This window comes from Halichoeres trimaculatus, unplaced genomic scaffold (assembly GCF_033239565.1).
Source record: "Halichoeres trimaculatus isolate MK-OKI-2021-1 unplaced genomic scaffold, fHalTri1.1 fHalTri1_scaffold_1, whole genome shotgun sequence".
Taxonomy (NCBI): domain Eukaryota; kingdom Metazoa; phylum Chordata; class Actinopteri; order Labriformes; family Labridae; genus Halichoeres; species Halichoeres trimaculatus.
The window spans coordinates 40,367,533-40,475,248 of record NW_027437179.1 but is presented as its reverse complement, the minus strand read 5'-3'; the positions used below and the strand labels follow the sequence as shown (position 1 = coordinate 40,475,248).

Sequence of the window (107,716 nt, the reverse complement as noted above, 5' to 3'; positions counted from 1 at the left end):
CTGCTTTTTGACAACTTCTGATGGAGATATAAAAGATGTAAATGGTATCATTTATTATCGATTACAATGTAATTGGTGTTTTGGCATCAAAATGTTAAATAAGTGATGGGGAAAGGAGTTTGTCACAATTCTAAAAAGGCACATCTCTGCGTCCAACGTACAAAACGCCAAATTATATTATTTCCTTTAGATTATGATTATTCAGATTTAAAAACAAGAAAGTCTAAAATGAGAGATTAAATCAGTGACTCTTAAAATAAAATTTTTAATTACATAATTTTAGAAACAAAGGTGACTCAATTCTTTAAATTTGTTTTTTTGTTTCTTCCTCCGGGCTTCCGTACAAGTTTTTAAATAGTCAAAAGAAGCTTTGAAGACTAGAGCACCGGATGTTCTCACCTTTATAGTCTCGACAAAAGAGGTCTGAACACACACACACACACACACACACACACACACACACACACACACACACACACACACACACACACACACACACACACACACACACACACACACACACACACACACACACCTCCTCTCCTCCTCTCTCCCTCTCAGAGTTGTTCAGACTTGAGGGAGGAATGGCGGCCCCTCGCAGTGTCTTCATCTCTCTCTGCAGTTTTTGTCTGTTTTTATATTTTTCGTGTGGATCTACGAGCTCAGGAAACAGAAGAGCAAACCAGGAGCGATGCGGCTACAAGGTAAAAAACAAACCCAGACTCTTTATCGCCAAGTTTTTCCCACATCTGAAGAGTTTAAAGCTGCTGCTGCGGTGTCTCAAGTCTCCTAAAAGTTTAGTTTTCAGAGCTAATTTCTGTTTCCTTTGAGATTTTGCTTACTTCTATAACTAAATTAACACCAGAAGGTTCAATAAGTTAAAGTTTAAAGCCACGGGTTGGTTGTGTCGCCGTGTTTTTGACTCCAGGTTGCGTCAGTCACGCCACCTTTCTTACCTGTCGGACGGAGCTCGAGCTCCTGCTGTTGGCTCGTTTTAAACGCGACGTTAAACCAAACTCTATTTATAAAAGCGCTGATTTAAGGATGTTTGGTATTTATTTTGCACTAGCAAGGGTAACTTGAAAAATTATGAATAGATTATAAATAAGTCAGGTGTTTTCTTATATTCGGCTTCATTATTATCTACTTTTAAAATCTTCAGCTTAGTTAAAAGCCATTTAAAGTGGTCCCTGGCCCTAAAATCTGCATGTAACTGAGCCAAACTTCACATTAATGTGTGTAATGTAGGCTTTTTTCAGTTAAAATACCTCAGCAGAATTGAACATTGACTCCAAATGCTCATTTGTGTATCAGTTATCATCAATGAATAATTTTCTATATATTTGTTTTCATCAGTTTTTAACTGTTTGCACAATCAGACCAAGGAAAAAAAACCTTTTAGTGTAAAAACTACTCAACAATTAACCTGATTCTCATTCTGAAATCACGCATTTTCAGATCTTGAGGTGTAAACGGATTCACCGAAAACTTCAAATGTCCCTAAAGTGACACTCTTGGCCTTTCTCTACTGTAAGTGGAAATGCAGAAACCTCTTGATGCTGTTAACAAACCCCGTTTAAGAAAACAGTGATCCAACTGTCTTCATTTAATCAAAGTTATAACTTTTAATGGCATCTTTGTGCATCTTTCAGTATATTTGTTGACATTTGATGGGAGTATAATCCATTAAATGGCATCAAAACTTAAAACGAAGTCATTACCGACGTGAGAAAGTTTCTCCTTTGTGATGACTGACTCCATCTGATGAAAAACTTCCAGCTCTTTCCCTCTGAGCTCTGTGGTTTTGGGGGAATTACAGGTAGTAAAGCTGGTTTCCTGCCTTTTGTGTTGTCTGTTAAAAACATTTGATGTGGAAAACAGGAATACACCTCCTCCTCCTCCTCCTCCTCCTCTTCTCTGCTCCTCTGCTTCTGCTCCTCACAGCTGCTTTGTTTCTAACCCACTTTAAAAACCACTTCAGATCAAAATCTGTGCACGTTTATGATGTTTATCCTGGGAAAAAGCAGCCTGTTGTGGTTTATAGCAGGTTTCAGCCTGAGTCTGAGCTGTACTTTGGTGGGAAAGATCTCCAGTAACCTCAAAACTTTTTACACAAAGCCATGATTTTATTTAACGAGCTGTTTGTGCTCAGATGCAACTTGTTTTCCTACTTCTTCTCTCCTTGTGTCACTTTTAAAGCGTGAAACTTTGGATTTTCAAACAGCTAGTGATGGAGCGTGGAGGACATTTGTCAGGGTTTAATCCCTGGTAATCCCACAGACCTGGGCCCACCTCGCTCGCTCGCTCCTGTGAGGAATTTTTGGCTGGTTATGAAAACAGATACAAACATTTTAACAAGACGAGGTTCGACATACGGATGATTTTTGTTGCTTTATGTTATTTTGAAAACCTGATGTTGATGCTGCTGCTGTGTCGTTTTGGGATGTGATTATTTTAAGTTTTTAAAAATCTTGTGTTTGGATCAAAATAAACAAAGAGAATCATTAAACCGCTTGGCCAGAGGGGGCACCAAAGCTGACACAAACATTACGGAGTTGAAACAGACACCTTATCGTCTTGTGCTGCTCTATATGAAACAATACGAAGCATTCAAGTAACTTTTTATTTGAAAAACAAACAAACAAACGTCATATCTGGGACTCAACTTCAGAGACTCTTGTGCATTAAATCGCGAAAAACTTCCCCTAATCCTAACCCTCACAACATAAGGATCCAAAAGATGTGGTTCAAAAATTGGGGTCTTAAAGCTGCAGCTTCCAGCTCTGCAGGCAAACAAAATTGGACATTATTAAAAAGCTGCAATACCCCAAGTGTCCACTAGAGGCTTGCTTCAAAAGCAAGGAAACTTCCATTTACACCAATGTTAAAAAGCCCATCTTCACAGCAAATTAAACTCATCTAAAGCCTGGTTAGAAAAAATGATTTCGTCTGAATAGCTTGATTATTCACTTATTTTATGTAGATATTGTGAGAGAAAAAAAGTGTTTTCTTTATATTTTGACCTGACATTGGTACAAAAACAGAGTTTTTATTAAAATTCAGTTTTTTGTTTATTGTTTAATGTAAACTCATTTTTTTCAGGCCTTCGTCATAAATTTGTTTATTTATTTAAATGTAAATTCTTCCCTCTGTGTCAGCTTGTTAGCAGCTGGAGCTGCTACGTGAGACTACGACAGGCTGTAAGTGTGAGTGACAGGGGGAGAAGCTCCACAGCTGTAGCTGTAGCTGCTTATTGGTGAAAAGAGAGAAGATCTTTAAACACAACACTCGTCCTTTTTAAGAAAAGTAAACTCACTGAGGATCGATTTAAGCCTGTGGATCAGTCCAGAACAACTGACTGTAAAACTCAGAAGATGCTCCGGTGGAGGGTTATACTTCAAGATCTCTGACTGGCTCATTTCACTGTCAATCAAAAAGGGATTCAGCCTCAGACAGATCATCCAATCATCATGCAGAAGCCCAGCGTCCAGGCCAGCCCACTGCCTCATAGACCCCCAGAGACGCTGAGCGTCCGATGGGCGGGACAAAGCCCAGCGTTTATCCAATGACCGTCCAGTTTCCACAGTGGAACAACCCACTCTACACTTCCCCGCTGAAGTCAGAAGACGCTCAGCATCCGACTGTGTTAAAGCGCTGAGACGCTGCGGGGATGAATGAGAAGGAGGTGGAGCCAGTTACCTGTGATAGGAGCTGATTCTGAACTAAAGATGAAGGAATTCTAGCTCAGATTTAGTCAATGAAATGTACACACAGCAGAACATATCAACACTTTTTTTAGGAACATTTTAGGGGAAGTCTTAGAGCAGTCGCCACTGGTGTAAACATCTGAAAACAGAGATGTTAATCATTAGTGCTGGCTCAAGAGACTGAATACAGGAGCAGGCGTTATGGATTTTTTTTCTGTGTTGTCCTGTTGGATGGAGGAATTTTCACTTCCTCTGTGGACAGGATCTTTTAGAAAATGGTGAAGAAACATTGCTTTTTAGGAGATCGTACACATATGGATGTAGTTCAAGAGATATTTGTGGATTTTCATAATTAATCATTGAGTTGACATGAAGACAGGTCTGATGTCACTGAAGCTTTGATTAAAACTTAGATTAAGCTAGCTTTACTGACTTCTAACTTTTCTTTTTGTCTTTTTAATGTACCCTCTGTAGAATCTTAACACAGAAAAGAGTTTTGCGTTGGTACCAGCTTGATGTATTTTGATTTTGATTTTTCCTGTCAAACTGGGACTTTTAATTTGAGTGCTATCAGGATTTCCTTGGATTGGAGCCAGCCTCTAGTGGACACTCGAAGGACTGCAGTTTTTTGTGTTTCTGCATTAAATTCACTTTTTAACTCTAGAAGTTTCTGCTCTGTGGAAAAAAACAAAGAACACAACTAACGACAAAAATATTTATTAAAGATAGAAAGGGAATAAACTCAGAGTGAAGAAATATGTGACAAAAATGGTGTTTTGATAATTAATCAGTGTTTCTTAACGAGGATTAATTTGTTTATAACTTTAGCGCTTGAGTCAAACTTATGTGAAATAAAAAGTTTTAAGAAGTTTTGTTCAGATTTTAGTGTTAAAACAGGATTAATGTGTTTTAATTCAGATTTGTAACAGTGTGAGTGTGTGAGTGTGTGTGTGTGTGTGTGTGTGTGTGTGTGTGTGTGTGTGCAGCCATCCACAGGTTTTAATTTTCCTGTGTTGATAGATGACTCCCTCCTACCTTTGATGGCCCGTGTCTGTGTCTGTCTATGTGTGTGTGTGTGTGTGTGTGTGTGTGTGTGTGTGTGTGTGTGTGTGTGTGTGTGTGTGTGTGTGTGTGTGTTGTCCTGGTTTCCTCTTTCTAGCTTTGAAGTGTTTTCTACAGGAAGCTTCACACTGTTTACTCTGCTGAAACATTCCTTCCTGCAACCCCCTCCACCCCCAGCACACACACACACACACACACACACACACACACACACACACACACACCCCTCTCTCCTGTGTCCCCCTGTCTTTTCAGAAACACACACTTCAAAGGCTGCAGGAGGGGGTGTGTGAGGACCTGCTATTCTACAGGTGTGAGGTTATTACAGCTCTTTGTGTGAGTGTGTGTGTGTGTGTGTGTGTGTGTGTGTGTGTGTGTGTGTGTGTGTGTGTGTGTGTGTGTGTGTGTGTGTGTGTGTGTGTGTGTGTGTGTGTGTGTGTGTGTGTGTGAGACCTCTTAAATCTCACACAGCGTACATGTCGGCGCTGTGTGTAACAAATGTCCCTCAGCCCGGCTGGTAAAGAGTCAGAAGCTGTTTTTTGCTGCTTCTTGTTTTTTGTTTGATGATGTTTTGTTGATTTCCTGTTTTCTGTAACGTCTGGGAGTGAATCAGAAACATTACTGGACACATTAAGGTGGATGTAGACAACTAGTTTTGGGCATTTTTTTCTCAAATAAATCAGACGAGAGGCTGAAAAGGACAGAAAGTGTCTGAGTAAGAGTTTTATGAAACAGTTGTAGAGTTAGCTCGTGCACAGATGTGATAAGATCGTCTTCATGACGCCAGTTTCAGGTCCCAGGGTTTGGGAGATGTGGAAAACTTTAGGGAAGAAAACTTTTGTAGTAGAAAAGAGTTGTACAGGAGACAAAAGTGTTTTCAATCTGAGTCTCCAAACTCAAGAAAAAGTCGCTGAATTTGTTTGTTTGAAGGCTTCAGCATCGAAAAAACGGCTTCACAGACTTAACGGTGTTGGCTACAGCGCTGATTTGACGCAGAGAACAAACAAGTCTCTTGAAAATAAATACCTCAGTTAACCACAACAACAAGTAGAGTATGAAGACATCACATGATGAGTGTTAACGTGTTAAAGAGACAGGGTTTATGACTGATACAACAGCCGGCCAGCAGGGGGAGCTCCAAATGTTTATCAGTACCAATATCAGTCAATATTTACTCATTAGCTGCCGGATATTTTCAGAGCATCTTGAAAGATCTTTCAAGACCCAAATAATCTTATTTTCTATGCCTATGTTAACACCAAAACTACCTAAGAAGAGTAGACTCTCTTCTTTTATGTCTCTCTTCCTGTTTTGATCCAAAAAACAGACAAAACGTACTTTTTTTGATCGTGTTCTTCTCAGGCGTTTCATCTTTTGAGCTTCTCCATCTTCGTCTTTTCTCACGATTCTGCTGCTCTTCCGCTATGAACTACCCCGAAACATCATCTGTTTCGACATTGCTTTTTTTTGTTTGTTTTACCAATATTGGTATAGGTAAATATCGGTTATCAGCCATAACAGCAATAATATTAGATATTGGTACCAGCCAAAATTTTCATGTCTGTGCATCCCTTTTTTTTGTTGTTTTTTTTTGTCGAATATTTTCATTACATTTTCTGTTATTGATGTGTGTACAGAGAAGGAAAAGACATCTTAGATACACTAAATAACACCATACAGAGGGATTATTTGTTTATCAACAACGGCGGATGAGCATGCAACTTAGGTGCTGAAGTACTGCGGAGTTTAACGGTTTGTTAACCGACATGGAGGAGTTAACCACCAAAAAAAACCCACATTTTTACCTTAAAATCATCACTTTGACGGATGGTAAAATTATCCCAGGTTTTTGAAAAAGCAGTCAGTGGACAGATACTAGGTGGACAGATATTTTTAGAGGACAAATCCGGCGTGTACCGAGAGAGGAAACACAACTATCACTCGATGCTCATGACTGCATTATCCGTGAACACTTGTCAGACTGTGACAGAGCAGGACGTAAACATTTTTTCATAATATTCCCTAATTATACTTCGATCATGGAATCCTTTTCTGTTGATCATAATTTATAGGTTCACTCATTATTTACTGTCCATGTTTGGTTAGAACCTTGGCCCCAAACCAACTGTTTCATTAAATAAGCAAAGTCAGATCTGTATTTTGAGTATCAGCAGATATTATTGCTTGTTTGCAGTCAAACCTGGTTAACTGAGGTTGGATAAAGACGGCACATTTAATTACACACACGCAGACGTCGCTGGCTTTGCAGCGTAAAGTGTGACCCTGTTAACTGGTGACTCTTGGCCGTTAATCACTGATACTGTCGTCTCAGAGTCACCAGTTAGCATGGTCGCTATTAACGCTGAAACACCGGTTGCTCTTTAGTTGAAACTTGACAGAAGTTGCCTCTATTGTGTAGTATTGTTTTTGAACAGCTGTCCACAGAACAACCGGACATTTTTATGCTGCTAACAGGTTGAATTTAGTGTTTAAAAAACGCTAACTCATCTGAATGAATAGAGCTAAACAATGCTTCTGCGGTCAAGATGTTTGGAGATTTTGGGACCCTCCTGTTGGGGTGCCAGACGATCTGATCCCAGCAGGTGGGGCTAGAAACACTGCTGTCTGTTGATTGGTGGGAAGAATCGCCACTTCCTTGCTATGGTATCACGCTTTTACGTTGTTGCACGGTTAGGTTGTACCAATCCAACCCGTACCAAACTGTACTGATCCGTACCGGACCACTTTGAGGAAACAGGGCTTATGCTGGTGATCGTTTGCTGGCTGATGAACGGATGTATAGACACACGAACAGACGGATGGAAATGTGTGTAAGAAAATGTTGTAACAATCCCGCAGAGAGCGTCCTCCTGGAAAGAACCACGCTCAGTTTTTTGAATCAGAAGCAGAAAGTTGACTTTTCCCAAACGGAGGCTCTGTGGAGACCTGCAGGCAAACCCGGCTCAGATTTTCTGCAGTAAAACTGAAAAAAAAACCAAAGCCTTTCTGGGAAAAATTAAATCCTGAAGACACTGCTGGGTATTCTGGTCCTGAGAACAGATCTGTGAGGTTAGGAGGGAACAATGAGGGAACACAGGAAGAGGATGGAGGAAAACTCAAACTCCAGGCGTAAAATCATAAAAAAATATAGAAATGTTTCCCAGCAGAAGAAGTCGATCCGCAAAGAAAACACAGAAGATGATGCTCAGTCACTACTGCTGCCTATAGGCTCTATGCACGGATCTCTTCTGCATTGGCATGAGGTGGCATGGGCATTTCCTGTTACCGAAAAAATATGTTATGATGACAGAGATTAAATAAATATGGTGTTTGCTGGAGTTGCCTGAAGTTTCTGTTAATGATTTACAGAGAATCATCCAGGGAGCTAGCACAACACCATGTAGCAAGTCGTATAAAGGCTTTTAAATGTACATGTTTTTATTTGTTATGAGCTTTGAAGGTAATTTGCTAACAGTAGCTACACCGAGCTAGAAGACTTACTTTCATGTTTGAAGTTGAGAGCTTCAGGTAATTCATACTTTAAATTCAGTTTAATCACGTGTATATACCTCTGACTTCATATGTTTGTACTTTTATAAAAGCATATGTTAGAAACAACGCTACAAGAGATCTCCCTGAGAGCCCACTGATACATATGCTAGCGGGTAGCATACATGGATAAAACTTCCTTTTTCCAGCAAAATAGCAACTTTCATCAACAAACACACAAACAAGTGTAAGAGAGTCATTTTAATCCACTGGACTTGTTATATAGCTCTTAATTTACCAAAAACGGTACAGCACTTGACGCTAGCTTGATGCTAATGGGCACTGAATAGAATAGAACTTTATTGTCATTGTAACAAGTACAAAGAAATTGAAGTCACAGCTGCAATCAAGAAAACAAAAGTGAGAAAGTGTATAGAAAGTGTAAAAAGCTCCATAAGAAAATCGATACTGACAGCTTGTCCATCATTGTCCAGTCAGCCAGTCTCCACCTCCACAGGGTCCAGGACTGAGCTTCTTCAGCAGTCTGTTCAGTCTCTGTCTCCTGGATCCTGTCTGCTCACAGCAGGTGAAGCTCTTCCAATGTGGCCTTGGTGTCTGGTGTTAGCTCTGTTAGCCATGTCTGTGAATAGCATGATGCTACTCTGCCTCCTGGTATTCCCTCTGTTGCTGGGTTTGCACGGCTAGCTCGTCCATCTTATTGGAGATAGATCTTACGTTCCCAATAACGATGGATGGAAGGACAGGTCCATGTCGTCACTTCTTAGCTCACACCTGAGAACCAGCACGTCATCCTCACCTCCTTCTCCTCACCTTGTGGGAAACATCAGGCCTAGCACCAGTTAGCATTGGCATGCTACAGGCTGCTAACAGCTGATTTCATATGTAAACAATGCAGCCATGGATACATGTAGGATCTCCAGACAAACACAGGAGAAAAAGTAGTAAAAGTATCACTGAAGACACAAAAAGTTTGGTGTCCATGACCAACAAATGAGCCAAACAAAGTAATGATCTACTCCAAATACAAAAAAAAAAATTACAAAAATATTTTGCCACTTTCCACTTTCTCGGGCGTGCTTGCCGCTTTTGCCTCTTTTGCCTCTTTTGGTGTGAACGCACAGTAAGTTGTCTGCTTGAACGTGCTATGCTAGCAGCAGCTAATGTGTATTTGATAAAGAGGTCAGACTTCTCTCTGATTCTTCACCCTTTCAGCTCGGACGTCTCTGATCGCTCTATCCAACTCTTTGTTGCTCCCTCAGGAGACACTGAGCCTCCGTGAGCTTCCCTCGGACGTAAAAACAGACTTTGATGCGTTAGCCTTCACGGACAAATAATCAGGTGCCTCCAGAAGAGAAAGCCCTGATGAAGGAAGCAGCTCTTCTCCGCTCGGATGTTTTAGAAATCATGTTCCTGAACGAGCCGTGATTTAGCGTTCCCTGGTTCAGCACATCTGCTCGAACCATCACGTCTGTCTCAGCGGAGGAAGACGCACCAGGAGATCATCCAGCTTCCTCATCCTCCTCTCATTTCTTCCTCCTCTGTAGCCTTTCCATCATCGTAAAAAAGGCAGGTTTCCATTCCTCACGTATCCCATCATCCTCCTCTGCAGCGGCCTCGGTGTGTTTTTGGCATCAGCGGGCCTCAGAGGGCGTCACGGCTGGATGGGAGTCGATGTGAAACACGTGTGTGTGTTCTGGTTTTCTGGCGAGTGAATCAGGCGGAAGGTGAAGAGTCGATGCTGAGACGTCACCGCTCGCATAAAAAAGTCAGAGGAATATTTACTCGTCATTGTCTTCAGAGGAGAACGTCTCTAAACGCAGCTCGATCAGAGTTTTCAGCGAGTTTTGAAACAGATTTCAGGTCTTTTTTGTGCTCAGGACTTGAAAGTAACGACTGAGACCAAACTTTGTGTGTGTGTGTGTTTGTAGATGGGGCTCTTGATCATGCCCGTGCCTCAGGCTACAAAACTCCGTCTTGGTCCTCTTAATGTCTTCCTGTCTTGTACACACACATAAACACACAAACACACACTCCAACACATAACACATGTGGCTGCTCTGGATTATCTGAGGGGTCAGAGGGGACCGAGCAGCCGCTCCAACATCAGCTACGATCGGTCGTCACATTAACCTTTGGTCAGATTTAAGTCCAGTCCCCTCGGGTCGGGTCAGATTTCGTTGTGGTGCTGCAGATCTTCATGCGTCAGGATCCAAATGGACTCTGAAAGAAATCCTTTCCTCTCTAAGTTTGTTCCTGCTAGAGTTTATTTGAGTAATGAAAGTCAAACATGTCAGCAGATCCTCAGCCTGCTGTTTTTAAACGTGAGCTAAACTCTTCAGAAGTGTCCTAAATCTTCAAGCTGAGCTTTAAACAACTGTATGATCAGAGTAAAACCTGTTTAGGACGGAGGAGGAAGAGGATGTGACAGAATTTGAGAGGCTTGAATGTGGAGATCAGGGCGGATGTGAAATGAAAAGTTAAGATGGGATCAGCTGAAGTGGAAACAAACTGTGTCATAAACGAGAGCTTCACAGGTTTCTTGTGCTTTCAGAAATCAGGGTTTGGCAGAAAACGTCAGTCGTAGGAATCAAGGTTATATCAGTTAACTAAAACAAAACAAAAAACGAAAACTAAAATTTGAAATACATTGCAATTAACTCAAACTAATAAAAACGAGAAGAGAAAACAAAACCGATAAGTAAACTAAAACGGTATCTTGTGTTCACAAAACTAACTGAAACTAACTAAAATGATAGACAAAATTCCCTTAGTTATAGTTTTTGACAATATCAAAAGCCTTTAGGATTTAAATTAATCTGACGCATTTTCCCAACCAATTTTACGACAGTTTTCGGCAGTTGTCAGCGCTGTACGGCACCAACATAGCAGCGTATTGGGACGAGCTTGTTTACTGCACTGACTGGCTGTGCTCCGTGCTGCGACCAAACGTAGAGGAGCAACGAATCAGAGCATCTGTAATAGTTTAATTGTTACAGAGTCCAAGTTTTTATTTATTGAAGCTCAAATTATATTGTTTTTTTTATAATTTATGTTACTATTATTTTTATGTAATTTATGTCAACATTATTTTATATAATTTATGCTTATTTTTTTATACTAAGTTTATATTATTTTCTTGTGTTAAAGGCAGCAGCCAACAGTTCAGTATCAGCATTGACTGAGCAGTGAGCACTATGTTGGACTTAAAAATAAAATGTATTACAAAATGCACCTGGTTAATAAGGTATGAAAAAACTAAAACTAAACTAAAACTAAGCCTTGTTGCAAAAATCAAAACTAAATAAAAACTAAAATGCCCACTCTAAAACTAATTAAAACTAAACTGTAATGGAAAATAAAATGTCAAAACTAACTAAAACTAAACTGTAATGACAAATCCAAAACTATTATAACCTTGGTAGGAATGGGTACCTTTCATATTTAGGATGATATGGTACTTAACGGTACCAATTTTCAGTACTTTTGTGTGTTTATGTGGTAAAGAATATTGATTTGTTCAATGATAAAGTTTTCAATTTAACATATTCATTTCTTAACATAAAAACCTCAGATGCTGTGTTTATGTCCAGTATGGAAAATCGCCAACTCGTCCACTAGAGGCAGGAGAAAAAATCAACAGGTTGTAGTATCAGGATTTTTTGTTGTTAGTGATTTTATATTGTGATTTTTTTTCTTTTTTGTTGAGATGTCTGATCCCCTGAATAAATCCTTAAAATGGACTCACAGGTGATGAGCATTTCTTGGGAAAAATATCAGAAATGCACCGATTAATCAGTTTCCCGATTTCCTTAATTTTGGGGGAACGGAGATCGGTGATCGTCCCATCCTGACATATGAAACTTATCTTATATTCCTCCATGAAGGTCTGACAATCAGCCATTGTTGCTTTTTGCTCTGAGACCTAAAACTTAGGACACTTTATTGGTTGTTTAAGTTAAAACACAAAGATTTTATTGCTTCAAAGGTATTGTTAAATAATTTTCAATAAAATAAGATTGGAACAATGAAGGCAAATGCTGTCAGTTATAAAAAATAAAAAATAAAAAATAAAAATCGTTATGGGCCCAAATCGGTATCTGCAGGTTAGGCTTTTTTTTTTTTAAATTAACTTTTTTATTGACACTTGTAAACAAACACATATAATGTGAAAAAAAAGTTGAATGATGAAGTCTACAGACTAAATCAGGAGCCATCTTTCCCCAAAAAATGCTCATCACATCACATGAGTCAGTTTTTAGGATTTATTCAGGAGTCCCACATCACGTTACTAGATTATCAAAGAAAAAAAAAATCTCTCTGCTGGAGAAAAACAGTAACATTTTTCCCAACCCAGCTTATATAGAAAGACTAAAATGAGGGATATAAATTTGAAAAAATAGTTTTTTTGAACATAAAAATTAATTTAAAAAACAAAAAGACAGATTCTTCTGTGAATCCTCCCACCTGTACTAACGAAATTGATCTGATATCAGCACCAATGATGTGACGTTTAGCTTTATTTGCAGGTCATTGAAGCTCCAATAAGTCTTTGAGGAAATGTTTAAAGTTTAAATGTATTGAAATTTTCCAGTTCTGTGCCACCACAAGAAACTTGTACAGTTTGCACTTAGCGTCTCTATTGGACTTTAACGAAAAACACTGCCCCACGGCTGTCGTCACTCTTGCTCCTTTGCTACTTTTTTAGCATTTTAGCACACGCTGTTGTTGTGATGACGTGGGCTCTGCATGCTGGAAAGAAGTGCATCTTTCTTACATCATGTGCTGCCTCAGACCCCCTCCTGTCCAGCTGGGAAGACTCCCCGCTGAGAGGGAATGTGTGAATGGCCCACTTTAGGAAAAGGGAAGGAAACATCAGAAACCTTCCTTCAGTCTGAAAACACCAAACTGTTTCTTTTTGAGCTTGTTTGTGTTTCTGAACGGCCTGAGCCGACCATGCGTGCACACGTTTAGTTTCTCTGATGCTCGCTGCAGAAAAATCTAAATGAAACCCACGTCTGACCCCAGCTCTGCAGGAAAAAGAAAAAACATGAAGAGAAGAATCTGGAAACAAAAGTGAGGAGCAACAATACACACTCTGAGAAAAACTCAGTGTGTGTGTGTGTGTGTGTGTGTGTCTGTGTGTTTGGAAGCAGCCAACCAGAGATTTCCCACCACAGGAACAAAACCTGCAGCTTCCTCCTCCTGCATGACTGCTCCTCAATGACCCCCCACCACAGCTCCTCCTCAGCCCGGAGGAGCTGCTCCTCTCCCGCTGTGAGCGTTTGTCCTTTGAAGGACTTTTTCTTGTTACGGAGCGAGGACGGGATGAACTCTGACTTTCATTAAAGGGACTCGACCCAACATGGTCACAACCAGCAGCTCACACGTGCAGGAAGGTCGATGTTAAAGGATCAGGTACGAGAGAGCAGAGGTCATGTGACCTGAGGCCGCAGTCACCAGCTGAGCCTCTGATTGGCTGATATTCTGCATCTCTAGTTGTTTCCAATGTTGTTTTAAAATTACAGGAATTTGGCTTCTTGTTTTTTAGCTTCTGAGGAGATGGTTTCAACAAATAGTTGATCACAGCAGCGTTTTGTTGAACTGAATCTTCATCCCATCTGTCAATAAAGCCTGCCACCGCTCTACTTCACCTCCTACAACATCAACAGCCCACCAACTTTCCATGCACCTGTGGCTAACCTCAAGTTTTACAGCCCTGGGAAGATAACTACATCTACAAAAAGACTAATCTGGAAGAAAATACAGATTTTAATTCTGTGTGGATGGATTCATTTAGCTGACAACGTGCTGGCTTGGTATACATGTCTGATATGTAGCAAGGCATGGGCAAACGTAAAATAAATTAATGATTTGAGCCATATAATTAATATAATCAGTTCTAGTATTTTTTAACAATTTTTTTTTTCTGAATTTTTGAATTTTTTTCGTTTTATTTTTTATTTTTTATTTTTTTTAAATAAAAGACATAAAAATGTTTGCTTATGTGGGAAATCAAAAAAATTCTTTAATTTTTTCCAATTTTTTTTGACAACTTTAATAAAAAAAAAAAGCCAATTAATTGAATAACTAATGTCTTTAATTTTCAGAATTTTTAAATTTTTTTTTAAGAATTTCAAAATTCTTTAAAATTTATGAAAATTGAAATTTCATTGGAATCTTGCAAGATTTTGAAATTTTTATAACTTTTAAAAATTTTTGCAAATTTTTTTTGTTAATTTTGGCAATTTAAAAAAACAGTTTCAGAATATTTTTTGCAATTTTTGCAAAAGTTTTTCCATTTATTTATTTATTTATTTTGTGAAAAATTCATTAAAAATTCATAACCAAGAAATCCAATTTACAATATTATCAATACCATAAAAACCAAATTGTTTCAATAATTTTTGATTAAATTTAACTGATTTTTGAAATTTTAAATTTTGATGGGAATTTTTGCAAGATTTTAAAAGTTTTATGCAATTTTTTTTAAGTTTTTTTTTTTTTTTGCAATTTTTACACGTTTTATCATTGATTTTTTTTTTTTTTACTTTTTTAATAAATTCATTCAAAATTAATAACTAAGAAATCAAATTTACAATTTCATCAATACAAAAAAAATATTTAGATAATTTATAATTTATTTTAACTGTATAATTTTATACACTTAAAAGTCTTTATTGTGAAGAAAAAGTAGATTTTGTGGCTCTGGATTGACTTTAATCCAGGTGAGCTGCTCCTGTGAAAGTAAAGGTTGCAGACCCCTGACTTGCTACAATTTGTTGCATGTCTTCCTTCTCTTTCTACTTCCTGAAAACAGTCAATCACCAAACACTTTTAGAGGTTTTAGGAGTTTCTGCAGTGTAAAGTGCTGATTAATCCAGTTCAGGAGGCCTAATGAAAACTGTAACTCATAAATATTTATCATCTAATCTCAGTCTGCATCACAACTCGATGCCAGCGCTGAACCAGGCTCCTGGTTCCCATAACTCGTCTCCTCCGACTCCTGATCAGCCTGTTGATTAGAGGTCAGCCCTGAGTGCGTCCCGTGTTCTCCGTCAGTCCCACATCTGGATCTGCTCTGCCCCCCAAACATCAGCAGAGTCTGCTCGGTGAACCCTGAAAGCCGTAATTGAAGCAGTTCCTGTTTAATCAGATCGCTTCTTCTCCTCTTCCTCACTTCCTTCCCTTTCTGCAGGCTCGGTGATTACTTCTCCCATCATCCTCTGCTCCCCCCGTCTGAATCCAAAGACTGGCAGCCTCCTGTTATACCTCCTTGTGTCCTTTCCTCCCCCCCTCTTTCCTTCCCTGCAGCGCTGTGATGAATTGCTGTTGATGTTCACAAACCGAGGCTGCAATTAGCTGTCTGATTACCACGCCAGACGAGTGTGTGTGAGTGTGTGAGCGTGAGTGTGTGTGTGTGGGGATTCCCGAGTCAAAGTCAGCTCTTTTTGTTTAGTGTTTTCTCTAACTCCGTCTTTTCTGTCTTATAAATTTTCAAGGAATCAAACTTTTCTCTAACATCCTCTTTCCTTTATCTCTCCTTTCCTTCCTTCCTGTCGTCTTTTCTTCAGTTGTTTACTGATGTGACTCAGTCTGTCCTGCCCTCAGGGTGTGTGTGTGTGTGTTTGTGTGTGTGTAAGTGGGGGGTTAATGATTATTACTAGAGAGAAACACCTGGCAGCAGGAAGGAAGAAAAGTGTCTGCTCCGTCTGTCTCTTTGAAAAATGATCGGTTGTGAAGAATGAGGGTTTGGCTCGTGGCGATGCGCCGAGTCTTTGATAAAAAAACACAAAGTTAAGAGTAAGAAGAGCGAACACTCTGGTATAAGTTTCACTCATTCGTAAGAAATCGTCTGTTTTTGGTGATTTTAAACCAACTTCCTGCATAAAACTTCTTCTGCATTCAGCAATGTGTGGTTTCAATGCAGATGTGTTGCTCTTTTTATAACCATCCCATTTTTATTACCACCCTGATGCGTCAGCCGATGCGTTTTTACTACCTGAGACTGTTTCCTAGTAACTTGCTTGAAGCCCCTCTGATCACTTCCTGTTTTGGTTTGAAGATTTATTCCCATCAAACTGACCCCCTACAGGGTTTATCTACCAAATATTACCTCGCTGTTTTCTTTGTACACCTTTTTCCTATCTTGCTTTGGACACAAAAAGGATAAATCTACAAAAAAGCAAATCTGAAGGAAATACAGATTTTAATTCTGTCTCGATAGATTCAATTAACTGACAAAGTGTCAGCTTAGTATACAGGTCTGATATGTAGCAAGGCATTAGCGAACAACATGAAATAATAAGTTGAGCCATATAATTGATATATATTATCAGATTGGTATTTTTTATTTTTTATTTTTTACATTTTTTTTAATTTCTGGATTTTTTTTTCATATGAAACATTGAAATGTTTGCTTATGTGGGAAATTAAAAAAAATCTTTGGATTTTGCCAATTTTTTGTAAATCTTAAATTTTTAAAAAACTGGAAATTTATTGAACAACAAATGTCTTTAGTTTTGAGAAATTTTGTGAAATTTTAAATTCTTAAAATTTTTTGAAAATTTTTTGGGAATTTTTGCAAGATTTTTGAAGTTTCATAACTTGGTAAATTCTTTGCAAATTTTAATTTTTATGGGAGTTTTTACAATTTTCTTAAAAGTTTCAATTTTTTTTTGCAATTTTTGCGATCACTGTGATGTCAGAGTGGTAAATAACTCAAGGCGTGGAGTTTTGGCCACTCTCGGCAGAGAAGAGAAATTGGTTTAAAGGATCTGGAAAAATCTCTGGGACAGATTTGTTAATGGGTTGTAAACAAAGGCAAACTTCTTCGACTCTCGTTTGGTACTCTGGTAGTGATACACTGCCCCCTGCAGTTTGGGAATGGACACCAACGAACACTGTGTGTGGTGTTCAAAAGCATAAAAACTTCATGTGTTCTCTCGCCTGGATCTTGTACGTCTCATTTCTGCGTAGAATGCAGGTAGACTGTATATATATATATTTTTTTTTTCTTTCGAGAGTCTAATCACTTCCTGACTCTACCTCCTGACATATTTTACGATCCCCGCAAAAAATATACACAAGAACGTCAGCTGTCAATCAACGTTAAATGTGACGTAAAACCTTGTTTTTAACCTCTAATAAGTAATGAAAAAGAAACTTTTCAGAAAAATCTGAGAAACATTTCTACCAGGAGTATTAATTTTTTAAAGTTTGACCACAGCCCATCTGGAATGACTGGGGAGATGGATTTTTTGACCTATACTGCAGCCAGCCACCAGGGGGAGCCGTTTTTGTGGCGACCTCACTTTAAGCTGAGAAAGATGACGTCCATTTCTTTTTGCAGGCTACGGGACAGCGTAAACACAGGCGTTAGGAGTTAAATTCAAACAGACCCAGCAGGACAAAGCAGAGCGATCTCTCCTCTTTGGTGTTTGGTTTTTTTTTGTGACGCCGTGAACCAATCAGGAAGTCTGCTCCTGGGCCTGAAACCTTCCCTTGATTTTAATTAGCCTCCCATTTCATGCTGCCAGCGGGACGTGTGTGCACACAGCAGCGCGTAAACCCTGAGAGGTCAAAGGTCAGCGGAGGAGGTAAACTATAGGGAAACACACGACGACAAAGAGACGTTGGGATTAAACTCTGAGAGTGTGTTTTCTCCTCCAGGAGAGATTTCTGCTCCTCACACGGACGCCGGCCTCTCTGCTGCTTGTTTGTGAGCGTTTGAAGCTCTGGGAATGTGTTCTGGCAACGAGGGTCTTCACAAGTGTATAATTACAAACGTGTGTGTGTGTGTGTGTGTGTGTGTGTGTGTGTGTGTGTGTGTGCAGGTTGTTAGGGTACAGTCACTTCTAATAAGCTCGGCACACTTTCTTTAACACACACGTATATGTGCACACACAGTAGGGGGTCCGTCTGATTGGATTCAGGTGTGTGTGTGTGTGTGTGTGTGTGTGAGTGTTTGTTGTAGTGTGTGACCAAAGCCTGACACCTCTGTAACAAGCCCGAGGGTGTGTGTGTTTGTGTGTGTGTGTGTGTGACAACAAGGTCAAAGCTGTAAAAGCGCTCACACACACCTCATGAGAGTCTTTGTGTTAGCGCTCAGAGAAAGGGATTCTGGGTAACTGTAGCTCAAAGGCGGTGTGTGTTATCTCACTCCTCGTCTTGTGTTTCTCCATCCTCTGGGTGGAGCGCGTTTTGTCTGCAGAAAAACTGAACCTGGTCGGTTTTTGTGGCAGGTTTGACGTCACTCAGAGGAACCGACAGGTGTTTGATTTCAGCCCAGGTAGAAATCGAAGCTGGATCTGAAGGTGGTCGCTGCAGGCGGTGGCGTTTTGTGCTCACAGAAATGTGACCCCATAAGGCCGAGCACACGCAGCAGACTTTAAAATCTTCACTGATTTTAACACAGAGGAAGAGTTCGGCCGTTACATCCCCACAGACACGAGATCTCACAGAATCTCGTGTGATTAAACGTGACTTCAGAAGATAAAAACAGGGAAAGGAAATCAGGGTAAATAACTCAACAAGCTGCTCTTCTTCTTGAAAGAATATATAGCCCGTGTAGACATGTTTTTATTAACAATACTATACAGATGTGCTTTTACTAACTTGGTTGTACACATGTGCTCATTGTTGTTGGTATGAATTGCAGGACACTTGAGGGGGGGCTGGGGATTCCTGGGATTTTATGGAGCACCCAGAAGAGAGTGACCACAAGTGAAGTTAATGTATATACCCAATAATAAAAAGAAGTAACTGTGTAACATCAATAACGCAAGTCAGCAATTACTTTTTTAGAGTTGAGGTGTTTCAGTCGAAGTGAGGAAGGTAAACAATTAAAGGAAGGAAGGAAGCGAGATTTGTGTGTCTAACAGTTTCTCTACAGATAAGTGAGGGGGGCTGATCACCCACTTGATGAATGCCAGTCACAGACAGAGCCAGAAGACGGCCAGCAGCCAATCAGAGGGGGACAACACCTGGAGAGCCAATAAGAAGATGACTCAACCTACATTCTTTAGAAAAACTCTGTTAGTGACTATATATTGGTGCTGAGGGAGAGAGTTGGGGTCAGTCTCATGAACTGTCTCTGCAACATGTAGGGAACAGGGAAATGAGGCTGCACCAGAGATCTCTGTAAATGCATATTCTTGACATATTGTTAATAAATTTATGTTCAACTGAGAACCAGGACGTCTCCTGATCCTTCCCCATCAACGAACTGCGCGGAAAGAGGTGAGAGGAGAATGGAGTCAGATTAATAATTTTAGTGTATTTTGGTCAGATTGATAGCATCACATTTCCAATAAGAAGTAGTTTAAGTATTTGAGGAATTAAGAACAAAGACATCATTTGAGAGTGACAAACTATCTGTGAGGTACCCTGTCAGGATCGCAGTATGGGAAACTAACTGAGGTGAACAGTAAAAAGTACCCTGTAAGGCAGTGTGAAAATGTACCCTGTCAGGATAACAGTGTGGGAACATGACTTAGTGCACGGTTAAAGGTACCCTGTAAGGCAGCGTAGAAAAAGTAGCTCTGTCAGGATAACAGTGTGGGAAGATACTGAGCACCCAGTTAGAGGTACCCTGCAAGGCAGTATGGGAAAGCAGAGTAGGAGTGACACTTAGATGTATGTCATACAACTCACCTCTTTTCCAACATTCTCTTTCTCTGTCAGTTTAGGTTCACCTTAGTTTACTGTTGTGCTCGTTAGCCGTAACATCCTGAAGATGACACTTTCCCGTTTGCTCCTGTTGGAGTCAAATTTAAAAAAACAGGAAGCCGTTGGCAACATTTCAGTTAAATTCATTAACTTTCTGCAATAGAGTTTCCTTTTTAATTGATATTATTAACTCTGATTATCTATACTCTGTGTGTGTGTGTGTGTGTGTGTGTGTGTGTGTGTGTGTGTGTGTGTGTGTGTGTGTGTGTGTGTGTGTGTGTGATGGGCAAACCTCTTTGACCTTTATAGTCCCGTTTCCAGCAAGTGGTCTGGTTTGGATCAGCACAACTCTTGAAGTTCATATGAAAATTGGGCAAGTTTCAAGGATGGGAGTGTCTTTAACAAAGACCAAACTGTCAGGAGTTCCCAAACTTTTTAATCTACGACTAGGGATGGGTATTGAATCAGGTACGTTTATAGATATTGACTGAATTCTGTCAAAAGTACGGGATGCCGATTCCTGTAAAATCAAAAGGTACCATGTTTAGGTACCTAAATGCATCTTTAGCCGCGTTTCCACCAAGCAGTCCGGGTCGGTTCGTCTCGGTACGGTGCGCTTTTAGCGGCGTTTCCACAGACTCATCCCGGGACGGATCTCTAAAAACCGAGACGAGCCGTCCCACTTTTTATGGACCCTTTCGTATGGGTGCCAGACTGAACCGATCCGCTCTAGGAAGGTGGAGCAACACACTGCAGACGGTTGATTGGTCAAAAGAATCGTCACTTACCCCGACAGCGGCTGTATTTCTCCAGGCGGCTCACAGACTTCTCTGAAACGAAGCTTGATTGCACTTTGTAACAGAGAGTTACATGAAAATCACAGAGAGGACGAAATGCTGCATGTCTTCCATCCGTGCTCTTTGTTTACTGTGTCGCGTTTTCTTCTTTGTTGGATTTAATTGCGGGGTAAGCTGCTACGGCGTCGCGCTATTGTTTACCAGCTGTGGCTTCCGGCATCCAGCTTAAACGCCGCCCACCACGAGAGGGCACAGTTTGCTGTGGAAACACAAACGGGATCAGACTTAACTGTCCCAAACCGTCCCAAACCGTACTGAACCGACCCGAACTGCTTGGTGGAAACGCAGCTTTTGTGACTGTGAGGGAGTAGAAGAGTAGGTGATTTTCCATGCTGGACATGAACACATCATTGCATAGTTATATGTCGAAGAATAAATATGTTAAATTGAAAAAACTTTATACTTTATTATTAAACAAATAGGTTTTTTTTTTACCACATAAACACAAAAAAATAACAAAAATTGGTACTGCTGAGTACCGGTACTGATTGCCAGGTACTGGGTGTTGGTACCGTGTCGTTTCAATTGTGAAAGGTACCCATCTCCAAAAATATTGGCGCCAGAGATTGGTGACTTCCTGCCTCCATACACTAACAGTCTGATCCAAAAGCAGACAGAAACAAACAGTTTATCTGATGTGTATAAAAAGAGTCTACCTCTGGTCACATGTCTCCATGTTTCCTGAATGAATCAGCCTCTGTTACCATTCATATCCTGCTTTAGTCACCTTGGTGGTTTTCAACAAAAAAATGTGGAAAGCAGATCAAATGCCTTAATACGAGTAACTTTTCTCTTGTTCCATTGGCAGAAAACTTTTTCCAAGCAACTCAGACCTCATTTTAGTCTTTAAATAACTTGAAATAAAACATTTTTCTGGACTGTGCAGGTGAATGTGACTGATATTAAGTCTGAAAAGAAGTTTTCTACTTGAAAATAAGACAAAAACACTTGATGAGATTTCTTTTTTTCCAGTGTGGTATAGAGCTGCTAGTGTTGTAACTAAAGCCCTGTTTCCACAAAGCAGTCGGGTTTGTTACAGGTAGCTGCTTAAGCTAAGGACGCGCTCACACTGGCCATCCAAACCGTGCCGTGCCTAAGCATGATTGCCCCCCCGCAGCGCTGTCCCCCAGCTGTAGAGTACAGCCAGCGCTCACACTACCCCTATATAAACCAGACTTCAGCGGGTATCAACACGCGCACAGCACGCCTACGTCATCGTGAAGCTTCTGTTTACATGAAGCGCGATCTCATCAGAGTCAGCACAATGAGACACAGAGAGCCCTGCTACAACTTTAGAGACTTTTAGACTTATAGGAAGTCGTTTACGCCCGACACAGCCCTCTAACACCCCCACTTTGTTTAAAATGATTGTCGAGAAATGATCATACGTCATGGTTCGCACACACGTCTGCGTGCTTGTGCTCGTGAATGAAGTAAACCGTGCCAGGTTCTTTTTTTCTGTGTCGATTCTTTCCACCAATCAGTTGACTGCAGTGTTTCTAGCTCCACCTTCTGGGATCGGATCGGATGTCTGGCACCCAAACAGAAGGGAACCAAAAAGTGGGATCTAAACACATTTCTACGGTGGCCCTGAAGTGCAAAAACATGCTAGTACAAAAGAAAACATGACAGCAGAAACACAAAGAAACACAGAACAATAAAAAGAGAAAGTGACAACCTTTAGGTCATTTTATGACGCTCGTATTAAAATATACTCTGATAAAAAAATACTACAGGTCATATCATGGCACTGATGTTTTCAATCAACAGGGAGCAAAGCTTTTCCTTTGAGACAGAGAAGATGAACAGTCAGCTGCTGGTACCTTCCTTTTCTGTTTTCTTCTTTTGTCCTCATGTTTTCATTATTTGCACTTCAGGGCCACCATACATCCCATATCATTCTGGTTCTCTTTTTTGAAAAGTCAATCAAAGTTTCTGACAAATAAATCTCTTTCAGCATGAAAGTTGCAGCTGATGTTTTGGCTTTGTGAAATAAGTGTTTTTTAAAGTGTGTTGGGAAAAGTTTGTTTGAAGCTTTTCTTTAATCTTTCTCCCTTTTCTCTCTCAGGTGCAGTCCGGTGCAGACGGAGGTCGCAGGTTGGGCGTCACCCTCAGAGCCGACAGTGAGTTCTTCTTCTCTGGTTTCTTAAACTTTATTAATTTATCTTCGATTTCATCTTTGAACTCTTTTCCTCTCAGTGATGTTCGCGTGTTTGGGGAAAACTTCTAAATCCACATTCACTATTTTTTCATCTCAAATCCTTTTTTTTTCCCATCACCTAGCAGCATCCCTCTCCTTCCCCCTTCCTCCTCCTCCTCCTCCTCCTCCTCCTCCTCCTCCATCTTTTGTTCTTTTCTCCTAAAAGTCAAGTTCCTGAGCCGTAGCCGATCCCTCCCTCCCGCCTTTGTCCGTGACCATGAGCGAGGAGCACATTCACTCTTTCTGTGTGTGTGTGTGTGTGTGTGTGTGTGTGTGTGTGTGTGTGTGTGTGTGTGTTTCAGCCTCCACACCACATCACACCCATGTTAGTTTCCTTTTTGTAGCATAAAGTGTCACAGCGAAGAAACCGTCACACATTTTGTTTATTCATCATTTTCTGTGAGCATCTGATTGAATTTCAAAATAAAAGTCTTTCCTTTTAGTTTAATCTGCTCTAACCTCAGATTATGTCACCTCTGATGTGGAGGTCAGAGGTCATGTGACATCATATGTGTGTGAGTGTGTGTGGATCAGACACACCTCACTGCTCTTTGTCCTCAGCTTTAGGAGGACGGCTAAAGGAAGCTTCCTCTTCCTCTCACTTATTGTCACACACACTGACCTTTGACCTCTTTGAAATCACTACCTGGAGCTTATTTTAACAGCACGGGCCACTAAAGCTTCATTTTTTTTAAGATTCACAGCTAAAAGATCATTAAACTCATGTTAAGTTGATTTTTTTCACAGTTTAAAGAGAAAACTCTTAAATTTTCTCTGATAATGGCTGATTTATTCTTTATTTTCAGCTTTTTACTGAAGTTTTAAAACAATCAGCTGATCATCTTTGTTCACTTTTGAATATTTAATTGAGTTTTATTCTTAAAAGCTTTAAAAAAGACTTTAAAATCTGCTAAACCTGCTTTTTCTTTGTGTGGCAGCTGCTAAGACTCATGGGTAATGTAGTTCCATCAGACAAACTCTCATTTCTCATAAACAAACATGAGCTTTAAAATATTAAAGCTGTGAAATAAACCTGAAATAAACCAAAAATAAGGATTACACCCTGACAATTAACGATGAAGAGGAGGAGGAAGATGAAGAGTATGTGACGACCCTTGTCTTCTCCAGGAGCAGAAAGCATCCAAAGATGAAGGTTTTACTCCTTGTTCTTCCTCCTCTTTGTTCTTTTAAGAACATCCAAACACAAAGAGGAGGAAGAGGATGCACAGTCTTCCTCCCATCGTATAGAAAAGCTTTACGGTGGAGGAGGAGGAAGAGGAGGATGAAGATGAGCGTCCAGCTGTGACCTTCTCCTTCAGCCCTGAACGTGACCCCGCTTTGAGGAGGAGCGAGGGAGAGGAGCAGTGACTCGTATCCCAGTCCTCTTCATCTTTTTTAAGCTCCTTCCCTTTGCCCCCTCCTCCTCTTCCTCCTCCTCTTCCTCCTCCTCTTCCTCACCTCAATCCTCAGGAAAGAGGAGCAGTGAGTCGTGTCTGAGCTCACGCCCACTTTTCTTTCTGCATCCTAAGTCCAGCTTTGCTCCCAGTTCATGGCTGGCTGCTCCTTCTTCCTCCTCCTCTTCATCCTTCATGAGATAAATTAAGGATCAGGAAGAAGCGGGAGCAGATATTAGCGCTACGGTTCGTCAAACACATGATTGACAGATGTAAATTTCTGGATCAGGATCGATCTTTTTTAACTCAGGGTTTCTTTAGTTTCTTTGATTTTCCTTCCACATGAAAACTAAAAGTTTCTTCGTTTAAAGTTATCATTATAGTCATATTATCATCGTTTATAGTTATTATAATTTGAAGACAGTGTTTATTATCATAACGAAGGGAAATAACTGCATCATCTGTCAGTCTGTGGGATGTTTGGCAGCACAGTTTTTGAAGTTGATGTTAAAATTGGGCAAGTTTTCAAGGATGTAAGTGTCTTTAACAAGAACCAAAGTATGATGTTAGCTCAGGAGTTGCCCAACTTTTCAACCCATGACCCAAAAAATATTAGCGCCAGAGATTGGAGACCTTGTCACAGGGGAATCCACAAACAGGCTGATCCAAAAACAGACAAAATGAACAGGATCAGATCGACTGTTCGTGACGCCAATTTTCCAAACACAAAGAAAGTTTTCTTCAGGAAGTGGACTGGAGATAGGGTTGTGTGTTGTTCTTTATTACTGCTGTCGCACAGGAAGTGATGATTCTATGGTCCAATCTGTGGACTGCAGTGTTTCTAGCTCCACCTTCTGGAGTTGGATCAGTATAGCCACGTTTCCACCAAACAGTTTGCTTCCGATCAGTACGGTTTGGCTCGGTTAAACTTGGTCTTGGTCGCGTTTCCATAGACAACCGTACCCCCTCGTGGTAGGCGACGTATAAACTGGATGCCGACAGCTGCATGTAGTGTGACGCCGTAGCAGCGCGACACAGTTTACCCCGCTAATAAATCCAACAAAGAAGAAACACGTGACACAGTAAACAAAGCACAGATGAAGACATGCAGCATTTCGTCCTCTCTGTGATTGGGATGTAGCTCTTTGATACAAAGAACAATCAAGCTTTGTTTCAGAGAAGTCTGTGAGCCGCCAGGAGAAATACAGCTGCTGTCACACAGGAAGTGACGATTCTTTCGACCAATCAACATCTGCAGTGTTGTAGCTCCACCTTCAGAGAGCGGTTCAGTTCAGTCTGGCACCCATACGAAAGGGTCCCAAAAAGTGGGACGGCTCGTCTTGGTTATTTGGGGATCTGTCCTGGGATAAGTCAGTGGAAACGCCATAAAATGTGCGTCGTACCGAGACGAATGGAACTGAACCACTTGGTGGAAACGGGGCTTAAGCCTCGCGACCTTCAGCTCGGCTCGTTCTGGTAATTGACGCTCTGGACTCTCAAAGAGCTTCAGACCTTCCTCCAACATTAATCAATACAACAAGGTCTACATCACACAGACATTTCCCATAAGGCCACTCTCTTAAACAGGAAGTCTTCATCCAGTAATGTCTCTCAGATAGCTTTAGCATCTCTAAAACTGCAGATCTAGTCAGTTGTTCCTGGTCTGTGGCGATCGGTACCAACCAAAAACAAAGGAAGGAAAACCAGTGATACAGCAACAAGGTCACGGGTAGCCTCCGAATAAAGCCACCATAAGCAGGTTTAGTCGTTTTCCTACGGACCTCAAGTCCAGATCTCAACCCTGTCCAATAGATTTGGTGGAGTCCCAACCAGAAACAGGTTTTAGCTCCATCAGGTGTTCTGATCATTTTGGCGACCGCGCTAAACATGCTGCCCCCAGCGATTGTGTTCAGTGACGTCACTTTCTGCAGCGTGGGAACAGTTTTTCTGTGATGTGTTAAAAATCTATGTGTGTGTGTGTGTGTGTGTGTATGTGTGTGTGCTGTTTCTGATCTGTGTATCTGAACGTCTCGCCCGCAGACTGCTCGCTGAACTACCCGTTGGGGAAACACGTGATCCACGAGGTCGCCAACGTCTCCTTCAGCCACCTCGCCTGTGAGGATCAGGCCGCTGTCGTCGTCCACTGGTTCGCCAGCCCTCTAGGTACCTGTGTGTGAGAGTGTGTGTGTGTGTGTATGTATGTGAGTGTGTGTGTGTGTGACAGAGTGAGGGGGAAAGTTTGGGAGGAGGAACAGGAAACTAAACCCTTCAAAGTGCTCAAATCCGTAAGATTACCCCGCTGTGTGTGTGTGTGTGTGTGTGTGTGTGTGTGTGTGTGTGTGTGTGTGTGTGTGTGTGTGTGTGTGTGTGTGTCCCTTTGATCAGGCCCAGAGTATAAGAAAGAGGATCACATCTCACACTACAATACCACTATTTGACCGTGAAGGAATGTGTGTGTCTGTGTGTGTGTGTGTGTGTCGCTCAGTGTAAGGTGAACCTCTCTCTCTCTCTCTCACACACACACACACACACACACACAATCCAGCCTGTTGTTTTTCTCAGAGCAGTCTGATTTACAGCCTGAAGTTAGAAAATGAGCAGTTTTGTTAAATTTTTCTTGTCTTGCTAACATCTGGAAAAAGATTATTCAGCTTCTGACTATTTTATTTATCCGGTTTCATTTCAATCTGACTCTTTTGCAGCAAAATTTCCCAAATTTTTACTCCAGCACAGAGCCCACCAAGAAGTCATGTTTGTATTTTTACTGACTGGAAAAGGCTGGATGAAAACCAGGGTGAGCAGAGATTATCACACCCTAGCTTTGAAAGGACTAGATAATAATAATAAAAATTAAATTATTATTATTATTATTATTATTATTATTATTATTATTATTATTATTATTATTATTGTTGTTGTTGTTGTTGTTGTTGTTATTATTATTATTATTATTATTATTATTATTATTATTATTATTATTATTATTATTATTATTATTATTGTTGTTGTTGTTGTTGTTGTTGTTGTTATTATTATTATTATTATTATTATTATTATTATTATAACTATTATTATTATTGTTATTACTATTATTATTATTATGACAATAATAATACTAAAATTAAATGATTATTATTATTATTTAAAAATACAGTGGGCAGGGATTATCACACTCACACTTGAAAGGAGACCGTTATAATAATAATAGAAATAATAATAATAATAATAGAAATAATAATAATAATAATAATAATAATAATAGAAATAACAATAACAATAATAATAATAATAATAATAATAATTATTATTATTATTATTATTATAATTGGATAATAATAATTATAATAATAACAGTAATAATTATTAACTTCATTTATATAGCACTTTTCAAAAAAATAACAAAAACAAACAGTGAAAAGAAATAAAAGAGAAGAAGTGAAAGAGAGGAAAAAGAGAAATTTTTAGGAAATTTGTAGAAATATGAAAGGCTAAGAATCACCATCAGATAAAGGAAACTTCTGTAAAATATAAGACATAAAAGACTAAAACAATTAAAAACAACAAAAGGTAAAGGATTTAAGATCCTACCCATAATAATGTCAAAGAAAAAATACTAAAGCAGCATTTTGACGAAAAAATAAACATGTTCAGCTAAAATCTCAGATAGAAGCACATCTATAAATGTGTCTTTAAAAGAGGTCAAAGGTTAAAAAAGTTTGAAAAGTTGTACTTCAGGGCTGGAATCAGCAGGATAAATGTTTGTTAGCTAACTAACATAAGTTAGCTAAGGAGCTCTGAAAGGTAAAAGCAATGAGGCCAAACCAGCTCTGTCCTCAAGTTGATTAAATTTGTTAGCGTCTTAAAAATTTTTATCATAATATATCAATATTAGCAGCTAAATTATACACTGACTCCAATTTTTCACAATATTACAGCTCATTCCTTAAAATCTCTGTAATGGATTTCCAGACTCTCTCAATATTTTTTTATTTAAACATCAACAGGAAAAGTCCGGAAAATCAGTCAGGATTGGATCATTCTCCCTGAGTTCACTTTTAAAAGCTGCTTCTCTCAATTAAACCCCGTCCCTGATCATTGAAGAGAAGTGGTTTTGTTGGATTCAGGTCTTAGAGGATCTGGGTTTCTGTCTGGATGTTTAAGTGTAGATCAGTCTGGTTTTGTTGGATCCAGGTCTTAGAGGATCTGGGTTCCTGTTTGGATCAGTCCTGTCGGGGCGTCACGCTGCAGCTGTCGTTAAAAGGTGAAATCCTCCTCGTCTGTCGTCGGCTCTGCAGGAGAGACGAGGAGAGGTGTTCAGGAATCCGCCCGGAGACAGAAAAACCTGTTCCTCCACCGTTTGTTCCCTTTAGTCTCTCTGTTTTTTTTTCTCCTCTGTTTTTTTTCTCCTCTCTCTTTAGTCTGTTCTTTTTCTTTCCTCATTATCAATCTTTCTTTAGTTTCATTTTGTTACTTCCCTTCTTTTCCTGTTTTCCTTTTTTACGTGTTTGTCATTTCTTTCTCTTTCTCAGCTCTCTGTGTTCCCTCTTTCTCTTTTTTTTAATCAAACGTCTGTTTCTCTTTTCTCCTCCCTCTGTCTTTTTTTCTCTTCCCTCCTCTATCGTACTTCATTTTTTTATTTTCTTCATTTTTCTCCCTGATTGTTTTTGTTTCTCCTCTCTTTTTCCTCTCCTCATCTCCTCTACTCTTCTCCCCTTTCCTCCTCTCTCCTTTCCTCTTCTCTTTTCTTCTTTCCTCTTTTCTTCATCTCTTCTCCCCTTTCCTCTTCTTCTCCCATCTTCTGTCCTTTCTACCTTTTTTCTCCTCTCTCCTTTCCTCTTCTCTTTCCTCCTCCCTCCTTTCCTCTTTTCTTCCCCTCCTCCTCTCCTTTCCTCTCCTCTTCTTCTCACTGTTCCTCTATTTTTTCCTTTTCCTTATCTCTCTTTTTCACTCCATATTCTCTCCATCACTCCCTTTCCTTCCTCTCCTTACTGTCTTCTTTCTTTCCTCTCACTCTTTCCCTTCTTTCCTTTTTATCATCGTCTCCTCCTCTCTTCATTCCCTCCTTTGCCGTTTCCTTTTTTGCTCAAACTTTCATTCTTCACCTTCATCTTTTCTGCCTCTCTTCCCCTCCCTCTCCTCCTCTCTTTCACTCTTTTTTCCCTTCTTTCTCTCCGCTCCCCAAAGAGCTAATGGGAAAAACATGTCCTGTGGATGTAAAGGTGTAATTACAAAACAAGTTTTCAAACAGGACGGAGGAGGAGGAGGAAGAGGAGGAGGAGGAGGAGGAGGAAACGAGGGGGGCAAAGAGGGCAGAGATTAAAAGGGAAGAAGTGAGGGGAGAGGATAGAAGGATGAAAGGAAACAAGGAAAGGACTTGAAGGATGAGGATTAATTGATGGACAGATAACAGAGTGAGGTGGAGACAGAGGAGGAGGAAGGAAAGGAAACAAGGAGATAAGGATGCTTTGTTGAGCCTGACCCACTTGTGTCTGTGTCCGTGCAGGAATCGAACACATCAAAGGTTTCAGGGTCTACCTGGAGGACAAAAACCCTGAAGGGAAGCAGTGTCAGCACCTGATCCTCAAAGACCCGCGGCAGCTCAACTTCTCCTACAGGATCACGGTACGACCAAAACTCACCACAGCTGACGTCACGGCGCCCTGAGCGTTTAGAGCTCCCCCTGGTGACCGGCTGCAGCACAGGTCAGCGAGTTGTTTGTGTTTATTAATGAGTTGTTGTTGTTGTTGTTGGTTCCCACAGAAGCTGAGCAGTCAGCCGTTCAGCGGCTTGAACTTCGACACAGACTACATGGTTCGAGTCGTTCCCTTCCCGACGCTGATGAACGAGAGCTTCTTCCCTCCGTCGTTCCTCAGAACGAACTGTGAGTCCAAAACAAGCCTCAGGTTTATGGTTATATGACAACACGTCAAGCTCAGCGTGTTTTACTCGTACAAACACTTATAAATCTGTGTGTGTGTGTGTGTGTGTGTGTGTGTGTGTGTGTGTTCATGCAGCGTGCGAAGTCCTCCTGGGATCCGACAACCTGGTCTGCAAACCCTGTAAGTTCCTCAGTGTCGTCGTCATAACCAGAGCCATATGCAGATAGCGTCAGCGCACCGTTTGTTGTCTCCGTCTCAGGGCAGAGAAAAGTAAATAAAAACATCTCACTAATCTGAACTAAAGCCTGAAGGAGGCGATGAGCTCTGTCTGCCAAATCAGAGACTTAAAAAAGCTGCAGATCAACTCTGAGCTTTGTTTTTATCTGAGTTATAAAGTCGATGTTTGATATCTCACACCCAGGGGAACAAAGAAAGGCTGGTGCAGATGTTTCAGATTAAAACCTGTCAGGATTACAGGGATATGTTTTGTAATCTCTGCAGGAAGTGTTTGAACTTTAAGAGAAATTAATCAGGAAAGAGTTCAGTTCATGGGTGGAGTTAATGTTTTGGAAAAGGACGTAAACTCTGAAAGTTTAAAGAGATCAAAAATCAAACTCCGGATAATTTCTGTCCTGCTGCTGATTTTCTTTTTGATCATTTATGTTTTTCCTCTCGTGCAGTTTGGAAACCAAAGACCCTGAACGTGTCTCAGCTGGGATCAAACCTCCACGTGGCGTTCGATCAGGCTCCGCCCTCTTTTGGCTTCCACCTGTACTACCTGTACTACAAACTGAGACAGGACGGACCCTTCAAGCTGCAGCGCTGCAAACCGGTGAGTGTTTCCAGCTCTGACAGGAAATTGGGGCTGTTTTCCAAACCACTAACTATATACCTACATACCATATACTACATGTCAGTGGTGTATGTAGTATGTTTGGTTTTCAGTTTCAGAAAATGGATTTAAAGGGGATGAATTTTATTCTATTTTTATTATAAATGTACGACACAAACTTTCGCTGGATCTCGACATTTTAGTTTTTTTGTTAATCATACCACAGCAGAATCATCATATTTGATTTTAATCTTCCACCAAAAATTTTATTGTTTGTTAAATATGGAAGTGGATTAGGGCCACTGGAAAAATAACTTCCAATTTTTTTTTCATTTCTACTTTTATGGACAAGATCTTAAATCCTTTACCTTAAGTTGTTTTTAATTGTTTAAATTTTTCATTGCTTTAATTTTCCAGAGTTTTCCTTTATCTGATGGTGATTCTTAGCCTTTCATATTTCTGTATTTTTCCTCAAATTTCTCTTTTTCCTCTCTTTCACTTCTTCTCTTTTATTCTTTTTCACTGTTCTTTTTTTGTTTTTGAAAGTGATATATAAATAAAGTTAATTATTATAATTATGTTTTTTTTTAGATTTTATTTATTTATTATTTTATTATACTACTTTCTTGAGAAAAATGTCAGAATTCTAAAAAAAGAAAATAAAAAAATAGAAAAAATAGTAATAAAAATGGCACTTTTTTAGAATTCTGACATTTTTCTCAAGAAAGTAGTATAATAAAATGATAAATAAATAAAATCTAAAAAAACGGAATTTCTTCCCCAAAATAGTACAATTACAAGAAAAGTATAATTTTTGGATTTTTTCAGTGGCCCTTATCCAGAATTTTGACTTTCTTCTTTGGAAGGTAGTATAATAAAGTAAGCTTTTTCCAGTTTTTTTTTGCTTTTTTTCTCATAATTCTGACTTCAAACCACAAATTCTGAAAAAAATATTAGAATCTTGCCTTTTTCCTCTAAATACTAACTTTTTTTGCCCCAAAAATAGTAAAAATTTAATAAAAGTATAATTTTTGAACTTTTTTTCAGTGGCACTAATCCATAATTCTTTTTTGTTTCTCAGAATTCCGAGGGGCCGTAATCCTCTACTGTAGTCAAAAAATGAAATGAAAGGGATTTTTATTTTTACAGCAGATTGAATAATTTCTTCCATTTCAACCACATTCGGTTTAAAAAGTGAATTAAAAGTCTATTTGTGCATAAATAAATTTATAGAACTCAACACCTTTGTTATAACTGGAAGTAACAAGATTTACTGGTGATTTTTTCTTATTTCACTTTTATCTAACCAACCGTCTGGCCTTAGTGTTGTTGTATTGTAGTTGTAATGCCGACTTATTCCAGTAGATGGCAGTAATTCACCAAAATCTGCCACCCATATAGACAAACAGCGTTGGCACTGTGCATTGTGGGAAACACTATGCTAGGTAGACTGGGCCGTTGCAAACTGAGAAATTTTCCTGGATCAGTCGGTGACATCCAGGGATTTTTGGCAAACTGCAGATTTTGCAAGTTTTCACATCTCTCTGATCTGAGCAGGAAAAGTGTTTAACAATACGTCTGTGATCTTGAGTTGTGGAAATGTGGCAAGAAGTTTCTTCAAGTTAAGATAACAAAGTGTAAAAATGTCTCTAGTTGAATGTTTTAATTCTTCTCCGTATCCAGGACCTGAACCAGCCCAGACTGACATGCATCCTGCAGGACGTCACTCCAGGATCCTACACTATAGAGGTACCTAAACGCAGCACTGGGTGTGGATCACATGTAAACACAAAAATCATTTGAGGATGGACAGAAAACTCTGATTTCTCTTTCCAGCTGCGAGACGACAGTAACACCACCAGGAGGCAGACTCAGTACCACGTCAGCCAGGGTACGACAGCTGATCCAGAAACCATCACGTCCAGTAAAAGTTAAAACACAGATTATTTCTGAATCAGCTTGTTGAGTTTACGTTTCCTGGGTGTGTTTTCTCTGCAGTTCACTCTCCGTGGGCGGGGCCAATCAGAGCCATGGCCATCACAGTCCCCCTGGTCATCATGTCCGCCTTCGCCACGTTGTTCACGGTCATGTGCCGTAAGAAGCAGCAAGGTGAGGGACACATAACGTCCTGAAAGGAGGCGGAGTCTTTGTGCTGTTTAAAAGACTCATCACGAACGTTTGTCTCGTAGAAAACATCTACAGCCAGCTGGACGAGGAGAGCAGCGAGTCGTCCAATCAGAGCGCAGCGCTGAACGCAGAGCGGCCGTGGCCCCGCCCCAAAGTCTTCATCTGTTACTCCAGCAGAGACTGCCCCAAACACACCAGCGTCATCCAGAGCTTCGCCTACTTCCTGCAGGACTTCTGCGGCTGTGAGGTGAGACGATGATCTGACGGTGACTGAGGGCGTGGTTATAAAGAGGGCGTGGCTCTAAAGTCTCCGTCTGCTCCTGCTCAGGTGGTGCTGGACCTGTGGGAGCACCTGGAGATGTGCAAAGAGGGTCAGATGGCGTGGCTGAGCCGACAGCTGGACGAGGCCAACTTCATCATCACCGTCTGCTCCAAAGGCCTACGGTACCCGTCTCTACATGTTTCTACTCCTCTTCCTCACAGCACGTCTCAGCTCTTCATCATTCACTCTGCTCTTTATGAAAACAGTTCACTCCTTCCTTCACGGACAGTTTGTCTGAGCCATGAAATAATTCAGCGTTTACCTGTTGGTTGATTCAAGTAGCAGCAGCGATGGCGACAGAGAAACTAACTAAACACTTTCTTTTAGATTAAAATCTCACATTTCTCTGCCTTTTTTCTGCAGAAATCATATCTTTTTAAAATGATATGACTTTTTCTTTTTTTCTTTCTTAATTTTTTTTATATTCAGTTGAAAGTGGTACATTTTTACAGCCTGTCAGGGTTACAGGGTTCCTTTTTAATTTAGAGACGGAGAAATTAAAGAGAGAAGCTGCTCTCACATGATAAAGGCGTTAAAAACAAGAAAATTCAAAGCTCAAAGACACTCGTTGATACAGGACAGAGCAAGTAAGAAACAAAAGGTATAAACATGCAAATTTATAGAAAAGAAAAGTTAGATATCTAAAAAATGGATGTTAAAAAAAGAAGTTTTGGCTGAACAAATATTAAAAAAACACTCCATTTATTTCAGACAACCTGTAAAATGTCTAAAAAATTCTTCATTTTTTTTCTACATATAAATTGACTTTATTTTTCTTAAACTTCCCCTTAATTTTCCTTTTTGGTGTCTATTCTGGCACATTTTATTTCTCTATAAAGTCTCTAGTACATCATTACATCGACTCTACTTTAGTCCATTTTACTCCTCTCTGCTTTGGGTTACTCTTTTCATACTTAAATCAATCACGTTAGCTGTTGTAAGAGAGCTGGACTCATTTTTAGCTGTGACTGGAGGAGAGGCAGGTCTCCTGTTTGTTTTTAACATGCAGCCAGCTGCAGTTCCTCCAGCGGCCACCAGATGCTGCTCAAATCCTTCTTTTGTGGAACGAGTTCTGAGGAACTCATAGTCATGCATGTCTTACTGTTTCATGAAATAGAGCTGTTTTTTAAGTTAAGCTACTCAGTTATTGAGTTATCTCTCATTTTTCTTGTGTTATCTTTGTCCTTTAATGAAATTACTGATTTATCTTTTTTTTCCTGCTTCGCTCTCTCCTGGTTTTCTTATCTTCTAATTTTCTCCAAGTAACACCTCAAAGGTTGAATTTCTCTAAAGACATCTTTCTTCATGAGCAATCAATGAGCAAACCACAGCCCATAATCCATAATCCAACTATAAGCCAAGTGTTTTTTCTTGAAAATCTGGAAGGCTGCTGTTCAGAAAGAAAGTGTTTTAGTATGACTGATTTAAGGCCTTGTACTTTAACAATTTAATAATAACCTGAACTGAACTGAAAATCTTTAATTTCCACAAATGACAATTTGATGTGCAACAGGAGTTAAAACATACATTCTTAAACCTCAAAGACAGGAAAACAATACATTAAAACAAGTGAAGCACAATACAATTCAATTAACACAGAGTCAACACATTTCACTGATGCGTCATTTCAATCAGATTCACCTACAACCTGTTTCAAAGACCAGTGATCACTGGGAAAAATTATTTTTTAAAGCTAGAATAGAATAGAATAGAATAGAACTTTGTTGTCATTGTAACAAGTACAACGAAATTGAAGTCACAGCAGCAATCAAGAAAACAAAAAGTAAGAAAGTGTATAGAAAGTGTAAAAAGCTCCATAAGAAAATAGATGCTGACAGCTTGTCCATCATTGTCCAGTCAGCCAGCCTCCACCTCCACAGGGTCCAGGACTGAGCTTCTTCAGCAGTCTGTTCAGTCTCTGTCTCCTGGATCCTGTCTGCTCACAGCAGGTGAAGCTCTTCACATGTGGTGTTGGTGTCTGGTGTTAGCTCTGTCAGCCATGTCTGTGAATAGCATGATGCTACTCTGCCCTCTGGTATTCCCTCTGTTGCTGGGTTAGCACAGCTAGCTCGTCCATCTTATTGGAGATACATCTTACGTTCCCAACAACGATGGATGGAAGGACAGGTCCATGTCGTCACTTCTTAGCTCACACCTGAGAACCAGCACGTCGTCCTCACCTCCTTCTCCTCACCTTGTGGGAAACATCCGGCCTAGCACCAGTTAGCATTGACGTGCAACAGGCTGCTAACAGCCGAGTTCACATGTAAAGAGAAAACCCAGAGCAGAAACGACTTCTTAAACACTTTCAACCTGAGAGCTGTCAAGAATCAAACCAGAAATTACTAAGAGACGCTTAGCCGTGACAGCTGGTGATGTGCTCTCCCCATCAACATGCAGAATTTAGCAGCATTTATCTTTAAAGACTCAAATCTAGAGAGATAAAGGCAACCTGTTGTGTTTCTCAGAGTTCATCATGGGGTGAGGGAGAGTATAAAGTGAGCATTTAACCTCTGGAGGAAATGAAGTTCAGGAAACTAAGTTTTTATTGAGAAAAATAAATGAAGAAGAAGAATTTAAAACAAGCTGCTGGTTAAAAAACAAAATGACAACATAACCGAAATCATTTTTCTTCCTGCAGTTACTTCATGGAGAAGAAGAGCCGCAGGGGAAAGACTCCAGTCAGCCGCCGCACTAACAGCAGCAGCTCCTCTCCCATTGGTGGATCTGGCGGTGACATCTTCATTGTGGGCGTGGCCATGATTGCAGAGAAAATGCGTCTGGCCAAGCAGAGTGAAGGGGGCGGAGCTCAGGAGCTGAATCGCTTCATGACGGTTTACTTCGACTACTCGACAGAGCACGACATCCCGACCATCCTGAGCCTGGCGCCGAGGTAAACGACCGTCAGAGAAACAAACGTTAACGTGAACGCAGCTCGGTGTGTCACAGGTTATCTCCTCCTCAGTCTCATGTTGACAATAATCTGCTGTGCTCAGGTTCAAACTGATGGACCAGCTGCCTCAGCTCTTCAGCCGCCTCCACTCGGCCCAGTCCGGTCTAGATCGAGAGTCCCAGCCCCTCCACGTGTCCAGGAGGAACTACTTCAGGAGCAAGTCCGGCCGCTCGCTCTACGTCTCCATCTGCAACATGCACCAGCACATCAGCCAGAACCCAGACTGGTTCGAGAAGCAGCTGGCTCCTCCAGGAGACCCCTCCACCTCCTCCAAACCGCCTCCTCTCCCCACAGACCAGGCTCCCACTCCTCCCCCAAAGCCTCACTGCTCCTCCTGCTCCTCGCAGCCCGAGCAGAGGTTTGACTCCGGCCTGGTGCTCAACGAGGTGGTGGTGAGGACGCCAACACACGAGGGAGGGAAGGGGGCACCCAGGAAGAACATGCTCCTGCTGGCTCCTGGTTCTGGGCCTAGCTTTGACCAAGGCTGCTGCCCCAGTCCAAGTCAAAGTCCTGGTCCCTGTCCCAGTCCGGGTCTGCCTCATTGCTCCCTGTCCGTGCTGGGGTCCACTTCAAGGTAAAGGAGGTAAAATGGTTTAGATTCAGGAGGAGTCTGAAACCTTACACCGCTCTGATCCTCCTGCTGTTCTGGTCTTTCAGATCCACTTCAGGAATATCCGGACTCCTACCTGAAGAATCCTCCTCCTCCTCCTCCTCCTCCTCGTCTGCTCCCTCCATCCTCCAGGAGGAAGTGAGTCCCATCCTCCCCCAGGCAGAGGAAGGCTGTCCATCTCCTCCAGAGCTGCCGCCTCCTCGTGATTCAGGCATCTACGACTCGTCCGTGCCCTCCTCGGAGCTCTCCATCCCCCTGATGGAGGGGCTGTCACATGACCACGCAGACTCCTCCTCCCTGGCAGAGAGCGAGTCCTCGTCCTCGGGGCTCGGTGAGGCGTCTGTTTTATCAGAGTAAGACTTCATCAACAATCAGTGCTAGATTAACATAAAGTTAAAGTTCACACCTGACTGTGTCCTCCAGGTGACGAGGAGCCCCCTGCTGTCACGTCGCTGCACTGCAGCTCCGCCACGGTCTGTAAAGCTGAGCTGCACCACCACGACCACCTGGAGCACGGCGACGGACTCTCACCTGTGGCCTCGTCGTAGGGTCAATGACAGCGTGGTGATGTCATCACAGAGACAAATGTGCGCTGAGCTTGGACCTGAACTCTCTTTTTACCTGTGATGTCATCACAAGAGGGCGCTGTGGTGGAATAAACTCAGCTCTTAGACTTTGGTACTGGCGGTTTGTGACATCTTGGTAACCACCGCTCCTGGAATCCTTCATCACCTCGTCTGGAAACAGCGCTGCCCACAGAGTTCTACAACACTGGTCCACGATCGCCGTGGTAACCGATGAGTTCTAGAACTTTTCTTCTTCTGTGGAAATGAGGGAGTTCTAGAATTTATTCCTCTGTTGTAACTCCGGGATGACTTTTCTTCTCTCTGCTGACTGTCATACACTCAGAGTTCTGGAACACTGCCCCCAGTGGCCACATGCTGCCAACAAATGGAACCAGTAATTACAGGCTTTGTGTTCAGGTGGTCGATGAATTAGAAACATGGACGCCAAAGATCAGTCATCATCGTCCTTACGATATATCAGCAATCTGAAATTCTAGATTTTCTTTTTGATAAAAAAACAAACAAAAAACAACGCAGCGGATAAAAAGAGAAGCCAACAAAGTTATGGAGTTGATGTAGTTCAACACTTGGACCTTTTGATTCCATAAGTAGCTAATGTTAATCAAGCCATGTTGTACGAGCTATGCTCTCCAACATCAGCTAACTCAACGCCTCTTACTACAGACCCGTCAGTTTCATAATCACACCATGTGTTTATGTGAAACTGGATCCATGAACTCTCAGAACGTTCGCAGACATGTTGCAGCTCCTGAACTCAGCTTACAACTATGTGAATATGATCAAATGGTCGCGTTCATGAGATCACTTCTTGTAAACATGAACATCTCGTAAACATGACCCCATGTGAAGGCACCAGTGATGACCACTGAGTTCTAGATCTCTCCTTACTATGTTTACTGGGAGTTCAGGAACATATACGTCTTGAAACAACTGAAACCACTGATTTCTTAAACAATACTCTGAAGTTACGCTTTTAACCACTGCAGGAACTCCTAAAATACTCTCCCTGTGCTCTAGAGCTTTTCACTGAAGAGTTCTAGAGCACTGTTCCCATTGACTTCTTTGACCACTAATTCTAGAACTCAGTTCCCACAGGTTGCAGTTAGCTTTGAGTTCTAGAACACAGACTTTTTCAAACATTTGTAATCACTGAATTCTTAAACACTCTGAAGTTACAGTTTTAACCACTACATCAATGATTCTAGAACCAATCTCTCTGTGTTCTAGAACTCTCTGCTGTGGAGTTCTGGAGCAGTATTGTCGGGTAACCTCCGTGTCTGTAGTAGCTAAGGTACTCAGCCCGTCTGGATGATGTTTGAAGGACTGGACCTCAGGATGCTGACAGAGCACACTGCTTCCAAACCAAAGAGCGACTCAGCACCGTGTTTGTTCTTCAGCTGAGTCATAGACAAAGTTTGACACAAGGACGTGACGCTTTAGCAGAGTTTTCAGGCACTTTTTGATGCAGTAACCCAGGAGAAGACAACACCACAGACACTTTCAGCTGTCCACGGCAACAACGTGTCAAAGGATCAACCGACTGAGATTTCTGTGTCCACACTCTGACAAAGTTTGAGATGCGAGAACTTTTCAGTTCTTAATCTATCAGTATCTACAACCAACATCACGTGAAAACCTAGAAACTTTGCTGGTTTTTAACAGTTATCGTCCATTAAACCTGATTTTTATGGTTTAAATGTTTATTGACATTGAATCTGAAAGCAGGAAGTCATGTGACGAGCACTCATAAACCACTGACCTGAAAAACTGTCCAACGTACTAAAACCTGATAATGTGATGAGGGATGGCGGAAGAGATGAAGTATGAAGTATTTGTTGGTTGAAATAAGATTTTTTTTAAATTTTCAGATTTCACTTTAACACCGTGAAGTTTTGAACGCTAAAGTTACGTTGAGTTTATTGTAACAGATTTTAAATAATAAGTTTTAACGGTACATTTAGACCCAGCGTTGACGAGGGCATTATGGAAAGTGACATTTTGTATTTATGTTGTTAACCAGGATGAGCACGGCTGATATCACAGGATTCATGATTAAAGAAAGGAGGTTCATGTTAAAACACGGATTCTCTTGGTACCATTTTTGACCTGCTTTAACTAAAAAAGGGAAAACTTTAAAAAATGTGACTTGGTTTAAACTTGGTGTATTCAGGCTGCCGTACATTCATCACTCTTTCATTCTGAGCTCCTTTTTTTAAAAAAACCTGATGACAACATTATTGTCTGTTTTGATGTTTTGAAGAGCTAAAGTGACTTTTTTTAATTTTGTCACATTTCTGTTTCCGTACGTTTGTTTTCTCTACAGCTGTGAGTCTGAAGAGGAGATTCAGCATTTCCTGTTTGTAAATAGTATTATAATTATTGTTATTCTCTCCTGGAAATGTCTGTTTTGTAAAGTTAGACTGTTGTTCATCATTTTTCTACACTTTTTAGAAACGTACTGTTTTATAGTACTCTGATGTAGGAAATAGTTATTCCATCTAATGAAATAAAACTCTTCTTTTGCAGTTTTTGCTCCGTTTCTTGATGTGTCTGTATTTAATCTTCAGGGTAGAAAGCTGCAGTTTTACAAAGTGGTGACTTTAATCATATTTCTTTCAGAGTTTTCATCGTCCCTGAGGTTTCGCTCGGCGCTGACGGAGACGTTTTTCTTTGTACAGTAGAGCACGCTCACTGACTCCTCTGATCTGAGCGCAGCGGACAGCTCCGTAGAGTCTGAGCACTGAAGCTTCAAAGGTTGAAACAACAGAAGCTCTTAAACTAACAGACAGCTGAGCTCAAAGGCACACAGTCAGGCAGACCTGGGACCTTCAAAATAAAAGCGCAGGGCTTGGTCTTTTTTTTTCTTTCATAGAGGTAAAATATGTGTAACCTAACTTTGAACAGACAGAAGAGATGTCATTTTGACATCCATCACAGTTTATCGTATCGTTTTAGGCCTTTTTTATTATTATTATTATTATTATCTATTCCTTTTATATTTGATAGTCATTTAATGAGTTTAGTTCCTCTGAGATTAAAAATCTCTTTTTCAAGAAACACACATAAGGAACAAAAGTTTCAATAAAAGATGAACTTAGAGTCAGATGTTAAACCAGGTTAACAAAAGGTCTTTAATTTTAGATTTGATGACATTTAGTGACACCAGCTCCTTCAGTATCAAGTTATTCTGCAGGAATAGTATTAATAGTTACAGGCCAAAGGTGCCAAATACCCATGAGCCTTTTCCAAAATACCATTTCTGGATAAAGATATTAAAAAAAGGCAAAAGATGGACTCACAACCCGGGGGTAAACCTCACAGCTGTGAGTCGGAGCTTTACAATAATGAACCCCGAGGACTTATATTCAGCTGTATCAATCATTTAAAGGCTTTCTGTAAAAGTATGCATTTAAGAAAAATAGCCCTTATCCAAGACAGGTTAAGAAACATATTTCTTTTTTAATACCTTTCATAAATGTATATTTCTACAGGGAAAATGCCATTAATTTGAAGATTTCATGGAATTATTTATCCTCTGACCTTTCTCTGTGATCAGCTGATTGTTTTATTTACAATATTATAAGAAAATGATCCTGTCCAATGCAAAAACAAGCTTTTTTATTTAAAAATAATGAGATTAATCAATTTATCATAATAAGAAAAGTGATTTTGGTTTTTATCTATATTTTTCTTATTGTATTTTCTGTTTTTCTGCTTTCATTTTTTGTTTTCTTCTTTTAGTTTTTTGTTTTCTTCTTTTAGTTTTTTGTTTTCATCTTTTATTTTTTGTTTTTATCTTTTATTTTTCTGTTTTTATCTTTTATTTTTCTGTTTTTATCTTTTATTTTTCTGTTTTTATCTTTTATTTTTTGTTTTTATCTTTTATTTTTCTGTTTTTATCTTTTATTTTTTGTTTTTATCTTTTATTTTTCTGTTTTTATCTTTTATTTTTCTGTTTTCCTCTTCTATTGCATCCTATTCAATGAAGATATTAGCAGGTATTAACACGTTTTATCACTGTTCACATGAGTATTGACACTTTGAGTCCGAAAACAGCTGGAAAGAAGTTTGTTGTGTTGTTATCTCGAGATTAAGAGATTATTAGAGATATAAAGAAAACAACCTGAAACTGGATAAACAATATGTGTGGATGCATGTCCGCCTAATGCTTCCATAGAAATAATGACCCAGCTGGCTTTCCATACATAACATTTCGAACGGCTCTTATTTTGAAAGTCCCACCGGAAACAGATGCTGCAGTCGAATTCCGGCTTCACAGTGAAGTGTGCAGAAAGGTTTTCTTTACAATCTCAGCGACTCACTCTGCTCAGCTGAATCTGTGGACTGAAGTTTGTCTTTGACTTTTTAAGAAGAAGAAGAAGAAGAGGAAGAAGAAAGTTTTTATTTCTGTTGTTGTTTTGTTTCTGTGCCGGCAGAGCATCAGCGAAGACGAACCACCCGTGCTCAGTGTTGACAACTTTTAAAGCAGCTGATTGTGGATCTGGTCTGGGTCTCAGGGAGGAGCTGCAGCCAGATGCAGACAGGTGATGGATGTCAGTGGGGATCAAGGTGAGAAAAAGTGATTTTATGACGTTTTTCTGAGCGGGGAAGCGGGAAAATGTGCCTGAAACGGGCGTTTTCTGAGAGTGAGTGAGAGAAGAAGAATGTGAGGAGGACAGACAGGGAGTTAACCTCTCCACTGCCTGTCTCTCTGTCTGCCTGTCTGTGTTACATCATAAAAACTGTGAGGAAATCTTCTCAGAGGAGAGGAGACCCTGACATGACTGTTTATAACTCAGAGAGAAAAAGAGGAGGAGGAGAAAAAGGGAGAAAAGATGTTTTTATTGCAGCCTGTGAGTCATGAGTTTCTCTGAGAGTGACTTTTAGTCACACACACACACTCAGAGTAAACAGTAATCTTAGCAGTTTGGTGAGAAAACTCCAGTTTGTTTGTTGTTTTTCTGTCAGCGGTGAGAAGCAGAGAAACAGACGATGAAGAGGAGTCACAGTAACATCAGTTATTTCTCTCTGTTGCTCCACAACCTGACAGAGTCATCTGAGGACACTTTAGAGACACAGGCTGTGGAGGTAATGACAGAAAAACGCTCCCAGCATCACTAGAAGTCTCATTGCTGAGAAAATCGCTCCCCACACTCCACTTTTTTCATTTTACAGAGTCTGTTTTTATCGGTGTTGATGTTTTATAAACAGTCACAGAGACAGAGTTCGGAATGATCAATACCTGATGATTACGTTTTAACTGCTCTTCAGTCAGTTTATCAGATTAATATTACAACTTCTGTCCACTGCACTGATTAAAATAGAAGTGAATTTAATAAAGCACATTTCATAATAGGTCAACTCAAATATCGGTGTCGGCTGATAAAAGCTTAAAAACACGTTTATCGGTATCGGCAGATATGAAAATTTCTGACAATATGCACAGCCGATAAGGTGCTATTCAGTTAGGATTAGTGCTGTCAGGCGATAAAAAAAAAAATCTAATTAATTACAGGATTTGTAATTAATTAATCTAATTAATCGCATTTTAATCTCATATCTGCTTAAGGTCCCAAAATAAAGAATTTGAATTCCAGGACATTAAAATTACATTAAAAGACACTAAAAAAACATTAAAAAATAAGGTGGGAATATTTACAACACATTTTTAGGTACCCTGAGGCATAAGGAACATATTAACAAAGTTTTATGGTTCTGTCTTTACAAAATCTACACAGTCCTGCACTGTGAAGAACTTTGTACAAAACACTTAATTCAAGTCTTGGATCAAAGAAAAGTGAAGTATTCTCAGTTTAACATGCTCTGAACACACAAACTGTTGCTCATCGGTGCAGAGCAGCCCCAAGCTGAAACATGACACCAGGAAGATGGAAGGAAATTTTCAAAGAATTCTTAAGATTTAAATACAGGACAAATATTGATCATTCAGGGCTTGTTTGATGTAGTAAGGAGTTTAGAATTATCTGTTTTTTACAGAATTGAGCAAACAGTTGATTTTCTGTAGATTTTCAAAAAGGACGTGTGAATAAAGGAGATTTGGACGGCAGTCCTCTCGCTTCCCCCGGTTCAAAGCACGTTGCTGACGTCAGATGTGATACATTCAGGGACCGTCGGAAGTTTGAAAATCTGACGAGAACACCTCTTTTTCCAAATTTGTAAATGCTAGACATTTGAAAATAAGTGCGTCTTTGAACATCTCGCGGGTTTGGGATTCAGATTAATCTGCGTTAATTTTTATAATGCGTCAATTTGCTGTGTCATTAATTAATCTAATTAACGCGTTAAAATGACAGGATTAGGATTATTATTATTTTCCATCTGAAAAATAAGCTCCTTAAATAAAATGTAGCACTTCATTTATTTGCTCTGCAGAGCTCTGTGTCTGTCACCAGGTTGTTACAGTAGCTCTAAAATAATCAAATGCAACTTGGTTATGTTTAAAAATGCATTGTACATTTAAAGTTCATGTTTTTTGTCTTGTTTTATGTGTGTTTCTTAAACAAATAAGACCGTCACAATAAGAGTAACATATAAATGCCAGTACAGGATAGACTTAGCTTTCTTTACAGTGAAAAAAACAAACAAACTCGTGATTATCGGTATCGGCCAAAAGGGGTTTCGATATATCGGCATATTGGATATCCGCAAAAATCCAACATCGTGCATCACTAATAAAAAACATTGGGGACAAAGAAATACAGGAGAAATCCGTTTTGAGTTTGGCTTTGGAAGTAGAGACAGCTGTGATCCTCAGGTACCATCAGGGATGGGTACTGAATTAGGTACTTTTATAGGTAACAACTAGGGATGCACGATATTGTATTTTTGCCGATATCCAATATGCCGATATATTGAAACCCTTTTTGGCCGATACCGATAATCACAAGTTTGTTTGTTATTTTCACTGTAAAGAAAGCTAAGTCTATCCTGTACTGGATTTTATATGTTACTCTTATTGTGACGGTCTTATTTGTTTAAGAAACACACATAAAACAAGACAAAAAACATGTGATTTTACCATAAATAAGAAATGTATTATTTTTTCAAACTAAAGACATTCAGTATTGAAATACAGAAAAATAATTTCTTTAGATCACATGAACTTTAAATGTACAATGCATTTTTAAACATAACCAAGTTGCATTTGATTATTTTAGAGCTACTGTAACAACCTGGTGACAGACACAGAGCTCTGCAGAGCAAATAAATGAAGTGCTACATTTTATTTAAGGAGCTTATTTTTCAGATGGAAAATAATAATAATCCTAACTGAATAGCACCTTATCAGCTGTGCTTATCGTCAGAAATTTTCATATCTGCCAATACCGATAAACGTGTTTTTAAGCTTTTATCAGTCGATACAGATATTGTGCCGATAATATCGTGCATCCCTAGTAACAACTGAATTCTGTCAAAAATACCAGGTACCAATTTACGTAAGACCAAAAGGTACCATGTTTGGGTTCCTAAATGCATCCCTAAGACTGTGAGTGAGAGGAAGAGTAGGTGATTTTCCATGCTGGACATGAACACAGCATTTCAAGGATATATATATTGAAGAATAAATATGTTGAATTGGGAAAAAATATATATTTTATTATGAAACAAATTGTTTTTTTTTTTTCTACATAAACACAAAAAGTACCAAAAATTAGTACCATTGAGAATCTGTACCGTATCATTTAAAATGTGAAAGGTACCCATCCCTAGGTACCGTACAGTAACTTAGGGCCCCCTCTTCAGACTTTGATCTGATTTTGGGATGACTAGCAAACCGTCACCTGATGACCTCAGAGCCCGGTGAGCTTGTAGTGTGTGTGTGTGTGAGCAGGTCAATAAAATACCTGGGAGCAGAACCACTCAGAGCTTTGTGGACTTATAAAAGGATTATGAAGGTGATTTTGTGTTGTACAGGAGCTAATGGTCTTTTTGTGTCTGTGAGCTGGAGTCGTCTGATAGATTAAGTCACCCAACATTAGGGATGTCCTGATCCGATACACTGATCAGTATCGGTGCCCAGTATGTCTGTTTTTGGAGGATCGGATGCTGTTGGATTCTGTTACGTGATCAGGATGATCCAGTTTTCACATTTTTTAGCACCGTCACGCTTTACTGCTGCTGTAAATCAAACTGTGTTTTGAACATGTATGGGACTACTTCTCTTTGGAAGGCAATGATAGTAAAACAGCATCTGGCATCACTTGTACAGTGAGTGTTCCTGTAAAAACTGGAATCTTATCAAGTGTTATTGTCTTATTTTCAGTAGAAAATGTCTTTTTAGACACAATATGAGCCACATTCACCTGACCAGTCCAGAAAAATGTCTTATTTCAATTAGTTAAAGACAAAATGAGGTCTGAATTGTTTGTAACAAGTTTAAAAAAACTGCCAATGAGACAAGAGAAATGTTACTGTTTTAAGGGGTTATTCTAGTTTTGAGCAAATTTCTCTTGTTCCATCAGCAGATCTTTTTTTAATTGTTACAGCAATTCAGACCTCATTTTTGTCTTTAAAAAACTTGAAATAACTCATTTTTCTGGACTGTCCAGTTGAATGTGGCTCATATGAAGCATAATTTTTTTTCCTTTACTGAGACAAAAACACTTGGTAAGATTTCTGTTTTTTGCAGTTGTTGAGTCTAACCGTGGGTGATGAATGTATGGGCTCGTTTTCTGCGTCTGTTTGGGATCTGAAGGAAATGATAAAATGCTGTCCAGGTTTTCAAAGCTGAGCTCGGGATGACTGTAAAGCTTTTGTTATTCATCTGCAGATTATAGATATTTACACATAATGCAAAATAAGAAAATGAACATCTCCATTATGATTGAAAAATCTACAAAATTCAGAAATGTTTGCACAGAAACATGGCAAACATGCTTTAATAATAAAAAAAAAAAAAAAAAAAAAAAAAAACACAATGCATGTTGCACAGTAAATACTGAATTCCAGTGATGGTAAACACATGAACGACTTGCACAAAAATAAACACAGCACTTGTAGAAAAATATATTGCACGCTAGAAAGTGTGATTAAATAAAGTTTACAACAATTTTTACAGCAGATGAAGTGATATACACACAACCAACCGTCTAAAACTCAAAGATTTTCACTTTATTATCATGAATTAAAAAGAATAAAAAACATAAATTGGTATTATTCAACTAAAATATGACAATGACGAGTGTTTTCCGTAAATAATTATCTGACTTCATGTGAACAGACTAATTGCTATTCTAGTTTTATTCACTTATTAAAGTTGAATTATTTGACTTTTTCCAGTTGTTGCATCTACATCCAGAGAATAAAGTAATACAGCAGTGCTCTTTTCTTTCTCTTTCTTTCTCTTTTCCTCATTTAAAAAATATAAACAAACACAAATCTGTTTTTATCTGTTGTTTGCTGCAGAGCAGGCGTGTGTTGTTTTGGTTCATCAGAAATTATTTCATAAAAACAGCTGAAAAACCTCCTTAACGTGCTCTAAACATGCAGATATACGATGAAGACGCTGTGGGAAGCAGGGACAGAGACAGAGCTGTAATGTTTCTTCACTTTTCTGTCCTCAGAGGTTTTTCTTTCCAGATTTCTTCCTTTTGAAACTTTCCATGTGTAAATAAAAGCCCTCTTTTCTGGACCTTCAACAAAGCCTCTTACATCATAATTAGACCTCTCACACAAAGAAGGATCCATAAAAAGGAGAAACTGTGTCTCCGTGGGGTTTCTGCGGCTCAGACAGACGTGAAGAAGAAAGGCCGGAGAGGCACAGTTTTGTTTTTATGTTTGTTTTATTCATGAGACGCCTGGCTCCGTGGATATATTTAGAGATGGTTTCAGGTTTTTATGATGGATGATCGTGCACTGGTATTGGTTTTAATGGTGTTTTTATTTGAGTTGGATTCAGACGTTTGCTAATACCAGCTCCACTAACAATGGAAAATAGTTTTTAGCTCGTTAATTCAAAGTTTGTCTTTTAGAAGTTCAACAAAAATGATGCTTAGAAAATATCACTGTTAGTGTTTATTCCATTAAGCTGTTAAAGCCAGTTATTACGGAGCAGCAAGCTCTGGTCTGTGAATTGAAAAAAATGCAGAAGCGATAAAACTGCAGTTCCTCGAGTGTCCACTAGAGGCTGGCTGTTGAGGCACCAGAAACAACATACACACCAGCTCCAAAAACAATAACTATGGGGTTTTTTTTTTCTAAAAAATTCAGCAACTTAGAGCAAAAGAAGCAAAGAACAGCCCAATTAACACCTCTGCCTGTTGACACTGTGGCAAAAACAAATGTTTGCAATGGCAGGCCCCGCCCCCTTCATCCTTCAATCAACAAAATCAACTTGTTCAACATTTTTAATTGGTCAATTAATTATTATTTATGCAGCATCTTTTGTACATCTAAATACATTTTTGTACAAAACGTAAGTAAATTATTTATTTTATATGTTTTTTTTTAGATGTATGATGCAGTTCAAAGTGTTTTACAGTGATTGAAAAAAAAATGTATAAAATCGAATAATGGCCAAATATATTTAAGCAAATGATTTTATCATACAGACTAATACACATTGATAAAAGATATTTATTAAAACAGTTTAAAAGTTAGATATGAGCTTAAATGTTGAAGATAAGATTGTAAAGAATTAAAATATATGAAATTAAACTTGTGAGCAGGGGCGTATTTAGTGGTTTGGGGGCCCAAGGCAAACCCAGTCAATGGGGCCCTCCATGTCCTTGTAACTCATCTTCCTCAGAGCTAGACTGGCCTTCCCTGGGTCCACTGTCTCTTTCCCAGAATCAAGGCATGAGACAGTGCTAATCTTGTACATGGTAACTTAACTCAACTAAATGCATTTCCTCGAGTTCTGTACTTTAGTTTGATTTAGAAAAAAAGTGAATACATCATTTAGTCCACTTTGTCCTGGATTTGAAATCTTTTATGGTCAATTGACAGCTTATTTGTCCCACAGTGGGGAATTTACAGAGTAACAGGAGCAAACAAGAAAGTATGAAGTGAAAAACATTGCAATAGGTAAATATTGAAAAAAATAATTTAGTAAAGAAAAAAATATGTAAATATCAAGCACAACATAAAACTGGAAAAAAATCTACTGAAAGAGGTGATATTTACAGTTACCATACTTTTTGGTACGTTTATTTTAAAGTTAATGTATTTTTATTTGACCCCCTGTCCAGTGAGTCATGTTTCCAAAAAAGAGATTTTGTACAATAATGTTTATCACCAACTCAAAAAGTTTGATTTTGAGAAAATGATCCTGTTTCCTGGGCTAGATAAAGTCCTTAAAATCCTAAAAGTCTTATATGTTTATCTCAGATCTCAGAGCAACATTGGTTTTATTTCTGACTTAGTTGAAAATAAGAAAAAAATGGGGGGAAAAAAGTGTTTTTTACCACTTTCTTCCTGAATCAAATTTTCAGATGTGTGGTAACATGGAATAGCCCATTGAATAAGAATGGAGGGGGAGTACCCAAAACCATCATTAAAGATTAAGCCTTTTGATGGATTTTGAAGCATGTGAAGTAAGATTTAGAAAAAAGAAATGTTTTCAATTGAAGAGAACTTCATAAATCAGTTTTTAAGAGATGCTTTTGGGGGCCCCTGGGAATCTTGGGGCCCCAGGCATCTGCCTGTGTTTGCCTAATTGTAGCTACGCCCTTGCTTGTGAGATTTGTGAGAGGAATGCTCAGAGCATTGATCTCTGAATGAAAAGAAACTCAAACAGAAGCAGCGCGTGGTCCACGTGAGCTCAGACGTCGTAATAAAAGCTGGAACAGTCGGTGTGGTGGTTTGGAGGAATGTTGTTCTGCTGCTGAACGGGAACAAAGAGGAAGTTTTTTTTCTGACTGTTCTCAAACTAATCATCATGTTTGAATGTGCAGTATGCGGCCCTGCTGGTTCAGGGTGTGTGTGTGAGTGTGTGTGTGTGTGATGTTAACATGTTGACTGGATCAAATGTCAGCTCTAGTTCAGAGAATCACAGTGAAGCATGCTGGGATTTTTCATTCAGGACTGTTCTCATTAAAATCCTCCTTTGCATGTGGTGTGTTTGTGTTTGGTGGTTTTGTTCTTTTCTGGGAGCTAACATGGAAGGCCAAAGCCTGAGGCAGGGAGAGCAGCAGCAAAGACCCACAAGAGTACAGAACAGAGCCAGCTTCTATAATTCTACAGTTTCATTCAGCTGACGCTTTGGTCCAAAGCGACGTACAACACAAGCAAGAATTCATTTTTTATTACGTAGGATAATGCGTCCATAACCAACCACAGTTTTCTATGTTTCAAAAACATAGGAAACAAAAAAAAGGAGCAAACCACATAAAATGAAAATAATAACAATAATAATAATAATAATAGTATCACTGTTATAATGGTAGCTACAAGCAGGGTCTTCTGATGCATAAGAGCTCATATAATAAAGAGTATGGTGGATAGATAGACATGAATGTAAGAAAAAAAAATTGACACTGACTAAGGGACAGCAGGCAACTGAAGCTTTTCCTTAATAACTAACCACAGTTCATCACGGCAACAATGTATCTCAACATTCAACAACATTCAATGATCAGAGATAAATATTGACTAAGAGCCGGGTCTCAGACCTTCTGGATCATTCTCCCTCTGAGGACAAAGAGGAGAAGGCTCAGATTAAGGGTCTAAGTGTTCCCTGAACAGATGAGTCTTCAGAAATCTTAAAGTAGAAAGGGAGGACAAGAGTCTGGCTCGAGATTTGGAGCTTCAGTGAAAATTAGGGATTGGTATTGATCACAACGCCCTTATTATTCTGCTTATTGATTTGATTCTTTGGCGATTCCCTGATCAATTCTTCCTATGAATTTTCCCTGAACAAAAAGCAGCTTTACGGGTTTTCTGTGTCAACAACATTAAATTGAGTTTATCAGTTAATAAATGTAAGATTAGTCTCGGGATCTGGATATCTCTGGATGTAAACAAATACAAACAAGTAAATATCACATGTCACGCGACGATGTACTATTTTGTTATATGATGTTGACTGAAACAGGCCATCTGGTTTCTTGACGTGGTTAGAGCAAAGCTTTGAGCCTTAGTTATGCTAAAATTAGCCATTAGCCTGCCTAGAAAACATTTACCTGTTCTTGTTTTAACATTTGGATTTTTTTGTGTTACTAACAGAGAGTAACTGTGATATGTTTCTGCAATGAAAGTTGAAATTCTGTTGTAAAAAAGTCATACTGATGTATGCTAATTGCTAGCATATCAATGCAGTTTTCCGTATGCATTAGCATCAAGCTAGCACTATGATTTCTACATGTTTTTTGGTAAATAAGGAGATGTGTAACATGTTGAATGTGTTGAATAGGAATCTAGTGTGAGAGAGTGATGCTCGTTTCTTTGTGAGTTTAGTTCAGCAGAAAATCCTGTGTCAGAGTTTTCTTGGGAAACTGTCATTTATGTGCTAAGCTAAGCTAGCTGTAGCAGAATAGTTGACGTGAGGTCCGGCAGATCTGGCATAATGTAAAGAATCAATCGTTAAGTATTAAGGCTGATAATGTCGATGGATTTAAACATTGCTAATTGATTCTTGTAAATGGTTTTCGATACTCATCCCTGGTGAAAATACAACCCTGATGAAATTAGACAGAGCATCAAAGGAGGAGCTGGTAAGGGTTTGCAGGGGAAACAGGAAGAGTATGCAGGATAAATAAGTTAAACTAGAACAAACTTTTCACCGCTGGATGATTGAATGGGTAGATTGAAAACCAGTCAAACAAATACGAAGAACGTCAGAGATTTCCAGAAAAGAGATTGCTAATTAGCGAGAATTAAGTCTAACATTTACAAGAACAAATACTTGGATAGTTAAAGAATAACTTTGGTCTATGGTTTGTCTAAGAGTGCGTGGAGAAAAAAAGGTTAAGGAAAGACTGAAATAGACAGATCAATAAATAAAGGAAAAGTCTGTGAAAGTGCTTAGGAGCTGTTTGTGATCTATTCGGAGAGGAGACGGGTGATTTCCTGGTTTTGGAGCTGGATCAGGTCTGGGTTGGAGGGTCTGACCTGGATCATCCTCTCTCTGTCAGAGTCAGAGCAGGTTGGAGTTTCCTCCTCCTCCTCCTGTTTCCTGAACGACGTCCTCACTTCATGTTTTCCACAGCAGGAAGTGATCTCACCCCACCTGAGCGAGATAACAGCGACTCATGCTAACACGCTCTGAGTCACTCCATGATGTCAGCTAAGCTGTTTGTTGGTTTGAAACCCAAGACATCAAAGATTCGAGGTGTGTTTGCCATCACCACCCTGAGCGGAGTTATCTGTTTCATTACGGAGCTAAGATTAAAACAAGGAAACATAAAAGCAGGTTCAACCCCTGAATCTGAATGTCTAATGTCAGTTTTTGAAAATAACGCCTCGTCCTCTTCCTGAACGCTGAAGCTGGTTTGGGTTTTTAGTTTGAAACAGTTCAGTTAGAGAAGATTAAAACCAGATGAGGGTGAAAGATTCAACAAGAGGAGAAAGAGAAAGAGGGGCCTGCAGCCAAACACACCTCTGAACTGAATTAACTGAGTGGGAGTGTGTGTGTGTGTGTGTGTGTGTGTGTGTGTGTGTGTGTGTGTGAGCGTGTGTGTCCAGGGTGGGATCCTTTTCCCTGCAACTCCCAGGAACAAATGACTCACACACGTGACGTAAACACATTTAATGTACACACACACACACACACACACACAGAGCAGAGTCAGATCACATCAGTTTAACAGTTAGCATATTAGCGTGTTAGCATCTATTAGCATTGGTTTCTCAGAATCCATCTGTCTGAATCCTGATCACAAAGTCAGAGTTTTTAAAGTGTCAAACTTTTTCTTTTTACCAACCTTTCCTCCAGAAAATGATTTTTCAGTGGCCCTTACCCTTCTTTGCTGAGCGATTTTGCCTGAAATTAGCTGACAAGTAGAAAAACATTGCCCTCCGTGGAGGTTTTAAAGGCTCAGTGTGTGTGTGAGTGTGTGTGTGTGTGTGTGTTTCCTCAAAGGTCACAGAGGTCAGGAAACAGAACATGTCAGGGTTTCACTTTCTATCCATAAATCCTTCACTCCATCCCCGACTCCAGTTCCCTCCATTTTCACTCTGAGTGTTCCGTCAGGCATTCTAGAATGAGAGAATGTTCCAGAACACATTTTAATCATAGTCTCTGTGATGTCACCCGTGTGTTCCTGAAACAGTAAAATGAAGCCAATCCACGGACGCAGCCACATGTGATATGATGCAGGCCTTGAGCAGTCATGTGACCTGCGCTGTGTCTCTGATTGGACGATCAATTTTTGGCTTGGTGTGTATGAGGTTTCCGGTCTTTCTGCAGCCAGTCTCAAGCGGATCCTCGATGTACAGTAACTTTTAGCACTTCAGCAAAGGATTCATTTTTCTAAACCTGGTGTTGCCCCTTGATTTTAATGGGTTGCTAGGCAACATTTGTGGCATCGTCCAATGAGGCGCTCTCTTACAGAAGGTTCCGTAAGTACCTAGATGTAAACATTCAAAATAACTCAGTTAGCTTCAGATACACCCTGAAACTCACCTTAAAAATGAATTTCAAGTCTTTTAAAATAAATTTTATTGCTTGTTCTTGTCTTTGTGTAAATGTATGACCCATTCTTTTTATTTTTCAGGCCATTTATCTCACCTGGTTATCAAAAAGCACTCTATAATAAAGTTAATATCATTGAAGTTACTATTAGTGTGAATCTTTTTTTTAAAGTGCTTTTTCGAAATTTGGTAGAATTTCAGATAAATTATAATTTTTATGATTTTTTAAATTCAAATTCAAAGAACATTTTGACAAAATATATTGCATCAGGTTTTCTCAAGGCTATTTAATATTTCACTTTTTTTTACTTTGCTTAAGATCTTTCAGAAATAAGATATAAGTAGATACATCTAAGTTATTATCCAGGTTAAAAGACAGAAATGCAATAAATTTTCTAAAATAACAAATAATACAAACAAAACCCCTGAACTTGTAATAAAACTAAGTCGAATTTTTGCAATAGATGCCAAAAGCATTTCAGAGTTATACCAACTTGTTTAATTTTTTTAAGTCAATTTATTTTTATTTATATAGCACCTGTTGTACAAAATACTATTCAAAGTGCTTTACAGTAACTGAAAAAAATATGTAAAATAGAATAATGACAAAAGACATTTTGACCAAAAGTTTTAGGGCAGGGAATAATGTAAACAGATAAAAATATTCATTAAAATAATTTAAAAGTTTGAAATGAGCTGAAATGTTTAAAAAAAGATTGTTAAGAATTAAAACAAATGAAAATAAATTTAAATAGATAAAAAAGTAAGGTTAAAAGTTGATGAAAAATACAAGTACTAAAAATACCAAGCTGCTAAAAATAATTAAATGAGGAATAGAAAAAAAATGCTGTGTTGTAAAAATGCGTCATGTTAACGTGTTATAAAATAAAGTCTGACTCGAGTCTTTTCTCACAGTTGTGTAGATTTTATTGCTCCTGCTCAGACAGCGTAACCTGTTAGCTTTAATGTTAGAACAAAGAGCTCTGACGCCAGGTTATTTACAGCTCCATTCAGTAAGAATACCTGCAGAGGGAGGCGCTGTGACCTTCATCAAAGTTATTACATAAATGAAATGATAGTAATACATGTCGATGTGTTGACGTGTTGACAGTTCGATGTGACACGCATGTGTGCAGTCAGAAGTGATTGATTATTAAATCACATGTGAAAAGTTTTCATTCATAGAAAAACAAGTTTTATGAAATCGTAAATTTTTCCTCATGTGAAGTTGTGTATTTTCACATGCTGGTGGATTGAGGTGTAAAAAGAAGAATGTCAGGTGTGAATCTTGCAGAATCGAGTTAAACCATTATCCAGTGGAAAAGTTTTATTTTCATTAAAAATTTAACAAGAAAAGCTAAGGAAAGCTTGGATGCAAAACCCCTCAGGTATTAACAGTAACTAGAATTATTTCCTCCAGTAAAACAAGTAAATGACCTGTTTATTACAGGGTTCACTGGAGCTGTAGGAGTTAACAGTCTATTACACTGAAGAAGGTTGTTGAACAATAATAGTTTTAATGCATAATAATAATAAAGATTTAAATGTACATAGCACACTAGATAATATAAATTTCACCTCTAAAATGTTAACTGCACAGTGAAAATGCACTGTAAAATTAAAATTGTACTATAAATAATGTTAATTTCACATTTATATAGATTTTTCCATAACACAGTGTGTGCTATCCAGTTATACCTTTATACATCAGGGGAAAATATAGTGTGAGAATTGTTGATGTGAGCTTCATGGACAATAACTGAAAGACAATGAACACCATACAGTGTGTCACACACTCAGGTACATACCAGAGGGTGTGTGTGTGTGTGTGTGTGATTATGATGATGTAATATGTTCATGGTTTAATGAGGCTGTTACTGCCCTGTTGTGTTTCTTTATTTGGCATTAGGGAGCCTGTAGTTATTTCATAGTTCACATGTAGGGACTTAAAACCACCAGCAGGAGGAGCTGTGGTCCAAACTTAATCACAGATTTTACTTCCTGTGCCCAGATGGAGTGGTAGATTCCTGCTGGAGAACACGGGACTTTAGAGAGTGATATTCTTAGCTGTAATCATTTCTTCTTTTAATTTCTGATCCTTTTTTTAATCATAATGACACAGAGCTCTGTGTCTGAATGATTTCTAATGTTGGGGTGCATGTTGTAGGATGCTTTAGCAGTCTGATTTGAAAAACAATGTAAAAGATAAAAATAAAACAGCATACACTCATTTCTGTTAATATCTTTTATAACGTTTTAATGCTTTAAAGGACAATAAAGATATTTTAAGGGTCTTATTAATAAGAATTGCACATAAAAAAGTCATGCGCTAAAAAATGGAGTAAAAATGGAGTATTTTGACTTGTGAATAAGGACAACCTGTTCTTTCGATCAATGCTGAATGAATCCATTTAAATGTAAGGAGTGCAGATGTGTGTGTGTGTGTGTGTGTGTGTGTTTGTGTTTATGAGTGTGTGTGTGTGTAGGTGTAGGCACTTAACCTATTAACTTAACCCTCTATGGTACCTTGTTGCCTCTAGGTGACATAGCCACTTTTTTAGCCTTTTACAATCAAACAGCACATCCCATTTGTCATAAAATACTTTTTTTTAAAAAAAAAGAAAAAAGAAAAGACCTTAAGGAACCAGACTTTCTTGCAAGGACAAACTCAGCCAATACTCTCCTCAAAACTGCCCAATAATTTTTTTTCCCCGGGCCTTTCTCAGTCTAGAAAAAATATGTTTGTGTTAGCAGGTAAGCTAGCTTCATTTCCATTTTAATGAACTTTATTTGCGAATTGGCATTAGTTGCCCCGCTGTGGCTGCCTGTTGCAGCAGCTCTCTTGTCCTTGTCCATTTCTTGTAATTTTTTTTGTCTCTTTTTTTAATCATCTTTTTATTTGGAGTAGATCATTACTTTGGTTCATTTGTTGGTCATGGACACCAAACTGGTTTTGTCTTCAGTGATATTTTTACTATTTTTGCTCCTGTGTTTGTCTGGAGATCCTACATGTAACCATGGCTGCATTGTTTACATGTGAAATCAGCTGTTAGCAGCCTGTAGCATGTCAGTGCTAGCTGGTGCTAGGCCAGATGTTTCCCCACAAGGTGAGGAGAAGGAGGTGAGAACGACGTAAGCTAAGAGGTGACGACATGGACCTGTCCTTCCATCCATCGTTATTGGGAACGTAAGATCTATCTCCAATAAGATGGACGAGCTAGCCGTGCTAACCCAGCAACAGAGGGAATACCAGAGGGCAGAGTAGCTGATGAATGAATGAACGATGGACAAGCTGTCAGCATCTATTTTCTTATGGACCTTTTAGCACTTTCTATACACTTTCTTACTTTTGTTTTATTGATTGCTGCTGTGACTCCTCCTGAATTTCCCCTTGGAGATAAATAAAGTGTTTTCTAATCTATTCTATTCTAATTAATGAAAACGTAAAAATGCAGACAGAAAGTAGAATTAGCACAGATATTTAATCTCTCCTTCCCAATTCCTTTCCTTCAGGCCGAGGCTTCAGAAGAAGACGTCCCCCTTCCCTCTTCCCTCTCCTGACGCCTGGTCCCTCAGAGGGGTAAGACCAACAGTTTGTGTATTTATTTGCTACACATCTGCATGGAAACTGAACATTGCTGAATGCTATAGAAGTTTAAACCTGTTTCATGCTGGAGAAACTGCAGTTTTGAATACTTCAGCTTCATTTTTTAGAAGAAGAACAAACGCCATCAGGCTCCTGAATCTGGAAACACCATCATATGAAAGTTTTCACCTGATGATGATTGAAGACTCTGGTTGTAAAATGTCCCTCTAAGCGAGTGTGTGTTGTGTGTGTTAGCTGGTAAAAATAGATGATGTACAGCAGAGTTTTTGGTGTTTGTGTGTCTTCAGCGCTGGTGTCTCCGTGTCTCCTGTAGCTCCTAATTATAGACGGCCTGTTTCCCCCCCAACCACCGTCACTTCCTGTTTGTCCAATGGGAACTGAGTGGACACACACTCAAAACACACACACTCATTGTGAAGGGTTCCTCTTCCTGAGTCTGCAGATCCACTCAGAGAGGAGGTGAAGCTGAGGAGGCTCAGACGCTGGCTGAGGAGCACAGAGAGAGGAGGGCAGGTAGAGAAAAGAGGAGGAAAGAGACTGACCGTGGAGGAGAGGAGGTGACTAACAGAGATGTGACTGTGAAGGAGGTTAGGAGAGGAGAGGACAGCTGTGACCTGGAGGAGAAGAAGGAGAAGGAGGAGTAGCATCATCAGATGTGTGTTTGCAGACTCAGCAGAGTTCAGCCACTCGTCGTTTGAGGATCTGGTCTGATGATGGGCTGCTGTCTGTTTGTTTACTATCGGGTGAGTCTGAGCGTCCGCGGGAAGAAAACAAACAACAGGAGCGTTCAGAGAGCACGACGAAGTAGAAAAGAAACATGTGAACAAACATTTCTTTCTTCCAGGAGTGTGTTGCAGAAGATTTCCTCTGTTTGTCTGAGATTAATCCAGTTTAGTCCGTAGATACTCGTTATAACAAGCAACATTCGCGGCTTTGTTACTTCTTTGTTGGTTTTGCACGTGCACGTTTTCAGACATCCCTTCAGACCGGATGTTGCAGAGTTTCTCTAACACCAGCAGGGTCCATGTGGCCACTGTCTGCTGCGTTCAGCCTCGCTAGCATCGTTTGTTGCAGCCAGTTGACGCTGAATCTATCAGAATGTTTTAATTCATTTGTGCAAATTTAGAGCAGGAAATAATTAGTTTAATGAGATAAATCTGGATTCAGGAGGGACATGTTGCACTCTTATACGTTTCTTAATTGCAGTTCCATGTTGTGATTACACAACAGTCATCATGCATTTCATGTTTTATTCAAATGTTTGTCTTTTTCACTGTTTCAGCTGCACTAAACTTGCAAAGCAATGTTTTTTAAAAGTCTAATATCTTTGCAAACTGATCTCTGCTCATATTCATGCTCCATGCCTTCCTTTAAGATCACTGTGGTCGGCTCTTTGGTCACATGTCATCACCAAAATCTTCCTTCTGAAGACTTTAACTCACTCAGAGGCAAAGTTTGTGTGAGAAAAACTTCACATTTATTTGACATTCTTGAAAGAAAAATGAAGAAACACAAATGTGTGACAAGGTTTTTACTCCAGGTGTGTTGTGATGTTTCACTGACACGTTAAACTAAAAAAAAAACAGATTAATGTAGTAAATTTTAAAGTGTTTGAAAAAGTTTTTAAATCTGTTGTACGTGAGTAAACGAACGTGAAAAGTTCATGTTTGCTCCGACTGTTCCTCAGTCGTCTCTAACAAAGCCTCGTAAAGATGGAAAAGGTCACGGCCGGGGTTGTTAACAGACCATATAAGGTCATGACTCCCCCAGGCTCCGCCCCCTCCTCCCCTCTGTTTCCATAGTGACAGTGAGTTAAAGGTAAAGTCTGCCAAATTATATAACGTCCGTCCCAGAACAAAGTCTGAACACAAAGAGGACAAACACGGCACTTCCTGTCATTGTTACACACAACTACACACAGATACACACTAATACACATCAATACACACTACACACCAATACACACTAATACACACCAGTAACCACTAATACATACACCAACACAACACTTCACAACACTATACACTAATACACATCACTACACAACACTACACACCAATACACAACACTATACAACGCTATACAGTAATAAACACCACTATAGACTATTACACACAAATACACACAAATACAAACAACACACCAGTGCACAGAACTACTCACTAATATACACTACTACACAATACTACACGAGTATATACAACACTTAACACCACAACACAAACACACCAATACACTAATACACACCACTACACAACTATATACAACACTACACAGCCCCACACCACTATATCTGTACTACACAACACTACTTAAGTATATACAACACTACACACACACAACACTTAATACCACAACACATTAATACACACACAACACACTAAAACATACCAATACACACCACTACACGCTAATACAAATCAGCTCTACACAACACTCCATAACACCACACACCAATACACACAACAACACATAAACACAACACTGCGCACCAATACACACCACAACACACAAATACACACTAATACACACCACTACACAACACTACACAACACTAAACAACTAAAACACAACTATATACAACACTACACAACACTTAACACCACAACACACCAAAAAACACCACCACACACCAATACACATCAACACACAACACTTCAGAACATTACACAACTCTACACAACACTCCGTACAACTAAACACTAATACACAACACTACACGCTAATACACAACACTGCACACCAATACACACTAAAACACACGAATACACAACACTACACAACACTTAACAACACACAACACCACTTCACACCACTACACACCACTTCACACCACTACACACCAATACACACCACTACACACCAATACACACCACTACACACCACTACACACCACTACACACCACTACACACCACTACACACCAATACACACCACTACACACCAAGACACACCACTACACACCAATACACACCAATACACACCAATACACACCAATACACACCACTACACACCAATACACACCACTACACACCACTACACTCCACTCAAAACCAATACACACCACTACACATGAATACACACCACTACACACCACTACACACCAATACACACCAATACACACCAATACACTCTACTTAAAACCAATACACTCCACTACACACCAATACACACCAATACACTCTACTTAAAACCAATACACACCACTACACACCAATACACACCAATACACTCTACTTAAAACCAATACACACCACTACACACCAATACACACCACTACACACCAATACACACCACTACACATCAATACACACCACTACACACCAATACACACCACTACACACCAATACACTCCACTCAAAACCAATACACACCACTACACATGAATACACACCACTACACTCCACTGCACACCACTACACACCAATACACACCACTACATCCCAATACACACCACTACACACCACTACACACCAATACACACCACTACATCCCAATACACACCACTACACACCAATACACACCACTACACACTTATACACACCACTACACACTAATACACACCACTACACACCAATACACACCACTACACATGAATACACACCACTACACACCACTACACTCCACTACACACCAATACACACCAATACACTCTACTTAAAACCAATACACACCACTACACATGAATACACACCACTACACACCACTACACACTAATACACACCACTACACACCAATACACACCACTACACACTAATACACACCACTACACACCAATACACACCACTACACACTAATACACACCACTACACACTAATACACACTTACACACAACACTTCACAATACTACACACTAATACACAACACGCTTCACCTCCTTCTCCTTCACCTGCTCCCCAACGAAACATGCTCTCCACATGCTTCACCTCTTCCCTCATTCTCCTTCACCTCCTCCCTCATTCTCCTTCACCTCCTCCTGCCTCCTACTAAACCTACACAACATGCACCCTACATCCTACACCTCCTCTATCACCTCCTACACCCACACAACATGCTCCCTTTGTCCTTTAACTGCTCCTGCTTCCTCCTCCTGTCGTCTACATGCACCCCACATCCCACACCTCCTCCTGCCTCCTCCTTCACCTCCTTCTTCACCTTCTTCACCTACACAACGTGTTCCTAACACCCTTCACCTCCTCCTCCTGCCTCCTCTTTTTTTAACTGCTACTCCACACCCTTCATCTTCTCTGATGAGATTTCTCCTTTTCCACCTCCTCATCATCCTCAGTCTCCTTTCTTCACCTCCAGCTCCTCCCAAGCTCCTCCATGTACTAAAGCCTGTCCTTCTCTGCCTCCTGCCCCCTCCTTCTCCTCCCTAATTCTGTTTTCTGTTCCTACTCTTTTTCAAGATCCCCTGCATCCCTTTCTCCTCCTCCTCCTCCTCCTCCTCCTCCTAAACATCCTCATCTTTTTACATCCTTCTCCCTGTCTTCTCCCTCCTCATCCAGCTTTTTCTCCTCCTCATTCTACTCCTCATTCTTCTCCTCCCATTTCACTCCTTCCTCCCCACATCCTTCTCTGTCTCTTCCCACCTCCTACTCCTCCTCTACTCCCCTAATCCTTCTCCTGTTCCTCCTTTTATTGATTTCTCCCCTGACCTCCTGTCCTTCCACCTCCTTTTTCTCCTCCATTCCCCACCAACTCCTCCACCTCTTCTTCCTCCCACACCTCCTTCCCCTGCTCCTCATCTTCCTCCTCCTTTGTGTCTCACTCACCTCCTGCTTTTCCTTTTCATCCTCAGTCCATGCACCTCCTCCTTTTCTCTTTTTCTTGTACTCCTTCCTCCTCTCCATTCTCCTCCTCTGCTTTCACTGCACCTCCCCTTCCTCCTCATTCAGCAGCTCCATATCACCCCCTCCTTCTCCTTCATCTGGTCCTCCTCCTCTTCCTGTTTGTTTCATATCAGTGTTTCTCCTCCTCCTTTATCTCCTGTCTCCTCCCATTCTTCTCACCTTGCTCTTTCTCCTTCACCTCCTTTCCTCTCTCCTTAGCCTCCTCTCCTTTCGCTCTATATATCTTCTCCTTCCTTATCTGACCTCCTCCTCCCCTTCTCTCCTTGTCTCCTTTCTTTACGACCCTCTCCATCCTCTCTCCTTCTTTATCTGCTGCCTTTCCTTCCTCCCCCTCTTCCTCCTCCTCTTCCTCCTCCTTATCCTCCTCCACACACAGCTGTTTGCCCTCGCTGACCCGACTCATCAGGTGTGATTTCTTCCTGTTTTCCTCGTCGCCGTGGTAACAGACAGGAAGTGTTTGGGTTCACTCACATGTAGAGCTGCACATAAACAACAGACGTGTCACAGTTTTTTGTTCACAGTGAACGTGTGAATTCATGAAGTATCATATATCCTTACCTGTTCTCCATCTCACCTGTGCTCTTTGTGTGTGTGTGTGTGTGTGTGTGTGTGTGTGTGTGTGTGTGTGTGTGTGTGTGTGTGTGTTACAGAAGAAGAGGAAGCAGGCCAGCAGAGATGCAGACTCCCTCAGTCTCTGCAGTCTGGACATCAACGTGAGTTCACCTCCTCTGAAATAACTCAAAGTTCACAGACTCTTATCTTTTCTCCTCACATTTTCCTCTCCTCCCTCTGCTCCTCATGTTCAGTATCCCTTCCTCCCTCTCTCCTTTTTTTTCCTCCTGTTCTCTTGAACGTTGACGTTAGCTGTGATGACAGACAGGACCCAGACCTCTTGTTTCTTGTTTATGATTTGTTGCTGTTTTCAATCAGTGATTTTAGGATATATTTACATGCAGGAAACACTAATGTCTATAAAACTTTTTTCCCATTCTATCCTGTTTGTTTCTATAAACATCTTTTCAATTCTGCACTATTCTACAGTATGATTTTTTTTCTATTATATCATTCCATCAGATTCTATTCTGTAACTACTTTATTCTACACTCTGACATTCTATTCTTTTCTTTCCTGTTTGTTTCTGTAATCATTTTCTGTTCTATTATGTTATTTTCTACAATTTTATATGATTTTTTCTCAATATGTTATTCTATTCCATACATTACTTTTTTTCTTTTCATGTTTTTGTTCCTTTCTATTTTATTTTATTTTATTAGTTTTGAATTTTCTACCCTTGAATATTCATTTTTACCTTGTGTGTTTCATTAGATACTTTCTATTCTACTCTGTTCTACAGAATTATTTGATTTGATTTCAGTCAGTAACTTTCTCTTGTCTTCTCTTGTCTTCTCTTCTCTTCGATGTAAATCTATCCTCTACCATCCTGTTTGATTCTATAATTAATTCTATTTCAATTTTTATTGTATTCTGCTCTGCTCTTTTCTACTTGCCACGTTTCTTTTATCCCTTCCTATTCTATAGTATTCTATAATTATATTCAGTTTATTAAGGCTAGGAGGATATGCTTTTCTCCTGATTTGATTCTTTTATGATTTTTGTGGTGCCAATTTGAATTATATTACAATACTTTGATATTTCAGATTTTTGTAATTTTTAGTTTGCTTTTTAACACCAGCCCATGAGAAAAAAAGTTGATGGTGATGATGTCTACAGATATCAGGAGTCAATTGACTTAAATTTGAGTCAATAGCTGTTTTCTCAAACCTCTTACTTCACTGGCAGTTCCTACTAATTTAGCCTAAACTCAGTCTGTAGTGGTCAGTTTGTGAAAACTTGCAAAATCTGCAGTATACTAAAAATCCCCAAATGTCCTACCGAGCCAGGAAAATTTCTCAGTATGCAACAGACCAGTCTACCTGGCAAACTGTTTCCCACAATGCACAGCGCTGATGCTGTTTGCATCATAGACTGTATAGAACATGGACGTAGTCTCACCAATGTCACCCGTCTATTTCTGAAACAGAAAATGAAGCAGATCGGCTATCGCGGCCATATTGGTAGTGGCAAGGGCTTCGCCTACAGCCATAGGGCGCCTGTCGGTCGCGTGACTCTCAGCTGTGCTTCTTATTGGGGGAGCTTGTGATCTTAATATTCTCTGAACGGCCAAGTTAGAAAAAAAATCCCCCCCCGTACAGTGGGAGCTGGTAGTAAAATTAGCGACTCAGACAGGAGACGTTTTTTGAACCAGGCTGTAAATAGGTTAATTTCTGCTTTGAAAACAGCTTTTTTTGGCTTGGTGTGTTTGTGACTTCCTGTACTTCCAGAGCCAGCTTCAAGCGAACACACGAGAAACAGCAGATTTTAGCACTTCAGCATTGTCTCATATTCTCAGACCGGAGGTTGCCGCTTGGTTTGTATATGTTGGTGGCAGGTTTTGGTTTATTACCTCCATCTACTGGAATGAGTCAACATTACAACTACAATACAACAACACTAATGTCAGATGGTCTCTGAGATAGAAGAGGAGTCATGTGAAAAGCTCTATTAAAATTGTCACTTTTGAAGTTTGGAAATGTGTCATAAAGTTTTTGGCTGACCTCTGTTGGGTTTATACTTGGACAGCACAATGATGTGATCTTATCATGAGTTATTTCTCTGATGTGGTTCTGATGATGGATGGAGTCCTGTGGGTTAGGAAGTGATGCTGCTTCGCTGTTTCTCTTGATAAAACTCCTAAACACAGATTTCAAATGCCACTTTCTCTTCTGGATGCTGATATTTGGAGCTTTAAAGAGCAAAATAACACTCGACCACGTTAATCACCCTGAGTCTGCTCCACATTCAATCATGACAGGTGTGCAAACACTTTAAAGTAGGCCAGAATCTAAATATCACGTTTACACCCAGTGTAACTCTCTAAAGCTTGGTTAAATGTGTTGATGCTGAAAATCTTTGATTTCTAAAGGGTTAGGAAATGTGCTTTGTGTACTCAGGGTCACTTGGCTGCAGTTTTCCTTTTGGCTGACATCTCTGGAGCTTTGTGATGTTTCTTGGTGAAACACTGCCACCTGCTGACCAGTGTTGGCATTTAAAAAAACTCCTAAGCAAACTAATGCATTGGATTTTAATTAAAGTAATCTCACAAGTTTCTCCCTTGTTTTATATTACCTCAGGTATCAGTGATGTTTGTCTGAGAGAAGAGATTATTGTTTCTTTGGTTATCATATTTTTGTTGGGAATTAAGTTTTAACTCTTCATAACACTTGATCTAAGTATGGAACCCCAAAAGATTCATAATTAAATAAATAAAAACAGCATTTTGAAATAAATACCATTTTGATAATTTGGCCATTAAATTCTAAAATATGGCAATATTATTATGAAATATGTTTTATTATTCTTTAATATTGATTTTTTATAATTAAATATTTGATACCTATTATTGTAACAATTTCATACTTTTTTAAAATAATGACTTAAGTTTATTTTTCAAGCTTTTATAAAAAAAAAAATCTGTTATTTACAAAGTCAATATTTATTTAATGTCATTTTTCAGCATAATGACTTGGTCTGTCATTATTTTGAAAGATATGAAATTGTTAAAATAATCACAATTATAATATTTCGATGTTAAAGAATAATAAAAAATATTTCATAATAATATCACCATATTTTACAATTTAATGGCCATATTATACATTTGTCTGTTATTTATCAAAATGGTATTTATTTCAAAATGTTGTTTTTATTTATTTAATTATGAATCTTTTGGGGTTCCATCCCCGAGGAGTTGTTTTGGATTTTATTTATGTAAATCAGACACACACTACAGGCTGCTGTGAACAGTTATTGTATTTTCATTTGTACAGTCTAATTAGTGACTAAACTCTGGATCTATTGTGTACATTATGACCCTCAGGGGGGCCTCAGACCTCGTGTTGGCCCCCTCCTCGTTTGTATATGTATATTTTTAACCCTCTGCCAGTGGCCCGGGCGTTCCCCTCCCCGCTCCGTCCAACACAGGATGTCCACCCTGCTCGCTCCAGCCGCTGTCACAAACAAACCCAAACACACCATCGGTCTTATCCAGCCCGCGCTCCACCAGAGTGGACCTGGGATTAATTACCCTCTATTGTTTCTGTGCTGTCACTCCCTGGACTGACTCACACACACTCGTATTGTGCTCTGACTGAAAGCTCAAGGACCTGATTTGACGGCGCTGAGATTAAATATCAACAAGCGCTGACTTACAGGCCGAACAAAAACACTTAGAGGGACCAGGTCCACAAGTTGGAAATGAAATAATGTCACTTTATTTCAGGTGATCACAGATATAGTGAGCATTATTGTAGTTTGATTTTGGTTTATATTTGTTAACATCACTGTAGAGGAAGCTAAATGCTAACTGCTCCTGGGTTCATTAGAAATTTGCAGATAAGTAGACTGGAGTGACTGATCTGCTTCACATCCTGTTTTATGAGACCATATGTTTTATAAATTACTGTTTCATAGCATGCCGTCACACTACAAAGCACGAATCCTTTCACATGGTATGACAATGAAGGTATCATACCATAGTTCACGTTATACTGTAGAGTCCTGCATTCTGTTGAATCGTAACATTAGCATAAAGGATAGACTGTTTATTGGTGCAGATATTTAGCATTTTGAAGCATATCGGCTTCTGCCTTTTTTTTTAAAATCCAGCGGCTGATAAGAAATTTAACGCTGTGTTATTTTGGATCCAATTGGCGCCTCTTTGTCTGCAGTCACTACTCTGTCTCTAACATCGTCCCATGCACTGACCATCTGATTGGTGACACGCAGAGCCATATTTTGGAAACTTGACTTATGGTAGAAAACTTTAGGGATCTATTTATATTTTTTTAAGTTTTCTTTTAGCTGTATTAGAGCTGCTGAGCCTGGGACGCCAATATTTTAAATTTTACCGCAAGTGAATATCGGCCCCAAATATCGGTTATCGGCGTTTCCAGATTTATCCCCACTCTGTGACAAATGCCACAGCAGAGAAACAAACTTTCCTCATCGTTTTCTTGACTGCCCAAAATTAAATCTGTTTTGGTCTAATACAGGGGTCAGCAACCTTTACTTTCGAAAGAGCCATTTTGGCTCAGCTCACCTGGATAAAAGTCATTCAGGAGCCACAAAATCTACTTTACCTTACATTAAGACAAAAAAGTCTATAATCTAGTGAATTAGTTTCAAATCAAAGAGTTTTTGTGTTTATAAAATTGTACATGTGATTTCTTTGTTTTTTATTTTTAAAAAAATTTCCAAAATTTAACAAAAAAAAAGAAATGTGTAATGTCATAGATGTGATAAATTTTCAAAATTAATGAAATTTCAATAAGTTGGGATTAAAAAAATGAAAACAAAAAATTGCAAAATAAAAAATGTAAATGCAAAATTTTTATATTTAAAAAAAATGCTGAAACGTCAAAAAGAACCCTTTAATAATGCAATTTTAAAATTTACTTTATTTCCAAAAATTGTTAAACTTTCTAAAAATTGCAAAAAGAGGATTTATATAAAAAAAGAATAAAAAATTGCTAAATCTCCAAAAATTTAGAATTCTTTTTCTTAATTTGCAAAACTGTCAAAAAATTGAAATTAAAAAAATCTAAAAAATCGTACAAAATATTGTAGTATGATTTTACTAAGTGTTTGCGGCGTTATTATTATTTCTCTTTGTAAGAAATTTTTAAAAAAAAAATCCTTATTTCAATATTATTTTTTTACAGCCACAAGGAGCCACTGCAAAGGATTTGAGAGCCCTACAAGGCTCCAGAGCCACAGGTTGAAGACCCTTGGTCTAACATGTTCAATAATTTTTCAGAAATGTTGCGTGTAACTTTGAAACCTGACTCCCTCCCAGTGCTGTTTGGAGTTTTTGATCAGACTTCCCAGCTAAATAAAAGTCAGCTGCAACTGCCATCCTGTGGTCTCATCATAGCTAAAAAACTGATCTTAATGTTCTGGATAAAATCAGAGGCTCCACTTTGCCAAAGTTTGGTTAAAAGAAACGGTAAAACTCTCCCATATGGAGAGAACTCATCTCTCTCTATCAAATAATCTGAGGTAATACAATAAGACTGGGGTTCCCCTGCTTCAACATATTGAGGAAATGAATTAAACTGATTCCAATGTAACATTAATGGCCTCCTTTGGAGTGGCAGGAAGTGAAGTCCCGGTGGGGTGGGGTGGGTTGGGCTGGGTGTAGAGGGTGGGTGGTGTTTGAGAATTGTTTGATTCTTTGTTGCTGTTGTGTTACTCACTGCACCTGTTGATGTCTGAGTGTACCTGGTATTTTCTCTTCTCCTTATTTATTTATTTATTTATTTATTTATTTTTTAAAAAGGAAACTTATCTGTAATACTGATTGTTTTATTACTGCTCCCTCAGTAAACTAACATAACAACAGTAAGCTAAGTGAAAACATTAAGTAACATAAGGCAGTGTGACAACAAACTAGATGTATCTTTGCTAATGTCATTACATTGTATTATTTTATTCATAGCTTGTTAAATATTGTTGTATAGTAAAGTATCGTATCATATCCAAATATAAGTTAATATATCAAAGTTCATGTAACATAGCATAACTCATTAAATTGTACTGCATGGTATAAAAGCATGTTGTATAGCCAATTCCATCATACATTATGTTATGCAATGGATTAATATATATATATAATATCTTATTATATATTATATATTGTTATCATATTGCACTTTACAATACCTATCATATTGTAGCAAAGCAAAGCATGCCTTCTTCTATGCAGTTTAATGTGCCCCATAGGACCATATTGTTCTACAAATATCCACCACTCATATCATACCATATCATATCATATCATATCATATCATATCATATCATATCATATCATAACATATCATATCATATCATAACATATCATATCATATCATAACATATCATATCATATCATATCATAACATATCGTATCGTATCGTATCGTATCGTATCGTATCGTATCGTATCGTATCGTATCGTATCGTATCATATCATATATAACATCATATCATTTCATATCATATCATATCATATCATATCATATCATATATCATATATAATATTATATAGTTTCATATCATATCATATCACATATCATATCATATATCATATCATATCATTTCATATCACATCATATCATCATGTCATGTTATATCATATCACATTATATCATATCATATCATTTTATTTCATGTCATATCATATTATATCATACTGTATCATATCATGTTATACTGTATCATATATCATATAATTCCATATCATATTGTATCATATTTTATCATATCATATTACATCATTACACATAATATTCATTTTATGTCATTCTGTATCATTTTATAACCTATCATATCACATCATATCATATCATATCATATCATATCATATAATACCATATCATATCATATCATTCTGTAAGATGTCATATCCAAGCACATTCCTGTTTTATATTTTCATATTCTTACGTGTCACATACAATATAACATGCAACATTGTTGCAGACAGCACACATGGACCTGCTGTATTATATTGGATCTGTACTGTGGATTTGTTCAGCACTCTGCTGGTTATAGATATTTTCACTGGTTAATTAATTCCTGCTGAGTGCCTCAGGGTAACACAGCGGATCAACAAGTATTGATGTGGTTTTGAGGTCAGATCAGTAAACTGTGATACCCACAAGTTCTTCTTCTGGCATCAAAACTGCTGTGTTTCCTTCAAAATAAAAGCCGGATATATTTGTCCTAAACTGTTTAACGTGCAGAGAGAAACATTCTGGACTTCCTGACTGTGGTGTCCATTCAAGAAGAAACAAAAAATGAATTAATGAAATATTTGAAACTTGAAAGAGGCTGGAATAAGAATCAGCATTTTGTCTCCTGAGATGCAGAAGAGAAAGTCTTGAGCAGTTAAACTGATCTATTTACTTTAGTCTGTCTTATAAGCAGCAGAAAACTCAGTGGAGGGTCTTGATGAAGCAGACACACAGCATCCAAAGATGGTAAAGTTCAAGAACAGAGCATTTCAAACTGAAGTGCTTTTTGAAGTCATTGTGACTCATTGTTTTCTTAATCATCATTTATTAAAGAGCCGCTCAGTGCATGATGTAACGCTCGCCTGGGGACAGTAATGAGAAAACCGAGCGCTTTACTCACGTTCCTGTACATTTCCTCACGTTTCTGCATTACATTAAGGTATTTCTCTATTGTTTGCTGCTGTGTCACAGTTCAAGAGAAATGAGGTGTGTTTCTTTGAGTCCATGTGCACCTTCTGGATCACGCTCTGAGCGTTTATGACCCAGCTGTTCCACACTGTAACGACGGGTCCAAGTCCCAGGTGGACACTTCTGTGAGGTGTGTTTGTGATTGTTGAGGAGTTTAGCATTTGTTTTGACAACGGTCACAGCTTTCCAGAGAAACTACAGAGACAGACCTTTAAAATGATGTCATGATGATGATGAGTGTGGCTCCAACAGAACAGCTGATCCAGGATCCGTTTGGACATTTACAGACATGAAGTCAGCTGTTCTTGTTTTAATTTCATTATTATTGGTAATGTGCTTTTTCAGAAAACCTGGAAAGTAATTTCATTTTGCATTTTAAAACCCTAACCCTAAAAAGTAATCATATATTATGTCTGAAATGTGACTGTTTATGGTCGGGTGCTGGTCAAAAACCATGCACACACATACGTATTGATTTAAAAACCTCCAGCAGAACCAGGACAGAGCTTTATCTGCCTTCAGGCCTTTTCTCTTCAGTAATTACAGTTTGGATTAACATCGACCAGTGTTGCACCCTTTGAGCCGGGACGCTGTATGAATGCAGGCGCAGATAAACCTGAAAATAAACTGTTGAGGAAAAAAGGAAGTGAGGGGAGGATTCAGATGGATGTCGTTTTGTTGCTGCTTTTTATGTTGAATTTACCAAATGATCCAACATGATGAGATACAAACAGTACCATACGATGTGATGGGATACTGTTGAGTTATATGTCTGCTACTTTGAGCTACATTATTTTGTTTCTTTAAAATTACTTCCAGAGATAGACCAATATGTTTTTTCAGGGCCGATACCGCTACTGATAATCAGTAGTCAAGAAAACCGATAGCTGATATTTGGGGCGGATATTCATTTGCAGTAAAAGTGAAAATATTGGCATCAAAATTTGGGATAATACAAACTCCAACTCTTAACTTTCTTTAAACACCTTTAAGCATATGTTTGTTAAACAGCTTCCAGGCTCAGCAGCTGTCTCATAAAGTTAAATTAAAACAAAAAAAAAAATGTACCATGGGTGGGATGATGCTAGAGAAGCCAAAATAGCACAGCCTTAAATTTAGTTTCTTATCAGCTGCTGCCAATATGCTTCAAAATGCTAAATATCGTCACCAATAATCAGCCCGGCTGATAATCAGTCTATCCCTTGGTTTTTAACTTGGCACTGAGTAACGTTACGTTACATTGAGTTATTTTATATTGTGTTACATTACATTATGTCACATGATGCTACGTCAAGCAACGCCTCCCTACATTGTGATGCATACACTACCTTTGTGGTACATTAGTTTACTGCACTTTTTTAAAACTTTATGGTATTTTACACTATATTACCTTAGGTTATGTCATGTCACATTACATAATGTAATGCTACATTTTTTTTTATTACTTATTTTTTCAATGAGTGTCAAAGCTCAACATTTATCAAATTGCATTGTACCAAATAATAATACTAGTAGTGAAAACAGCGCAAACAACCAAGAACAAAAAAACAACGACAGCAAGAAAAGGAAGAAAAAAATAAATAAATAGATAAATAAAATTATTCATACACACACACACACACACACACACACACACACATATACATATATATATATATATATATATATATATATATATATGTATATATATATATATATATATATATATATGCATATCTACATGCACATACCTACACATACACCCATATACATACATACATACATACATACATACATATACATACATACATATACACCTACATATAAGAAAAAAAAACACTAAGGAGGAAATATACATATGCATACAAATACGCATTTGATAGATAGGCTTAATTACTGTATTCGATCTGTTAAGTCTTAGTCCTTTAGTAGTTCATTGCCTTCACTAATAGGCTACTTCTTTATTAAAGAAAAAAAAACAAAAACACAAAATGTCATTTTTAATTTGATATGAAATTTTGCTAGCAAGGACTATGACTAAATCTGTTTTTTTTTTTTTTCATTTCATTTCATTTGATTTGTATGTTATGTAATGCTACATAAAGCTATGCTACGTCACATTGCATTACATTACACTTTGTTACAGTGTGTTATTCCTAGGTTATGACGCATATGCTACCTTTATGGTACGTGATTCCATGTTAGATTACAGTACGTTGAGACAGTTACATTACATTACATTACATTATGTTACATTTTGTATGTAATGTTACATTACGTTCAGTCACCCTACACCACCAGGGTACTTTTATTTATTTTTTTTACTTTATCTTACATTATGCTACATTTTGTTGTGTTGCATTATATAGTAATGTTATAAAATGCAATACAATATGATACAATACCATATGACGTTGTCTTGCAAAAGGGTATGATGCATACTAGGATTAAATAAGACACCATATAATTCCATAACAACTAATACATTATAACACCACAACCAGCCAATATGGTACAATAAAGTAGGCACTTTAGGGTGGCTACTATTTCAATTTTATATTGAAATTTACTTTATGATGCTGGATGATATACCAAATGAAAAATACAGGTTTACTACTCCACTGCACTGCATCAAACTTAAGGACAAGATACAAAACAATATGGTACGGTGGGGTATGACGCAGTTTGTTATGATCACTGGGATACTTCTAAATACTAAAAGTTAAGATGTGATATGAAGGTTACGTATCCAAAGAGGAATAAAACATCAACCATAACAGACATTAGGAAACAGTGTGCATGAGGGGCAATCCATAGTGGTGGATCAATGCACAATTTATGTGTTCATGAGTATATTTGTCGGAAGGATGTGTTAAAGTGATTCTGGATGAACTTTAGAGAATTATCACTCACAAAGAATGTGTGGAGACCCATACAGCATGAGAAGATTAAGTGACCCTTTTTCACCACATACGGAAAAACTTGTCAATGGATGACCTCATTTGATTTGTGCATTTCTATGAACTGTCTGAATAAGGGAGGTATTAAGCATCTTAGTTTGAAGAAAAAATACCAAGAAAAACTAATTCTAGTCACTTAATGAATGCGCAAAAAAAGTACAGAGAAAAGGAAAGGAAAGAAGGAAGGAAGGAAGGAAGTAGAGGGAGTGAGTGAGTGAGTCAGAGAGGGAGAGCAGTAGCGAGCTGTGTTTTCAGAGGAACAGAGTCCAGGGGGGTTGAGCCAACAGCCAAAAGTGAGAGGCAGCTTTGACAGCTATTTAAAGAGGAGGCTGAACAGCGACAATGAGCATGGGATCCAGATCCTGGTGGCAAACGACACAAGAAACTGAGCTTTGATAGAATCTGTTTGCAGGACAAAGCTAGAATAAATTTTCTGGTTAAATCTTCTGGAAATTAACTTTTACTGGACGCCCTTCCAGATCAAGATTTTGGATTTTAAAGCACCAGGGACTGTTGAACTTTAGTCTGAAGCTGCCTTCTTCCAAATATCCTCATCTGGGTGCTCTACCTGCACTTCACTCCATCTATGGTCAAGATCCTTTCTGGGCTTTTTGACAGTATGGTGGTCGAAAACAGCCCTTGCTGCGTGATGGTTCGCCAGTTTGAGCTCGGAGGCTCTCTGGAGTCAGTCAGAGTGAGCAACACCACGGGGAAACAGGTGGAGGTAAGAGATGCTACATGTCTAAAAGTTAAAGTCGTGCTTGAACCTCGGAGTCTGGTTTCAAGAGAAATGTTTGAGCACAAGATTCCTGCCAAATGAAAACAGTGTCAGATAGGGACGGACAGGTTTTAGAGGTGGCACTGATTGATTTGCCCTCAGTGACCTTTTCCCCAAACCATCATCAGAGTCCGGATGCACAGTGACAGAAGTGATGGCATTTGAGTCCTGAAGTGAAATCTCTTTTGTACGAGACCTAAAAACTTGTGAGTAGTTAAATATGTTCTTGCTAATTCTGCTTTTTATGAAAAACCAAAAAATTTTAATTTTACAGTCATAAAAGAAGCCAAAAACGTAGCATATTTACGTTTGAGAAGCCTAAAAAACAGTGTTTTGGCCAAACTTGAATAGTTCATTTACAGTCAGAGCTGCTGTCAGGTATTTTCTTGTCATCAATTTATGTTCAAAAAAAGTGGTGGGACTTGATTAAAAAATTAATCGAATTAATTATGCCATTTGTAATTAATTAATTGTAATTAATTGCGTTTTAATCACATCACTATTCAGCTTCAGAAGCAACACTTTTCAAGCTAAACAGATTTTGGTAGAAGACTAAATAATTGAATATTCTCATACACAAGTTTGTTTTTTTGGACACTACTTTCAAGTACATTCATCAGCTGTTATGTGGTAAATAGTGCTGTCAGTCGTTAAAAAAAATAATCTAATTAATTACAGGATTTGTAATTAATTGATCTAATTAATCACATTTTAATCTCATATCTGCTTAAGGTCCCCACATACAGAGTTTGAATTCAAGGACATTACAAATTTAGAGTGCATGACTAATCGAATGAATACACGAAAAAGAGAAGATTTGTAAACCTTTTTTTTTTTTTTTCAACTGGACAATACCAATTAAAATGTCCGTGTTCCCTGGCATTGACATTCGATTACTGTTTACTGTGTCTATAGAAGTAAATTATATTTTTTAGCGGAGGGAGGCGGGGTCTATTGGAGCTTGTCAATCGAAATCATGCTCATAAACTACTGTGGGTGAGAGTGGTGCACTCTTTGGATGAGAGCTCAGCATGGATATGAGGAGAAGATGTGAGATTACAGAGGCACAGCGAGATGCAAGTCAGAAAAGTTCAGGCAGCTCATGCTTCAACTGAGGATGTGTCACCGTAGTTCAGAGAGAAAGAGCAGCGCCTGACATGAACGCGATCAAAAAAGTTTGATTTGTCTGTTTTTTGGATCAAAACCAGGAAGAGAGACATAAAAGAAGAGAATCCACTCTTCAGAAAACAAGATTATTTGGGTCTTGAAAGATCATTCAAGAATCTTAATGATGCGTTAATTTGCGGTGTAATTAATTAATCTAATTAACGCTTTCAAGTCACAGCCCTAGTTTCAAATAATTGTTACAGAAGATAATACTTCAACCAGATCTGAAGATGAAACATATGGTTGATAAGGAGCGGAACAAAAAGGTCATGGACGTTTCAGTCAGTGCAAGGCTAAGTCCATGAGGACAAGGCTAAGAATTTCGTCGGCAGTGCCTTGACCAGGTCTAGAAACCAGGGCAAGTCCTAGATTCCCTTGTTTTGGATATTGGATGTTTGGTTTTCATCTGGCATATTCATCAATAGTCATTAAGTTGCTCTGTCTCCTCTCCAAGAATCAATTTTTCTTTGGTGGTCCTTGCAAGCACGATTGCCTTGGGCAAGGGAAACCTTCCCAATGTGGTACATCTTTTGAGGAGAACAAGGGTCTTTGCGTTGGTCTTAGTCTTATCTGAAGAGAAGCTTCTTTTTATGTTTCAGTCATCTGTTTCAGCCCCTACCTGTGGTCCTGAGTTTATGGGTGAGATTGCAAACACAAGCCAAAAGTAGCCCCTGGATGATGTCTGGGTTAATCTGCTGATTGGTTCCACCAACGGGCACCCTGAGGTGGTTAGACCATCTGATCAGGAGCTCTTTAGACTTGACTTTTAAAATTCAACAGTTACCCAAGAAGATACTGAAGATCATGCAACTCTCTGGACTGGGATCACTTTTAAAAGCCCCAAGAAGTGCTTGCAAAACTTTTTTAGGAAAGGACATCAGGACTAACGTACTTAGCCTCTCTTGGGGAAGATATGTCACATTGTAGTGTCTCTTCTTTGTTCGTCAGAGCAGATTGTACTAGAAGCTGTATCTCCATCTCTTAAACTCTAGTTAGATGCACATAGAGCCAAAGCTAATGAATTCAATCACAAATGCCTGCAACATTCCCATTTCAGCTTTATAGCTAACACGTTCTGAGAGAAGGTAAAGGCCGTTATACTCCAAAGACAAGTCCCAGAGGTAAAACATAAAAAAGACTTGTAGGTTGTGACACAATTATTTTCTGGGGCAGCTCAGCCGGAGGTTATTCTTCTTTTTTTAATCCAGCCTCATGCCAAAAGAGTCAATCAGTCAGTAAACCTGCTCTAATTAGATAAACCAATGCAGCGTTGTGACCAACTGCACCTGATTGATCTCTGCTGGATTCAATTAAATGAGGCAACGTCAGACATTGAAACCTATTTGAAAACGTCCCATGGAAACTTCTACAATGCTGAACAAAAAACAGTGTTACTTCCAAAGAAAAACCACAAAATCTTCAAAAACAACAAATAAATCTCTGATAAATAGGACAGTATCATCTGCGTAAGAAGAGATTAAACTGTTTCTTTGTGTACACCGTTTACATGATGTAAACATTCAAGTTTTAAAAACTGCTGGGCCTCTAAAAGCACATTTTAAGGCTCTAACTAGTTGCAGTTTTCTGAAAATATTGTCAGTTTTTTGGCTTGAACTGAAGCTAAAACAGAGTCTTTCTGGGACTTGTGAGTGATCAAGGGCTGAAAACAATAACCGTCTGCCAGGGGCTGATTTATTTTTGGTCGGCTGATTCCTGACTGAGGGCGCTGATGGAAACAAAGTTTGATGGTTCCTGTGTTCCAGTAGGTTAGCTGGCAGGCAGTGTTGATACACACACACACACACACAGATTGATTTACTCAAAGTCTGTGTCCCGGACAAAGTGCCTGGTGGCGTTTTCACACATGGAGACAAACCCTGAGAGTATGGAGACCCAATCTCTGGGTGTGTGTGTGTGTGTGTGTGTAAGTCTGGCAGACAGGGATAGACTTTGAGTCACTCTATTGTTTCATTTGACAAAACAAAGTCAACTTTCCCGCAAACCCTTTAGCCATCTACACCCTGATCATTGGTAGCAGACTGGTTGTTTAGGGGATTTCTCGATTCTCTCGTTTGGATTATTGTCAGCCGTGTATTCAGTGACTGTTCTGTCCGCTGCAGTCAGAAAACATATCTTGGAAATGGTGCTCTTCTTGTCATAGCTTGGTTGCACAATTTGTTTACTAGTAGTAGAGTGGCAGTCCTTGTTGTGGAGGAGCTTTGACCCAGTATCTTCAGAAACAACCTACAAACCTTTGATGATAAGAACAGCATCGTCTGCGTAACAAGAGATGCAAAAGTGTATTTTGAGCATGGACCGGATGTTTTCAGATTTAGTCATATTGACAGTTTTATGCCATTGATATGGGAAAGTTCGACCACAGGTTTCCTGCCAAATGAAACGGTGTCAGGTTAGGACAGACAGGTTTGAGAGGTGGCACTGATTGATTTGCCCTCAGTGACCTTTTCCCCGAACCATCATCAGGGTCCGGATGCACGCTGACAGAAGTGATGGCCGTTTGAGTCCTGAGGTGAACTCTCTTTTTGTACAAGACCTAGAAACTCCTGAAGGTGGCGTCCTTTATTCTGATCATCATGTTGATGGGTGTTGATGCTGAGGGACATAAAAGGAGTCTCATAGCTGGAGAAACAACAGGCAGAAAACTCACCATCACCCTCGGATAGCTCATGTTCTGTTTGAGCTAGCCTTCAACAATGAAACCCCAACATACCTCAGACTGTCAGAGAGAAAAGAAAACTCTCAGACAGAGAAATGCTGACGTTTGTTAGACTATACCAAGGGTCTTCAACCTGTGGCTCTGGAGCCTCATGTGGCTCTTTGACTCCTTTGCAGTGGCTCCTTGTAGCTTTGAAAACATATTATTGAAATAGAGAGTTTTTATTTTTCTTACAGAGGTTATTGATGATTAAAGACACTGACACTAAATAAAATCAAACGTTGACATTTTGTTGAACTAAATATGCATCACCTCCTGCAATGAAGCTTACAATTTCTTTTTGCATTTTTTTGACAGTTGTAAAAAAAAAAAAAATTTTAATTTATTAAAATTTAGAAAAAGATTAGAAACTTTTGCAAAGATTTAGCAAATTTATTTTTTTTTTCTGCAAATTTTGCAAAATTAGTTTAATTCCGTTTTTTGAAAATGTGCAAACTTTTGGAAATTTTTATTGAGAACATTTTTGAAAATACAATCTTTAATTTTTTCTGCACCTTTTGAAATTTTATCAATTTTTTTTTTAATTTTAGAGTTTTTTTCAATTTTCCTAATGTTCCTAATGATTTTTTTTTTATTTTACAAATTTTTGAAAAAAAAAATAAAGAAAAATTGTAATTTATCCAAATTTTATTAACTTGGAAAATTTATGACATTTCTATTTTCTTATATGATTTTGGACACAATCTCTGTCTTCTTCCTTTGCTGTAAAAACATCAACCCCCTCTCTCCTCTTCTTCTCCTGACTTCCAGGTAGATCTTAGGGCTGGTGGCCAGGCTTGTATTGAAAACTACATTTCGCTTTTCCTGTTTCCTACAAACATGGCTGTTTGTTATGTCAGCCTTCATGAACAGGACCTGCAGTAATATGAATATAAAAAGCTTTTTTCTGACTTAATAAAAAGAAAAGGAAAGTTTTATTGGGACTATTGTTCACTTATTTTAAAATGCTTCACAAACATCTATCAACATTATATCTCATTTCCACTGTTTCTGTTCGGACATATACTGCCGTTTCTACGTACTATGCCTTTAAGGCTCCTGTAACTCCTTGTTTGTGCAGAATATTGTAAACACATCATAAATTAGGAGTAGTTTAGTCACTTTTGTGACTGTTTGGAGCATTTCAAAGGCTCTGTTTCATCATTAATGTATCCTCTACAGTTTCAACCTTTAACAACATTCAGTAATTAGTGCTGAAAATTCACTGAGAGCTGGGTCTGAGACCTTCTGGATCATTCTCCCTCTGAGGACAAAGAGGAGAAGGCTCAGATTAAGGGTCTAAGTGTTCCCTGAACAGATGAGTCTTCAGACATCTCTTAAAGTAGGAAGGGACTCTGTGGATCGTATAGAGTTAGGTAATTCATTCACCATTTGGGAACAACAGAGGAGAACAGTCTGGCTAGAGATTTGGAGCCGCTTGGGCTGGGAGCACCAGGCGTCTTTTACAAGCAGAGCTTTAAATTTGATTGGAGCTGCCACTGTAAGCCAGTGAAGAGAGATTAACAGTGGGGTGAAATGTGCGGACATGTGCATGGATTTGGGTCACTGTTAAAGTTTTCTCTTTCTGAAAACAACATCTTAAATTTCTTGTTTTTTTTCTCTCTGAGTCTTGGTGAATTTTGAGTCACAAAGTCTAAAAACGTGAATCTGCTCCAAACCTCTTTGGCACATTCATCACCTGCTGCAGCTTTTCATGCCTAATGAAAGCAGAGTGCTGAATTAAAGTCGCTCTTTTTGCATCTGGTGAAGCTTATTTTTGTCTTCTCACATCTGCTTGATGTTTTGTTTTTACTGATCATCTCTTCTTGGCTGTTTTCTTTTATTGCTCCGTGGAAATTCAGAGAAATTACTCAAAGTGCGTTCATTTGCTTATCAAAATGTGAGCCGAGCTTTGTCGTCCTGACTTTTATAAACTCTGGGCTGTGGATTGTTTTGTTAGACAGTTTTCCAAGAAATGAATCCTGCATTTCTGGATTGTTTGGACGGACACAATAGAGCATCCTCTGCCGTGTGGCCTGGGGTTAGTCATGCAGGTCGTGCTCAGTGTAAACAAATCCTGGCCTGGAGCGTCACTGTGTGTTTCTGTGATAATCTAAACACAGTTTGTCCGTCTCTCCTCAGGAGCCCAGCACGAAGCGCAGTAAACTCGTGTCCAGGGTGACGTCTCTGGCCAACCTGCTGCCGCCTGTGAAGACCGTACCGCTGAAGAGGATTGGTCAGACCCTGCAGGTCAGCTCCAGTCACCAACACACGCTGGTGTAATTAGATACAGGTTGTTAATGAGTAAAGTTGAGTTATAGAAGAGGAACATACTTTCTGTGTCTCCATCCTCTCTGCAGCGCTCCATCAGTTTCCGTAATGAGACTCAGACGGAGAGGACCACTCCTCATCCTCCTCCCTCCTCCTCATCGATCCTGAAGACGCGAACTTTCCCCGTGACGGTCTCCAGCTCCGGCTCCTCCATGACTGCAGCTCGGGTGTCTGCATCAGCTGCTCCATCCTCCAAACGCCGGGACAGCAAGCTGTGGAGCGAGACGTTCGACGTCCACCAGGGGGCGACGCAGCATCTGAGCCCGAAGGAGATCAAACGGCAGGAGGTGGGAGGCTGACGCTGCAGGAGGAGGCGGGGATAACTTCACCGCTCACGCTCAGAGGTTTTTACAGTCTGTCTCTGTCCGTCTCTCTGCAGGCCATATTCGAGCTGGCTCAGGGCGAGCAGGACCTGGTGGAGGATCTCAAGCTGGCAAAGAAGGTTAAAAAAAACTCTTATTTCCTCTTACATTAATCCTGAGAGTGTGTGTGTGTGTGCTCATGTGTGTGTGTTTTTCCTCAGGCCTACCATGACCCCATGCTGAAGCTGTCCATCATGACGGAGCAGGAACTGAACCAGATCTTTGGCACCCTGGACTCTCTGATCCCCCTGCATGAAGGTGAGGGCAGCCTCCATAAATCAACCGTTTATCTCATGTCAGAAAACACACACACACATTGATTTAATGTTAAAACCACAGATTAAGATGGACTTTAACTTGAGCACAAACCACCAGATTATTAAATTAATACAGTTAATCTCATATTTACCAGCTCAACACAGAGAAAAGGAGTGTTAAATAATCAATTTTCAGCTGTTTTCAAGATGAATTCTTTTATTTAACGTCTGTTTTCACCAATAAAACACATCCACCGCTGTCCTTATCACGCTTTTGTTTGTTGATAATCGACGCAAACTGCATGAGATACATCACCTGAGATTGAAGGAATAAATTAACTCTAACTTCCTGTAATTTCACTCCAAAAAAAGAAATCTTATCAAGTGTTTTTGTCTCGTTTTCAGTAGAAAGTGTCTTTTTAGACCTGATATTATCCACATTTACTGGACCAGTCCAGAAAAATCCAGTCCAGAGAAAAGTTCCTTGTATTAAGACGTTATTCTAGTTTCTGGCAAATTTCTCTTCTTCCATTGGAAGATTTTTTTTTTACTTGTTACAGCAATTCAGATCTCATTTTGTCTTTAAATAACTTAAAAAAGACATTTTTCTGGACAGATAAGCTGAATCTAGCTTGCATCAAGTATGACAGGACACTTTTTACTTAAAATAAGACAAAAACATTTGGTAAGATTTCAGTTTTTTGTTGCATTAAAGTTTTAAGCAGTTGCATGTTTTAAACAAGTCGCAGTATTTACGGTTTTATTGCTTTAAATGATGAAACTGATGCCAAAACGTGGAACTAACTCTAATGAGGGAGAAAATTATGTCCATTAAAGTTTTTAAAGCAAAATAAACTTCAAACTCAAATCAAGTTTATTTGTTTTTAAAGCCCAAATTCTGATTTTAAAGTCTCCTATGAATCTTTAAACACAGAAGAGTTGAGTCCAAGTTTGAGACAAACAATTCTTCTCAGCATCACAAAGATTTCACTAAAACAGAAAGATGAACCAAGCGGTGACAACTTTAGCTGTAGTTCCTCTAACCGCCACCTGAGGGCAGCTGTGCATCACTTTAAATATAGGCTGTTTTCTAAACCTCCTACTACATAAGCAGTGCCTACTATTTTGGCTGTAATTCAGTCTGTAGTCGTCAGTTTGCCAAAACTTGTAAAATCTGCGGTTTACTAAACATCCCGGATGTCCTACTGATCCAGGAAAGTTTCTCAGTATGAAACAAACCAGTCCATCTGGCATACTGATTCCCACATTGCACAGCGCTGACACTATTTGTCTCTGCGGGTGTTAGGTTTTGGTGAATTACCGCAGTCTACTGGAATGAGTCATCATTACAACTACAATACAACAACACTAGCGTTAGACGGTCTGTGAGATAGAAGTGAAGTGATGAGAAAGAAACATCAGTAAAACTTGTCACTTCCAGTTGTAAAAGAGGCTTTTACTTCTACAAATTCATTAAAGCCCATTTAAATCACTAAATTACCTTTTTTTTAAACCATACGTGGATTATATGGAAGGGTTTTTCCATCAGCTGTAAAAGTAAAAATCCCTTTCAGATTTTTTTTCAGTAAACAATAGAACTTTTGGTGTAAGATAAGAAATCAAGAATGATGATTCTGCTTTGATGTTATTAACAAAATAACCAAATGCAGAGATCTGCCCATAGCTTCTTTTGTATATTTATATATTAAAGGCAAAAAACCCAACATCATCTGTAGCTCTGCCTGAACAGAGTAGTAAACTACAAAACAGACCCAACAGAAAAGTCATACTACATACTACATGCCAAAGAAGTAAGTAGTATGTAGTATGTATTAAGCAGTTTGGAAAACAGCCACTAGCTCCTGACTCATGAGACCCCGACCTGATCTTTGACCTGTGTGACTCTCTGAGCTGGAGAAGGTATCATCCACACAGGAAATACGAAGAACAAAGAAAACCAAAACATTTGAAGCCAAAGTGCTGATTTTAGAGTTTTGACCTTGTTCCATCCTCCTCCTCCTCCTCCTCCTCCTGTCTCCAGATCTGCTGAGTCGCCTCCAGGACGCCAGAAAACCAGACGGCTCCACAGAACACGTGGGACACATCCTGACCGACTGGGTGAGACGTGGTTTATAAAACTTTCAGCTTGAGTTGGAAACCTCTGAAAAAGAAGAATTATCTTTGTGTTGCTTCAATTCTTTCGCGAGATTCTGTTTTTTAAGTCTCTTTTCTGATGTTTTTTTTTTTTTTTTTGTGGATCAAACTGAAGCATCAGCATGATTTCAGTTTATTTCATTCACTGTAAAAAGTCAAAATTAAGTTGTTTTCTATTATTTTAAGAGACCACACATGAACTTTACTCATTACAAGCAGCCCCTACCTTATTTCTGGCTTCTAAGATCTTAATATCCATCAGATTTATCTGAAAAGTCCGGAAAAAAATCCATATTTAATGTCTTATGAGACATTTTTTTTACTTAAAATGAGACCAAACCACAAAGAAGATTTTTCATATCCTGAATTTAATGACATTTTTTTTAGATTTTTCGAGCAATTTAGTCTCAGGTGTAACTTTTTTGCAGGTGTTTCAAGTCACATTTTCATGCAGCTTGGCAGAGAAATTCATCAAGTTTATCTTAAGGCTGTGCAATGAAAACTTTAAGGATTTTCTCTGAAAGACAAAAAATAAAGAAATAAAGATTAGCTGATAAAAAATGAAAATATAGATCTTCTTCATCTGTTTCTGACCGTGTCTGTGTCTGTGTCTGCGCAGCTCCCCTGCCTCTCCTCCTACACGCCGTACTGCAGTAACCAGGTCAAAGCCAAGACCTTACTGGACCAGAAGAAGCAGGACCGCCGGGTCCAGGACTTCCTGCAGCGCTGCCTCCAGTCCCCCTTCAGCAGGAAACTGGACCTGTGGAACTTTCTGGACATCCCTCGCAGTCGACTGGTGAAATACCCGCTGCTGCTGAGGGAGATCCTGAAGCACACGCCCAACGACCACGCAGACCGACAGCACCTGGAGGAGGCGGTGAGGAGACGAGTGTTTATGGGTTTGATTAATGACCGTGTGACAGGTGGATCACCTGTCTCCACCTGAGCTGAAGTTAAAAAAACAGCTGTAGTTTTCTGTGCGTACTGTAGGGGTCACTGCTGCTACAGAGGAGTTTACACAGGAGTCAGATCAGTCTTTCAGTCAGGCCTACGATGCTGAAACACAAACAGTTTGGAGAGTTTGAGATCTTATCAGCTCCTGTTATTAGTCCATCATGTATTAATTAGTTAGTTCCCAGGTCCAGGTTTAAACCAGACAAGAAGAAAAGAAGCCGGTATGAGGGAATTATACCAGAAAAATGTTTTATTTAAAAACATAAAAGACAAAGATGATGCCCAATTTGATAGAAAAAAAATCTTGTTTAGTTTCTTGTATTTTCTTATTTCAAGAAACTTCTCAAGCTTGAACTTAATTGAGACTTAATTGCACCAAAAATCTGCAAACTGTTATTAAAGGTTCCATATCCTGCTCCTTTTCTGCAGTTTAATATGGATCAGTGATGTCTTCATGAAATGGTAGTAACATGTTTTGGTCCAAAAAGCCAATAAATCAAGCACAGCAGCATTGTTTCCAGGCTCTCATAGCCCCTCTGTTCAGAACGCTCTGATTTAGTGGGCGTGGCCTTCATATGTAAATGAGCCACCGCTGATACCGCCCCGCTCTTCCACGTCACTGAGAGCGGCGCCACGAGCTCCGAGTGCACAATGTTTAGAAAACAGCAAAGCTCGTTTACCGTAACATTACAGGCTAAAAGAACAGGCTAACTGCAGCTAAAGTTAGCATCCTGAAGCTAACACAGAGACAGGGGGGACACTGAGGAAAAGCTCTTCCATCTGCTCCACAGCACACAGCATTTAAAATACTCACATTTCCAGGGTCCCAGGTTTGTTGGAGGATGGTTGGTAATGCGCCTGGATTCAGGACCAGTCTATTGGCTAGCCCTCTGTTGGACTGTCCAAAGTTGGAAAAGCAGTCGGCCGTGAAGTGACTAGCACACACATGCTCAGTTTTACTGAGTGTAGCTGGAACATTTCCTGATAAATGAACTCTAGACACTTAGTCTGTCTTCTTCTGAGATGGGAAGCTTGAGCATGGAGCTATGTGGCTGTTTACAGCCAAAAACAGAGCAGTGATGGCTCTTCAACTTTGGCATTTTTCTCCCAGTGGACCAATCAGGTCAGACTTGCTCCTGATTGGTCAAAAAAGGGAATCGCCGACGTCGGCAAATCCCCAAAATCCAAACAGCTCGTTTTAGGTCAGGATTTTACATTCACAAGCTCTACTAAGAACAGGTTTTGTCTTTAAATATCACATTTTGTGGGCTGGGAGTAAAGACAAAGACCCACAAATTTCACTAAAAGACTTAATAAAGTGATTTTTGCATAACATGGGATCTTGAAGTCATGTTTCATCTCTTCCTCTCAGATGCTGATGGTTCAGAGCGTGGTGGCCGACATCAACAGGCGGACCGGGGAGTCAGAGTGTCAGTACTACAAGGACCGGCTGCTGTACTCAGAGTACGCTCACAGGGACGAGCTCATCGACAGATCCAGGACGCTCAGCTGCCACGGGGAGCTGAAGAACAACAGAGGACTCGTGAGTGAAGCTTTACACCTTCAAACCCCCTCACACGTCACCTTATGTCCCTTAAACCTTTTACAAATCCTGTCTCTAGAGTTATGGGTATAAAAATAAAATTATCATGGAAAAATGTTTGAAACAAAAAAAGGGAAGTATTAATCATCTCCTTTCTCTGTTTTTATTTTTAGAAGCTCCACGTGTTTCTCTTCCAGGACGTCTTGGTCATCACCAGGTCTGTGTCTCTGAACGATCATCCCGTCAGCTACCAGCTCTGCCGACAGCCAATCCCCATCCGGCAGCTGGACCTGGAGGACCTATCAGACGGAGAGATGAGAGTGGGCGGGTCCATCCGAGGAGCCTTCAGCAACAATGAGCGGAGTAAGAAAACGTGCAGACAGATTTATCTGAAATCCTCTTTGTAAATAAAACCTTGACCTGACTAACCTCCCTTTGTCTCCGTCTCCTCTGCGCAGCAAAAAACTTTTTCCGGGTGTCGTTCAGATCGGGGGGTCAGCTGCAGACCCACTGCTTCCAGGCCAGCGACGCCTTCAACAAACAACAATGGATCAACTGCATCAGGCAGGCCAAGGAGGCCGCGGCGCTGACTGGGGAGCAGCCGCCGCAGACAGGACGGTGCGTGGAGACGGGGGCGGAGCTGAGGCCGGGCGCTGAGTCAGAGCTGGAGCCCGACAGAGGAAACTGGGCCGAGGTGGAGTCAGGGATGGGTCTGGACGCAGAGGAAGGTCTGAGTCTGGAGGAGACGAGGCTGAGGAGTGAGACGGATGCAGGAGTGGAGATGGAGGCAGAGCAGGAAGTCGAAGGTGAGACAGGTGCAGAGGAAAACTCGCAGGTGGATGAAGCACGAGAGGTAGAGGAGGAGGAGGAGGTTGTTAACTGCAGTTGCAATGAAACTCCCTTTGAAGAGGAGAAGGAGGTGATGGAGGAGGAGCAGAAGCACACTCAGGAGGAAGAGGTGGAGGAAGAGTTTGGCATGGAAACCTGTGAGAGCGAGGAGGAGCTGAGCTTCAGGTGCTGATGTTTGCACCAATCAGAAACAAAGACTCACTGAGGGACTGCCACTGCAGCCAATCAGAGCAAAGACTAGCTGATGATGTCATGGATGGACATATCAGAGAAAAGGAAAAATCTGAAGATGGACGCTGAAGGACATTGTGCACAAAGACGTAAACACCTCTCAGACTCCCCCAGGAACTCCTCCTCTCACCTCACTCTTTTTTAGCATCAAATAACTAATTCAAACTAAACTTCTCTTTAAAAAAACATTTGGACATAGATCAGAGTTAAACTGGAGCAAGTTTCAGATCCTGGAGGTGTGACTTCAAATGTTTCTGACAATCAAAAAAATCATAACGGAGGAAACCTGTGACTTCTGTACGTACTGTATGTATTTAAATAATGTATATTAAGTCTTTATGTATATGAATGTAGGAAAAAAAGCCAAACATGTCTGTTGTGCTTTCACTTTACTCTTGAAACATGACTTACACTGTGGAGACACCCAGCTGGACTTCCTGAGACCACAGAAATGAAGAATATGACGGTCGGGGCTGTTTGAGCCTTTAAGCAACAAGTTCTGCAAGTTTTCAAACTGGTTTTTGCACAGACTCTGGAGAGTTTGTCTCAGACACTTTGTGTACATACTGTCACCTCATGTGTGGAAAGTCATGAGACCAAAACATCAATAAAGTGTTGAAAAAGAACGTGCTGTGTGGTTTGTGCATCTTTGGAATGAAGACGAACATAAACTCAGTCGATTTGACTTTAAAAAAATGGGAACACACTTCAAACCTAAGGTACAAAGTCGTCGGATAAGGAGAGAGGACCTAAGATTGATCCCTGAGGAACACCCATCCATCTGTTTTTCTTCTGCTTATCTGGGGTTGGGCTGGTTTCCCTCAATTTTAAGGTTTAGCAGCTCCACTTTGAGTACGTGACCTGATCTCTGAAGCTGAGCCCATCACCCCTCAAAACTCATGACCAAAGGTGAGGGTCAGAAAGTAGCTCAAAGCCTGCTGAAGGTTCCTGTCTGAAGAACCCTACAGAACAACATCATCTGCAAAGAAACAGAGGTGCTTCTTGTAGTATAAGTAAAAAACTGCTAGAATTATTTTCCTATTTGTCCTATCTGTTTGAGTCAAAGGGTTTGTGTCTTTCAGTGTTAGTAAATGTTTTGCCTGGATGTCCTCTCACAGTTATCCAATAAGGCATTGAAAAATATGAACAAAAACACTGAATATCAAAGTAGGCAGAGCTTTGTCTGCGAAAGGCATCAGAAAAAGCTTTTAATTGTGGAATTACAAATATGAAATACGAGTTTGCAAATCACAATTTTTAGATTAAAATCAAAAACCATGAGATGGTGTATCATAATAATACCAAACTGTAAAAACAGGTGGTAGCTTCTCATTATTATGAATAACTTTCTCGTTACTCCAGATTTTTTATCCTAAAATTATCATTACTTATATTTTCAATTTTTTTATAATTGAGATTTTCACGATGCATGATAGACACAACAATTGTACTTGGGAATTATGTAGAAAACATGATGTACATTGAAATTAAAAATTATAAACAAAACAGGAAAAAAATAAACAAAATAAATTATTAATATAGATTTAAAAAAGAATATTTATAAATAAAAATATTTTAAATAAGTTTTGAAATACACATAATCATCCTAAAATTATGACTGACAAACATAATCTAATGTATTGTCTTGTAATTTTGATTTGTTTTAATATCATACTTGGACTTACGATTTAAAAACTTTGACGTTTTGATTCTATGAAAATTAATCACCGAATTTATTTTTAAATTATTATTTTATAGATTTATAATCTACTATTGAATGATAAAGACTTAGCAGTTGTATTTCTCATTTTAGGTCAATCTCAAAATAATAAAGCCTTACCTCCTTAATTCCTAAATACTGACTTCTGACTGCAATTTTTTCCCCCATTTTTTACAAAAATTACCACTGTGATACCTTATAGTTTCCAGAGGCTAGCTGTGACACTAAAATTTTAACCAAATCCGAATTTTGAGTTGTATTTCTTTTTTCAATTATTACTATTTTTTATCTCATGGTTCTGGATTTTTTTAAAACTTGAAATGTATTTTCTTGTATTTTTTTTTTTATATCAGACTTTAACTTACTATTTAAAAACTTTGACATTTTGATTCTATGAAAATAAATCACTGAAATGTATTTTTAAATTTCATTTTTTATTATTTTTTAGATTTATAATCTACTATTGAATAATAAAGACCTAGTAGTTGTATTTCTCATTTTAGGTTAATCTCCAAATAAATAAGCCTCGATTTACCCCCTTAATTCCTACATACTGACTTCTGACTGCAATTTTTTTCCTCAATTTTTTTTTTTTTTTTACAAAAAATTACCACTGTGATACCTTATAGTTTCCAGAGGCTAGCTGTGACACTAAAATTTTAACCAAATCTGAATTTTGAGTTGTATTTCTTTTTTCAATTATTATTATTATTATTTATCTCATGGTTCTGGATTTTTTTAAACTTAAAATGTGTATTTCACAAGTAAGACGTTTTGTCTCATAACGTTACTTTTTTTTTTTTTTTAAGCTAATTTTTATTATTTACTTTTTCACGATAGAGATTTCTCAGTTCCGGTTTTCATCTTACCTCGTCATACCTTCCTTACCTGATTTTCATATTTGGACCATAGACTGTAGATTTGGACAGTATGGCTGCAGTACCTCATAATTTCCAGGTGATGGCGGTAAAGCTGCGTGTAGTACATCAGCTGCCTTAAATCTCGCTGAAGAAGATGAGTTCTCACGGGAAGCATGGCGCGAGTCTTGTTGATGTGTGATTCCCTGAGCCCCTGGATCGGGAGGTAACAGCGAACACTTCACGGAGCTCTTACCCGCAAACAGTCGCAGAGTGACGGTTAGGAAGACCCTAAGCACCCGACAATGGGAGACAACCCGGCTCGGCGCGCGGCAGCCCGTCCGAGGAGGGTGTCTGCTGCTGCGGAGCTTGGCGCTAACGTTAGCCCGCAAGATGGCGAGGGAATGGAGGTACACCCATCCAGAGAAACACAGCCAGGTCCGGACAGGCTGGGCGCTGCTGCTGGGAGGATGGACAGGAGGAACTCGGCACCGCAACCGGTCCACCAGAGACATATGCCCATAGACCCGTTAAAGTTTCACATCCCGAGGAAAACCAAGGAGAAGAGAGGTGAGCTGCTCTGCATTCTTCGTATAACTCAGTGAAAACAGCAAACATCAGTTGACTGTTATCTTTATTTATGGGACTACAAACCTTTAACTTCATCAAAGATGAAATGTTGGTTTGAGAGTTATCGCCCCTTTTCACCACCTGAGCTTATGATAGGATCAGTTTGCTTGATAGCAGATGCCCTAACCTTAAAATCTAACCCTAAAGTCCGTTAAAGACCTTTTTTTTCTGTGTGATTAGGTCCAGTTTCATACTAATCCCACAGTTTTAATCCTCCTGTATCATTTAACCATGCTGTCATATATTAATGTGTAATAATAAATAAATAGGTTAAAAATCAGTGCTCAAGGAGCTAACGCATTCCAAGGACGCTACCTAGCAGTTAGCCTGCTAACGTTAACTGTTAAAATCTTACTGTTAGACACGAATGTTTGTCAACAGCTAACTCTATATGTGTTAGAGAGTTAGTGAATATGTCCATTAATTAATCTCTGCTACTAAATCTGAATCATAGTTTCTATTTGCTGATTGTTTACTCCAACAGCAGTTAGCTGTCAGTTAGCGCCTCTCCGTTTGTTTATGTTTGCGTTGTGGATGTCAGTGAGAGCATACCTGGATCAGGTGGACTCAAAACCACAAAAAAACAAAGGATGAATAAAACATCCTAAATTATTATTTATAATAAGAATAATTAAATACAAAATCTGTACAATAAAACCAATACACTTTATATATGGAGGGCTCAAAGACACTCAACCATTAAAACCATTATTTAACAAGGAACTTCATATGAACGTCATAACAAAGCTATGCCACCTTCATCCTGCAAGGTCAGATTACTGGCATCCAGATTGTTCTGAGGAACTGCAGAAGCATTTGAGGCATGACTTAAAAACAGACACATGCCCTGACATGGCATGCCTTTCCTCTCTACTGCTCTCTGTAGGTCTGAGTCTTTGACATTATTCATCAGCTGCGTCTTTAATAAAACAAACACCCAAAACACACAAAAACAACTCAGGTTCAGGGATCTGTCGACATGTAGTGTTTCCCAGCAATCCAAAACTATTATTTTGAAACAAACAGGAGGACAAAACTTTAAAGTAGCATGATGAGAGGTTTAGTTTTAACTTCAGATAAATGTAAAATAGTTCAACGTGACAAAAATGGCTCTGAAATGCAAACTGGGACAGAATTATTTGCTTTGGTTGTTTTTTTTTTCACGACAGAGCGTGATTATAACACAGGGGGCTCTAATTTCGTAGACCAGGTGCAGGCGCAGGCATGACCGGCGCACTTTGCAAGTTTCCTGCAGTGCCAAGAGAGGCGCAGTCAAGGTGCAGAGGAGCGCAGAGCTGCGCGTCCACGCCTCCCTTTGCGCAAATGGCAGAGAGGGAGGAGAAAAGCTGACTGAGGGAGTGGAAGAGTTGGTGATTTTCCATGCTGGACCTGAACACAGCATTACAAGTTTATACACTGAGAAATAAATACGGTAAATTGAAAATCTTTGAGATTGTGTGATCCTGTCTTGAGTCACTCTGATCACCTGTCTCAGGTGTTTGATTCTCCACCTGATCAGTCCTCTGAGGGATACAGCCTCTCCTGTCCTCTGAGAATCAGACACAGTCACAGGTTCATGGCTCCTGTCATAATTAGGGCACACTAACGGCGTTTATGGGGGTTTCCCCTGACAACCAAACCATCTGTCTGTCTGTTAGGTGAGGCTCACCTGAAAGCTTTGTGGATCGGCCGCAGTGACACAGCTGCTGCTGATTTCTCTCTCATATAGATGAAATGATAATACTCCTCTGTTTTCATGTTTTTTTTTTTAGTTGTATAATCAACTATTGTGGATAGTGTTAATTGATGGTTTGGATTCCTTACTTTTATTAATTGCAGCAGCATTAGGTCTGATTTACACTCCTTTAACTTTCATGTAGCCTGTATCTTTGCATTTCATGTCAGTTGGAGATGAGTCGTATGATGTGCTAAACATTTCTGTTTCACACCTTTCACAGAGTCAACAGAAATAGCAGCATCACAGTACCTGATATCCGTCCATCTCACGTCATGGCACACGCTTGCATTTTTACTGTTCACAAATCTGAGGTGTGAGGTTGTTCTTTCAGAAAACTTAAAATCTGGTGTTTGCAAACTTAAAGAGAGTTCCGGTTTAGGGAAGCCGTAGATTTAACGTACTATCTGAAACTGAGACCCTTCAGAAACAAACAAAGGGGAAGTCTGCTCAGAAATGCAGCATGGGTGAATCTTGCTTTGTTATTGATCTGAACATTTCTTAGGTTTAGAGCTGAAACAATTCCTCGAATGATTCGAGGTACTCGATTACAAAAAATACTCGAGTCATTTTCTCCGCCTCGAGGAATCGTTTAATTTTATTTCAAATAGAGCTGAGGCCATATTAAGAGAGTTTTCAGACCCCTCAAGCTACCTCTTATACAAAATAGCAACTAGCAACAAATCTAGCTTCTTTTCTGGAGTTTGGAGACTAATGGGTCATTCTACGAAACGGGTGCCATTTGGGTCCGCAACATTTGATGAGATGTACAAGGCACAAAAATGTGTCAAAGTGTGTTTACAAATTTTGGAGCTACCAAAGCAAGTGCTCTTATTGACATGCTGTATCAGAAAATTCTATTTCTTAAAGAGAAAAATTTTAATTAGAAAAATAACTGCTCTTTAATTAAACAAAAATGTATTTTATCCGATTACTCGATTAATCGATGGGATTTTCAGTAGAATACTCGAATACTAAAATATTCGATAGCTGCAGCCCTACTTAGGTTGTTAGTTGGACTGTAAAGGAGCAGCACAGTGTTACAAAGCTCTTTCTTAGCGCTTATCTTACTTATCCCAAACAGCAAGATGAATTAAAAAATGAGCGCCAGACAAAAGCTCACGTCTTTTGAGGTTAACGTTTGAAGAGAATTAGCACCACTTCCACCTGGGGTTGTCTGAGAGCTAATCTCCATGTTAATGTTTCACTGTGTGTGTGTGTGTGTGTGTGTGTGTGTGTGTGTGTGTGTGTGTGTGTGTGTGTGTGTGTGTGTGTGTGTGTGTGTGTGTGTGTGTGTGTGTGTGTGTGTGTGATTGTAGCTGAGGGGTCGATGCCATTGAAAACTGTTCATGGGAGGTTTCACAGGAAGCTGAAACCCACACAGGGATTTCCTGTCTTAATATCTCAAAGTGTTAAATGTGTGAACATCCACTGCACGGCTCAGAAAACGTTTCTCACATCGAGGAAACGAAAAGACTAAGAAAGGTGTTAGAAAAGGACTCCAGAAAAGTCGTTTTAAAGTTGGGGGTCCCTTTTGTGTGCCTGTTGTGTTTTGTCACACTTGGAAGTTTTCCATTGTTAGTTAAGAAGTTTATTGATGTATTACGCTGTTTACGTCACATTACTGAAGGTCATAAACTCACACTATCATGAACTTTGACCTCTTTTTCTCTTTGGCTCATGACAACGACATGTCTTTACTTTGTTTAAATTCTTCAGTCGTCAAAATGTTTTCTTCCTCGGTACTCGTACATGTCAGAGCTTCTTAACCTCATGAGAACAGGCTGTAACCAAAACATGAGAGTACTCAGTTTGCATTACATCAATAATCGCTCTGCGACATTTAGAAAACACCATGAAGAAAGGGAAAGAGAAAAGGGGGAGAAATTAACAGACAAACTGTTAGAATTGAAAAAAGCCGAAGCACAGACGTGTGATTTACATCAGGGTTATTGGAAGAGACGCTGTCATCTTTGGTGACAAACTGTGGAGTCGCTTCACAGATGGGTACTGAACTAGGAACTATTATTTGTAGGCAAGGAGGCCAGTAACTGATATTTGAAGCTGATATTAATTTGCAGTCAAAATGAAAGTATTAGCGTAAAAAATTTGCAATACAAACTATATAATATTAAACAGCTCCCACACTTAGCAGCTTGTTTTTATTAATTTAAATGAAAACTTAAAAAATATAAATTGCTAAAGTTTTCTACAGTAAATTCAGTTTTCAAAATGTAATGTAACTGCAATAAAACTGGACAGAATTGAGTTTGGGCTGCCTTGGCATGTAATGCAGTTGAATTAATTTTCTGTTTGGTTTTACATGACTGATTTTTTTTTTTTTTTTTTTTTTACTTTTTACTTTTTATTTTCAAGTCTTTTTCATTGTACAACAACAGAAAATGGCAAACAAATTAGAATAATACATAAAAAAAACAAATAAAAAGAAAAGTGAGTGTAGGGGGGTACTGTCATCTCATTTGTCCTCACAAGGGTCTCTGTCAGACTGTAATATTTCAATTTTTCTCTTGTATTGAAACCATCTGTCCCAGTGACTGTCCAGAGTTTTATATGACTGATTTTAAATGTTTTGACCATCCAGGGCTTCCATAGTGTAGATCATAGACTGTATGTAGAGTGGACAGAGTGGCTCCGCCATTTATCATTGTATGGTTTTGAAGCCAAAATACCTCCGTCACAGGAGCAGCCATTGTAGCAGTTTGAAGCCAGAGTCTGCGCTGTAGAGACTGTGAGGGATTCTGGGAGAATCTGAGTGGAGCTGGGTGACAAAAATGATAATTATTTATTTTTCTTTCAAGAGTCTAATCACTTCTTGACTCTACCTCGCGACATATTTTACAATCCCTGAAAAAAATACATGAGAACGGCAGCTGTCAAATTGTTAAACGTGACGTAAAACCTCATTTTTAACCTTGTATAACTAATGAAAACGAAACTGCCAGGTACTGGGCATCGTTAACCGTATCGTTTCAAATGTGAAAGGTAACCATCCCTGATTTTCAGTGATGACTGACTGGAGTGATTTCGAGACGTCCTCTTCTTTTTGTGCAGGAAATTCCCTCTTTTGTAAAGTTTTGTCATCAAACAGAAACAAAGAAATCCCTCAGTCCACGGAGCGTAAACACAAACTGACCTCAGTGTCCTCCTGTCTCTGTTTTCAGCTCTGTTTCATCACGTCTCCACTGAGTCCAGAGAGTACGAAGACATGATGACCATCCTGACCTCCAGCTTCATCGACACCTCCTCCGCCGGCTCCTTCACTTACAGCAAACCTCGGCTGGTCCAGAGCGAGCTGCTGGAGAAGGAGGTGAGAGGAGGACGGGTGGAGGGAAAGTTCAGTGTTTATATGTATTTATATGTTTTTATATTTATATGTCGACTGAAAAAGAGTTTGTGTAGAGTATTCTATAATGGTGTATTCTGTAATGTTTTCTAGGGCTGGGATGATGTGTTTTTCTCCCAGTTTCATTGTTTTAGATTTTTGGGAAGCCCGTTCAATTTTTATTGCAATTCTTCAAAATTTCATACTTTTTTGATTTTGAGTTTGATTTTTCTTTTTTTTTTTCAAATCAGACCATGTAAAAAAGTTGAATGTTGATGTTTACAGACTATATCAGGAGCCATGTTTTCCCCCAAAATACACATCACATGTGAGTCAGTTTTTAAGATAAATTCAGGGGATCTGACATCTCAACTTTTTTCCAACCCAGCTTAAAAAACAGACTTACATAAAGGATTAAAATTTGAATTAAAAAAAAAATCTTGATTTACAATCATTTAACAAAAATTCATAATGCTTCAATAGATAGATGGATTTTTTCTCCCACCCCTGCTGTTTACTGTTGGATCCTGTTAAGTAGGCCTTCGGGGGTTTACCGCTAAACAAGACTGGAGGATGAGCCAGGTCCGGTCAGCCTGAAGTTTCTGGATCCTGAATTTTTAAACAAAGCCTCAGAGTTACTGTAGCTCTGCAACAAAGGAGCCGTAACAGTCAGTTATTGATGGATATAATCTGATCCCTCCTCTGTTAGCTTCAGGATGAACTAACATTTACCGTGTGTGTTTCAGTTTGTGGAGAAGAGGAAAGAGATGAAGGCAGACGGGCGAACAGACAAGGAGCTGGAGGAGAGCTACTGTTTCCTGCTGGCTGATTCGCTGAAGGTGAGATTCATCGTGAACTGTGTTATGATTTTTCCCCTGGCAGGACAGGAGGAATGTAAGTTGTCTCTTTACTTTTCAACCTTTATTCTCATATTGGTGGTTATCTGTGTGTTTCAGACGCCGTTGCTCTGTGAGAAGGGGCTGTTGGTGGGTCACAGCCGGGTCACGGTCCTGGGAAACCCCACTAAAGGTAGGAGACACAATTGCTCCTTACTCGAGATTCAGTTTCTTTAAATGTTGAATTTGTGTTTGAAATGAAAAACTCATAAATGTTGACTAGCTCTTTGAAATCAAAGTAACATGAACACAGGAAGTGGAATCAGGTCAATCTGTGATCTTCATCTTGTTCTTCTTCGTTGGTGTTTGTGTCTCCAGGAGTATACCTGTCCAGGTACTCAGACCTGCTCCAGAGTACCCCGATAACTCCTGGATTCACAGGGGAGATCATCATCTTCAAAGTGATGAAGGTAAGCCACCTGGAAGCTGACACTCACCATCATCATCATCATCAGAGTTTTCAACTTGTCTGGTTTGTCAAAATATCTTCTGTAATAGAACAGATTATTAAATGAAAATTATTTATCTCTTTAATTTGAACATTTAATTCTTTGGCATTTTCTTCTTTTTAACCTAAACATAAAAATAAATTATATGTTGCCTTGAAAATAAAAAAGTAATTTAAATAAAATATTGCAAAATCAAAATAATCAACCTGTCTTTGTCAGACTTATAACCGTGGTAACTTTTACCACAAAAAGTTGAATAAGTCTGCATTGAAAAGTCATTTAAACTTTAAAAATCTGGTACAAAGCACTGAAAAAATGATTTTTTTATCAGTCATCTGAGGTTTGTTAAATAAAACTGATCAGGATGAAGTTTAAAGTAAATTTAAACCACATGGTGACGGGGGAACTTTTGCTCACGCCGACTTTATTCACAGATATAAATTTCCCTAAACTTCTCTATTTTATTGACGGGCTGATCTCAGTACTTTCAAGTTAGAAATGATTTATTTAATCTTTCCACGTCCCCCTTGCAGTGTTCCTTGACGTGTACTCCTGGTTGGAAATCCCTGCTGTACAGCACCAGAGAAGCCAGAAACATGTTAAAGTTTCAGGATTTTATGTCAGCGCAGACACATTTTTCAAAGCAAATCAGGGGAAGTTAAATCTTTCAACTCATCTGAAACTGTTTCAAGCTAATATTAAAAGCCATCACAGAGTCTGGACTTAGGCCTCTGTCGACTTAGGCCCCGTTTACATGACGCCGAAAACGGTCGATTCCGCAAACATTTCGTTGCGTTTTGGCCTTCCGTTTAGACGAGACCACGTTGCGTTTTCAGTGAAAACGCAAACTTTTGAAAACGCTCCCCAGAGTGGAAAGATCTGAATCCGCTCCTCCATCCAGCTTCGTGTAGACACAGAGCGGAGCGTCTCAGGGTGAAACGCTGACGTCACCGCATGCGCACTCGCGGTTTCGGGTGAAGGCTCCGCGCTCAGCCACATTTCCAGTTGAGCCAGTAGGTGGCGGTAATGCGCGTTATGGTTGGATCGCCGACCGTCTCACACAACAAAACGGCAGAAAAAGAAAGAACAGAAGAAGAGACTTGTCCTCTTGGAGTCGTATGAACGTGGATCGTTTTTACGCCGTCCTCATGTAAACGCGGGTGGCTTTTGAAAACGCAAAGGAAGAATCGTTGCGGGAGTCTCCGTGTAAACGGGGCCTTAAAGAGGGGAAAATCAGTGAGGTTACCTCAGGATGGTCACACTCAGAGCTGTAGCCAGGATTTTGGAATAGATGAGGTCCATGATGCACGATGTTATTTAATTTTTTTTTAAAGCTAGAAGTCACACAAGGTGTTTATTTTTAAAAATCTTTTAATGATGTGAAATCAGCATTTTCCAAACAAAAATACATATTTTTTCAAAAAGAAAAACAATTCAACTTTTTTACATCAAAGGCTGAATCCTCCTGTGACCAGAGGCATCCCACCGTCTCTGTGACTTGTTTTCTGTGGAATGGGTACATTAAAATTAATATAAGCTGAAAACAAAGCACGTATCATGTGACTCGAGTAGTGGCATCATCCTGACGCGTGGTCGGCCAGCTGATGAGCTAGGCGCTCAAAACAAAACAAAACAAAAAAGAGCCAGCCGCACTCTCCACTATGGATTAAAGTAAATAAACTGGCTTTGATCAGATGATTCCATGGGCCGAACTAGTGCTGAATTATGTCAAAAAAAATATATTGTGGTCATCTAGGTGTAGACGGACGGGGATGTGGTCTACAAAGTGCTAACGATAAAAACACTCTAGTTTTTGAATGGGGTTTGGCCTGCTACCGAGCTCGTCACTGGGTGCATTTGTGGGTACGTGCATCAGCTGATCAAACAGCTGTTCACAGCAACACGCACACAGGCTCAAACAGAACACAAAGCCCAGGGATGTTTACAACAATTTACAATTTACACGTTTCACAGAGAGGTTTCAGGTTTTTATGAGTTTATGTTTCATTCAGTTGGACATATTTGGCGAAAAAAAAGACGACTGAGATCAGTTCTTTGTCTTCTGAGTTGTAATTAAGCGTCACAGGTGGTACCCATGATGCTTTTTTAAAGTAAGGTTGTGTGTGTTTGTGTTTTTCAGGGCAAAATAAAGAGCATTTATGAAAACATGAAGAACCTGCTGGATCCAACGCCTCGATTCGACAGCCACATCTCCAAAAACATCAGCAAAGTCACCTCCATCAGCTCCTACCGCGCCTTCGAACTCACTCAGGTAGATCACACACACCTGGACACACGTTTACAAAGTGAATCAGGCTTGTTTGTTCTTAAAACAGTAATAAATGATTCTTCCGGCATTCTTTTCATCAGGGAGTTTGTGTTTGATTAACAACTTGAAGAAAATGTCTCCAAAGCTCCAATGCTTCTGTTTATTTCAGCATTACTTCTACGAGTATTCATTCGACGAGCTGCGGCCCAGACCTCGTCAGGTGTGTCCGTACGCCGTCCTCTCCTTCCAGTTCAAAGGGAAAGACTCGGCCCTCCCCAGCAAACCTCTGGCCCCCCTCAGGTACCGGGAGCTGAAGATCAGTCTGTACTAAAAACTCTGTGTGGTTGGATCTTAAATCCTCATCAGTGACGTCTCTGTGTGCTGTGTTTGATTGACAGGTCCAACAGCCAATCAGCAGACGGGGGGAAAGGTTTGATTTTCTGAAATAAATCACATCAGATCATATTTAAAAAATCAGATCAGAGTTTTAACAAGTTTTTTTTTCTTTCTCTGTAATTGTTTTGTTTCTCAGAGCGCGCTCAGTTCACCGTGTGGAACGGAGATTTGGTCAAAGGGGACCGGGTTCTCTACCAGATCTCTCTGCGCTCCTTCTCTCCTCCATTTCTCCCACACAAGTTGTGAGTACCACACTTCCTCCTTTTCCTTAAAAACAAACTGCAGCATGTTTCTGTTTGCTGAGCCGCTCAGAGTTGAATCAGATTAACTCCTTGTTGTCCATATAAACAAATAACTGCTGCCTGAATCACCTTAAAGGTCTCATATCCTGCTCCTTTTCTGCAGTTTAATATGGATCATTGATGTCTTCTTGAAATGGTAGTAACATGTCTTGGTCCAAAAAGCCAATAAATCCAGCACAGCAGCATTGTTTCCAGGCTCTCATAGCCCCTCTGTTCAGAACGCTCTGATTTAGTGGGCGTGGCCTTCATATGTAAATGAGTCACTGCTGATACCGCCCCGCTCTTCCACGTCACTGAGAGCGGCGCCACGAGCTCCGAGTGCACAATGTTTAGAAAACAGAGAAGCTCGTTTACCGTAACATTACAGGCTAAAACAACAGGCTAACTGCAGCTAAAGTTAGCATCCTGAAACTAACACAGAGACAGGGGGGACACTGAGGAAAAGCTCTTCCATCTGCTCCACAGCACACAGCATTTAAAATACTCACATTTCCAGGGTCCCAGGTTTAATGGAGGATGGTTGGTAATGCGCCTGGATTCAGGACCAGTCTATTGGCTAGCCCTCTGTTGGACTGTCCAAAGTTGGAAAAGCAGTCGGCCGTGAAGTGACTAGCACACACATGCACAGTTTTACTGAGTGTAGCTGGAACATTTCCTTGATAAATGAACTCTAGACACTTAGTCTGTCTTCTTCTGAGATGGGAAGCTTGAGCATGGAACTATGTGGCTGTTTACAGCCAAAAACAGAGCAGTGATGGCTCTTCAACTTTGGCAATCTCCTCCCCAAATCCCCCAAATCCTAACAGCTTGTTTTAGGTCAGGATTTTACATTCACAAGCACTACTAAATGCAGGTTTTGTCATTAAATATCACATTTTGTGGGCTGGGAGGAAAGACAAAGACCCACAAATTTCACTAAAAGACTTAATAAAGTGATTTTTGCATAATATGGGACCTTTAAGCCTTGAAGCTTACAGGACGCACTCCGAAAGGCGAGTGTTAAAGGAGCAGTTCCAGGTTTTAAAGGCTTCTCTGATCAAACTCGAGTTTAAAAATGACTTCCTCCATTCGTCTCCTTCAGGCCAGAGAAGCTGGAAATCGGTTGGTTGATGAGACTCGACAAACTGACCAAGCTCCTCCCCTCTGAGCTCTTCTCCTACAACCTTTACTCCAGCAGCCATCAAGGTAAAGTCCAGGAGTCGGTTTTTAAAGATGTCTCCTGTGTGAGCTGAATGTCAGAGACGTCAAACTGAACCAGAGGAGTAACCGTCTGCTCTGTGTGTTTCTCCTGCTGTAGTTGTGAAGAGCGGACACTGCTGCAGCCTCCTGGAGGTGACGGACAGGTTTTGCTCGACGACCAGCATCACCAAGCTGCTGCACGAGCTGGAGAAAAACAGAGTGGTGAGTCCGGCTTCCGCTGATCCTGATGATCAGGGAAAAAACACCTGATTGGATTGATACTCGGCTTCACACGAGTCTGACACTGATGATTGTTGTTCCTGCAGGTTCTGGTGACGCCGCTCACAGAGAAAGGCTTCCTCTTCCTGATTTCCAGCGTTCAGATGGCCACGCCCTCTGGTAAGACTTCATTCATCACTGTAGTGCTCTCTTAAATAAAGGGGACAGCAGCAGATTGAGCTGTTTGTTTTGTCATTTCTTTTTTCCTGTGAAATGTAGAAGAAGTTTTTTCACTTTACAAACTCTAAACAACAGCATGAACAGAAAACAGATGTGTGTGTTTTTAACGTGGGGCGGTTGTAGCCCAGTCTCCAGGGAGCTGGACTGGAAAATGTAGGGCTGCACCTCCCAGTCCTGGAGGTGGAGAAGCTGGTACAGGTTACTGGAGCTGTGCCAGCTCTCATGGGAGCTCCTGAGGTGGTGTGAGGACTGGAGGATTGATCTTGTTTACATGTTTAACACCTGAGTGAAAAGAGTTAACTCCCCTCTGTGATTCATAAGATAAGTTTTCAGAAGTCAGATTTTATGACCTCAGATTGAGCGGCCGTGTGTGTTTTTGTGTTTTCAGAGAGAGAAGAGAGCTGGAAGAGGTGTCTTCAGGCCTTGTTTGTTTTTCCAGAGAGCAGAGACATCGCCAAAAGCAGTGAGTAACACACCGACTGTTAGAAAAACCATTCATCACAACCACGGTTTGTAAGATCTGAATGCTACAGGACAGTTTTATGATAGAATAGAAAAGAAAATACTTTTTAATCCCAGAGGGAAAATTCAGGTGAAGTCACAGCAGCAATCAATAAAACAAAAGTAAGAAAGTGTATAGAAAGTGGTGTCTGGTGTTAGCTCTGTTAGCCATGTCTGTGAATAGCATGATGCTAATCTGCCTTCTGGTATTCCCTCTGTTGCTGGGTTAGCACAGCTAGCTCGTCCATCTTATTGGAGATAGATCTTACGTTCCCAATAACGATGGATGGAAGGACAGGTCCATGTCGTCACTTCTTAGCTCACACCTGAGAACCAGCACGTCGTCCTCACCTCCTTCTCCTCAGCTTGTGGGGAAACATCTGGCCTAGCACCAGTTAGCATTGACATGCTACAGGCTGCTAACAGCTGAGTTCACATGTAAACAATGCAGCCATGGTTACAAGTAGGATCTCCAGACAAACACAGGAGCAAAAATAGTAAAATTATCACTGAAGACACAACGAGTTTGGTGTCCATGACCAATCATTTTCCTTTTGAACCTTTTTTCTTCCTGGAGAATTATTGGGACTTCTGTGCACGAAGACTGATCGTGGTCCAATTTCGAGTGCGCCTCCGAATTTTGATTCAGTGTTAAAAAACAAAAACAAAAAACTCTTTACCTTGGACAGTTTTGGTTTTTTAATTTGTATTTCTTTTGAGGGGCAACTTTAGTTTATTCAGAGACTATATAGGTTTATCTATAGGAGAATTTTCAATCTTTTTATTTAGCCTGAAGTTTTTCTATTCCTGATATTTTCCCCTAAAGAATCCCTCTTGAAGGTTGATGCAATCGAGAGGATCTGAGCGTTACATTTCTTCACCTTTTCTCGCTGTAACTGATGGGACAGTGTGAGGTCAGCTCAGGGTCAGGGTCAAACCCAGAGCGACTGCAGCATCTGTTTGTTTGGTTTCTCCTTGTTGCCAAATCCTGGGCCTGGAGATTCTGAGTTAAGAACAGGTTTTAGTCCGACAGGGGCGGGTTGAGACTAGGTGGAGCTCAGATGTTGGACTGTTATTTAGAAAATGAGCTTTGAGAGTCAGACAGAGCTCAGCGCCTCTTCTTTTCGTCTCTCTTCAGTTTCATCGATGTTTTCTGTCTGTTCTTCCTGCAGCAGGAAGGCCTTTCTCATCCTCCCATGATGCCTCGTTGCCGTCCATGTCCGGTGGCCAGGTGATGCCGAGGCTCAGCAAGTTCATCCCGGCGTTGCACCACGCTTTGGTCAAAGCCCGCGCCAACCCGCCTCCTGAGCTGTCTGCAGGCGTGGAGCGCCAGGCGAGGGAATACCTCATCGGTCTGAAAGACGGGAAGGTCAGAGCGTCTTGTTCTAAGAAACACCGCAACGCCGTATGTTTCTTTTCCTTGACCTCTCCCACTGAAGCTCCTGTCTGTGCTCCTCAGGTCCGACAGTACCCCATGGGCGAGTACGAATCCACGCAGGACGACAGAGGAACCCCCGCCCCCAAACACCACCGCGTGAACATGGACGGCTACCTGCGCTCCTACCTCTACAACCCCGCCTTCTACCTGCTGTCAGTGGCCCGGGCCAGGCAGATGGTGGAGACGCACTGCAGCCCCGAGGATCCCCGCGAGGCGAAGAGGAGAGGCTCCGGAGGTCAGAGGGAGGCGGGAGGGAGGGACGCAACCGGCAACAGCGGAGGAGGAAAGAACAACAGCGAACGGGTGAGACTGATTCAGACTTTATGACACTTTTAGAAATCCCTCTGAGGATCCTGTGACTTCACGTTGTAAATAAATCAAACGTGTTGTCCGTGGCTTAGATGCAGCAGCTGATCGACCTGGTGATGACGTGTAAGAGGAACGCAGAGAACGAGGTGAAGAGGGAGGAAGCGGGGAGGGTGCGGGCGCCAGGGAGGAAGAGGAAGCTGGAGCAGGAGACGGCGGAGAGAGCGCTGAAGTTCCTGAAGGCGTCACAGGAGCACGGGAGACCCAGCAAGTTCCCGGGTGAGACAGACCACACCCTTCACATCCATCACGCTCATCTCATCCTGTCAGGTGAAAGTCGTTTACTGACCTGGTTTTATTCCCTTTGCCTCCTAGTTGAGGAAACCCCAGGCCCCGCCTCCAACGACAATCTCTTGTCCGTGATTGGCTCAGTGGGTTTGAAGGACGTGGATCTGAGGGAAGATGGATCCGAACTGGCCGCGCAGCTCGTCAGCCTCCTGACAGGTGAAGCCGTCGAGCTGAAACATCACAAACCACTCCAGACTTTATTCATTTCGCAGTAAAACAACATCAGAGAAAGTTTTCAGGAAGTTAAAAACTCCTTTTGTCCTCCTCACAGGCCTCAGCCAGGCCGCCAGAGGAACAGCCAATCAGAGCTCAGGAGACAAGCAAGAGGAGGATCTGGGAGAGTCGTTTCCCTTCGACCGGTTGGCCTCCAAGCTGGGTCTGCCCACCAACTGTGACATCGACCTGAGGAGGCAGGAGGAGCTGGAGGTGAGAGGAGAAATCATGACAGTTTGTTTTTAAACCGACGGCTGCTTGCAAACACAGAGCATGGGGAAGAGTGCGTTTGATTTATTGTTACTGATCTCCTTGTTTGTGGAAGTCCTTTTACTCTTTGTGCTTAGTTTACAAATAATAGTGATAATAATGATGCATGTGGATGAAAGCATTTCTATAAACAAATATATATATATATATATATATATATATATATATATATATATATATATATATATATATATATATATAATATTATTTATTTATTTATTAATAAACTTTCATTTTAACCAACACTTAGGCTATATAATGTATACTACTATGGATGAGGCAGGAAAGTTAGGTTGAGAATTTTAATGTCCCTAGTCAGGATATGTACATTCATTGGAGCTTATATTTACAAGGCTGCAAATTAATACTGAACAAATAACTCAAACCATTAATTATGAAAGAGCTGCAGCATCCTAAACCAGCAACAATGAACATTTTAAAGATAAACCACTATGCTTCAGTTTCAGCTTCAGAGTTTTTTGTGTCTTTTATGTATTGTGACTGTCTCTCTCAACTCACCATATTCAAAGTGATTCTCTGGGATGGAACAAGTTGGGTCCTATCACAAGGTTTAGGGCAGAAATTACCCCTACAGCAGTGTTTTTGTGCAGCAGAAGCCCAGAGCGCTCGCACCAAACACCCCCTCCCTGCTCCTCTGCCTGTTTCCTCTGCACTCAGACGGGGCCATATTTTACTTGACCAAAAACACAAATAAACGGACTCCCACAGAAAAAATCTGATATCGGTCTGCATTCACGCTTTATTTAGAGAATTTTCAGCGCGTTACTTTCACACAAAAACACCGCTAAATAAGGCTCTAGTTCTAAATATATTATTTTATAAAAAATATATTAGTATTTTTTTATCTTGTTTTTTTGTTGTTGTTTTTTTAATCAATTGCTGGAAATTCCAGGCGACCCCACGTGGGGTCGTGACCCCAAGGTTGAAAAAGACTGCTGTAAACTGTCCAGTCACAGGGAAATCTCCTTAAACAAAGGACTGAGGCTTGAGAAACACCTCACAAAAAGTGAGTCACACCCCGTTCTCAAAAAGCTACACCTCTCTGAAACTAGATCCAACTTTATTTGTTCATAAATGTTATTTAAATGCTCTCAAAGCCAGCTTCATAAACGTCACTGACTACATCTGAAAAACTGGGTAAATAAATCTGACTTTGGTCGCCATAAAACACACTGTGCATGCTCCTCAGAGCCTCCTGGGATGTGGATGGTCGTTCCTTTTGAGAAGATTTCTAAATCGCAGGAGTTTGATGAAACAGAGTCTATTTTCATCAGCCGTGAAAGTCCCAAACATTAGAGGTTATTAAAGCTGAGGTTAAGGTGTGTCTGTGTGTGTCTTTGTGTGTCTAGGAGCAGACGGCGGGCAGCGTCAGCAGCCTGGAAGGATTCAGTCCCGGCTCCCACAGCGGGGAGATGAACCACAGAGGAGGAGGAGGAGGAGGAGGAGCAGCAGCAGGAGGTCTGAGAGGAAGAGGAGGATACGAGGAAGGAGAGGAAGAGTGGGAGATCCCGTGGATCCTGATCCCCATCACAGGTCTGTCAGAAAGAGTGTTGGTGAGAAAGTGTTGGTGTTTTGTGTCGTTAGGTCGCCGTCGTGCTCAGAGTGTGATCAGCGTTCAGCCTCCTCTTCGCTCCTTCAGAGAAACGATCAAACCGTCTGAAGCAAACACACTGAAAGACTATGACTGAAGTAACCTCTGGTCTCTGTGCAGGTCTGAGCTCGGAGCGGTACACCCACAGAGACCGGAACCTCCCCCAGGACCCCCGCTTCCAGCACCTGGCCCCTCCAGCCATCATCACCAGCACAACCAAAGCCCAGAGGACGAGCCCCACCCTGTCCCCAGAGCCCAGCCCCCCTCCCTCCCCGTTCAAGTCCTCCTCCCCTGAGCCCTGCCAGCCCCCCTCCCCCTCACAGTGCCCCTCACCCGACCCCAGCCCTCCCACGTCCCCCTTCCACTGCCCGTCTCCTGATCCCAGCCCTCCTCTCTCCCCGTCCCAGTGCCCGTCCCCTGATCCCAGCCCTCCACCCTCTCCCTCCCAGTGCCCCTCCCCTCAACCCAGCCCGTCCCCCTCCCCCTCCAGGTGTAAGGCCCTGGTCCAGTCCAGTGAGCTGAGCTCATTTAACGGGAAGCAGAGCGCTGCTAATGAGGAGCCGTTGGCCTCCACAGCCTCCGGGGAGTCTGCAGGTAACTCCAGACACACACGGGGCCTCAGGGCTCCTGTTGCATCAACGTTTGGATGTGATGCAACTCTTAGCTCCACTTCTCCACCTCATTAAGCCAGAGCTCTGCCACCTGTACCTCCAAAAGAGACATTTAACCTCAGCTCAGCTCAGTTCAGTTTGTTTTGGACAAAGAAAACAGTTTAAAAAAAAATAAAAATCAGTTTAAAGATAGATCATACCACAATTGCTCATAAATACTAAAAGTATTCAATATGTCTGAAAAGGAGTAGGAAGAAGCAAAAGCTTTTCATGTTCTACCCCCACTTACTCTCCCTTCATATTTACCAAAATATCCGCCATTGAAGAGCCACAAAATTTACTTTGTCTTCATAATAGACTAAAGAGTGTATAAAAATCTGTACAAAGATAAAATCCAGTAAATAATGATCCAAACAAGTAGTTTTTGGAATGTATGCAAATCTTGATGTGATGGGATAGTTTATTACTTTTAAACAAATTACGAAATTTAAAAAAACATCAAAGTTTAAAAGAATATTACAATTGAAAAAAATGATAAAATTTAATAAACTTTGAAAAAAAAAATTTGCAAATTCAAAAAAAAAAAAATTTAACTTAAGCAAAAATTGTAAAAATTTCGATTGTTTGCAAAAATGTTAAAAAAAAAATTGAAAATTGATGCATTTGCAAAATTTTGGTTATTGTTTAAAAAATAAATTTAATAACGTTTCTAAAAATTAAAAATAAAAAAAAACTGTTTTTTTTTAAATTTGCAAAGAATTTTAAATTTCAATTATTTCCAAAAGTGTAAAAAATGTTTGAATTCAATATTTTTGAAGTATGCAATTCTGGATGTGATGGAATAGGTTTATAACTTAAAAAAAAGAATGATTTTTTAAAAATGGAAATAATAAAAATGGCAAAAAAAAGATTTTTTTTATTTAGTTTTCAAAAATCAGGAAATTTCAAAAAACTAAAATTTTGAATTTTTTAAAAAATAAATTAAAATTTCAAACATTTGCAAAAATGTAGAAATGATCAAAATTTAATTAAAAAAATATTTTGAAATTTTTGAAATAATTCTTAAATTTGTTAGCATTTATTGATAATATTGCCTAACATGTCTTTTTTCAGTTTTTTGCTAATGTGTTCCCACATATCAATTATGTATAGTAAATTGATACGTTGTCAGTGAAATGAATCCATCCACACAGAGTTAAAATCTGTATTTTCTTCCAGATTAGTCTTTTTGTAGATGTAGTTATCTTCATTTCAATAATGTTTTTTCAAGCTACAAGTAGCCACTGCAAAGGAGTCAAAGAGCCACATGAGGCTCCAGAGCCACAATTTAAGATACTAGGAGGTTAAGGGGGTTTAAGGGTCTTCTTTCTGCATTTATACTTTCTTTCCTCAGTGTTGATGAGTTCAGAGTCTAACGTGGTCTGATTCTTGCAGGAGTGTCCAAAGATCGGGAGGAGAGACCTCAGGGGAAAGAGGAGACGACCAAAGACCCGTCCTCATCAGTCCATCCGTCCGTCTCAACATCTCTGGAGAGGAGGAAAAACTTCTCACCACATCCTGCAGAGGGCGCTCAGGAGAGGGAGGACGCAAACCTCTCAAAGGAAACAGAAACTCAGAGAGGAGGAGGAGGAGGAGGAGGAGAGGCTACTGGAGGAAAGCAGAATAAGGAGGTTGAACTGATACAAATGGGAGGTCTCATCTCCTCTCCTCCTCCTCCTCCTCTTCCTCCTGCTCTGAGAGGAATCGACACCATCGTGGACAAACACCTCGGAGACTTCTCCTCCGAGATCCAGCGCCTCCTGCAGGGCGAGAGCATCCATTACAGCTGCCAGCAGACGCCGCACTCCT

General features: G+C 39.7%; 3 protein-coding genes across 5 annotated transcripts in view; all 3 read left to right on the top strand.

The window, feature by feature from the left end:
- The first annotated feature begins 571 nt into the window (after positions 1-571).
- il17rd (interleukin 17 receptor D) lies at positions 572-40,116 on the top strand. Its single transcript, XM_074675693.1, has 16 exons — positions 572-704; positions 22,872-22,926; positions 26,438-26,560; positions 29,901-30,019; positions 30,158-30,278; positions 30,412-30,456; positions 30,957-31,108; positions 32,792-32,857; positions 32,945-32,999; positions 33,107-33,217; positions 33,298-33,482; positions 33,564-33,679; positions 36,199-36,450; positions 36,554-37,084; positions 37,168-37,451; positions 37,544-40,116. The coding sequence occupies exons 1-16, from the start codon at positions 585-587 to the stop codon at positions 37,666-37,668; spliced, it is 2,460 nt and encodes an 819-aa protein (XP_074531794.1). The 5' UTR covers positions 572-584; the 3' UTR covers positions 37,669-40,116.
- Positions 40,117-41,971: 1,855 nt separating this feature from the next.
- On the top strand, positions 41,972-86,933 carry arhgef3 (Rho guanine nucleotide exchange factor (GEF) 3). The gene is made up of 12 exons (XM_074665476.1): positions 41,972-42,276; positions 56,812-56,878; positions 62,408-62,470; positions 79,796-79,903; positions 80,014-80,271; positions 80,364-80,426; positions 80,508-80,604; positions 82,645-82,721; positions 83,377-83,634; positions 85,084-85,254; positions 85,428-85,617; positions 85,713-86,933. The coding sequence occupies exons 1-12, from the start codon at positions 42,242-42,244 to the stop codon at positions 86,273-86,275; spliced, it is 1,950 nt and encodes a 649-aa protein (XP_074521577.1). The 5' UTR covers positions 41,972-42,241; the 3' UTR covers positions 86,276-86,933.
- Positions 86,934-89,057: 2,124 nt separating this feature from the next.
- The window catches only part of tasora (transcription activation suppressor a), a 27,833-nt gene continuing 9,174 nt past the window's right edge, over positions 89,058-107,716 (top strand). For 2 of the 3 annotated variants that reach the window (XR_012598044.1, XM_074665455.1), the window contains exons 1-21: positions 89,058-89,481; positions 94,459-94,604; positions 95,366-95,458; positions 95,576-95,648; positions 95,834-95,925; positions 98,105-98,236; positions 98,403-98,533; positions 98,632-98,663; positions 98,766-98,871; positions 100,013-100,116; positions 100,229-100,332; positions 100,437-100,509; positions 100,958-101,032; positions 102,243-102,439; positions 102,530-102,811; positions 102,910-103,093; positions 103,190-103,318; positions 103,434-103,588; positions 105,016-105,199; positions 105,378-105,851; positions 107,303-107,716. The exon at positions 107,303-107,716 is cut by the window's right edge and continues 755 nt beyond it. Coding sequence is in view for 2 of the 3 variants with exons in the window: in XM_074665455.1 (XP_074521556.1) it covers positions 89,217-89,481; positions 94,459-94,604; positions 95,366-95,458; positions 95,576-95,648; positions 95,834-95,925; positions 98,105-98,236; positions 98,403-98,533; positions 98,632-98,663; positions 98,766-98,871; positions 100,013-100,116; positions 100,229-100,332; positions 100,437-100,509; positions 100,958-101,032; positions 102,243-102,439; positions 102,530-102,811; positions 102,910-103,093; positions 103,190-103,318; positions 103,434-103,588; positions 105,016-105,199; positions 105,378-105,851; positions 107,303-107,716 (3,445 nt within the window). In the remaining variant the exon portion in view is untranslated. The remainder of the gene's footprint in view (positions 89,482-94,458; positions 94,605-95,365; positions 95,459-95,575; positions 95,649-95,833; positions 95,926-98,104; positions 98,237-98,402; positions 98,534-98,631; positions 98,664-98,765; positions 98,872-100,012; positions 100,117-100,228; positions 100,333-100,436; positions 100,510-100,957; positions 101,033-102,242; positions 102,440-102,529; positions 102,812-102,909; positions 103,094-103,189; positions 103,319-103,433; positions 103,589-105,015; positions 105,200-105,377; positions 105,852-107,302) is intronic. The other variant, XM_074665461.1, reaches the window with a different exon arrangement.

Bases quoted from the DNA above. Each gene is read 5' to 3' on its own strand.
- arhgef3 (XM_074665476.1), top strand. From the start codon at position 42,242: ATGCAGACAGGTGATGGATGTCAGTGGGGATCAAG. The intron at 83,635-85,083 runs GTGAGGAGACGA...TCTTCCTCTCAG, and splicing joins GACAGCACCTGGAGGAGGCG to ATGCTGATGGTTCAGAGCGT. The intron at 85,618-85,712 runs GTAAGAAAACGT...TCCTCTGCGCAG, and splicing joins CTTCAGCAACAATGAGCGGA to CAAAAAACTTTTTCCGGGTG.
- il17rd (XM_074675693.1), top strand. From the start codon at position 585: ATGGCGGCCCCTCGCAGTGTCTTCATCTCTCTCTGCAGTTTTTGTCTG. The intron at 30,279-30,411 runs GTGAGTCCAAAA...GTGTTCATGCAG, and splicing joins GTCGTTCCTCAGAACGAACT to CGTGCGAAGTCCTCCTGGGA. The intron at 36,451-36,553 runs GTAAACGACCGT...TGCTGTGCTCAG, and splicing joins ATCCTGAGCCTGGCGCCGAG to GTTCAAACTGATGGACCAGC.